This window comes from Adiantum capillus-veneris, chromosome 9 (genome assembly GCF_014529385.1).
Source record: "Adiantum capillus-veneris isolate H3 chromosome 9, ASM1452938v2, whole genome shotgun sequence".
In the NCBI taxonomy this organism is placed as follows: Eukaryota; Viridiplantae; Streptophyta; class Polypodiopsida; order Polypodiales; family Pteridaceae; genus Adiantum; species Adiantum capillus-veneris.
The window spans coordinates 12640430-12784608 of record NC_140939.1 but is presented as its reverse complement, the minus strand read 5'-3'; the positions used below and the strand labels follow the sequence as shown (position 1 = coordinate 12784608).

Below are 144179 nucleotides of genomic sequence, written 5' to 3'. Positions count from 1 at the left end.
GATTTTGGTAGAAAAGTTACTAATCGCGATTAGTTACTTTCTAGCCAAAATGAGAGAATTTTGATATTTTTCCATCATACATCCAAAGTACATGATGTGTTAAGCCCACTAGCCAAGTTTGAACCAATTTGGAGCTCAAAATCTCAAATTTCCACTATATCTACTGTTTCAGAGACCTAAAGCCAAAATCTGGTACCATTTTCAATGCATCCAAATGAACCCATATTTCGCTCAGAGTATGTATTTGGTATATACCTCAAGCCTGTGATGCCAAGTTTGCCAAATGTTGAAAAAATTACTCAGCTGTAAATAATTGCGATTATTTACTTTGGTTGCAAAAATTTGTTTGGACTTTACAGTTTTGTTCCTTGCATGTTTTTATGCATCTATGCTTGTTCAAAAATTAATTTGAAGCAAATTGGACCAAAACTGTCAGCAATTCAGACTAAAGAACATTTTAGAGAAAAATCCGACAAATCTGCTAACTTTGACACTCTATTTACTGAACAGGAGCCATGCAAGCAACAGAGAGGGCCAAGAAGAAGCTCAACCAGAAAGAAAAGTTGCAGGAGCTGCCCGTATACCAATTGGATCCAGATTCAGTCAAAGCAACCAAGGCAGCATATCTTTCAAAAGAACAGCTAGAAGAGCATCACACCACAGTCTTCACCGGTAGATTCAAGAGTGAGGAGGGACATCAGGTCGAGTTGCAACTCCTACCAAAAGAAGTATATGATGTTGCCGTCGCAAAGCCTGAGACCTAAGCAGCCAACCGCAGGCTAGGACTCAGAGACTTTTATGAACAGCAGCCTTGTGGAGTGGATTTCCAAAAAGCTTACAAGCTTTTATCCACAATTAAAGAAGATGAAACTGCCCAAATTTTTGACACGCAGGGAAATAAGGTCGAAGTGGTAATAACAAAAGAAATAGTGGAAGAGGCACTCAGACTGCCCACAGAAGGAATGACCATGAGGGCAAGGAACAGGAAAACAGCAGGTACATTCACCAAAGAAACCGCCGCAGCCACCTTTGCATATTTAATTCACAAGCAAGTGGAAGAGCCAGCCAGGTTGTACCACCAGCATTTCCACTTCTTGCCAAAAAGGCCACCAAGGTATACCACGCCAAATCATGCGGTTGCCACCACTTTCACACAAGTTCTCAAGTCAACAACCATGCAACCGGTGGACCACGCGCAATACGTCCTGACCACTCTGAAGGGCACAAAGAAAGAAGGGAATATTACTTACCTAGGTGTGCCAGAAGTCTTGACAAGGATTGTGTACCATGCCATAGGCATGGCCGACAACCTGCCCCAGACCAAAACACGTGGATATTGGTAGCATAACCATCTCCTAGAGCTACAAGATCAGCCAAGAGATCCCACAAATCTGATGAAGAGTCGGTTGAAAGCTCGCCGAAAATACACAGCAGTGACAGCTCTGATAAAGAGGAAAAGCGAGCACGAAGAGAGGAGATGAAGAGAAAAGCAGTGGCCGCACACCAAGAAGAGCCAGTGCAGAAACAAGCCCGTTTTGAAAGAGAAAAACATACCTACCAGTGCAGCCAACAAGCACAAGGAAAGGACCCCGGAAAAAGGGGTACCTAGCGGACTTAAGGGCCTAACGACAAAGCATCACACTAGAAAAGAAGCTAAAGATCCAACAGAGTCTTTGGAAAAAATGTACCAAGAAGCTGAAGCCCTCAAGCTGAAAGAAGCCCAAGAAGAGGCAAGGAAAGCAAAAGAGGCAGAGGACCAGAGACAAGCCGAGGGAATGGCAAGGGAAGAGGCACAACACGAACAAGGTTATGAGTCTCTCCAACCCACTTCATCGCCTATGGAACACCAGGATAATCCTATGTCGAGCCCACCACCATCACCTACAGGTAAAGACACCACAAAGGAGCCAACTAAAAAAGCAGATGAATCTACACAAGAGGCTACCGCTACACAAGAGCAACAAAAAGAGAAAGAAGTAGAGCCAAAACAAGAGAAAGCAGCTGAATTTGCACAAGAGCCTGAACAACAAAAGGTAGACGAATCTGCCCAACAGGAAACAAGTACTGCAAAAGAGGACACAACAAAATATGAGCCAACACCCTCTACCGCAGCACAGCAAGAGAAGGCCAAGACACAACCCTCTACCTCCACGAAAAAATAACAGACATAGCCTCAAGGGCAAGAAGAACCAGCAACCATGACACAACCAAAAGACACACAAAAGGTTGTAGGCACATCCCCTAGCAAGACAGGAAGACTGGCAGTCTAATGACGAAGTAATCTTGCAAGTAAACGAATATGCAAGGCAAATGCACGATATGATGGAACGACTCCGATCGGCAATACTTGTCCGTAGCACAAAGGCCAAGGAGTTAGAGATGGTGATTGACGCTCTCCAAGGAGAGTTAGAAGGCAGAATGAACGTCATCACCGATCTTCAGAGGCAAGTGCAAGAAATGAAAGCCAAAGCTGAACAACATCAGCTAGCTAGAGATAGACAGCAGAAGGAGATGGAAGAGTTAGGTGATCTGCTTACAAAGTTATCAGATACATGTAAAGCCAAAGATGAACAGCTGACAGAATTTACAAACGAACTTCTAACGACCACCCTCTCAGCTCAAAAAATTCAGGTGTAGTTGGATGTTGCTAACGCTTCTTTACAATAGTCTGAACAAAGAATAAATGATCAGGAAATTTTCTTGCAGCAAATACGAGAGAATCCAACCGTAGCCTCGATCAAAGGGAAAGATGAAGTGTACAAGGCATTAGAGAAAAAGAACAAAGACCTCGAGCTGGAGTTAAAGCTGGAGCAATCTCAGCGCAGGGACCTGACTTTGATGCGGGTCTAGAGAGAAGAAGAGTTGCTGAAGGAGATAGCTGAGCTTAAAAGAGTTAACCAGTGCTAAGAGACGAAAAGCCAAAGATGCAAGGAGATGCAGGCACTTCAAAGCAGCCACAAATAGATGTACCCTCAGTGTCATTTGCTGAACTAGAGACACAGTCCACAGCATAGCTGAGTGGTGAGGATGATTTCCAGATAAACATTACAGATGCAAACACGGTGCCCATGGTCTAGCTCTCAAAAGCTGAAGAAGACACACTAAAAGAAAAGATCACACAAGAGGTGGATGAGCAGTGGAAGGTAGCGATGGATTGGGAGTTGAGAGTTCTTCATCCGTCAACGTTACACAACTCACTCCCAATCATATCAATGCGCAATGGCATCAGCAATCCCTGCCATACCCTCTTATAAAGGTCGAGTTACTACAGGTTAAAGAAATTCTTTATGCAGACATGCAAATAGATGGTGCAAATAAAGACCATCCAAAGTGGAGGTTGAGCTGGCTGAACAAAACCCAAGGTACTTGATTTTGTTCACGAGAGCACCTGCGGCCCTACAAAGAGATCCAACCTTCTACCCTGTACCAAGAGTAAGGGCTTGGCAAGCGCTTGAGGCACTGACGAAGAAGCGGCCAATCTGGCTGAACTACTTGAGATTTTCAGCTCCAGAAAAGGGACCGGCCACAGAGGAATACATGGTGAAAACCCTAAAGGGCACCATGTCTTTCTTCAAAAGTCTACAGGATCTCTCATGTGCAATGTTATATAAGATTTGCCAAATGTTGCTCACCTGTATTAAAGTTTTTCATGAGCTAGAGCAAGCAGGCCCCCCGTGGATGTCATTCCTCGAGGGAAATAAAGGTTTGTGCTATGATCTCAGTGGCCAACCTTCCGAAGAAGTCCTCTATGGCTTCTACGTTAGATGCATGTTTCTACCTTCACACAATATGTTGGCATTCAAGGTAGCGTTCTACACGAGATTCTTCACTTGGCGAATGAAGATATTTGCGCCACTGATCAGCAACCTCACATTCAGGTTTGTAGGCTACTCAGCGGTGGAGCTGAAGAACAGAGTAACCATGCAGTTTCTGTAAGTGCCGGATAAAGAAAGGAAAATCAGATACCAAAAGGCACTAAATGCGCTTAAAGACCACCTCGCTAGCCATCAGCCCGAAGACTATTTCATCCCATAAAGCTGTGTCAATGGACGACACAGGCGAGGAGGGGGGAAATGTTAGCACCAAGCTAACACGGATACCACAGATATCATTTTTCAGAGTTCTCATTGTAAAACACTTATTATTTTTTATATATTGGGGATATTGTAACTTCAATTTTCTCGAATAAACTCTGTAATTAATGAGCCAAGGCTACAAGATTCTAAATTGTATCAACCTGTCACTATCCATCTTTGGTGGAACTCCCATATTATTAGTTTTGACCACCAAAAACCTTGGCTAAGGTATAAAAGCCAATTTTTGTAAGTTACTTTCACGTTTTGGATAATGAAATACATAGCGTGAGCTAACAGCGCTCACTCCTCTCCTTCTCGTGCTTCCTACTCCCTCTCCAATTGTCACATTGCAGTCGCGTTTCATTAGGAAGAGGATGAGGTCTAAAAGGGCCTCTTTATTTTCCATAAGATTATGTAGGTGATTAACATTTTGATGAATAGGTGCATGCCATGTGTGCAAGAATGGTAGGTGTGTAAGAGAGGTGTACGAATGGTCAAAGGATGCCCTCTTCCCCCTCAAAAAAGCAGGGGCCAACTTTATGATTTTCGGCCTTCCATAACTCCTACATATGATCTCCAATTTGAGCGGAGATTATAGATCTGTAATCTACATGCCAAGCTCTTTCACTAGATATGTTACATGATATAGTTTTGGCCGCTAGATTTTAAGTTTTATTTTGGAGGGAAAATTTGAATTCAAATAAACTAGACGTTTTGCATGTTTGAATTCAAAAGTTGTCCTTTGATTACTTTCTTAATACTAGAGCTTTGACTTACTTAAACTGGCAAATAAAGAGGCCATCCTAGACCCCATTCTCTTCCTAATGGTTGCATTGCAACCGCAGGTAAGAGCTCTACGCAACATTGACGTAAACACATCACGGTATTTTGTAGCTTTTGGCGTCGCCGCGACCTGCGGCCTAATTTCATCATAACTAGGAATTTACACTTTTAAATCAAAAACTAAGCATAGGTGGGGTATTGGGGCATCATTGCTAAGCATTTAAATACATTCTGGGTCAAAAACGACTAGGTCAAAAATCCACTGCTGTTAATAATCGCGATTTTGGAACTTGACCTAAAGTGGAGTTTGAGACCATAAGCATGTGTGCTTAGGTCTTATAAACATGTCCTAGAAGTTTCATTACGTTTGGATGTCATTTGATGCTGTAAGGGATGTGATTTGTTTGTCGATGAGCGATTGGCTTTTGGTGATTTTAGTCACTTGAGTGTAGCTTGAGTTAGATGCAAGTTGTTAGTTGTTTTCCGAGAGATGACAACCTCTTGTAGCCTCTATGCACTAGTTGAGTCAGCTTCATTCCATAGATTGACAATTTAATCGTGGTTTTTGCTAATACTACAATAAGATAGGATGGTGAGGTTAGACATGCGCCCCACAACTTCCCACCGTTCCACCTCCAAAGTGGGACAAGCCATTTTATGTAAAGCCTAGTGTGGGCAATGACACCTTTGGGGTGGTATTGATGCAAAAGGATCCTCAAACTTCTTTCATGCATCCTATCTACTTCTCTAGTCGCATGATAGCTCCATCAAAAAAGGGATACACGGTAGTGGAGCACATGGTGCTTGCATTAATATTTGCTACCATCAAATTTTGCTCTTATTTATTGTCTAGACCATTCATAATCTTAACAACGGAAGAAGTGTTTCCTTATGTAATGCAGCACATGGACGTTTCTTCTAGGATGCCCAAATGGCTCACAAGGTTGCAAGAGTTTGACTACACAATGCAAGTGGAGAACCCCACAAGAGCTAGTCTAGGAGGCATTCTCACCCATTGCCACTATGAAAAGAATCTGAAAATCAAGACAAGTGATAAGGAAGTAACACCTGTGTTGGAATTCCCTAAGATAGAGAGGGCTCACTCTCTTTTCTTTGATGGAGAGTATAAGAGGACAATGGACAAAGCTGCAGTAGGCATTTTTGTCTTCAACAAACAAAGGGAAAAGTATCCTTCAAATTTGGGCATCTCTTAGATTCCCACTCCAACAATGAAGTAGAATATGTAGCCTTAACTCTTGGGTTAGAGTGGTGTGTGACACAAGATTTTTAACGGTTAAATGTATTTAGTGATGCCATGCTTTTAATAAAACAAATACAAGGGACTTGGGCTTGTAAAAATTAGAGCTTACTAAGCCATTTGCACAAGGTTAAGGAACTTTTAGGGAATTTTCAAGTTGCACGATGACATCATGTCCCTCGAGAAAAAAATCAAGAAGTAGATGTTCTATCTAGAGAGAAGCTACAAGATGTTCCATTGGTGGGTGCTATCAAGTTTAAGCTGCCTCTCTTCCAAGGTAGCGATGCTATGCTTGACATCATGAGTTTCTTAGACACAGGAGAGTGTCCTAAAGATCTTATTAAGTTCCAAAAGTAGTGGCTTGTGCACAAAGCAACAAAATACCACCTTATCAATGATGACCTCTACTGCAAGGGTAAGGATCAAATTCTTAGGCGTGTACCTCTCTCTAGAGAGATCAAAGAAATAATTTCAAGTTCCCATGATGGTGTTTGTGGAGGGAACTTTGCACTTGACATCACCAGTAAGAAGGTTCTACAAGGCGGGTTTGTGTGGCCTACTGTACAGAGAGATGTGCTAATGAGGGCCGCTTTTCAAAGTTTTGTTCCATTTCTCTCTTGGTATGCACTTGGTGGCAAGGGTTCAAGGACCCTAAGAGGAGGAAGGACTTGATGCATGAAAATCACAAAAAGCATTATATGTATCTATTTTGTACATAGCTATGTTTTTGACACATTTGGATCTCAGAAATAAGGAGAGGTAGGAACAAACCCTATGAAATAGAAAATTTCATTGGATGTCGATTCTACCCGACGGTCACTACAGGTGAAGAGTAAAAGTCAATAGTGAGAGGGAAGAGAATCTTACACATTATGGAGTTAGAGTCAACAGAATATCATCAAATTCAATCCTAATTCACTTGTGGACACAAGGCTTACACATGGAATCAAGAGGGGACCACCTAGAAGAATTTTGGAAGAAAAAAGACGGACACATATTTTTGTGGGATTTTTCTCTATTTTTTCCATTCCAAATTGGAAAAGGTTTTCAACAGCAAAGTTGTAGGCATTGAGCTGATCTGCTTGCACTTATTTTTGTTAACTTTTTGGAGCTACAGTTTGGGAGATATGGCCAAAATAGTGGAGCATATATGTCCACATGGGAAGAAGTCATGATTATCCAACTCCACACACACAATTTCTTATAGGTTTTCCTCCATTATTGTTGTATTTTTTCTTATTTATCAATATTCTCTCAAATATTAAAAGAAATCTCTTGGACTCAAGCTATGGAAGGTGGCATGGAGACAAAGGTCGCCATGATGAAGGTGATTAGGAGGAAATTGGTCAATAAGCAGGACACACGGAGCTCTCTCATTGGGGGTGATAGCGGGAAAAAGAGCAGTGCAATCGGGTGGCCTCTGTACTCGTGCACACTCCACAAACCACGCCTCATGCAAACAAGCAAAGAACAAAACAAAGGGGGCACCACCCTAAATTAAGAGGTTTAGGGACCTCACACATAGTGCACATAGGCAAGTGAGACTTCTGGCATTATGATGGCATCAAAACATATGGCAAAACACATAGAAACGAAGCTTAGGGACCTTATGTAACATATATATACACAAGACATCAGCTTAACAATACAACGGCATCTGATCATACATAACAAGGATATAGAGAAGCAAGCCAAGGATGGCATAATCCCTTGTAAAAAACAATCAACCCAGCAAGTAGGTATGATCCTACTAGCAACACATCAATACCTTAGAGAATGATGGCGAGGATGGTGGCCATGGAGCATGAGAGAAGACTCCTTATTTAGGTTTTAGGGCTAGTAATGTAGCATACTAGAGGGAGAGAGAGAGAGGGAGAGAGAGTAGAGCTCCATCCATAGCTCCTCGTTGTGAGCAATGTCGTCATAGCTTCGTTGCTTGGTGAAGTGGGTGAAGTGTTGGTTTTGAGTGAGAGAAGGCCTCCTTATATAGGTTTCTGAGAGGGTTTAGGATTAGGGATAAACATGCTTAAATCCGCTGATTGGGGTTACTTTTTGCTTAGGGTGGTCAACAGATTGACGTCACCTGATATGTCACCATCAAGATATTCTCTAGAGTGATGTGAGAGGGGAGGGTGAATGCTGATTTTTTTTATTTTGACACATGGGGATAAGGCCTTGACCAGCATTTAAGAGCAGGTAAGGTGGCTGTTGAAACTGGAGGTTCTGCACATGTCAGGGGGGGACCTGCTGGGTCCTCCTGAATATCAAATTCTCAAAAAATCCTCAACCGTGGCTTCTTTTGACATGTGTTCTTTGAAAAAATCAGCATGTCTCTTTTCAACTCAAAAGTCTTTATCCCTGTTGACTCACCTTTACCATAAGATTTTCCCCTTTTCTCCTCCTGTAACTGCATTGTTGATGCCCAATCATTGCTTCTAGTAACAGTGAACTGTTACCTACCAAATACTTATGGTGCAGTAAAAAATATTTACCATGGATAAAAAAAGTTACTGTAGGTATAAAGTGATTTGTATTTACCATGTAGGTGAAGAATATTTACTGTAGGTAAAAAATATTTACTGTGGGTAAAAAAGTGAAAACGGAGTATGCTGTGCTGTGAGTCCACACGAATATCCTCGTGTAAATTTCACTAGAAATTCACACCTAGAATGGGCTATTCTGTAAGATATAGGTTGTAGGCATGCATAAAAGCTCGTTCCCACGTATCTTCTGTCCATGGCACTTTTTACTCTTTGGTGCTTGTGAAGTAGATTTTTCTTCTCTTTCGAGATCCCTTGGACTAGAGTATCCTCATCTCCCCAACAACTGACTGTGTCTTTATTGCATCTTCAGAAGGGGTCCTAAAAACCATGCATTAGGGGAATTCCTCTAACTAGGTTTACTTTGCGATAACTCCTCTTGCTCATAATCTCTTTCCTAATCACTCTCTTCGCCTATAAAAGGAGGCCTCCTCTTTTTTAAATGCACACACTACACACACACACATACACACTACCCTATATGCACACTATTCCATACCCACACACCTACACATACACACCCTTGTGCTACATGTCAGTAGCATGAACCCTAATCACATAATCACAACACCGTCACCATCACCATGCACAAAATGAGCACCATATCTCCACACAATTTTAATGAAGGATTGAAGGCACGATTTCAAGAAGAAGAATGATGGCTACACTCATGATATTCCTCGCCATCAACTCCAATCCCTCCATTATGCTTCATATGGTCTTGTCTCCTTCTCATCTTCTTTCCGTATGCTACCTATTGTATTCATCTTTTGCAAGCAATCAACACACTCCATCTTGGTGACATACCTTGTGTCGTTTGGGCTACACTTCATTATGAGTATGGTTTATGCTTGTTCTTTCCATTTTGCTTCACTCACTCACCATTCCTCTCATCTTGTTTTCCAACCACCCCGTCCCACACTTGGGCATGGATCTTGAAATTGTTTTCCATGGAATGTTTGATTGTGTATATGTATGCGTCCTAGCCACATATCTTGCTAGGTGGTGCCCCTATTTTGTACCTCCCATGATGAGGCCATCTTGCATAGTCTTGGTGTAGAGGCCACCAGGTCTGTTTTGCACTTCTGCCTCTCAACATCACAAAGTGATCATGGATGAGAAAAGAAGGCAAAGGAGACCAAGGAAATCAAGAGGATTCGACATCATATTAACCTCCAAGACTTCCCTCTTGGACATGGTATGTCCCCATACAACTTGTTGGAATACATGAGAGGTAAGGGTCCTGATATATCATGGTCTCAATTCTTGTGTTATATCCACAAGCTAGGAGGGAGTTAACGAAGGCAGTTAGCACTAAGAGAAAGGTAAAAGAGAGTGTGCATGTTGTAAAAATTACACAAGTTGAAATGAATGAGGACATTACATCGGTGCTAGACTGTTACATCAAAGGATGGTTAGTTAGGAAAGGTCTAGTGGATGGGGGTGCATAAATTTGCATCATGACAGAGGGACTCATGCAGAGACTAGGCATGCACATCCATGAGACACCTAAAATCAAAGTAAACATGGCAAACAATAGCAAGGCTAGGTGTGTAGGCATTTGTAAAAATGTTTTTGTGGAGTCCTTCGGCATTAAGAAGGAAGTGGATTTCTATGTTATGTCTACCAAAGAAAATGGTTATTCAATTATCCTAGGAAGACCATGGCTAATGAAAATGTGAGCTTTGTGAGATTGGGAGAGTGGAAAGCTGATTTGCAGGAATGACATTCATAAGAAGGTTGTCTTCGACATGAAGGAGCAACATCAAAGGAGCTCCATGAAGAATCATCTCAAAGTGATATGGAGTAAAATTGGACCGATAGCACTTCAAAAGAAAAAAGTAGTGGTAGCATTACTGAAGAGGAGTCTTCCATTGAAGTCATGGGGGTAAGGTTCAAGCCAAGCAACCAAGAGACCTCTTGTCAAGGCTTGGAAGAAGTAGGTCATCAAGAGAACCAAGGTGTGCAAGATGAAGGAATGTTAGAATGTATGTTGTCTACAACACTTAAAAAGGATGAAAGAGAGCAGTTCAAATGTGTGCTAAGAGAGTTTCCTAGGCTTTTGCCCAAAGACTACATAAACGTGTGTGGAGTAGATGATGTTCAGCACAAGATTGAGTTAAATCCAAAGGTCACACCTAAGACTCAAAAGCTACGAAGGCTAGGAGTCATCAAGGAGCACGATTTACTCAAGGAGGTAAGAAAGCTTTTAGCAGCAGGTTTCATTTATCCAGTGAATAATTTAGAGTGGGTGTCCCCAGTTGCGGTCACTCCCAAGAAGAACGAAGAGTGGAGAGTGTGTGCGGATTACTATCTACTCAATGAGGCAACAAAAAGATATCACTTTTCCCTCCCAATTCAGGATGAGATACTAAATGAGGTAGCCAGTCACTCATCATGAGAAGTAACCTATGTGTGATGGCTACTCAAGTTACTTTCAAATAGGGACTGCATTAGAAGATCAATTGAAAACAACCTTCACCACTCCTTTGGGTTGTTATGCTTTTAGAGTCATGCCATTTGGCCTGTCCTGAAAATTTCCAATGCTTCATGAGTATGGTGTTTCAAGAATTTTTTGGAAAGTCGATTAGGGTGTTCATTGATGATTTTTGAATTTATAGCTCAAAATTGTTGCATCTACAGAGGGTAGAAGAAGGATCAAAGAAGCTCTATGACATGGGAAGTCAACTCAACCTTGTACAAGTGCCACATAGGTGAGGATGAAGTGATCTTGCTTGGTCACAAAGTTTCTTGCAAAGGCATCAAGGTGGATCCTTCAAAGGCAAAGGCTCTTATTGAGTTACCATCACCCAGAATCTCAAAGAGGTCATCTCATTCATTCAAAAGGTGAAGTATATGTCCCGCTTCACTCATTTGCCTTGGAGTTACTTCACCCTTTGCAAAAGTTGACACAACAAGTTGAGTTTGTTTGGTGTAATGAGCTTGAAGAATACTTTTGTAACATTAAAGCCATTCTATCAAAACTACCAACACTCATGCCTCCTTGTTGGGAGTACACATTCTTTGTTAGCTCTAGTGTTGGAAAAGAAACAATTGGCGCTTTTTTGATGCAACAAGATCCCCAAAGTACTAGGATGTGACCCATCTACTTTGCTAGTAGGGTCATGAATGCTTTGGAGAGAGGCTACACAAAAGTAGAACTCATGATGATTGCTCTCATGTTTGCGGTGAGAAAGTTTAGATCCTACTTTGCTACCAAAACCTTTTGTAATTCTCACTGCAAAAAATTTGTTCCCTTGGGTGTCATCTCAAATGAATCTTAGTACTAGGATCTCAAAGTGGATTATGGAATTGCAAAAATTCCAATACTCTTTCAAGGTAGAAGATAGTGTGCATGCACAATTGGCAGGGATTCTCACTTATAGGGTACATGAGAAGGAGATTAAGGTGCCTAAAAGAAAGACCCTACCATTGCCACCACCTAAAAGTATCCCTAATGCATTTACCTTGTTCTTTGATGGAGCTTTGTGACGAGCCACAGGAAAATCATGGGGAGGGCTAGTGTTGCTCAACCCAAGTGGAGAGGTGGTCATGAAAGAGAAGGTCGATCTACCAGGTTCAACTAGCAACAATGAAGCAGAATACAACACACTGCTTCATTGTTTAAAGATGTGCATTGGCCAAGGTATCAACATCTCATGATAAAGGGGGATGCACTTCTCATTTTGAAGCAGATTTTAAGCATTTGGGTATGCAAGAATGAAAGCCTAAGGACAAAAGTTCATGTCATCCATAGGTTGTTTAATCAATTTGAAGAGGTGCAATTGTATCATATTCCTAGGAAACAAAATGAAGATGTTGATTTTCTTGCACAGAAAGCAATTGCATGTGTGAACAAAGAAGTGCATGTTATCATTGTGGCAGCAGTGGTGGTAAAGCAGCCAAGTAACCAAGGAATGGAGTCCTTGGTTGCCATTGTGAGCTACATTTTGGAAGGTGAGTTTCCACCAAGACTTCACAAAAGCTCAAAAGAGGAGACTCACGAAGAAGGCAAGTTTCTATCTCTTCCTAGAACGCTCCCTCTATCAAAGAGGGAAGGATCAAGTGTGTAGAAGAGTACCAACTATTAAGGAAATTCCAACCATTCTAAAAGGTTTGCATGAAGAAGCATGTGGTGGTCATTTTGCCTAAGAGTTAACTGTGAATAAGACTTTTCTTACAGGGTATGTTTGGCCAAGCCTGCATGTGGATGTCCAACATTGGTGTAAATGTTGTCGCACTGTCAGGTAAATGGAAATAGAAGATTGGTACATGGTCCAAGGTGGGTAAATGGAAAAACAATGAGCAGATTTTTCTACACTAATATTTGTTGCAATTTGGCACACATTTAGAGATTGTTTTTTATGTGATCATGTCATAAGATTTATCTAGATCTAGTTGCAGCAAGACACACGCTTGCTTATTGAATGTTTCTTACTCTATGCCAACCGTTGTTGCCAAGATGTTATCGTAGATCGACCTGCCCTTGATAAATGTATGTTGGTGGGGAGTTATGAATTTTTCTAGGAGGGAATAGAGCCTAAGGGCTATGATTTTGGCAATAATTTTATAAGCCACTAACATCATAGTAATGGGACACCAATGTTTTGCTTAAGAGAAGCAAACTTGCATGGGTATAGATCTTCTGAGGGCCCTTTTAATGCTTAAGTCAAGGACTATATTCATCAGGGCTTGGTTAGCCATTTGTGTGATTGGGGATCTCAAATCATCCCAAAATTTAATGAAGAACTTTGTATTCAAAATGTCTTATCTAGAGGACTTTTCTTTATCTAAAGCTTGCAACGTGCAACAGCATTTCTCCTCAATGAGCGCCTTTTCCAAAAGGTTGGCATCTAAGTGGGAAATCATTTTTTTCACACTTTTGATCACATTATCTTTGGCTTCCACCACTTTCAGGGAGCGGGCCTCGGGCTAACCTATTATCTATTGCAAGTGTTCAAGCATTATCTGAGCCATTTTATTCGGGTTCTTAACATCATTTTGTTCCTCATCAGTGAGCAAATGGACAATGCCCCGATTTCTCTCGACTTTGAGGGCCCTGAAGAAGTGAGCTTGATTAGCCTCCTTTGGCTAGAGGAAGGTTTCTCTGGAAAGTATTTTGACCTTCCTAACCTTCTCTAAATGTTGTTGAAGAGTGTGTGTGCACGGATGCATGTGTGCGTGATGCGGATGCAGAGCTACTCCTTATTGTTGTATATATGTACGCACAATAAGGTGAGTAGTGGGCAGGCACCCATAGCCCCCCCGTGATTAAGCAAGACACAGATGCCTTTACCCCAACAATCTCCCACTTAAAGGTGAATGTTCCAATAATTGGGTCCTACTAGCTAAAATACTAGTATGTACAAGAAAACAAGTGAGAGACTCTCTCAACCTACACCCACTAGCACGCTCAGTTGATCTACATGCAATCGTATCGGCACTAGTGATAGGTGAGTGTGCATATCCACACTAGAGCCTGCATGTAAATCTCACAAACAACTCTAGATGGTTTGCAAAACACCACTATGCATCATGCTAGTGCCAGTCATCGTACAAGTAACAATCCCTGGTACAGATGCTCCCATTGCAGCTGCTACGTCGGGCCTCAATACTAGTAGGTCATACATGAGATGTCCGAACGCTGACAAAATCTTTGCAAACTTGGTTGTCCTCCCCTACGCTATCTGCATGTACTACATCATTGGGACTACTCATCACGTATAGATGTGTCAACGTAGACATTGGGATGGCTACGTCTCTCTCACCCATAGGTGGAACTGTGCATCCTGGCACCAACTCATCAGCCTCTAGCATGATCATATCAAAGAAGTCCATGTCTTTCATCTCTACCTGTGTCTCTAGGGAGCAGACCTGCTCTACCTCTGCTTGCACAGACCTTCATAACACCTGTTATGTCTCACTAGAGCACTATCACTCTACCTCTGTCTTTACAAAGTCTACTGGCCCATCTTGCACAGCTAAATGCTTTGTCTCATGAGCATGGTGGAGCTCACCCACAAAGGAGACCCGTCTCGTCTCTCGCTCAAAGCATGCCAGCAACAAAATTGATATTATGTTGTCTCAAACCTCAGATACATGCATAGGATATAGAAACCCATTACAGGCTCCTCTGGAAATCACTGATGATCCGTAATGCATCTGGAAAGAGTGCTCTGTAAGCAGTGTCTAACACCCATAATCTGCTAACCATCTCATTGAGATCAAACTCTATCTGAGCTGAGGAACATAGCACACATGTTGTAGCATATATGACGCACCACTGGGCAATGACAAGCAAACATCTCCTGCACGTGCAATGTCAAATGCAAAATCATCAGCCAAGTGTAGACAGCCAAATCTCCCACTAGAGAAGGTGCTAAACCAGTCACAATGTTGTGTCACATGCAAAACTGCATTATCATCTAGCAACCAACGTGGAGAAGTGTCACCACTCAAAGACATGTAAGCATGAGGAATGCTAAAAGCAAACATGACATCATCATCATTGGAATATGAAGCCACTTGTCTAGCATATGTCAAAATCTCATGTGTATCACGCATAGATCTTTGTTGCTGCCTCATACATTTGGAACAACGCGTCTAATGTGCCCTGTGTAACCACAATTCCAACATCGCATATATCGGCAACTATGAGACGGTCTTCTCTCATGAGTCATCATTGTAGACTCTAAACTGACACACATGTCTGCAAGCATAAGTGAATGTCTAGAAATTAAACTATGGAGAGAAAACCTGGGGGAAATCTGGCAGAGTCTCCCCTGCAAACTGAGCAAAAAACTCAAGTACAATCTCTATCACAAACCATGCCAAACTGAGCAAAAAACCCGACCACTACACAATCATGGAAACCATGATAAAAAGCATCAAAACTAGTGCTCACATATGCATAAAACAGCTCCAATTTGCTATATCTACAAGCATACAATATGGGACAAAGATATGCACTAAGCGTAAAGCGCATAACCATATATTTAAGTAGTGAGCAAGGCTAGCTCAAAACGCATCCCACAAGAGAAACTACCTACAAAAATCTACAAAAAACATGTGAAACTTGTGATTGTCTATCTGTAGCCACACAAGCATACGCAATCCTCACTCCTGTGAGAGTGGGTACAAGAACACTAAACTATGTCCAAGATGACAAAACCTATCAAAGTGGGAGTGAAACTCGACCACTAAACCATCAGAGAGTAAAACTGCAGATATGCATAGAGCATGGCAAGAATTTGGGGAAAAACTGGCAGAGTTTTCCCTGAAAATTGAGTGAAAACTCAAAAAATCTCACCAATACCTCATAAAGCATAAATAGACCCTCGATGCCTCAGTAAACAGATCATGTTGCTCTATTGCCTTTAAGCTATTTGCTCAATAAGTGTTGTCAAATTGTGCTCCAAACCTAAGCTTGATTTCTCAATATTGTCTTGCTCACAGATCTGCAACTTGCGACCTGCTCGTGATCTTCCTAGCTTGTCTGATGTGTGTGTGTGTGTGTGTGTGTGTGTGTGTGTGTGTGTGTGTGTGTGTGTGTGTGTGTGTGTGTGTGTGTGTGTGTGTGTGTGTGTGTGTGTGTGTGTGTGTGTGTACACACACAACACCTGAAGCTTTAATTACAAGATCTCTTCCCCGACTCCTGCTCTGTAGATCACTGCTCCTTGCTTGATTCTCCTCCTCAAGCTCCCTCCTTGCTCACTTCTCATGATCTTAAGTGCTTTCTCCCAACTTTTCCCTACATATCCTTCCTAGATTCTCCAAGCCCAAGAGGTGTTGCTTATGCGTCAGGAGCTTTGAGCTTTGAGATCCACTCGATCTCCTCCAAGTGCAACCAATCCTTCCTAGATCTACCCCAAACCGCTCCAATCCGGTGCCGCAAAGCCCTGAGCTTGATCGCTTCTATGCCTCGCCGGGAAGTCGCCACACGCGTTGATCATTGCCAAAGCTCTGATACCAATTGAAGAGTGTGTGTGTGCGCGGATGCATGTGTGTGTAATGCGGATGCGGTGTAGTGTGCATGTGGGAAGGGGAGAAGGAGAGAGTAGACCACTATGTGGGTGGAGTAGGGCTTTGAATGAGCTACTCCTTATGGTTGTATATATGTACACACAATAAGGTGAGTAGTGGTTGAGCGCCCATAGCCTAGACAATCGGGCAAGGCACAGACGTCTTTACCCCAATAGTTGTTCTGTCAGGTCATATTTAGCTTCCAGTCACCTTTTATGCACCAAGGAGTTGCTTCAAGTGACCTTTAGTTTACACGTTTGATTGGCATGATGACAAAGTTTCCAAAATTTTACGGTCATGTAGGTGAGGATTTCATTAAAAATATGGAGTTTTCTTGTTTGATTGCAAATAGAGAAGATCCAATGCTTATGCTGAAGATTTTGTTCTTTTGCTTGAAAGAAGATGCAAGGACATGGTATGATGAATATGAGTCTTGCTGGAAATCATCCGAAATGAGCCACAAGTGTAATGACTTATCATGCAGTAAAGAAGGATTTTCTTGAGAAGTAAAGGAGTTCAATTCTTTGTGGAGGAGATGGTGTGTTTCTTGGTAAATGAGGTTCCTCCTCTTATGCTTAAATTGAGCAAGTTTATGCATAGCTTAAGGGCTGATTTGAGAATAAAGGTTGAGCTTAAAAGGCCAAAGACTTTTGAGGATGCAGTAAAGGTTGCAAAGCATAAGGAATGGAAGCTAGAGAGATTGAGAGATCTTGGATTGCAAGGTGATGTGGAGACAAAGGTTTCTCTATGCATTTATATAGATACAAAGAAAAAGCCTCTAGTGCAATAGTGTATCATGATGGTTCTTTTAATAAAGAGAAGAAAGCATATAATAAGGAGAAAGATACTGCGAAGAATGTACACATGATGTCATCCTTGTTGTTTATGCCATTTAATAGTGCTTTACATGCCAAAGATTATGTTTCTATGAATGTGAAAGTGAATGAGAAGGACGAGGATGCAACTAGTGCAGTCTTAGAGAATGAGCATGGTGAGAATCAAGTTGTAGATACCAATGTTGATGTTTCCACCAACATGCACACAATGAAAGATGAGCATGTGTGTGATGCAAAAGTGGATGTCGATTATCCCTCTCATTTATGTGAAGTAGTTAAGAATGATTTTCAATTCAATGAGGATACTTATATAGAAGTGAATGATGTCAATAAAAAGCTCTCTCAAGTGCATGCTATTTTTTATTCTTTTCCAATAAATGATGATCCTATTGAGCATATTGTAGACCTTGTTAATGAGGAAACTGTCCATGAGGACTCTCATGATTGCATTTGTAGTGATATATGTAGCTATACCTTGATCAATGAGGAGGATTTTCATTCTTTTGAGGATGTGAAAAGTTATGAAAATGTAATTTTGATGCCTCATGATGAGATGGTTGATTATTCCTTGCTTGATCCTTGTGTTGAGGAAAGGAAGCTATGTGTAGAAGATGGCTTACCTATCAAGAATGGTGTAGTTGAATTGGATGAATTCTTTATAGAAGGCAAAGGAAATGATTTATTCATGGAGTTATGATGGTTTCTTCTAAATTTTGTGGCATGTTAGAGAAGCTATTGTCAGATTATTTGCATCCTATGGTTATAACTAAGAGTTCATATATAGCGTTTGTGGATAAAAAAATTATTCTTTAAAAAAGATTAGATGAAACCAATGGTTCATACTTGGATATTGAAAGCCTTATTATGGCTCTTGAAGTTGGAGTTTATGGTTTGGGAAACTATGTTGCGTGCATTTTGGGCACCCTGGTTTTTGTAAATTTGTACATATGGACATGACTCTATGTGTCAAAAGGAGGGGGGGCGTTGGGTTTCCTTTTGTGTTCCTTTTAGCTTGTTTTAGCACGTGCAAGTAATGCAAGTCACCAATCTAGCGCCAACTGTCGAGTTGATGTACATGCCCGTTCGTGAGTTTTTTGAAGTATATAACTAGAAATCATGTACAAACATAAAAATTTCAGCCAAATTTCAAAAATTATTAGATTTTTCCTTGTTGTGCCTTTTTTATTCTTTTTCATGCATTTTTTTGCTCTCGGCTAGCCTTTCCTATGAGTACTCAGGCCATGGCAATTTGCTATTCGCACCAATTTTTCACATAGAGGTGCATAGATTTGAAATTTGTGGTCTTCAAAACTTTTGTTGCAAAAAATGCAGAGAATTTTTTAGGCCTGAAAGAATCTCTTTTGGAGTTGTGGTTTGGTATATACGGTTTATTTTCTGCAAGGCACATGATATGGCAGCCCACAGGCAGTTTGGTGTAGGGTAAGTTGTGGAAACTCGCTTGTTTGGTGGTGTGTTTATAATTTAAGATTGTGATTTTGAAGAATCATTTGGTGAAGGGGGAAGCTCTTTTCCTATAGTGCATTGGTTGGCGTGTGCTGTAATTCCATACCATGGCAGGTGCTTCCTAGTTTTAATGTGATCTTTTGGGTGGGTGTGTGCTTGTAAAGTCCCAAGAAATCAATTACCTTTGAGTTGTGGTGTTGTGGGAGTTCTTTTGGTACAATTTGTGATGCTAAATTTGTGTCTTGAGCTCTATTGGGAGACCTTTCTATAGATGTGCCCCTTGTTCTTGGTTTCCCAACAACGGTAGGTGATCTTCATTTCTATAGATGGAGGCATCCAGTCAGCTTGATGAGAATAGTAGCAATGATCCATCCAAGATGTCGTCCTTGCATATTGCAGTCTAGTGTATGTGAACCCTTGTGTGCTACTCCAAGGGCCCACCTCCCACATGTCCATTAATGCCTATTTCTCACACACACTAAACTATTTGGCTCTTTTGGACCTAGCCAACATGTTAGACAATCTTGTTTTGTACTTTGCCTTCTCCACCATATTAGATCTCCCACCAGGAGTCATTCCCCTTCAACTTGGAGGTCTTTCAAGTGCACCCATAGCTTTTCTCTTTCCTTCGTCGAGAAAGCTCCACATTAATGATGGTAATGTGTTGATCTTCCCACTTAATCTTAACTCCTAACGCCCTCCCAGAGGGATGGTTGAAGACCACCTTAGGCTTTAGATCCCTATCCACCACAATGAGGATGCCACTATTGTACCCATTAGCACCTTCTCCGTAGAAGACCAGGCTCTTCCCAATTGCTTGCTTTCTTTTGCTTGCTGCATCCACATGATGCTCTTGAATAGCCCAACAATTGATTTCCTTGCCTTTTTTGACCTTCCCCAGAGAGGGATCTCTTCTTTTGGGTTTTAAGTGCCTTCACATTCCAATAATGGATAGCGAACTCTTCCATTATTGAGAGAGGGGTACGACCTCCTCCACCTCTAGAGGCTTTTCCTACGTGCCCTCTAGAGGCTCTTCCTTCGTGCCCTCTTTCATGATGTCCTCATTTCCCTCAGTTACCAAGATGTTTTCCGGGTTGGCATCCTGAAGAACCTCAAAGATATTTTCATAGAGAAAGGGAGATTTGGGGGCATCTAGCAGGGCTTCTTTCATTTGCCTAGCTGCTTGCACCAAGGATTTAAACCTCTTGCATGATATCTTTGAAATTTGTTGACATCCTTCTTATCTTTCTCCAAATATGGGTGACAAAACAATCTTCTAAAATACTGGGGTGTCGTTTTTTTGGGTGACAGACATGAAGAGGTAAATGGGGGTGGCCTTTTCATTGCTATGATGGGCTTTTATAGGCTTCTTCAAATTCTCTAGGGTTTCTTTTCTTGTGTTAGGCTGGCAAAATTTTGTGACTTTTCCTTACAATTCTGTGAAGAAGTCTCTATTTTAGTATCCATCTTGAGCATTGCAATCATGACTTTTCACCGCCCACGGGCCTGGGCCGTAACCGAGGCAGCAGGATACAACTTAGCAAAGTGCCCAAATTTGTTACACTTAAAGCAAGCACCAAAGAAGGTGTCCAAGTTAAGAGGAATGACCTTAAGGCTGGCCCCCATATTACTACTATATTATTGGGTTGGGGCTTCCTGAGGTCCCACCAAATAAAAACCTTATCGGCGGTGGTACCGTTGCTTTTCTTGATGGTACAAACAAAGAGGTACAGAGGGATGCTGCCAAGTCTTTTAAGTTGCTGCTTAACCACAAGGGAAGGTTAAAGAACTGTGCCCATGACTTTTTTACAAAATAAAAGTCAATATCTCACATCACATGTATGTTTAAAACCCTTTGTCACTAAGGCTTTTTTTAGAAATCCAATAATGTTCTGACCTACATGTCAAAGGCTTGACCAAACACTCTCTAGAATAGAGAAGGGTACTATTTCCTAGTGTCTGCCATCCTCATCCTAATATATTTTTGGTTAGCATCACATGCATAGAGGTCCAGCTTAAAGTGTTGGCTGCCCTTAAAATGACAATTTAAAATGACAATAAATCCTATCTCAACCATTTCTTCTAGTGCATTGACACAGCATGTACCTGCATGTACATACATCTTACGTAGTAATAACTAGGGAATATTTCTTCATCCATGAAGTGATCAAAACGCCACCCCTAGCCTAAGTTTCCTGGATTGAACCTATATACATTGTCGTGGGAGAATCTAACGTCTTCAAAACCAGCCGAAAATTGTGAATCAATTTGAAGAATTTACAAAACACTACATTGATAAATCAAGCACATGAACAAAAGATTTGTTGATATCTAGAGCACTATTCTATCATCCAAAATTCAACTATAAGCTAATAGCCAAGTGCATTTGAATTTTTATGAGTTGGCATGAAATCCCTTTTATGGTATTCCCATGAATAGAATCTTTCACATGGATAGAAGGTTGCACTATTTTTTCCTCTCTTGTTGAGTTTTAGTAGATGTACCTTGCATCATGGTGGTCATTAAACCAGTCCTTTTGCCATTCAAGTTGTAACTCATTGAAAGTTTCATGTCATGTTTTCTTTACAAGACTTTGGCTTAGTTACCATGCCCTCATGTGTTTTAGTTCTTTTGGCTTCCCAATCTACCCACCCCCTCTCCATCCAGGGTCTGATTAGAGAATATAGCCTAGTGATGCAAAGATGAAGCATGTTCATATGCACTATCATATCATTCATCAAAGATAGGGTCTTTCCAAGCAATATCAACCTTGGGTATATAAGGATTGTACAAAGCTTTGCTTCAAGCTCTATTACATTATAAAGGTGCTTTCTTTTCTCATGTTCTAGTTTGGAGATGACCTCCATCTATGGGTAAAGTGTTGTATCTACTTGTAAACTTTTGTCTTTAGTCCCTCATCTTTAAATATCATTAGGTGTTAAGAGATAGACAAGGAGAGATCTTGAGCTCTTGCAAGCGCGTGCACACATACATAGATGGAGGCAAAACCTTCTTCTTTAGCATGGAAACTTGAGCATTAAAGCCTCAAATAAATTATAAAATACCCTCAATATTATACAATTGCAATCCTATAGGAATTTACTAGGACACGCCTAGCCAAGAACTACAAGCACATAAGCTAAGAAGTACCTTCCTTGGTATGGAATTATAGCATGCCAACTAATTCACTTGAAGAAAAGAGATTCATCTTCAACCGTCCAATATCCAAAAACCATATGAACTTTAATATGCATGCATATGCACACAACCCCTTCTACATATGACTGCTCCAAAGCTACCGTACAAAAATATTACAAGAAACTGAACATTTATTGTGTATCATAGCTCCAAATTGACTCACTAAAAATTTTGAAGAAATATATAGAAAACAACCAATGAAATCTTTGAACATGCTCAAGATCAAATCCTCGTACCTTTATTTGCAAAATCTCCACCAATGTGTCTTGGCATCACAATGCTAGACATGAGACATGGAGAGAGCCCAATCTATCCTCCACAAAGGAGAATAAGACCCAACGACTGAAACCAAAAACATTTTATGATAATCTCCCCTACTTTTGTATGACTCAATTTTCACTTATATACAAGTAACACTTCAAACAACAATTAAATAGGCACATATAGTTATCCACTACTAGCTAGCACTACATATGAAATGCCTTGTATGTATATGTGCTATACACTCCAAGATAAAAGTCCCACACACAAAAATCATTCACTTGCATATCACTCCATTGCATCTCCATGTGTACAACATGTACAAAACATGAGTTCTTAAAACTACATGTAACTTAGTTTGTCAACCCCCCAAGTTTGCTAGAACATTCATGCTTAGCAATAGCAAATAAGCTGCATGAAATTTTCCACTTAGATCAAAAGACCACATAGCATAATTTTACCCACATGAGCAAACATCAATCATGCAAATTCACATCACTCTCACATATAATTATTGACATTGACCTACACATCAGTCTCAAGTATTGCACTAAAAGAAGAAGGACACATAATATCTACTTTTCCACTATACATACTCTTCTCGTCCATCGTACATACATGGACAATTCAACATTTGCATCTACATCTTGATTCTCATCATGCTCATCAAGACTTTAATAATTGCATCCTTTTTGTTCCCAATATCATCAAGCTTGTTAGAATCATCATCTTTCGTATGTGTTATACCATTGAAATGCATAAACAACAAGGATGTCATGATGTGAGAATTCTTATTAACCTCTCTATCCTTATGAGAAGTTTATTGCACATTAATATGATAGCAATCAGCATAAAAATATTTGTTACTTGCCTTGACCATGTTTACATCAAGACCATTAGATAGACATGGCTTCAAATCTTAGGCACAACTCCTTGCAGTCCAAGATGCCTTTGTCTCTCTAGATTCCATGATGAAAAGCCATACTTTGTATGGGTCTTGTGCGTTTTTAAATCTTTCAAGGAAAACCTTCCTTACTGCATGATAAGGCATGACGTGTGGATGTTGAGATGTTGACGGGAGCAAAGCGAACCCCAAACCCCGACGGCCTCTAAAACACCGGGGACCGAATGGCGCGCCTCGAGCCTGTCATGGTAAAGCAAATAGGGGCACCACCTAGCTTCAGCGGCTAGGATGCAAACAACACACCACCATAACAAAGTTTTCATCCAAGAGAGATGGATGCTTGGGAGTAATGATGAAGAGGAAAGGGAATGAGATCAAGTGAGAGAAAGAGAGAGAGAGAGAGAGTGAGAGAGTGAGGGAGGAGGTATAGCGGCTTAGTACTTAAGCACCACAAAAGGATGGCGAATCCGCACACCCTTCACACATACACAAGCTCACTCCAAACACAAGATTAGGTGGCAATTCCGCACACCTCACATGGGAAAAACATTGCAAGAAAACATACTCACAAAACCTCAAGCTTTATTAAGAGAATAAGGCGATGAAATGGGGAGCATAGGGTAGGGGAATGAGAAGGGAGAGAGTGGTAGAGCACATGGCGGATAGGTGGGAGTTGATGGCGAAGACTCGCACGAGGGTTATGGCCATCATCCTTCATTTAGTTGCCCTTCATCTTCCATAGCCAAGGGTGTAGAGGTCATGCTCAAGACAAGCATGGTGATTGCGGTGATGGTGACGGTGTGGGTGTGGGTGTGTGTGTGTGCACTAGGCACACACAGTGCATAGTGTGTTCTTTGGTGATGTTGTGTGTATGTTTAGTGTGATGGTGACCCCTCTTTATATAGGGGAGGAGGGGGGAGGAATTCTAGAATTTAGAAATGAAGAAATCATTATCTACATAGGCCAAGTGACTGTGGGGCCCACTTGTCTGGCTGTGTGTATATGTGCCAGAACAGCAGTCTCATGAGAGAGAGACTAAGAGAGAGAGATGGGTTGATGAAAAAAAGTGAGAGGTGACATGGAGAATAAAGTAATTACAAGAGGGGAGAGAGGGGAGTGTGTTCAGAGGTGAATAGTGTGCAGATGTGTGTGAACACAAGAAAAATCAGGTAACCACCGGGTGGGGATGGGTCTGTGGGCACCTTTTTCAGTGAAACTGAATGTGTGTGAGTGTGGGGAAGGTTATTTAGCTACAAGACAAGAGATATGGCGCCCTTTAGAGAGAGAGGGGGGTATTTGGGTCATGGGATATGATAGGAGAGAGAAAGAGGGGGTGGGGTATACTATTTTGGAAGATAGGGTAAGTTGCATGTGAGTTAGGGTGCATTATTGGTGAGTTATAATGCATTATTGGTGAGAGGTGGGGTAGCTTGAGGGGAGAGAGAAAGGAGAAAGGACAAGGGGAAGAGAGAGGGGGTTGACCTTTTGAGTGGAGGAGAGGAAAAGGGACACATGGCAGGGCAACAGTAAAGAAAAAAGGAGGCAAGGTGGGGATGGGCTACCCCGCAAGCATGGGGTGGCCTATTTTACCTTTCTTATATATTTACATAATCATACTTTATTTTTTTCTTACTTTTTCCAATGCGTTTTATCACTCCCTCCCTAAGAGGGGGTTTTCATGGGGTGGGGACGATAGAAGAGGGGTATGGGAGCTTGGCTTGTGAAAAGCCCCCATCAATGTATTGAATCGAATCATACTTACTATACTATTTGATATAATTTCAATTGAGATTCATACTTTTTATACCATATCCTTGCATCCCCTTTTTAAGAAAAAGTACAAAATCTTCAACATAATTGCTAAATCTTTGTAACTTGCAATAAAACAAGAAATTTTCATCTTATCAAATGAAGGGCATCAAAATCTTCATGTACATGACCACAACACCTTGGAAATTGTGCTCTTATGTCCATCAAAACATGTAAATGAGAGGTCACTTGAAGCAAGTCCTCAATGATGGGCATTAAAACACTATTGGACAAAATCAAAAACGGGGCACATCTCTAAAGCAATGTTACCTAGTAGTGCAAGTGCTTGAACATAGATACCCTAAATAAATCCTCAAATACCCTCAACATACCACAATATCATACAGCTACAGTCTTATGGGAATTTACTAGCTCATGCACATCCAAAAGACCATAAACACATAAGCTAGGAAGCACCTTCCTCAGCATGGAACCCGCATGGAATGACCAAACACCAGCCAATTACACCCAAAAATCAACCGCTTGCCCCGTATTTTCCTCAATTTTCATACATTTTCACACGACACCTTCTATGCAAAACTACTCAAAAGCTGCCATAGAGTGAATACTACAAAAAGTCCTTTAACTAGGTAGTCTACCTAGCACAGCCCTTTCATAGCAAATTTATCCTAATCTGCTCATCCTCAATCCTTTTTTCTCAACCTCACACCTTATCCTTTTTACTTGTCCTTCCTCTCATCCTTTCCTCTCATCAATCAACTGATTCTTTTTCTTTGTACTCCTAGTCTAGTCTTGTCTACTCATGATTTCTTATCACACATCCTCATCGTTTTTATCATCCTCCTAGTCTAGTCTTGTCTACTCATGATTTCTTATCATCACATCCTCATCGTTTTTACTCTTCTTGCTTTGGTTTGCATGTCCAAGCACTCTTCTTGCTTTGATTTGTGTCCAAGTTGGGACACAATTGTACAAAGTTATTCTAGGTGATCTAGTGGGTCTATGTAGCAAGACTACTTGCAAGAAACACTTCGGTTTTCAGCTTGAACTCATTCATTATCTATATCGTGTAGTCTAGGGTAGCCCTCTTAAGATGACACCAACTTGTTGAGAACCAAAGTCCCATTTTATGGCTTAAGCATGGTAATCAAACTAATCACAACAGTAAATGGATAATGCGAGAGAGAGAGAGAGAGAGAGAGAGAGAGAGAGAGAGAGAGAGAGAGAGAGAGAGAATGAATTGAAATGTTATATTAACGTCTTCGAAAGGTCAAAATGACCTATGAGACCAAAAAGTTATAGGTGGTGAATCTGATATCATGTTTGAGTACGGAAAGTACAAAGAATTAACACTAAAAAACACTAAGAAAATGAATTTGAAGCTGATTCGGACTTGAAACGAGATGATGGGGGGGGGGGTGGGGGGGGGGGGGGGTGTTGGTGGGTTCGAATGAAATCTCTGATCAGTTGGTGTCGAATCTCATGAACATCCTCCATGGTCAGTACTCTGGTTGGGCGTCTTGCATGTCGAGCTAGAGTGATCTATATCTTCTGTTGCAACCTTTGTCGATGGTGGGAGACCCCTCGAGGCCATGGGCATCTGGATCTGCCTAGCTCAATGGCTCAGTCAATCAACGTACCTCTAGTGTGGGTGGGCTCTGAGATCTGTTGTGGTGAGTGCTCCTTTGGCTCTCCCTTGGCTGGTGTAAAGTAATCTATGATTCGTCTCTAAGACCGTCTCTCCCTTGATGTCCTCAGCAAGCTCTCTCTAAGTCTGCGTAGCTCTAGGAGGAACAATCCGAGACATCTCTAATCCTCGCATCTCATGACTCTAGAAAATGGCCTGAAACCCTCTCTGAACAGACAGTGGAAGTGATCGCGTATCTCATAGTACGCCGGGCAATGACGTGTAGTGCATCTCTGTCTGTAGTTTTAAGTGACATAGGTAACATATCCTGGTCCCGTTGATACCCCTCAAAATCGGCCAATCTCGATGTGGAGCTGATATGAGGATGTGCATATCTACCCAATAGCGCATCGTATCTCATGAGATAAGTGTGTATCCATGTATGCAGGCCTAGTCACAAAGCCATCCTCCGTGAGTTGGAGAAGATGCTCTCTATAGAAGGCCATCTTTGTGCCCAAGTCCTGTGTCGGCTATATCCATGTGCTCTTGGTATTTAGCTGAATTAGATCTTGGCATATGAGTATGGTGATCTCTATCCAAGTGAGAGAGAGGGAGGGTGCATCCAGGGAGTATTGAAACGGAGATAGCCTATCCATGTTGAAACCATGTGCCGGAAACCATGTGACTGAAACCATGATGTCATCTGTCCATACCAACATGTTGTGTCGCCTTGTAGCCCTAGTCGTCGATTTGACTCCAAGGCAAGCTGAGGATATTTGTCCCTGGGGAGATCCCATAAACTGTTGATAAAGGATATTGATCTTGTCAATGCTTCAACCACGGGAGGGGGGGGGGGGGGGGGGGGGGGGGGGGGCTAACTCGGCTCGGATAAACTCATGCAGCACTGAGGCCTTAGCCTGAACCATCTGAGCGATCATAGAGACCAAAGGCCTCTCCATATATCTCCATCCATCTGTGTTGCCAGATCTCCCATGATGGTCTACTACGGGTCCCCATACCTGAACTCCGTAGAGCGTAGCTAAAGTCACTAGGGTGTTAAAAAGCCAGAGCTTTGTTCACGGTTCTAAAACTGAACCTGCGAAAACATCCTCTCTAGTCCTCCCAAGGCTACATATGCTCTTGTCAGTCTAGTCTCTAATGCTCTCCTCAGTGAAAACACTAATCCATCCAAAACTACCCCAAGATAGGTATATGCATCTGTGTACTCCACAGTCTCCTAGCCGTACGTAAATGTGGGTGCTGACCTCCTGACCCACTGAGATGTGGTATTGAACACCATAACCTTGGTTTTCCCAAGGTTGACATACAATCCACTGTCACGAGCAAATGTATGCAAAGCACCTAAATGACGTTGCATCCCCTCTAAAGAATCAAAAATCAACACAAAATCATCATCATATAGTAACAACGGAATCCATGTCTTTGCTAGTTGAGCACCTCTGTCCCCCTGACGCTCTACATAGTATGAAAACTAATCCACATACATCCCAAAACAATCAGAGATAGGGGGCATCGCTGCTACACTCCAATAGTGGAGTAGACCATGTCAGACATTCTCTCAGTAGTGTGTACCCGCCCCATCACTGTCCTGTATAAATCGAGAATACCCCATATCAACTCTATAGGCACACCCATGTCCTGTAGTCTGCGTCGACACTATGTCAAAAGCTTTGCGAAAATCCACAAAGCTACAATAGATCCTCTTGCCATGGTGTCTACCCTCCTCAATAATAGCTCTGAATGTCTGAATATGGTCAAGAGTGGAGAAACCTCTCTTGAATCCTGCTTGCCCTGGTGCTCATATGCCCTCTCGCTCTGCCCATCTACTCAGCTCCTTCTCAAGGACGGATGCATACAGCCTAGCCAATGTGTGACCAACCATGATGGTGCAATAAATTCCCAGGAATCATGGGATCTCCTGACTTGAAAATAGGCACAATCGTAGAAATAATCCAAGTCTCAGGAAAGCCTTCATACATGGCTCAATTAAACATCATAGCAAGAATCTCTGCAAGCATATCTCTAGCATGGATGAAGTGCTCTCTACCATACCATCATAATCATGTGCTCTCCTTGTATTCATCCTGTCAATGGCTTTCCTTACCCTCTCGGCAGTAAAGAAAGTACATGTCTCCGGGCATGTCTCTAGTGAGCCCGGCAAAGGTGGTTGCCCTGATGATGTGTAGAGAGATGTGGCATATTCCCCCCATCTCTCTAAGGAGGTGACCACTGGTGGTGGTGAATGCTCATGGAACAGCCTCCATGCTTCACCTGAATCTTGACTCATAAATAGCTGATACAAATCCCGCTCTAGCTGAGATAGATAAGCCCTTTTCTTTCATCGCACTACGGGCGAAAGATAATCCGTGACTGTCTATGTGTGGTAATACCCATGAGCACTTCCCTCTGTAATTTGATCCTCGTCTCTTTACACTCCTCATCATACCAATTGTTATGGGGAATGCTCCTAGATCTTCTCCGTGTAGGTTGGTTATGGGGGTATGCCTCTGATGCTACATCATGGAGCGTCTCTGTCAATATCTAAGTGAGTTCATCTAGTGGCCGTCCCAGCTTCTGAGTGCATAGCTTCCATATATCTCATCCATATACACAGAATCCGTCTCCCTCGTGAAGGTATACCGAGTGTGCATGGGGACCTCTCCTAATGAAGCTGTGCTGAATTGGAATGTAAGAGTGAAAGACAAGATAGTATGATTAGCTGCTACTCCAACTGGCCTAGTGCCCACCATGAAATCCTGAAAGAATGGAATGAGACACTCAAAAATCTTTGTAGGCCATTCAAAATGGCTAATCTATGTGCAATTCCCATATCTACCAAGTATTTGTCATACTCAGTGTACTCATCTTGTGATCATCTGGATAGACCCATCTCTGTAACATCCAGCTCCCTAAGCATCTCCTCGGAAGTATCACAAAATAGTCTGGTGACGGGCAGTCCTAGCATTGAAGTCCCCTAGTATGATAATGTCACCGTCCTTGAAAAACTCCCATATGTCATTATCCAAAATAGCAAAGGGGGACTGTCCTCTAGGTGATGCATATACTGACATATTAGGAGGAAAGTAACAAATAGCAATGTAAAGGTATCTGCATATCTCTGTCGTTAGCCTCACCCACATGTACCTAGCATGTTCATCCTTGTGCGCTATATATATCAATGGCTGCAACTCCTCCTTGAATAAAACTACCACTCCCCTTGAGCCCCGTCCTCAATGCTCCAATCTGGTCTCCTATCTGTAAGCTGTCTCCCATCTATATCCGCTCATTTGTGGCATGGATTGCCCAAGAGCTTGATGCATCTCATAATAGAAAATGATGTCCCTCCCAGTGAAACTATCCTCAAAGGCACCTATGAAATTGGAGCTGATCTCTTTAGATAATTTATTCCAGTGTTAGAATTTACAGCTACTAGTGACTCGTTAGTTCAATCAGTAGAACTGGAAGAGAAGATAGAAACTGAACTGGTATAGTTACATGAACTGAAATACATCTGCTGAAGCGAGAGACAAACTGAATGACTGGATTTAGTGTTCAGATTCGGATTTAGATTCAGAGTTTATGAAGAATGAATACAAGGTATATCTGACTAAAATACACTCGACTACTGTATTAAGGATTACAGAGTAGGATTACAAGTGAAGATAGTGTAGCTCAAGAACAGCTTCAATACTAAAACCACACAACTAAGAGTAAGAAGTCAAAAGATAAGCAGCCCAAAAGTACAGCCAACCCAATTACAATGTAATGGGTCCTATTTATAGCCCTTTGAAGTTACTGTGGTAACCGCCACGGTAATTACTGACTGGTCCGCTGTTCGGCTTCCAGGAGTTGGTTCCCACCTATTGAGACTGTCTCCGCCATCTACATCCTTCCCTCCTTTCTTTAATTATGGTAAGACTCCAAAATTTCTGAAAAAAATCCAACGTCTGATAATTCTGAAGTGTTGAGGAAGCTCTTTGCCTGCTTGCTGAGTTGGCCTATGTTCCTCATGAGTCGGCCTATGGTCCCCATGAGCGTATTCTTCTGACGATTCTGGCTATTGTGGTATTGCTAGCTTTATGCATATTTCATGCTTGTTGAGTCCTTGACACCCCTATAATTGTAATTCCCTAGGTTTCCAGCCAAAGAGATACCAACACCTGACTGGGAAAATCCACCGTCTGATTCTCTAAATTCTTGGAAAAATCCATCGTCTGATTCTGAGAACGGATGGAAAATTTCTCCGTCAAATTTTGAGATGAAACTACCCAGTATGCTTCCAATGAACCCGCTTCCTTTTGCCCTTTGGTCTTGATGGTGTCTTAGAAGTCCCAGTGTCAGCATTCTCCTTCTGAATGAGTCTATAAATGGCCTCCTGCTCAAGCTAATCGCGCCTCTCTGTGGTCATTTCGACTTCATAAGGCTTGAGAGGATGATAAGTTTTGGTTTCAGGATCATAGAGCGTGCATCTGCCTTTTGTTAGATGAGTTTTGACCAATTTGTGACAATGCGAAGCTGTATGGATCCATCCTTTTGGAAGAGGCTGATTTGTTTTAATCCTAGCTTCAAAGAGAATCTCAGCCATCTCTTTCTATTGTGGTCCTAGGCCTGGTTTAGCCATATCGTCCTTTTCAGAAACTTTAGAGGACTCAACAGTGAGTTGCAGCAGTTGGTTTGTGATCTTAGTGAGACCTCTAATCTGGGTTTTCCATTGTCCCATACACAGCTTGATCCTCTACACCTCATCTCTTAATTCCTGGAAATCATTTAATTGAAGAGCATCATTGAATAGCGTTTGCCAGGTTTTCCATTCCACAGTTGATCGCTCATACCAATCCTTACGATCATCAGTAATCTTATAGTATGTGAGCCGATCTAATAGTTCTGTATGTTGAGGATATAGTGCTGGAAAAAACCTCGGCAGCTCCACTTCTCTTGCTGGTAAAGCATACAGGAGAACTGGGGAATCAGGTACAAACTCTAGAAAATTAAGGACAAGCTGGTTCTCCTACTGCATCATCTTTCTGGTAACTTTAACTATCTGAAATAATCTCCGGAGAGCAATTGCCTGTTCTCCTACTATCATTTGAGTTTGAGGTCCCTTGTTGGTGGTAGTTTAATCTTCAAGAATAGCTCGCACCCTCTGATCCAGAACTCCCCTAGCAATCTGCATTTGCACTAAGACCTCTTTTAAATTGACTTCTGACATCTTTCACGCATTTATATGTCGGCTTATTCCCCAGCAGGAGCTCTAATTCGATGGCTAGTGAATGACAATCTGCAATAGAATGCCATTGCCAATGTGGATTAGCTACTTTCTCATCAGCAATTAGTATCCATTCATGCACTCTCTCTAGCAAATGTATTGTTCTAGGATGCTCAAGCAGTCGGCACACCTCCTGATCATGGAAAGCAATTGATTTCCAATGTTGAACCATTTCCCTAGCATCGAAATATAGTCGCTAAAATCGCTCTAGATCAGTGATAAGATCATCATCCTCCAAATACATCCTGGTTATAGGAGCTTGCTGATGTCTTAATCTCTTGTTCAGCGTGATGAGCTCTAATGAATGTCGCTCATCACCTATTAGAATCTCAGTCACAGCTTTGCCTTTCTCTTTATCATCCATACTCTGTTGTGACTGGTGTACTAGTGAATTCCCAGCATTGTTGGGTTGTTGCTCTCCCACCTGCTGATCACCCGACTGCTGACATTCATGCTGGTCTGGTTGGTCTGTCTTTGACTGATTCCCTTCTGTAGCCCCCGCTCCACCAGTACAAGGTCCTGAAAGTGGAGATAGAGGAGAGTCATCATCATCATACCCTTCTTCTAATTCATCCTCCTTCTCTCTTCTTCTTCTTCTGCCTTATCATCGTCCTCCTCAAGGTTATTCTGATGTTCAATATAATCAGGATAGCTTGATTTGCCAGAGCGTTGTTATATTCAGAGAGTTTGTCTTGCAAATCACTCTGCATTGTCTCCATGAGAGTCCTCAAATTATCCATATTGAAAACAGCATTCCCTTCTGGATTTAATATCTCAACCAGATTATTATAGATGTATCTTTCCGTTAATGTGGCTTTCAAAGCAGTGTGACTAGTCAGCAATGAGTTGAAATCAACTCGCTTCATTCTCAACAGAGTTTCGAATCTATCCGAAGCCCTTTCACCTTTTGCCTTTTCTTCCCTCAGGGTTCTTATCTCAGACTTCACCTTGGATAACTTATTTTCTAATTGTTGAATGGTCCTAGTTGACTGAGTTTCAATGATACTATGGCGCAGGGTCTAGGCTGCTCTCTCATGCTCCAGCTTTTCAATCTGCTACTCATCCTCTTCCAATTCAGTTTTCACCTTGGTTAATTCATCATCTGACACTGAAGCATCTAGCATTTGTCATATGGCATTCACAATAGTGTTCCAAGATGACTGAATAAGTACAGAACAGCCATCCTTCACTGTGGCTGGGTCACAGGTAGTTGGCTCATAAACTGTGACAGGAGCCATATATGGTAATGTAGAATAATCAGATTTATGCAGAAGTAGACGTCCTTTGAGAGGATGAGTATGCAGCTACTGTAACCTATCTTTCTTAGTTAAACGCAAGGCCGCTTCACTATAAAGGATGGAAACCTTTCCAAGTGGACTTGAAGGTGCTGGTCCTTTTTCCTTATCAGTCCGATCCGCTGGCTGCTCAGCACTGGCCCTATCTGATTGCTCTTGTCCAGTACTTGTGGTTGCTGAAATTTGCCATGTTGACTGGCTGACTCCACCAGTGGTCCGGACGAGAGGTTGTTCAGTCTGGCTAGCTAGAGTCTTTTCAGTAGACGCTGTTTGGATCTGACTTTCTAACTGCTTAAGAAGAGAAGTGCTTTTAGCCAGTGTCGTCCTTGGTTTTTTCGGACTGCCAGCTTCTTCTTGTGTGGCCTTTCTCTTTTGTCCAGAGAGAGCTAACTGGTTTTCTGGGGATTCTTCATCTGACGATAAATCCACATTGCTGAGAACTAGAAATGGCTTCTGACTCCAAGCCATTCTTACATGGGCATGGCCGTCTGGAGCAGATGCCCAGTAAAGAAACTGCCAAACATACCAAGCTTTGAAGACATTCTAAGACTTCAAATTGGTAGTTTGCTGAAGCACATTATGTGACAATATTTGATAGAGATTGATAGAAACTGTAGAGTCCAATATTTTAGCTAAGAGCAGAGCAAATAGCTTCTCTGACACATAAGTCGGATTGTTTTTAAGACTCACAGCTTCAGCTACAAAGCAGTAAGCAGCAAGAATGTCCAGACCTCCTACTGGAACCCCTTACACTGGCTTTTCATTTCTTTTTGGCAGCATCATCTTCTTCCAAGGCTGCATTGATTTGCTCTGCGGTTGTCACAGATGGCTTTGGCCCATTTGGTATTTGGAATGCGAAAGCAATATTTTATGGAGTGACTGACATTTTCCTACCATAAACCATAGCACTTTCGTCTTCAGCATTGAAGGAATCCAAAACTTGCCTTATAATAGTTGTGTCAAACTCTATCCTTGTGGCTTGCACAACCACATGCAAATCCCATAGTCTAAGTAAGGCCTCGGATTGCTCAGTAAACACATGTCTCTGTATTTTACTATGAGGAATAAGCGGAAGAGTTGCTTTTGCAACAGCAAGAAGGACGTGGGTTTCTTCTAGAGTTTCATGCATCTTCTCCGTCATTTTCTTCCTACCTATACACCGTGAAGACGATGAATCAGTACATGAAGAAGAAGAGGACTTACTTGATTCATCAAAACCGTATCTTGGTGTGGCTGGCAAGGATAAGCAGCAATTTACAGTCTCCTCAGATGAAGAAGTTTGCGGCTGTAGTGAGGAAACTTTAGAGCTTGGCGATGGCGAATGAACGGTAGTAGAGAGGTGTCGTGCAAGAGATTTGCGAGAGAAAACGCTTACTCGCCTCACTGTTATACGCGTCCGCGCCATAAAAGCTCCACCACTTACCGTTCCTAGAGTTTTGTGCACCGCAAGTGACGTGGTAGACATGCATTGGACAAGACTCTCTCTTGTCTTTGAAATGATTACAACTCATAGTCCTTCTGATCGTTGTTCCCATAAAAACTGATATTGGTTTCCATACTTTTCTGTTTCTGGTATGGACATGGTTTGATCGCACTGGTATTGTTCTGACTTTTTGACTGGCTTTGGAACTGGTTGTACATGAAAAAAGACCTAAAATAGCTGATTCTGGTATTTCCTTGTCTTCAGTTCCCAAATCATCAGTACCCTTTTCCCGACAAGTTTCTCTGGCTTCTGAATAATAGAGCTTGATTTTAGCTCCATTATATACCCCTGGCAACAATAATCCAGACAAATCTTTCAACCTTATCGTGCCATTGGAGAACACCCAATCAACTTCAAATGGACCTGCCCAAGTGATCTTTAAGTTCGATTTCTTAGGGCCTAGTTTTGATTGATATAGGAGAACCAGATCGCCTTTCTGAAACTCCCTGACCTTTATTCGTCTGTCATGCCAATGTTTTCTTCTTTGCTGAACAATTTCTTGTTTCAGCATAGCCCTCTGTCTCAACTCATTTAGCTGTGTTAGCTCCTCTAGTCTCTTTTTTATATTGTGATTAAAATCCAAGCCATGCTCTACTCCCATCCTCAGACTGGGTATCACAAATTCCATAAGTACAACAGCTTCAATGCCATACACCATTTTAAATGGTGTTAACCCCGTAGTGACCTTATAAGTTGTTCTATATGCCAATAGAGCAGTTTGAAGTTTCAAGTCCCACTGCTCTGGCTTTTTCTGCACAATCTTAGTGAGGATATTCTTGATAGTCTTGTTGCTGCTTTCGGCTTGCCCATTGCATCTAGGATAATATGGTGTTGATTTTTGATGCTTGACTGAAAGCAAATCCATGAGAATATCCATAGTGTCATTTACAAAGTGTGTACCTTGGTCTGACACAATCTCCACAGGACACCCGTGTCGGCAGACAATATTCTCAAATAAAAACCTAGCATTGGATTTTGTTGTGTTGTCGGGAAGAGCCTTAGCTTCTACCCACTTGGTCACATAACAGGTAGCCATCAATATATACCTATTCTTCCTTTGAGTAATCTTCTTGAATGGACCCACAAAATCCAGACCCCATTTCATGAAAACACCCGGTGGCTAGACTGGTGTTAAAGGAGTCATATCTGCTACTGTGGGTCTATCCAGTCTTTGGCATATATCACATGTTTTACAAAAGCTTCCGACATCAGATATTAAAGTCTGCCACCACAAACCAGCCTGCAGAATCTTCTTGAAAATAATATTAGTAGAAAAATGTCTACCAAATTCCCCATTATGTGCCTCTGAAATAACTTGCATTCTACCCTCCATAGGCACACATCGGCGAAGAATCCCATCGACGCCCAATCTATAAAGAACCGTCAATAATAGTGAACTTTAGACTTTTAATAACCAAAGCCTTCTTCTGATTCAGAGTCTAATCATCTAGGAACCCACCCTTAGAGAGAAACTGATATACTTCATACAATTCTGGATCAATTGATTCTGCCACTTCTAGCTGAAATAATTCTGCATCTATTGGCTCATCTCTTAAAGAGACCTCAAAGTAGCCCTCCGTACTCATAGACAGGAAATCAGCACCACAACGGTTTTTGTCGGGTTTATGAAAAATACGAAATTCAAATTCCATAAGGAACATCATCCACCGTATCAGCCTGCCTTGAATAATGACTTTATTAATCAAAAATAATAAGGCTTGATGATCCACATAGAAATGAAACAGCTTGCCCATCAAATAATGTCTGAATTTAGTAGCACTGAAAACCATCCCTAAGGCTTCTCTTTCAATAGTTGTATACCCTTGTTCAGCCTAACTGAACCTGCGACTGACAAAGTATACTGGATAATCATTTCTTCCTTCTGGATGAGCTAGTATTGCTCCCATCGCCAGTCCCGAAGCATCCACATGTACATGAAAAATGACATCTCAATTCGGTTGTCGAAGAATTGGTTTACTGATGTTTTCATTCTTTAATTTCTCAAAACTTTCCTCACATTCAGCAGTCCAACTGAACTTGCTGGTTTTCTTTGTAAGTTCATACAATGGTAATGCTTAGGAAGCAAACTTGTGCACAAATCTTCTATAAAAATTAATATATCCCAAGAAAGAACTTAATTCTGATGCATTTCTAGGCGCCTTGGCCTATTGAACGCACTGGATCTGGTCATTCGCCATTTCTATTCCATTTCTGGACACCACATGTCCGAGTAGCTGTTCTTTCCAGACTAAGAAAACAGATTTGAATGGATTCAAACAAATCCGCTTTTCCTAATAGCGGTTAAAAACCATCTCTAGAAATAGTAAATGTTTTTCCTCTGTTGAATATACAGTGAAGTCATCCATAAATATGGCAAGGAACCAATGAAGAAATTCACTAAATATTTCCATCATACATCATTGAAAAGTGGTTGGTGCATTGCAAAGGCCAAATGGCATTACCAAATACATAAATGCTCCCCACTCCGTAATAAAAGTGATCTTACCCCAATCCTCAGGAGCAATCTGTAATTGGTTATAGCCACTATAATCATCCATAAAGCTATACATCTCATATCCTGCAATTTCATCAAGTAACATGTCTGTGAAGGGTAATGGAAATGGATCCTCAATGGTTTGGATGTTCAGTTTCCTATAATCCACACATACTTTCAACTTCCCATTCTTCTTGGGCACAACCACAATAGCAAACAACCAATCACTACTGGCTACTTCAGTAATGAATCAAACTTTTAGAAGGTTGTCAATCTCTTTCTTGACCTTCTTAGCATAATTTAGATTCATTCGATATCGTTGCAGTCGTACTGGTCTAGCATCTGGTTTCAGTGGTATTCGATGTTGACAATACCTCTGAATCCACTCCTTTGAGATCAGTATGTTCCCATGCGAACACGTCTTTATAGTGCTGGAATATATGTCGTGCCTTCTCTTTCATCGTAGGATCCAGATGTTTATTGACCTTGATCAATCCAGGGTCTTCCGCAGACCCCAAATTCCATTCCTCTATCTCTTGATCATCTGGAAGCAACCAGTTAGGGCCCTTTCTCTTGGTTGACTCTTAGCGTAATCCCAAGACGATCCTCTGAGCTCTGAATTACTATTCTGATTTTCAGTAGCTCCTCCAGAGTGTGCTTGTTCTATTGGTGTGTTGAAATCAACTAGTTCTTCTGACCTTCCAGTTAGCTGAACTGGACGTTCTCCTGAGTTTAGTTCAGTGAACTGGTTTGAAAATTGTTTCTTTTGTTTTTCAGCTTGATCTTTGTTCAATAAAACTGTATTGAGATCTATCTCTGTTAATGGACAAATATCCATGGCTGCTAGCATTCTCTCAATTTTCTTCACCTTATACTTCTGGCAAAGCTCTTTGGGTTTCAGTTCCTTTCTCCAACTTCTAGTGTTATTCGTCTGAATCTGGATCCTGTCAATCGGCCCCTTGTATTGTCAGAGTCTGATTAGCATAGTCGTGAACAACCTGTGCCGTTCACAGCCATGGGCGCCCAAGTAGCATCCCATACGCTCCTTGCACATCTAGTACTAGAAAACTAACTTTGAACTTTTCTTTTTCCACTCTTATCTGCATACTCTCTATCATACTAGTTGCCTGTACCACTCGATGATCTACCATTCGAACTTTGAAAGGTGTTGGTTTCAAGTTTGTAATTCCCATCCTTTGCTGAAGATGTTCTCCCAGAATGTTTACCCCTGCTCCTCCATCTAGTATGACGCTCGATAGTGGTTCCCACTGTTTTCGAACTTTGTAATCCACCTGAATCATTGGCACTTCATCATCTCTGACAGCTGCCAAGTCAACTGCTCTGGCCTCTGCCTCAGCCTTCATTTGCTGTCTGATGAATTTTGCTGCTTCAGGCAAATTTCTTCTAATGTCCTCTAACTCCACATTGAGTTTGTGAATTCTCTCGCAAATCTTGACATGAATTTCCTCTTTCTCATGATCAAAGTTGTTATCAGAGCTTGAAGAACTGGTAGTATCTTCACAATACCATTCCTTTATTTTAGTGCTTTCAACTCCCTAATCAGTTCCCAACTCTTCCTTTAGTCCTTGTACTGCAGCCAACATGGTCTCAGGTATCGCACGCTTTGACTGATCTGGTTGTGTTGTCTCAGAAAACTGGGCAGGTATCTTTTGAATGACCCGAGTGTCAGAACTCTCTGGTTGCTCTGACAGCTTCTTGGCTAAATCCTCCGTGATTTTCGCCGCTAGTTCTCTCTGCTCCTGCCATTCATCAATCACCTTTTCTTTACCCTTGGTCTTCCATACCTCTCTGCTGAGCCCATTTGCTACTTTTAGGAGTGATTGGTTTAGCTGGATTTTCTGAAATTTCCTCAATCACCACCCCTTTACTTCATGTAACTGCTCGTACATGAACTAGTTCTGGAACCTTCGCCTCAGTATCCGCAGTCACAAGTGTTTTTGGACACTGAGCCGCGAAATGCCCATACTTACCACAAGCATAGCAATTCAGGCGTCGACTCTGGAAATTACCACGACCCTGGCTCCGGATAGTACCCCCTTGGTATCTGCCGCCCCCTGTACCATTACCACTGATACCTGGTTTCTCTTCTTGAGAAGCACTGGTAGTTTCCACTCTTACTTGTTCAGCATTGGTAAATGCCAACACTGACAAATCTTTTTCCTTCTTGAAGTGATGCATTCGAATACCACAGTTGTTCCATAGATGGCCATAGGCTTTGCAATAAATACACTATGGACATTTGTTTAAAACATGGTCCTTAGATTTACACTTTGAACACCAGGTTTCCATTCTTCTTACCGGTTGTCTTGTCTGGCTAATTTCAGCAATTTACCGGGCCATCTCTTCAATCTTCCTAAACCAAGATCCTTTCTTAAGCTTGTCTTTGGTCTTTTCATCTGAGCTACTTTCAGAACTACTGGAGCCTCTACTGGAATCAGAATCCTCACTAGGAAAACTGCTACTACTGGACCTCCTCTTCTTATGACTATTTTTCTTTTTAGCTTGTTGTTTTAGCTTCAAGGCTCGCTGCACCAAATCATTGAATTTCTTTGTTGGTGCTGGCACCTCCTATTCCCTAAGTTTCTTACTACGAAAACCATTCAAAAACCATGCTCGCAACCGCTTTTCATATGGTGGTTCTTGCAGTTGTTTAATCAGTTCCTTGATTTTCTCAACATAACTTCTGACTGACAATTTTCTCTGCTTTATATTATCCAATTCACAGAGTATATCCTCATCTCCTCTGTTGTCTGAATATTCTAGTCGGAAAGCTTTAAGCAGTTTATTATATAATCTGAGTTGGCAAACAGGATAATGGTAGAACCATTTCCTTGTTGCCTCCTTTAATGTTTGCGAAAAGTATTCACCCCAATCATCTTCATCAATATTTTTAAACTCAACATACTGCTCAAAGGTTTGGATATGAACATCCAGGTCATCCTTCTTTCCCCCTTTGAACACGGGAAAAGAAATTTTCAATGAAGATGTGCAATCATGTCTATCAACATCATTTCTTCCTCTTCTCACCTTGGAGTCCTAACTCCTTTTTGAAGCTTTCTTATAATGGTCTGTGTCTGCATTCCAATTAATTTCTGTCTCCGTCTCAATTTCTGTTTCCTCCTTGGCTTTTCTACTTGAACTATGGCGACTTCCTTTACTGCCTTTGGATCCTTCGTCCCCCTGTATGGTACGAGAACTCTTGGCCTTGCGTTCTTCCCTTTCAACCCTTCTTCTTCTGGATTGATTAGAATGCTGAGAATCCTTTGTCTCATCAGCATGACTATGCTCCTCCTGAGCCTCAATATCAGTTACTTCTTCATTCTTCGAATCAGAATCTCTTTGTGACTCCTCAGGGATAGGGTCAACGCGGTAGGATGATTTCCGGCCACGGGTGAGTTTGGGTGTCATCACTGCAACTGAAAACTCAAACTGGGAGAGGAGTTTTTTGGTCAACGAGCACAGCTCTAGCCACCGTGATCTCTTTAGATAGCTCACTCCAGTGTTCAAATTTACAACTACTAGTGATTTGTTAGTTCAATCAGTAGAACTGGAAGAGAAGATAGAAATTGAACTAGAATAGTTACATGAACTAAAATACATCTGCTGAAGCAAGAGACAGACTGAATGACTGGAATTAATGTTGAGATTCAGATTCAGAGTTCATGAAGAATGAATACAAGGTATATCTGACTGAAGTGCATTCGACTACTATATTAAGGATTAAAGGTAGGATTACAAGTGAAGATAGTATAGCTCAAGAACAGCTTCATGACTAAAACCACACAACTAAGAGTAAGAAATCAAAAGATAAGCAACCCAAAAGTACAACCGACTCAATTACAATGTAATGAGTCCTATTTATAGCCTTTTAAAGTTATTGTGGTAACCATCATGGTAATTACTGAGTGATCCGTTGTTCAACTTCCGGGAGCCGATTCCCACCTATTGAGACTATCTCTATCATCTACAACCTACATCCAGACGGAGTGACCCATTACAATTCCAAGCTACCATCTTTAGTGTGGTCCCATAGGTCTCGCACCGTCATGCAAAGCGCCGCTTTACGTGTAAGGCCCGCATACGTCACCTTTGCTCCTCTTCTAGTGTCAGGTTAATGATGGTTGGTGTGGAGGTGGGGGTCATTACGTGGCCTTTTCCTTTCTTAACAATTTCGATCCATTTCTCAACCTCTTGTGCTTTTTGTTGGGTCTTTTTTATGACATCTATCCACAAGGTCGTCATTTCTTTTTGTTGCTCCTCACCTTCTTTGATGGATGGCTGCACTTGTTCTTTAATCGTGTTAAGCTCTTCAATCACGGAGGGTTGAAGCTCTCCCTCTTCTAGAACATTCTTCGATCGCACCTCTGCAAGCTCTTTCTTGAGTAGTGCAATTTCTTCATCTTGGACCTTCAAACAATCCTCAAATGTATGTATCGTGCTTCCTTGTGCCAACACACGCTCGTCGAGTGCCTTTATAATGCAGCGGATATCCATTACAAAAACCCGCACTCAGATAGAAAATATCTTCTTTTTTTTCTTCTCTACGCGATTCTCTCTCTACGCACGCAAGCTCTCTCTCTCTCTAGGCATTTTCTCTCAACTCTCTCTCTCTCTCTCTCTCTCCCCCGTTTTCTCTCTCTACGTACAGGACGGCAAGGGGGGCAAGCCTTGGGGGGGGGGGGCACCTGCAGCAGCAGGGCAGCCAGGGGAGATGAGAGAGAGAGAGAGAGACGATTACAATAGCTATATATAGGCAAACTAAAGGGCTTAGGGATGAGGTAAGGGGGGGGGGGGGGGGGGGGGGGGGGGGCGCGCACCTGCAGCAGCAGGGCAGCAAGGGGAGATGAGCGAGAGAGAGAGAGAGAGAGAGACGATTACAATAGCTATATATAGGCAAACTAAAGGGCTTAGGGATGAGGTAAGGACTGGTCTATGATGTCGAAATTGGCGTGAGACAAATCAAAAGTACCAAGGATGTATGTCCTCCATCTATCTGTGGAGAGAGAGAGAGAGACAGAGAGAGAGAGAGAGAGAGAGAGAGAGAATCTGTAGGTTGGAAAGGTTTGCTTTTTGTCTTTTCAGACACAGAACGGCGAAACTTACTACCATTGGGAAGCTTATAGCCCTTGATATTGACAAGCGTTTGACAACATGCATATACACCATCAAAAATTGGTGATTTTTTCTTTACACGATGGAAGCTCTGTACATGTTATATGTGGAAGCAACTCATGTCTCCGCCAAAACTGGCCTACCAATCATGGCAGCAACCATATATCACAGCGTGCTTCTTGTGCAACCCTTTGCCTTGTTGCTGAAAATCGACAAGGCAGACAGCCAATTGCCATCTTCTTTTGGGCTTTTACACCAAGGCCGGCCAAACGAATGGAGACATCAAGAGGCCAGTTGAGGCCCTTACAGTGAGGACTATGTAGCCCATGCAACCCTCCACAACACTCGTAGAATACAAATGACTCAGAGAGATACCTGAGTAACTGAAAACTAGTAACTGAACTACCTGGGCCCTTTCTCCAGAAGAGAAGAGACACAGAAAAGAATATGGTGAAGCACAAAAAACCATATATAATCAAAGGATGCCATTCAAGACACGCTGATAGTAGTCATATTGCCGTGTCCTCCACGCGTCCAGACTGTTGCTGATGAGCGAGAGCACAAGTGACACACATTGCTGTTCCAGCAAACACAAGTCAAGAAGTTTCCTTTAGTATCCAATCCAAACAAAGTTCTAACATATGCATATATGACTTTGTGTGCAAGTATGTATGCATGCGTTGCACACATGGACGCAAACACACTATCACACGCAATGGACAAGCCAAACATGCCAACAAGATTTTAAGATCAGTTTTAACCAACACTGTTAGCTCTAGACGAACAGAATCTTTTGTAAATGTTCATGAAAAATGCAGAAACGCCATTCCACTCCTGCTCCTGGAGCATTCCCGACAATGGGACCATTCCCTCTTGGCATTCCCTATGACAGAAAACACTCACTGCGTCTCCAAACATAGAGGGAAACGCTTTTGCTTTTGGTTCCACATTGCAATTGAGGTGGCCCTAAACCAGCTCGAGCTTTTCAAGCTCGGACAGAGACTAATCTTTCCAGTATTCTTTTGCAAGTACTAATCAACTTTTGAAGCATATTAACATGCGCACCCACAGGCAGATACGCACATGCACACACTCATGGATGCTCCTGCCTGCACATGCACATTCACACACACCAACAATCCCCTGCCCACATACGCACACACATACTATTGGTTTAGCAGTACATTCAATTATACTACATTTACGATCACAGATAGCATACCTCTTCAGTCAAACTCAAATGAAAGCGTTTCCGTAGATTTTGTATGGTCTTCACCCCCCCTTTGAAGCATGGAAAACCTGAATCCTGCAGTAACTAACTTTACTGAGATATTTATATGACAATATTTAGCTGTCTCCTATCAGATTATACAGCATTGAAGAAACTAAAGATTGTCACATGCTCTAAAATCTTCATAGATGATATTTAACTATCTAGCTACATGTAAAGAGAAGACAACCGCTTTTCAAATGTTGAGAACCCTCCAAAATGCACATTTCTGCGAGTCAGCATCTTGTACTTAGCCTAAACTATATACGAATGCTCGCAGCAGAGCCCTCAAAGCCGCGATAGTCACACAACAGATCAACAGTTTGAACATCAATTTGCCAGCCTTTGCATGCATAAGGGGCCTTCCAAGACTGCCTAGACTCCTGTCCTATACCAAAAAGATATAAAAGGGCAGGTGTTACGTGACAGACCTGCATCATTTCGACGAGAAGAATGATGCGCTCAGCATGTTTTCTGCATGTCAAAAAACCTTGTATGCACAAAACCTGCTATGCAAATGAGCAGATCAGCACAGTCGAAAAAGACAATTACACTGCAAGAATGGTAAAATTCAGCAAACAAACCTTGAAATAATCAAAAAATTCACTCGCAGTTCCTTCAGCATCTGAATCCATAACCTGCTTGTGATGACGGATCAATGAGAATAACTCTGTAATGAAGAATTAAGTAAATCAATTGAAATACCTAAATTCACCTCCAGAAGTTCTCTTGTAAGTTTGAAGGGAGCACTCTCAAAATTTACTCCACCAGGAGAATTGGAGAGCATGAATCCAAAATCAATATGTATGATATGACCTTCTTCATCTATTAGCAAGTTCCCATTATGGCGGTCCTTGACCTGGACACCAACAAGGACGATTATTCAAGGAAATTATTGACACTAATACGAACTGGAAAAAGGGCTGATGCACAAACCTGAAGAAAATAGCAGAGAATAGAATATCCAGCCATGCTCTCAACAAAATTCCTCTGGCAAAGACAAAACCCACGTTAGAACTTGGGAAACAAATATTTAAAGACAACGTAAAGCCTCACATAGGCATTCTCATACAAAATGCACAGACAGTCACATGAGGCCCTTTAATAAAGGGACCCAGTCAATAATTTAAAAAAATCTACGCCTTTCTCCTGTCTTTGAAAATACAGTGAAAATATACACTGACCGACTACAACAGAGGTATAGTCCCCGAAACAATTATCCAAATCACCGACGCCATTTCTTGGTTTTAGTGGGTCAAAAGTCTATTAGATCTTATCCTAACAACATTTCACAAGAAACTCTAGGGAAGGGAAATGCTGCTCATATCGAACCGTCAGTTCCTTTTACTCCAAGGAAGGGAGAGCCTTCCTTGACCTAATGAGAGATTGTGCAATGACCAAAACAAAGAGAATGGAAACTGTGAAATGTTGAGAGAGAAATGAAATGAAATGAAATGTTATATTAACGTCTTCAAAAGGCCAAAGTGACCTATGAGACCAAAAAGTTACAATGTGGTGGATCTGATACAAAGTCAGAGTAACAAAATAACAACAATACAAAACAAAGATATATACTATGGGGTCCTAGACTGGTCGATGTGAACTAAGCAAAAGCAAAATGGGCGGCTCGCTGGGATAGCTGAATCACAACAGATCTAGCATTGGTCGTTGGCGGATCTCATCAATCTCCTCCATGGTTAGTTGTCACCAGCGTGTGACTACTATCTATCCTTTTTGTTGATTTCTTTCTTATTATCTATTTACTTTCACTTTTTGGAAACACCCCTCGGGAAATCTAACTACCCTGCATTGCATAGCTAGTGTGGAACTGTCCAGAGGGAGTCCAGGCCTGAGGGCAAGAGAGCACTAAGGTTGGACAAGGACTATGGTTAGCCAAAGTGGGGTCATTGAGTAGCCAAAGTGAAATCCTTTGCTACAGAGGCTACATTTCAGTTTTGGGTGTGGCTGCAATGTACAAAGGGGGGTCCGATGACCTAGAAAGATACAATGGCAGCATCTCCTAAAATTTAGGGAACTGCTATTTTGGGACCTGAAAATGTGTTTGCGTCATTACCTCCGGAATGACAAGGGGAACATTTTCTTACTCTGCCGTGAAGTCAACTGGGCAACCGGTTGGGAGATTTTTAGGCGGCAACCCCGAAACGGGAAAATGCTTGTAAATGTGCCAAGTGGCACCTTCTGGTGCACTTTCCTCATGCAACAAGAAGTGGCGCTGAATTTTAAGCTGGAAGAGGCTCATTTTCAGATTTTGTCACAGGTTAAGAGCTATGGAGTGCTTGCTTTCCCTCCTATGTACAGTGCGGTGCCAGGAGTGATGCCCTGCACGCTACGCACTGCCCTCTCTCTCCTCTATGGCAGTATGTTATGCCCCTCTAGTGGGCTTTTCATTTGACCAATGTACAGTTGTGTGGGTTCATGCGTGATTGCCGAGGCAAGAGCCTCTTGCACAGGTACTGGATTAGCTAGCGGCTAATCCCCCGCACGTACAGGTGGATTCGGAGAGGTTTCACGCCAGAAATCTCGTCCGATTCAAAGGGCAAGTAGCCCTACAGGTGCGGGAGCTCAAGGACTTGCTACGGATGCGACCGGCACGCGAAACGGAGCCCGAAACAGTAAATTACAGCCTGCTATGTATTTTTGCAGGTTTAGGGTTTTGGCCCTAAACGGTCCCTAATACCCCCAGGAGGTTCGGGGACGCGAGGGGACCGTTGTACAAGTGATTTGGCTCATTTTCGGGGCTGAAAACAGAGAATTCAGCGTGCTGCAGATTCTCGCCAGGTTTTGCAAAGTGCCCGTATGCGTCGGGAAAGTCATTCAATGCGTGGGAATACTGACTGTGAAGGGTCCTAGTACAGTTATGCTGCCGAAATCGGGCTGGAACAATTGAAATTCAGCCGAGCTTGTGCGGGGCAGCTTGTAGGGAACCACAACGTTTATTCCCTCTTTTAAACAATAAAGAAATACCGAAAGGGGCGCCTAAGTTAGGGGCCAATCTGGTGTCGGTCTTCTCATACAGGTGCATTCTAGCAACCTGTATCCCTTTCCCCCGTGTTGTGTCTTGAAAGTACAGGTAGAATAGACGACTAATAATGGGTGAAAGCTAAATCAAGGTTTGAAGTAAAGTCTACCGCCCTTTTTGGATTGAACAGGCTGGTTGCATGGTTCCATCGACGGGATTAAATCACTTTTTCCCATAGAAGTGAGCCTTGGTCAGGTTGGGCTTGAAGACACAGGGGATCATAGACCAGACACAGGGAATTGCAATTATGGCTGACAGACCAGATGATGTGACTTAAGAGGTTTCCTCTTCACACGGTCAACAGACATATGAAGTGGGTGAGTCTTCAAGACCACCACAGACGGATGATGATATATTCAGGACCCAGTTGGCTACTGTTGTGGCTATGTTCACACAAGTAATGCAGAACCCGAGGTTTTTAGCCTTTCTGCAACCTCCTCTTCCGTCTCAGCAAGTTGGGTCACTGGATCGTATTCAGAAGCCTGTTAAGGCTCAAGCAAAGGTGATTCATACTGCACAGTCAATGGAAACACCTGTACACTTGACGGAGAACATGCAGCCTCCACAACCTGTGCCTAAGGTGCAAGAACAGGTGGCTGAGATGCCAGTCTTTCAAGCTGTACCAGTTCAGCCCGCCACCTTTCAACAACCTATAACTGGTTCTAATGGGCAGGAAAGCAACCTACAGGTTATGCAATAGGTCTTCCCACCACCTTCAGTACACCCTGGCTATTTTGGAGGTGGATCGGTATTCCAGAGCATGGCTGGTCATGCACCTGGAAATCAGTTTTACACGCCAGAAACAGTGTTCGGGGGTGCTCAAACAATGATGCCTAACCCCATGTATGGTGTCACGGGCATGCTACCAGGGTTTCAAAGCACTCGGGGCCAATTTGGGATGCCACACACAAATTTTGGTATGGCTGGAATTACAAATCAGCAGCCAAATATGGCATTTCCAGGTCAACTTAATTGCGGTCAGGGAACACAAATGAACCCTAACAGTGTTCCCATGTTTCAGTCACTTCCATATGACAACTTAACGCCACTGGAGAGGCAAACTCCGTACAAAGAAGGTGGCAAAGGTGTGACATTCACGACCTTTACAGGGTTTGATGACAGGAAGAAGGCTCTCTCATTCCTCCAGCAGTTTGACAAGGCCTATGCAGAGGGAAACTTTACAGAGGCTTCAAAGGTCCGCAAGGCAACCACTTTCTTGACAGGGAATGCGGGACAATGGTGGACAACTTTATTGCTTCAAGGGCAAGCTCCGTCCACATGGATTTACTTCAAGCAGATTTTTGCAGCAGCATGGTTATCTGATGACTTTGAAGCAGATGTCATGACAGAATGGCACCAGCTTAATGCTGCTACTTGCAAGAATCTGGATGACTACAATCGGAAGTTTTGAAAAGCTCTACTTCCAGTAACTTCCTATAGGTTTGTGCCATTGACAGAACAGATTGAAAAATATTGTTGTGGCCTACCCAAAGGATTGAGAAAGTACTGCACGAAGACCATAGTCACTACTTTGACGCAGCTCATTTATCTAGCAAACACTGGCAATGGTTTGCTCAAGGGAGAAGATTGTGAATTCAATACTGGCGTCAAGGAAGGATCAGCCAAGAAAAATTCAGCGAAGAAGTATGTTCCCAAGGAGGCTCCGAAAGTGACTCGGGAGCCAGCCAACGCAAGGAAAGACAAAGCTACGGCTGAATCAGAAAAGGGACCAGCGAAGAAATGGAAAAGACGTTTTTCCTCGCAAGTCGGAAGAGCAAAATAAGGTCCTGAGGTCAGAGAACAAATGCTTCATCTGTGAGCAGCCTGGCCACATTGCTTACAATTGTCCTACAAAGAGGATGTGCACAAGACTGCTTTTAGAACGACGTTTGGCCTTTACGAATTTTTAGTGATGCCCTTTGGTCTCACAAATGCTCCTGCTACGTTCAATAGGATGATGGACAGAATTTTACGTCCACACCAACAGTTTGTTGGTACATTCTTTGATGACATGATAGTCTACTCAAAGAACGAAGAGGAGCATAGGCATCACTTGGCGATTGTGTTCAAAGAGCTATGCAGTCATAGGTTGCTCATCAATGCAAAGAAAAGTGACTTTTTTTCTGGAAGAGATTCACTTTCTGGGACACATTGTCTCAAAGGATGGTGTCAGAATGGATCCTGCAAAAGTTGAAGCGATCAAGTCATGGCCAGATTTGAAGACGGTGCACGATGTCCGAAGTTTCTTGGGACTATGCTCCTATTACAGACGGTTTATCCGAAATTTCGCTGAGATTGGTTCACCTTTACATGCTCTTCAAAAGAAGGCAGTCACCTTTAGATGGACACAGAAAGAGATTTCAACTTTTAATCTCTTAAAGGAAAAGATGACTTCAGATCCAGTCATTGTGTTGCCAGATCTTAGGAAGTCGTTTGTGGTCCAGTGTGACGCCTGTGGTAGTAGCATTGGTGCAGTGCTAATGCAAGATGGCAGGGTAGTAGCCTATGAGAGCAGAATTTTGCAAGGGCCAGAAATGACCATGCAGGTCTATGAGAAAGAGTTACTGGCTATGATTCATGCGCTCTTAAGTTGGAAACACTACCTGCTAGGTGCAGACTTTGTTGTCCAAACGAACCATCAGACCTTGCGATACTTCTTGACACAGACAAAGTTATCTGAGAAGCATATGCGATGGGCAAATATCTTGTCCATGTTCCATTTTCAGATTGTGCATGTCGAAGGTAAGAAGAACGTTGTGGCTGATGCCTTGTCAAGGAAGCCACAAATTTCAGTTGTGTCAATTCCTTATCATCATGAACTTGATGATATGAGGGAACAGTATGCAAATGATGAAGATTTTGCAAGGGTCTTCGAGCAACTAATGCATGGACAACGTCATAAACACTATCCTCTTAAAGACGGGTTCATGATGATGCAAGGCAGATTGTGTGTCACAAAGCCATTGCGACGCAAAGTTATAGAAGAGAGTCATGTCCCACCGTATGCAGGGCATCGTGGTATCGATGCAACAGTTAAAGCAGTTGAGACATTCTTCTATTGGCCTACATTGAGAAGAGATGTGGATGCCTTTGTGCGAGAATGCCTAATTTGCCAAAAGGTCAAGTTTGACAGGCAAAAGGCACCAGGGTTATTGCAACCACTACCTATTCCAGATAAACCATGGGAAAGTATTGCTATGGATTTTATCTTTGATCTTTCGAGAACGCAGATAGGAAACGGTGATATTTGGACCATCATTTGCAAATTCAGCAAGCAAGCTCATTTTATTCATGTCAGAGAGAAGATGAAGCCAGATCAGATGGCACGCTTGTTTATGAGCAATATTTTCAAGTATCATGGCATGCCACAGTCGATTGTTAGCGACCGTGATCCACGCATGACAAGTTTGTTCTAGAGAGGCTTGTTTGAGAATATGGGCACAACACTCAAATTCTCTTCGTCATTTCATCCTCAAACAGATGGGCAGTCAGAAGAGGCAAATTCTATTGTCCTAGATCTGCTGAAGTGCTATGTGTCAGAGCATAAAGGAAAGTGGGAGCAGTATTTGCCATTGGTGGAGTATGTATACAATAATACAGTGCATTCATCAACTGGCAAGGCACCTTTTGAGATAGTTGAAGGTGGCAAGAAAGTTCCTCCCATACTGCATACAAAGGACAAGATATTTGAAGCAGATAAGTATGTTCAGGACATGGATGAAATGTACAAGAAGTCAAAGTGGCCTTAGAAAAGACTCGGGCAAAGCAAAAGAAAGCAATTGATCGTCACCGTCGTGAAGTGGTATATTCACTTGGTAATTGGGTGCTTTTACGCTTTGAAAAGGCAAGGTTAGAGAAGATAAAGGGCAAGGAAAGACTGTTTCCAAAGCTCAGCATGCGTTACTATGGGCCTTTTCAAGTGTGCGACATAATCAGTGATGTTGCATATAGGCTGAAATTGCCTGACAGTTGGAAGATTCACAATACGTTTCATGTGAGTCTTCTCAGACCCTATGTGGGTGATGTGCCAGAAGATATGTCAGTTGAAGATCAGCCGGAAGTCGAGGAACTTGATGAGATCTTGGTCCCCGAACAGATTTTGGCACATAAGGAAAGAAAAGTGAAAGGCAGGGTTGCTAGGCGTTACTTGGTAAAGTTCAGAAACTATCCACCAATGGATGCTAAGTGAATGGAAGAAGGTGAACTTGCAGAGTCACCAACTGTGTTAACACTTTACCTTGAAGCCTTTGCAACCTACCTTGACCCCTTGAGTTTCAAAGCTACATGGATCGTCAGTGTGACAATGGCTTCTGAAACAAATGATGTACATGGTATTTAAAGTGAGCTCAAATCAAATACATGTTACATGAATGTTAAGAGCTGTACAGATTGTCAGTTTGGCAATTGCTCTTATGGAATGTCCAAAAAGTTGGTTAGTGCTATAGAAGTGAGTATTTCTTGTCAGCTTGTCAAGGATACAGTAATTGCTTCTATTGAAGGGTACATGTGTAACTGCATTCTTGAATTGTCGGTTGGGTATGCTCGAAAGTGTTACTGGGCCCAACATGTATTATAAGACAGTGGCAAAATGTGTAGCTACCATTTTGTCATTGGAAAGTTAGTGACTCAAAGCAATGGCGGAGTGCGAAGCTACCACTATGTCATTGGGACAGGGTTCACACGCAGGTAATACATGTGTCGACGAGGTGTTGAATACACGAGGATTGACAATGAGCATGTATGTGTCGTACATGTGTCGACAGGTGTTGAATACATCAGTGTTGACTGTGAGCATGTACGACATAGTTACAAACGAAGACGTTTGAGATTTCAAGAGGGGGGTATGTCACCAACGTGTGACTACTATCTATCCTTTTTATTGATTTCTTTCTTATTATCTATTTACTTTCACTTTTTGGAAACACCCCTCGGGAAATCTAACTACCATGCATTGCATAGCCAGTGTGGAACTGTCCAGAGGGAGTCCAGGCCTGAGGGCAAGAGAGCACTAAGGTTGGACAAGGACTATGGTTAGCCAAAGTGGGGTCATTGACTAGCCAAAGTGGAATCCTTTGCTACAGAGGCTACATTTCAGTTTTGGGTGTGGCTGCAATGTACAAAGGGGGTCCGATGACCTAGAAAGATACAATGGCAGCATCTCCTAAAATTTAGGGAACTGCTATTTTGGGACCTGAAAATGTGTTTGCGTCATTACCTCCGGAATGACAAGGGGAACATTTTCTTACTCTGCCGTGAAGTCAACTGGACAACCGGTTGGGAGATTTTTAGGCGGCAACCCCGAAACGGGAAAATGCTTGTAAATGTGCCAAGTGGCACCTTCTGGTGCACTTTCCTAGAAGGTGCCACTTTCCTCATGCAACAAGAAGTGGCGCTGAATTTTAAGCTGGAAGAGGCTCATTTTCAGATTTTGTCACAGGTTAAGAGCTATGGAGTGCTTGCTTTCCCTCCTATGTACAGTGCGGTGCCAGGAGTGATGCCCTGCACGCTACGCACTGCCCTCTCTCTCCTCTATGGCAGTATGTTATGCCCCTCTAGTGGGCTTTTCATTTGACCAATGTACAGTTGTGTGGGTTCATGCGTGATTGCCGAGGCAAGAGCCTCTTGCACAGGTACTGGATTAGCTAGCCGCTAATCCCCCGCAGGTACAGGTGGATTCAGAGAGGTTTCACGCCAGGAATCTCATCCAATTCAAAGGGCAAGTAGCCCTACAGGTGCGGGAGCTCAAGGACTTGCTACGGATGCGACCGGCACGCAAAACGGAGCCCGAAACAGTAAATTACAGCCTGCTATGTATTTTTGCAAGTTTAGGGTTTTGGCCCTAAACGGTCCCTAAATCCCCCAGGAGGTTCGGAGACGCGAGGGGACCGCTGTACAGGTGATTTGGCACATTTTCGGGGCTGAAAACAGAGAATTCAGCGTGCTGCAGATTCTCGCCAGGTTTTGCAAAGTGCCCGTATGCGTCGGGAAAGTCATTCAATGCGTGGGAATACTGACTGTGAAGGGTCCTAGTACAGTTATGCTGCCGAAATCGGGCTGGAACAATTGAAATTCAGCCGAGCTTGTGCGGGGCAGCTTGTAGGGAACCACAACGTTTATTCCCTCTTTTAAACAATAAAGAAATACCGAAAGGGGCACCTAAGTTAGGGGCCAATCCGGTGTCGGTCTTCTCATACAGGTGCATTCTAGCAGCCTGTATCCCTTTCCCCCGTGTTGTGTCTTGAAAGTACAGGTAGAATAGACGACTAATAATGGGTGAAAGCTAAATCAAGGTTTGAAGTAAAGTCTACCGCCCTTTTTGGATTGAACAGGCCGGTTGCATTAGTAGTCTGACCGGGCGTCGTGCATGCCTGGCCGGAGTGCTCCGAATCTTCTGACGTAGCCTCCGTCGATGTTGTGTGGTCCTCCACAATCGTGGGCGCCTGGATTTCCCCAGCTCAATCGCTCGGTCGATCAGTGTGTCTCTGGTGTGAGACGAGAGGGAGCTCTGCTATGGGAGTGGCTCGTGCGGCTGTCCCGTGTCTGCTCTGAAGAAGTCTGTGATCCGTCTTTGAGACTAGCTAGCCTCGCCACTCATGAGGCTATCTCTGTGTCTGCGCACAGAGAGAGAGAGAGAGAGAGAGAGAGAGAGAGAGAGAGAGAGAGAGAGAGAGAGAGAGAGAGAGAGAGAGAGAGAGAGAGAGAGAGATGAAATGAAATAAAATGTAATATTAATGTCTTCAATAGGCCAAAATGACCTATGAGACCAAAAGGCTATGTGTGGTGAATCTAATACCAGGTGTGGGTACAAAAAGTACAAAGAACTAAAAAGAAAATAGTGGGTAGGGGTGGGATGAAAGCTGATACACACATACACACACTCACACACTGTAAGGTGCAGCAGAATGAATGTTGAACTTTGCTCAAGATGAGTGCTCTGAACTCTGCTCAAGGTTCCTTTTACTTACGGAAGGAAGAGCCTTCCGTTCCTTTAGTGAGAGAGTGCAATGGACACAAACAAAGTGAATGGACATTGTGATTGGAGGTGCATGAGACTGAGAGATAGAGAAGAGAATACGACACCAGAGACGTTGTAAAACCCTCCTCCAAGGGCCCCACTCTCTATGGCGAGAGCAGTATACTTATGATTGCACAAATCTCTACAATACTTGGACTTGCCGATGATGTTGACGACGATGAGGACGGCGACAAGACGGGCTGAAATCTGAAAACGCTAATGGCTGAAATCTGCAAATCTTTATATACCTTCATAAGTTCAAAATAGTCTGAACTCACGAATGATAAGAGAGAATAAAGCACTCATAAAACTATAAAAGCAAGGGACACACGAAAAGAAAAGAAAAACAAAAACAAACAAACTAACTAACTAAATCACTTTGATTGCTTCGAAACAAAACTAGATAAAACAAAACATTATTAACTTAAAAATGTTTTCAGAAAAAGCATGTGTAAAATAAGTTGACGCAAATCTTTATCTACTAAATTCTCACTCTATGTCGGTGACGATATCGATGACGACGATGCGACGACGACACGCTGAAAACGCAGCTGCTGAAATTTGCGTTTTCCGGGCTGAAACTGTAAACCTTGCGGAATCTGACCGTGCGGCAAGAATCTGTTGCGGGAAGGTGAGATCTGCGAGGTTCGGGGGTTCTATTGTGGGTACTGACTGCTGAAAACTGAAAACGCTGGTCCTAGGGCTGAATCTGTCGCGATGATCTACAAAAATGTTGAGTTGTCTTGCAGATGCAAAAACGCTAGGGCTGAATTCTGCTTTGCTTCTGCCGGTTGTCCTGCAAATGCAAAACGCTAGGCTGATCTGATGTTCTATTGTCGCCGGAATTTGCAAGTGCAAAAACATTGGCTGATCTGGTGCAAAAACGCTAGGCCTTCTGGTGAGAGAAAACGCCAGAGTTGTCACGGGGGTTGGTCTTGCTGAGAAGTTGCCTGTCGAGCAAGGTGCTTCTGCTGCCTCTTCTGCCAGAAAGTGCTAGCGCTAGGTTTCCATTTATACAAACTTAGCAAATTTGCCCTACCTACTTTCCAACAAAAGTCACTTAAAAATAATAAGTGAAAAATGTCAAAAATAGGGAAAATAGATCTATGCACTGTAAAAATGCTACTGGTGGGATTTGACTGGAATTTGATGGTCATGTTGTGTGCAACCAGAGGATATGCATCTAATTTAAGTGTCTGGACATGCACGGTCTGCGAACAGACTCACAAAGGTGCCAAATCACTTCCTATTCTAGACCGACTTGATTGAACTGAACCCTGATCATGCTGTAGCTTGTCACCGGACACATAGGGTTGGATGTATCACGTGACATACACACACACACACACACACACACACACACAAATGAAATGAAATCAAATGTTATGTTAACGTCTTCAAAAGGCCAAAGTGACCTATGAGACCAGAAAGTTACAATGTGATGGATCTGATACAAAGTCAGAGTAACAAAATAAACTAACTGACAGCATAACAAAACAAAAATACTATGGAATCCTAAGCTGCTCGATGTGAACTAAGCAAAGTTAGCAGCTGGCTGGGATAACTAAATAGCTAAATCACAAGAGATCCAACATCGGTCGCTGGCAGATTTCATCAATCTCCTCCATGGTCAGTAGTCTGACCGGATGTCATGTATGTCTAGCCAAAGTGATCCGAATCTTCTGATACAGCCTCCATCAATGTTGTGTAGTCTTCCGCAGTCGTGGGCATCTGGATCTCACCAGCTCAATCGTTCGGTCGATCAGTGTGCCTCTGGTGTGAAACGAATGTGAGCTCTACTGTGGGAGTAGCTCCTCATGCTGCCCAGTGTCTGCTCTAAAGAAATCTGTGATCCGTCTCTGTGACTGGCTAGCCTCTCCTCTCATCAGGCTATCTTTGTGTCTGCACAGCTCGAGCAGGAACAAACCCAAGCATCTCTGATCCTCGTACCCATGACTCTGGAGAGTGGTCCAAAACCTTCTCTAAACAAGCAATGGAAGCGACCACGTATCTCGTAGTAGACGGGGCAGCGGTATGTGTAGTGCAACTCTGTCTCAAGCTCCATACCACACATCTCAAGCTCCATACCACACAAGGGGCATTTCTTGGCTTCTGTTGGTACTCCGCGCGGCTGGTACCAAGATGTGCGTATCTGGCCAATAGCACATCGTATTCCATGAGACAGGTGGGTGTCCATGTACATGGGCCTCGTCACAAAATCATCCTACGTAAGCTGGAGAAGATGCTCTTTGTAGAAAGCCATCTTTGTGCCCAGCTCCTGTGCTGGCTGTATCCATGTCCTCCTGGTGTCTAGCTGAGTCAAGTCCTGTCGGATGAGCCTGGTGATCTCGAACTGTGTAAGAGTGAGAGATGGTGCATCCAATGAATACTAGAAGGGTGGCAACCTGTCTATGCGGAACCCATGCGCCTGAAACCATTCAAGTGCAAGGCGGGCAAATCTGTCTCTAGGAAGTTCCCAGTGTATAAAGGAGACTGATCTGGTGAGCGCCTCAACCACTAGTGGGGGGGCCGCTAGGTCTGCTCAGATAATGCCACGTGGTACTGAAGCCTTGGCCCTAATGATCCGCGAGATCATAGAGACCAGAGGTTTCTCCACGTCCCCCCATCCATCCGTGCGACCCGACCTTCCGTGATGATCCAATGAAGGTCCCCATATCTCAGCTCCATAGAGCAATGCAGAGGCCACCAAAGTGTCAAAGAGCCAGAGCTTCGTCCGAGGCTCCTGAAACTGAACCTGTGAACACATCCTCTCCAATCTACCCAATGTTGTGTGTGCTCTAGTCAATCTGGTCTCTGCTGCTCTCCTCAACGAAAGCGTTGGTCCGCTAAAGACCACTCCAAGGTAAGTGTAGGCATCCGTATACTCCACAATCTCCTGGCCGTATGTGAATGTAGGTGCTGACCTCCTGATCCACTATGGGGTGGTATTAAACACCATAGCCTTGGTTTTACAAAGGTTGATTGACAATCCACTTTCGTGGGCAAACCTATGCAAAGCATGCAAGTGACGTTGCATCCCCTCCGGAGAGTCCAAGATCAACACAATATCATCAGCATATAACAATAGTGGAATCCATGCCCCTGCCAGCTGTGCACCCCTATCACCATCGCTCTCAATGTAGTCAAAAACCTCATCCACATACATACCGAATAGAGTAGGAGAGAGCAGGCAACTCTGCTTCACCCAATAGTGGAGTGAACCGGTGTAGATAGACCCTTTGAGGTGCGTACATGCCCCACTACTGACCTGTATAATGTTGGGTTAAAGGCCTAAATAACCCCTTTTTGTACATTTTTATACTTTGTCCAGGTTCAATATGAACCTAGACACATTTTTTAAAGGTCACTTATAATAAAAGTGGGAAAACCCAAAACTCACTTATTGAGTTTTTCCCAAAAACGTGAGCCCACTCTCTTCTGCTAGCGCTTCCTCTCCTGTTGGCCTTCGCCTCCCCTCTCCGCACACACACTGCACTTCCTCGCATGCTCTTTCACTTGCACACACCGCCGCGCACTCATCAACTGGTATCAGAGCCCGATTAAGGTTTGCCCCCAAACCTGCAAACGCTGAATAGCCAAGAAGGTCAACTTTCACGCGAGATTTTGCAATTTCGTCGCCAATGGACTCGTCCCCGGACACAAGAGAGCTCCCGGCAACCAAAGTTGACCTAAAACAGGATGAAATTAGGTCAAAAACAGGAAATTACAGGTTATGTCAGCAAAATACACGTTTTGCAAATGATGTATTAAGGTGTGAGAATTACTTTTGCTAAGTCCCGCTACCCGAAAACCCTGAAATTGCAGAAAAACAAGCCCTAAAATAGGTGTTTTAAGCAAATTTCAAATTTACGCAGGTTTTTGCAAGTGTTTTTATGGTGCGATTACATTGGGGAAAGTGCAAATTGATGCAATCTACGCACATTTGACAAATTTTGTCGATGTATGACCATTTGTGGCTCAATTTCATGCAATTTTGATGCTACAAATTGGGGCTTTTGCACTTACATGCTTCTAAAGGCTTTGTATTAGCCTTATGTAAACAACTAAATTTGTTGTTTTTGAGCACAAATTCGCTCGCTGAAATTTCATGCACATAAATTTCAGAAATTGAATTTTGTGCCCAAATCGACCTATTTTGCCCCAAATTGCTCATGTGACCATTTGGAGCACATCTCTGTGAGGCTATACTCCGATTTTTGCGCATTTTGCCGGAAAATTCAGCGTATTATCCCTCTTATTTCGTGCAACTATGGCCTCATCTTCTTCGGATGTGAACAACCTCTTCGAGATTAGGAGGTTCAATGGTACAGGTTTTGATCTTTGGAAAGACAAGATTCAAGGAATCCTATTTCTTAAGGATTGCCAAGGGACACTTCAACAGGTGAAGCCACAGAATATGGCGGATGAAGCATGGGTTAGCATGAACAGGAAGGCAGTTACATACATTAAAATGGCCATGACCGATGAGACCGTTATTGATGTGAAAGGTCTCACGACTGCTTTTGATGTGTGGGAGAAGTTAAAGGGAATGTATGAAAATACGTCGCCTGTCAACCAGGTGCACTTGATGCGAAAACTTATTGGCATGCAACTAGATGAGTCCAAGAGCGCGGCAGAGCACTTGTCATTGTTCGCAAGTACTTTGTCGCAGTTACAGGATTTTGGCTTGCCCCCTTTTGATGATAAGCTGAAAGCTATCTTCTTGCTTATGACCTTACCTGAGTCATGGAAAACTTTGGTGGTTTCGTTGTCCAATAACCCCAATTTGATCTTTGATGGTGTTAGGGCTTCTATCTTGAATGAAGAAATCAGGAGGAAAGCAAGTGGAGAGGGAGGCACCTCTGCCAACATGGTTAGAGGCAGGACAGAAAAGAAAAATGCTTATGCACAAAGGAGTAAGAGTAAGAGTAAAGAAAGGGGAAATGCAAGCAAAAGCAAGGGTGATGTGACTTGCTATCAATGTGGCAGGAAAGGTCACAAGAAACCCGATTGCAGGTACTATAAAGCTGAGTTAGAAAGGAAAAAGAATGGCGGAGACAAAAAGAAAGACAAGAAGGAAGTCAAGGCAGATGCACAGGATAGCTCAAAGGACAAAAAGAAGGCCAATGTGGCTTCTAGTGTCGTGATTGAGGAGCTGTTAGATGTAGAGGACATCTTGTGTGCCACTTTGTCAGATGATGATGCTTATGACTTTGATGCCTCTCTTAATGTTCATTCACAAGACATGCAGATCACCAAGAGTGATCTTATTGATGTTTTGTTGATTGTCAATGATGCATTGTCCCAGACTTGGATTGTTGATTCCGGTGCTTCATTTCATGTGACTCTTATGAAGGAGTGTTTCTCTACTTTTGATGCGGGCAAGCGTGGCCATGTATACCTTGGAAACAATCATGCATGTTCCATTGAGGGTATTGGCACTGTGCATCTCTCTATAGATGGCACAAAAGAGCTTGTCTTGCATGATGTTCGATATGTGCCGGGAATCAAGAAGAGTCTGCTTTCTGTTGGTCATATGGATATGCATGGTTACAGCATCTTGTTTGAGAGAGGGTCATGGAAAATGACTAAAGGCTCAAGGCTGATTGTAAAGGGCACAAAGAAAGGAACACTTTACTGCATGCATGGAAAGGCCATGTTGGGCAAGTTTATTGCATTGGCTGCACTAATCGACCGAACGATTGAGATGGGGAGATCCAGACGCCCACGACTACGGCAGACTACACAGCATCGACGAAGGCTGCATCAGAAGATTCGGATCACTTTGGCCAGACATGCACGATGCCCGTTCAGACTACTTACCATGGAGGAGATTGATGAGGTCCGCTAGCGACCGATGATGGATCTCTAGTGATTTAGCTATTTAGCTATCCTAGCATACTTTGCTTAGTTCACATCGAGCAGCTTACGATTCAATAATATTTTTGTGTTGTTTTGTTGTTAGTTAGTTTATTTTGTTACTCTGACCCTGTATCAGATCCACCACATTGTAACTTTCTGGTCTCATAGGTCAATTTGGCCTTTTGAAGACGTTAATATAACATTTCATTTCATCTCTCTCTCTCTCTCTCTCTCTCTCTCTCTCTCTCTCTCTCTCTCTCTCTCTCTCTCTCTCTCTCTCTCTCTGCGTGCCACTGCTGCTGCTGCTCTCGCCATGCATGTCTGCCACCGTCCTCGCCAGCCCTGCCCCACCGCGCAGCCCCTGTAACCCCGTAGCTGCCCACGCGCCATCCCTGTGGAGGCCTGCGCTGCTGCTGTTTCACCCCTTGCGCGCGCCACTGTTGTTGCTGCTGCACCCGCTGTAGTTGACCTGCTGCGACTGCACATTGCCAATGTTGTAGCACCTGCCGCTGCCTCACTGTTGCAGCATTGCCAACTGCACCAGGCCCGCTGCCCCCAACCACACACACCACATCCCCCCTCTCCACACACACACACACACACACATTCAGCCACATACATATCCACACAATCACAACCACATTTATTCTCTTTCTCAACAATGACGAAGGGAGTGAGCAAGGAAGAAATGGGGAAGGAGATGAGCAAACTCGACGACGAGATCAAGGAATACAAGAAGCCATCGGATACCACTCTAGACACCACTATCCACCGGATCTCCAAACTAGAGAAGGGGAGACCTATATCAAAGAGAGGGGAGCCTGGAAGAAAGATAAGGAGAGATGGGATATGGAGAAGGAGCAAGAGAAGGAAGAATGGCGGAAGAAACAAGAGGAATGGGCCAAAAAAAGAGAAGACATGAGGGGGCAAATGGAGCTCCTCAAAGCCTCAATTGCATCCCTAACCCCCCGAGAAGGCGAGATGCACACGGACACGAAGGAAGCCCTCAAAGAAGAACTCGTCAAAGCTTTGACCGCTAGCATCGAGGACAAATTGGAAGCTACTAAAAATGGGTGGGTCGAGCTCATTCGCGTCACGGGCATTTTAGAAAAAGAAGACCTCAGCCCCGAGCTTGCTGGAAAGGCTTTATGCAAGAAACTCGGATACAAGGAAGAGTGATTCCCTTTTCTCAAAGCTTGGAGAGCGGGTAAAGATCTCACAAGGAAGAGGGCCCTCATCCTACACTTCTCCTCCGAAGAAGCACGGTCTACTTTCCTTCGCAAGAGGGTGATCTTGAGAGGACTTGATGGACCACCTATCTACCTAGACGACAATCTCACACCAATGCAAGTGACACACCGACGCGCATGCATGCCTAGAGTACACCAAGCTCGCAAGGAGGGGTAGAGGGCCTTATACAGAGATGGCCGAGTCATCATTGATGGCAAGGCGGTAGCATAGGGACTCGCGGCCTATGGGACACTCTACGAGGAGATAGATATGGTAGTTTGGAACTGCAACGGCTCTCTATGAACACACCCAGGGAGATTGGAAGAGGTGATGCATGGTAGAGACATCATTCTACTCACAGAGAGACACGAGAGCTCAGAGAGAGGTCTACCCCGAGTACAGGACTATCAATGGGAGTCTACACACAGGAAGTGTACACGGCACAACACCTCAAGAGGATCTGGCGGAGTAGTAATTCTCTACCGCCGCTCACTTCATAGCAAGATACAGATAGTAGCACGCGATACATGTGGATACGGATTGAGCTATCTGAGGAGCACATCCTCTACATCGCCATATGCTACTTTGCACCTAGCGGCTCTAGGTTTGCACAGACAGATGGAGGAGAGACAAAGGAGGTCCACACACATGGAGGAGAGGAGGAGAATGATTCACAATCACCATATGCATGTCTCAGGGAGGAGATCTGTTAGGTGCAGCGGAATGAATGTTTGCGCTTTGCTCAAGATGAGTGCTCCGAACTGTGCTCAAGGTTCCTTTCTGTTCTTATGGAAGGGAGAGCCTTCCATTCTTAATGAGAGAATGCTATGATCACAAACAAAGTGAATGGACACTGTGCGTGTAAGTGTATGAGACTGAGAGATAGAGAGAGAAGAGAGATACGACACCAGAGACGTTGTAAAATCCTCCTCTGAAGGCCCCGCTCTCGTCGGCGAGAGTGGTCTACTTATGATTGCACAATCTGGTACAAATGGAATGCATGAGACTGATGCAAGTCTAGGCTATGTCGGCGATGACGAGGGTGATGACGAGACCGACACTAGGGCTGAAATCTGCAATCTTTCTACTGTTGTCCAAAAACGCTATGGGCTGAAATCTGCGACTGAGCCAAAAACGCTGATTTTGGGGGCTGTTTCTGTGGGTCTTTGTCGCTGAAAATCTGCAGGTTTTAGGGTTGAAAATTGACGATCTTCAAGGCTGAAAACTGATGGTCTTTCCGGGCTGAATCTACTACTTCTTTATGGGCTGAATCTGCTACTCTTCTATTGCTGAAAATCGGCGAAGGCTGACATCTGCAAATGCGGAGATCTTCAAAAACGCTAGGGCTGCTGATGTCAAAAACGCTAGCTTGTCTGCTTCTTCAAAAACGCTAGAAGTTGTGGGATGTTGCGAGGAGATCTGATGCAAAAACGCTATCTGTTGTTGTCTTCTGGCGATGGTGTGCTGGTGCAAAATCGCCAGGCTATGATGCTTGATGGAAACGCTAGAGGATGAAGTTCTTCGCTTGGAGGGAAACCACCAAGGCTTGGTCTTGCTGAGAAGTTGCCTGCTGAGCTTGGCTCCTGTTGCCTCTTCTGCCATTTAGTGCTAGTCTAGGTTTGCTTACATACAAACTTACTCAATTTGCCCTACCTACTTTCCAACAGAAGTCACTTAAAAATAATAAGTGAAAAATGTCAAAAATAGGTAAAATAGGCTAAATGCACTAGAAAATTCCCCTGAAGGATTTTGATGGATTCTGATGGGAATGCTTATAATCATGCTGTGTGCAACCAGAGGATATGCATCTACACTAAGTGACTGGGCATGCACAGTCTACGAATAGACTCACAAAAGTGCCAGATCACTTCTAATCTAGACTGACTGGACTGACTGAACCCTGATCATGTTGTAGCTTGTCCACAGACACATAGGGTTGGATGTGTCACGTGACAAGATCATGGAGTACTCTAGACTGGGTGAAGTCTTCCTCACGGGGGATTTCAACGCCAAGACACAGAGTAGACAGTGTGATATTTACGACTTCGACGACCCAAAGCTATTCTCCACCATGGAGGACACAGGGGCAGAGAGGATCTCTAGAGATACCACCACACCCACACCATATGGGAGACACCTACTTCACTTGGGATCACAGCATTGTCTCGTTATTTATAACGGGATGGCGCAATGGCCATCATCCAGCTGCTTGACTTGTATACCACCATCAGTAGCCAGTGGAGGTAGCACAGTTGATTACATCATCAGCTTCAAAGAGGCAGCCCATTTGCTCACATCTCTCACCATCCCACCACTACCTATTGGGGCTGACCACCCATCTCTCGCCCTATCTCTCACTGGCTCACCTATCTCACATACACCACCTACATCCACACCAGACACCACTATACACTTCACACATGAGCTAGCCAGAGTTTACTCATCACATGTATATGAGGGGATCTACACCCTCGATCCAGACACACCGCTCTCTACACTCACTAGCCAGCTCTCCGCAATCTTCCACACCTGAGCCCTCAGTTGCTTTCCACACACTACCCATAGTGGCCGACCCCCACCCTCTGGGACGATACCCCAGAGCCAATGGTACGCCGAGGAGTGCAAAGATCTATACAAACAGCTATGGGCTCGACCAGCCTTAAAGGAGATCACCAAGAGCGAGGTCGAGCGACAGATGAAGGCCATCACACGCCGTAAACGACGAGCAGTCAAGGAGGCGCAGGAGCTTGAGTTATACCACCTTCTCATGAGTACAAACTGCGCCGCAACATGGAGGACTCTCAGAGAGCCACGCCCCACCGCCCCCTGGAGGACCCCCAAATCTGGCATGATTATACCGAGCGCTTATACCAGATACCTGGGCAGCCACTGATCCCAGCACCATTCGATCTTCGACCTATCACCTCGACTTTCTTCACATCTAGCATGGTAGAGAGGGCCATCCGACGCCTTCAGTATGGCCGCTCAGGCAGACCACACTGAACTACAGAGTGAGCACCTGATATATGCAACAGACACTCTCTCTCCCTTGATAGCACGTCTCTTCAACCACGCTCTGGTTGAGGGACTACCAAAGAAGTGGACTATGCACACCATCGTGCCTATCCACAAATCTGGTGACACCCTGGACCCATGGAACAACAGGACTATCATGATTGGTCACACATTGGCCAAATTGTATGGGGTAGTTCTTGAGGCAGAGCTTAGCACACATGTAGAGGCATCAGGGATACACGCACCAGGACATGCAGGCTTTCGACACATTTTCTCAACTATCGACCACATCTTCCTGCTTCGTTACCTGATCGATGGAGCGAAAGCACGGAAGAGAAGACTCTACTACTGCTTTGTGGATTTCCACAAGGCTTTTGACACTATCCCTAGAGAGAGACTCTTTCAACACCTTCACGAGCTACAGATACCATCTGAGATGATATGGGCCATTCTTTCATTCTTTGTATGCACAAGTCTTTGATAGAGTGCAATGCCCAAGTGGACTATTGGATTCCATTGCTAGCACCATTGGGGTGAAGCAAGAATGTCCCCCTCTCCCCTACTCTATTTGGTCTCTACATCAACGAGATATCAGATTACATTCTACGAGCAGGCGGAGCGGGATCAGACTTAGCAGGTATACCAGTCCATATTATGCTCTATGCTGATGATATTATTCTAGTTTCTGAGACACAGAAGGGACTACACAGCCACCTACGAGCCTTGGATGATTTCTGCACACATCAAGGGCTCACAGTGAACCTTGGCAAGACCAAGGTCATGATCTTCCACACCTCCAGGATAGTTCGGAGCAGAGCAGTACTCACAGCAGCAGGCGGGCAGGTCGATGTGGCTGATTCATATGTATACCTGGGGGTGACTTTCATTGGCACGTCACTGGCAGATTTTCCATGGCCAAGGCAGCCCGGACCGCGGCTCACACAAGGATATGCAACGCTAGCCACCTTGGAGCTCATATGCCATCAAGCCCACTTCCAGGAGCTCCGCACCAAGGGGTGGCTTTTTGACACTCTAGTCACACCTGCCATGATGTATGCAGCCGCAGTATGGGCACCACGGCTATCAGCATCTCTATGGTCCCAGATAGAGCGCCCACAGATCATCATGATCTCTCGTTTGCTCCACAACAAACCCTCAGTACCACATGACATCATCAGAGCAAAGCTAGATGCACCACCGATGCTAGTAGAGGCCCTCTTTCAGACAGTTTGTTTCATCCAGCGCATGCGAGAGCTCCCACCAGACAGACTCACCCGCAGAGCCTTTGAGGCATCGATACAGCTGCATCAGGAGGGGGACACGAGGGCATGGTACTCACAAGTCATAGAGTGGTTTACATCCCATGGATTGGACATCACGGATCTGCCTCCTTTTCAGTATGATCTTGACTCCCTTCACATACACCTCTCACACACCGAGAGGAATCGAGTTCTCCAACAGGATCTCTGGCAGCTATACATCAGGAGACATGGATCACACCCGGAGAGTCTCTTCCCACAAAGAGACAGTACTACAGAGACCACTTCCTGACCACTCTAGCAGCTAGGTTCATCCAGAGACCGAGATACATGGATGTCTACATGCCACATAGAGCACCGGTCGCCATTGGAGTCTGGACAGCTAAGAGTATCATCACACCACCTAGAGATTGAGGCAGGGAGAGTTGCACATGTTCCCAGAGCAGAGACGATATGCAGACTTTGCACAGCAGAGGTTGAGAGGGAGGAGCATTATGTATGCAGATGTAGAGCATATGAGGAGATCAAAGGCTGATATCCGACCTTGCTTGCAAATCAGCCCATATTTGTCAGCATCGATTGCAACCCCAGACGAACTAAATACCGTAAGCAACATAGGGGAAGATTGAGGGGAATATACAATCGCGGCAACGTACTTTCATTTGGAAAATATGCTCTTCAAGCCCTTGAACCTGCTTGGATTACAGCTAGACAAACAGAAGCTGGTAGAAGGGCAATAACCCGCCATGCCCTTCGGGGTGGGAAACTTTGGATACGTATCTTTCCGAACAAACCGATCACTATGAGACCGGCTGAAACGCGTATGGGGTCAGGTAAAGGATCTCCAAAATATTGGGTATCCGTAATCAGACCCGGTCGAATAATTTATGACTTAGGTGGAGTGTCAAAAGAAGTAGCTGAGGCTGCCATGTTGATGGCCGCGCACAAGATGCCTATACAGACTCGATTAGTAACTTCGGAAAAATTGTGACCTTTCGATCTAAATCGGTGGGGGGAAGACAATAGGAGGATATTCCCGATGAATGCAAACGCAATACCTACAATTTATGTATGTAATCTATCAAAACTAAAAAAGTAGAAATGCGAAATAATTAATCAATAACGTTTTTTCCACCAAGATTTTACTTATTTTGGCAACGGAAGTATGTCTTACGGAGAAGGGGAAATCGGCCATCTGTTCATGTAATTCTATTAATTACGCAGGGGTCGTAGTTTCAGTAAGTAAATATCTCCCCATTTTATGGAGGTCAAATATATCTAGGCTAGGCTATATGCTATATTCTTGAGCATGAGTTGAGTGGATGGACAGAGAGAGAGGGCATACGAGCAGCAGGACAAGCAGGGTTCAAGAGAGGTTTCTCCACTCTTGACCAGATTTTGACACTCAGAGCCATTATTTAGGAGGGTAGACACCATGGCAGGAGGATATATTGTATCTTTGTGGATTTCCGCAAAGCCTTTGATACAGTGCCACTAGCCAGACTCATACGTAGATTGCAAGACATGGGGATGCCCACAGAGCTGATCTGGGGATCTTAGCTTTATACAGGACAGTGGTAGGACAGGTACGCACTACTCAGGGCATGTCCAACATGGTTCACTCCACCATTGGGGTGAAGCAAGGTTGTCCCTATCTCCGACTCTCTTTGGGGTATATGTAGATGAGTTTTCAGATTATGTACAGGCAGAGGGTGGTAGAGGTGCTCAGCTTGCAGGGACATGGATTCCGTTGCTATTATATGTTGATGATATTGTGCTGATCTAGGATTCTCCAGAGGGGATGCAACGTCATTTGGATGCATTGCATGTATTTGCACGGGACAGTGGATTGTCGATGAACGATGTTTAACACCACGGCGTAGTGGGTAAGGAGGTCCACCCCCACTTTTACATATGGTCGAGAGACTGTGGAATATGCAGATACATATACTTATCTTGCGGCGGTTTTCACTGGTCCAGTATTTTCCCTGAGGCGTGCAGCAGATACGCAATTGACCAGAGCCTATGCAGCATTGGGGAGACTTGAGAGGATATGTTCGCAAGTTCAGTTCCAGGAACCTCGGACAAAGCTTTGGCTCTTTGACACTTCGGTCACTTCGGCCATGTTGTACGGAGTGGAGATATGGGGCCCCTCAGTTGATCATTATAGAAGAGCTAGCAGTACTGATGGATGGAGATGTATGGAGAAGCCCTTCGTGTCTATAATTTCTCGAATGATTAGGGCCAAGGCCTCAGTACCACATGACATTATTAGGGCGGAGCTCGCTGCTCCTCCATTGGTAGTGGAGGCACTCACTCGATCAGTTTCATTTATGCATAGCACTTGGGCTCTCCCTACAGACAGATATGCTCGATTAGCACTAGAGTCGAGATATAATGTTGGTATGCAGAGATGGCATCTTGGTTTCAGTTACATGGCTTTAGTATGCATCGGCTACCCCCATTTCAGTCCTCTCTGGATGCACCCTCCATATCCCTCACTAGGGCATAGATTACCAGGCTCATCAGACAGGACTTGATTCAGCTGGATAAGAAGAGGACATGGATACAACCTACACATGAGCTAGGTACGAAGATGACTTTTTGTAGAGAGCATCTTCTCCAACTCACGGAGGATGGTTTTGTGATCAGACCAGAATACATGGACACTCATCTATCCCACGGGATACGATGTGCTATTGGTCAGATACGCACATCCTCACATCAGCTAGAGATCGAGACAAGCAGATTTAGAAGAGTACCTGCTCAATCCAAGATTTGTCAGGTGGGCCAGATAGAGCCAAAGACAGAGCTACATTACATATGTCGCTGCCCAGTATACTATGAGATACGAGGCCGCTTTCACTGTCTATTCAAAGAGGGTTTTGGGCCACTTTCTAGAGTCATGAGATACCAGGATCAGAGATGCCTCGGACTATACTTACTGGAGATTCACAAACACAGAGAGGACCTCTTGAAGAGAGGAACAATGAGAACAACAGCAGAAGATTACAGATTTCTTTCAGTCACAGACAGAGGAGTCCGAGCAGCCCCAACAGCATAACAACACTAGAGGCATACTGCTTGATCAAGCGACAGAGTTGGGGCGGTCCCATCGCCGCCCACGGATGAGGGGGCCCTCTCGACATCGACGCAGATTGCGATAAGAGGATCCATACCATACTGGCGCAACATAGGAGTCGTCCCGACAGAGTGCCTACCTTGGAGGACATTGAATCTCTATAGCCTTTTAATTACTGATGTATATGTATATGATGCCTCGACTGTCAGAGAGCTCCATTGTATCAGCTCACCCTTTGTATTCCCCTTGTATCAGCTTTCACCCCACCCCTACCCACTATTTTTCATTTTCAGTTCTTTGTACTTTTTGTACCCAGACCTGGTATTAGATTCACAACATGTAACCTTTTTTGGTCTCATAGTTCATTTTGGCCTTTTGAAATGTTAATAGTACATTTCATTCTCTCTCTCTCTCTCTCTCTCTCTCTCTCTCTCTCTCTCTCTCTCTCTCTCTCTCTCTCTACGTGTGCTGAGTTTTTTTTTTTAACCCTCTCTACGCAGGCAGAAATTCTCTCTACACTCTCTCTCTATGCTTTTTATCTCTCTTTCTACGCTTAAATTTCCTCCCACTTCTCTCTCTACGCACGGGCCCTCTCTCTCTCTACGTTTAAACTTTAATTTCCCTCCCAACTCTCTCTCTACGCACGAGTCAGCAGGGGGGTGGGGGGGGGGGAGAGCAAGAAAGCATGAGGGGGGGCATGGCAACAAAGGGGGACGGGGGCAGCAGCAAGGAAGGAGGGGGGGGGGGGGGGGGGGGGGGGGGGGGGGGGGGGGGGGGGGGGCGAGAAGCGCGAGCAGGGCGGGAGCAGCAGCAACAGAGCTAGAGCGCGAGAAAGAGAGAGAGAGAGAGAGAGAGAGACCAGATGTCCCCAAAACCCCCTCCAAGGGCCCCCCTCTCTATTGCTAGAGAGGTATTTGCTTTAGATTGCACAAAGTCTCGTACAATAATTCTAAATGTTGTGATGCTTGATGACGACGATGTCGACGACGATGATGAGGCTAAAGGGCTGAAATCTGGAAACGCTACGGATACTAATGGAACCCTGCACGTGCAGAGAGGCTACGGGGCTGATCTGCTCTCGTCGGCAGCGACGTGACTGAAAACTGAAAAACGCTAACTGATCTGCTGACTGAAAACTGAAATGCTGTTCTGGCCGCGATGGGAATGGCGACCGCGACAAGGGTGAGGCTGATTTGATGGGTACTGCGGCAGGATGCCGATGATGAAGCAAAACGCTGCTGCGGCTGAAAATGCTGATGCAAAACGCTAGGTACTGATGGGAAAAACGCTCATGATGATGATGATCACCAAGTACTTGGTGCTGCTGGTTCTGAGAGGCTCTTCTTCCTGCTCCTCTGTTGATCTATAGCGCCCAAGGTTGGGTCACTTATATAGGTGGCAACATCTGGGTCGAGCAACCTTCTAGATGCCCCCACGATTTTGGTAAATGAAAAGTCACTTTAATAAAAATGCCTGCAAGGAAGGTCACGCGCAGTTTGGGGAAAAAGGTTCTGTGCAGTGAAAATGCTTATGCTTGATGCAAGGTACTGATGCTAGTGCTAATAGGTTGTGCAATCAGAGGGTATGCAGGTACTCTTAAGTGCCTGGACATGCACGTCCTGCGTACAGGCTCACAAAGGTGCCAGAACACTTCCTAGGCTGACCTAAAGTACAGCTTGTCCACATGCGCATAGGGTTAGATGTGCATGTGACACAACTCATCCCTGACAAAATGCTAGGTGGAATTATGGCACTATTGAGAAGAATTGTTCTCTGCATGCTCTATGTGCTCACAACCTGCAAAATTTGTACACCTAAAAATCTACATGTCTATACTCCGCCTTTTTATTGCCCCTTCCGTTCAGAGAAGCATCTCTCAACAGGACCCCAAGATGTGTAATTGTTTTGCCCATGGAAGCCATCGTCGCATCCAAGGCCATCATTGAGAGGCAAAAGAAGCTCCTATGAGGTTCTTCACAGAGGAAGAGATTAATGACATGTTGCAGCGGCATAGTCACATGGCGACGGATGGGACCATAGGGACAAGGGGGCGCCAACCCTACGTCAAGGGCAGAGGGGGACAGGAGGGTCACAGGGAGGACGTCAAGGGATGCATCCCAGGGATGGCAGGCTGTTGGGGACAGCAGTGGGGATGGTAGAGTAAAAAATTATCAAAAGGTGATAGCTCTAAACCTTTTTACCCCCAATTTTAGGGTTCTCCTAGCAAGGGGGTGAGACCCACAATGTAGCCACCCTCCATTTTCTAAAAAAGGGAGATAGCTCTTTCCCTTGACACACACGCACTTCGCATATGAGTGCTCAAGCTTAAAGCTCCCTCTCTTACCATTTGTGCAATCTCCTCTTTTCATGTTGTTTTGTAAAGCTCGGATTAAAACATTAAAAGGTTGCCATTTCTTTCGCCAACCCTGTTCCGCTGACCCCGACCCCATTCTCCATCCCCGTTCCCCGTTCCCCGTTCCCCGTCCCATGTTTCTATGTGAGTGACCTGTGAGAGAGTTTACGCTCCAGTGGCCACCTACCCTAGAGATAAGCTTTGCCAAATAGGCTACCAGCCAGCTCTACTCGTTCACTTATTTGTTTATATTTTCAGCATTCTTTACCCTAGTCTTTTGTACTGGACATTTGGATCATGTAATGATGATGTACTTTACGGTCTCATAGGTCTTTTGCCGACGTCACAAACCAATGATGTGGCAAAGCACACACAGCCTCTCCTGGATCTACATCGGCTTATCCGGCGGTTTGAAGATTTCAATAAAAGTATTTATCAAAATCTTCAAACCGCCGGACATTTGGATCATGTAATGATGATGTATGTACTTTTATGGTCTCATAGGTCTTTTGCGGATGTCACAAACCAATGATGTGGCAAAGCCCACACAGCCCTCTCCTGGATCTATCCGGCGGTTTGAAGATTTCGATAGAAGTATTTATTGAAATCTTGGCTGTCCCAGTGGTGCGAGCCATTAGGTAGCTGCCACAAACCGATGACATGGCAAAGCCCATGCAGGACAAGGGAAGTGAGAGGGAGCAAAGCAAAGCAGGGGAAAGGAGATTCCTGATGTGGCAGTAGAAACAGCCTGCAAAACGTTGCACAAAAAACGATGGTTCAGCTGCTAACATGGCATGATGATGTGGCAATGTACGGCTGCTGGTATGGTAGTTTCTATCCTGACATCATGGGGCAGAGTTGCTTTTTGGCTATATTTTGTAAATAAAAGATGATTTGAGTGCTTTTGAGCATGGTTGAGAACATCAAATTCTTTTTGGGGCTTATTCGTCAAATAGCTCAAGAGAAAATTGCCCTAGTACCCCATCTACCAGTGGTGCATTAAAGTCATATATGCCAAAGAGGATCAAGTGTTCAAGCATTGATACCAACCCATTCGATTCACCCGAAAATTTAATTTTGCACCAGGCAATAGTGGCAGATGCCAATTTCTGACTTTAAAATTGTTAACCATTCTCACTAGAGAGAAACTTCAAAATATCAACAAGAGTAATCAAATGAGAACCTGACCAACTTTTAATTTTGCCGCAGGCAATACTGGCAGATGCCAATTCCTGACTTAAAATTTGTTAACCATTCTCACTAGAGAGAAACTTCAAAATATCAACAAGAGTAATCAAATGAGAACCTGAGCAACTTTTAATGCTGGTGAATCATCCTGATACTTGTTGGCAAAAAATTCCCGCAAGCTGGACACATTGGGGTTTCTGCTTTTGATTGAATGAATAGAGGCCTGAGTGAAGGTTCTCTTTAGAAAATACGTGAGAGACAACGTGTACATATTTACAACCATAAAAGTGCATCAACAAACGTATCATGCTGCTAAATTGACAAGACAAACACACTTTTCTCTGAGAATGAACCATGTAATGGGGTTAGGCAGCATCTTAAAACTGAGACCCAGTCAGTTTCACTTACAGTGTCTGGAATAGTCTCGATCAATGCAGTATACGAAGACGTTACAAGAACCTCATAAGGCCGCAGCCACAATGGTAGACCAGCTTCTTGATATATATCTGAGTCCATCCCAAAACAAATGTTTAACTGGGGGGAAAAAATGAATACTTCCTATACTAGCAATGCAAACATGTAAAACCTTCTTAAACTAACCATGACAATCTACAATGCCATGAAAGGAAACTCATAACAAGAATCAAAAACACCTCGTGTCCTTAACCAGCTTTTATGCATACATCTAAATTTGCACAGTGACATGAATGTAACAGAAAACATCATGTTTCTCCCGGATTATTTGCTGTGGTTTTTTTCCAATAAGAGTGACTAGTTTTTCCCTGGTTACAGGAAGTTGCTGCCATGGCACTCAAGGAGGATTGAAAAATCAACCTCAAAACACATGCAGCTTTGGTATCAAATTCAGTGCCTTTTTCGAATCGATGTTCCATAGGTTAAAAAGAGTACATAGTCGCCAATATTCCAAAGAGACTACTTCACTGTCAGTCACTGGTGTTTGAAGCTCTTGTTGAACACCTACTTCAATAACCCAATTTAAGTCATCTCTGTTCATTTTATTTCCCCAAAAAGAAAAAATCCAACCAACCATAGAAATGCGAAATGAGTTGCACCGCCAAGTGCTCCTGCCTGCAATCATCACCACTTTTAACTATAACCTGCAAGTGCCCCACAATAAAACAAAAGAAAACTTCAGGTCAGCTACCAGAAAAAATTTAAGAAGCACTCACATCAGAAAAAAAAAACTATGCTTACAGAGAATAGATCCCAGCCAGACATATTGCCAAACTTGGAGGTTTTTCTTATCCTTTCTTTCTTGGCTTCCCACAGCTCACCAGCAAGAGCATCTGTGGCTTTCGCGTTAACATCATCACGATCCTGCAGGAAAACAAATTTGAATCATGATTACTGGAGACATGCCAAGTGCACCATCTCCCTAGCTTCGCAAGCTTTTTGCACGAAAGAAAAAGTATGCATGCTTAACAGATGGAGCTGTTACAAAGTAAACCCGTGGGTACCTCTGATTGACCATGCCCGGTTCTTGCCATGGTTTTCTTTCGAGGAAGACCAAGCGGAGACTCCCCTTTGGCAGCAGCTGCCTGAGATAATTCACACTCAACATGAGCACTTGTAGGAATCTCAATCCTATCAAGAATACAATGATAACATACTCGAACAAGCATCAAGAACGAAGTTATTTCCATTGTTTGAAAATATTGTTGCCATCCATGCTAGCACTAAGCTGAGTGACGGTTTCAAACATGTTCCATGAGATACGAGCAGGTCGATTTGAAATAGAAAAACATGCAGCTATGATCAGGCCTCACTTGCTAATCACGTAAGAGAATGCCACCCTTGTACTCCTTAATGAAAATGTTTCAGACCCAGAAATGACATGACATGAACGAAAGTTAACAAAGAAGAAACACGGCAACTAAAACTAGCTACCATGACATAACCTCATATATTGATAATCAGATACATGTATTATCACGCTACAGAAGCACTCATTCGGTATTATACTAGATCCTTTGTACTGTTACTCTTACTCACCTTTACTTGAGCCATCGCAACAGTACTTGGCACCCGTCGATGATCTTTCCTTCTGCCAGATTCCTCAGCTTCTATATCTTCCATGTTCACCCCAGGGACAGCTGTCAGATGTAGTCTAACCCACTGATGGCATTGGTGCAGTTCACTAACTCCTCCACCTTCTGTAATTGCTGCAACTGAGCAACAGTGAGCCCCATCTTCCTTAGCAGTGCAGCTGCACTTTCCGTTTTCCACAGCACTGCCACCACTGCCGCAAGTGCAGTCTACTGAAGTACGTGGACTGTCAGAGACGGATAACCCCACATGCACAAACTTCACCTTGGTTTCCCATAAGTGGGTCATTGCACGGTCAATAGCCTGAGAGGCTGCTCTAAGCATTGCATCTGTGTTATTATGTTGCATCTTGGACTGATTCCAAACAGGATAAGCCCACGGTGGTGGCCTCTGAAGTTGCACATCACCATTTGCAAGTGGAATCCCTCCTTGTGACAGTTTTTGAGGTCCTCCTTCAACAGTATCCTTTCTACTGCTTCAATCACAAAAAACAGGACTTTAAAACAATTGCAAAGTTGCACACAACAGTATTTCCCAATTAGATGGCTAGCTAGTATAGCCAAAGGCCCACAAGCACAAGATATTTTCTCAACATGCCTTAAGGTAAGCTACAAGTAACGACCGGTAAGCATCTATGCTCCAACTGCATCGTTAGCCCTAAAGTAGAACCAATTTAGTTTATAGGAACCTGTAGAGTGCTCTATCCTCCCTCTCCCAAAGACTCCTCAGTTGGAACTATGTGAGCTTGTGCACCCCATTGATATATTCAAAATCCCCCCCCCCCCCCAAAACAAAAAAAAAAAACCAAAAAAAAAAGAAATTAAAGATCACCTTCGCTCATCACACTTGAGCACCTCTACACATATGAGATAAGGTGCCTTCTCTCTTGAGTTGAGAAGTGTGGCTTCGTCTTCTGGAATGTGCACCACCCTAAACATACCCTTTCCAAGGGGAAAGCATACACCTGTAATAAGACAAATGATAATTTCAATGATTTATTTTGAAGTAACACAATACATGCGACCCTATATAGAAGAAAGATGAAACACAGCCAATATAAAATTTAAGCAAAGCGGTTTAAGAGAGTACCTCCATCATTTTGAGCATCAATAAGATGTGTATTGAGCTCTGCAAGAGACTGCATAAATCAAGAAGGTGCTTTTAGAGACGAGAAATGAAAATTTGCACGAACAGATTTTATACTGCAAAAAAGTGACCTCATGAAGGGATTTTTGCCTATCCTCCATTGGATAAACATCTACTAGTCCTGTGGAAGTGTCACATAATGACTGAATGAAGTCTAAAGTGGCATGGTATGTCCCTTTCCTCAGATGAAAGGATGAATACTTTGGAAGTGGTGGTTTAGCTGCTAGCCTCTCTATTCTTTGTTTAGGAGATCCAGGTCGCTTCTGACTCAGTTGCGAAAACAAAATGAACAATTAGACAATTGCTGCATAATTGTATCAGCTTCATCGCAAATAATCAGAAAACAATAATCTAAAGCAGCTAGATACAGAGAGAGAGAGACTATAGACTGAAGACCAGTCAGTGTATTAAACAGCTGCAATTCTCCGTACCAACTCTACCAAACCATATGCAGTTGAAAGACATGGATACACAGAGTAGCAAGCACTATACAAGATACTAACGACACATTTCATCAAAAAACTCGAATACTGACCCACACAAGTAATACTTTTTAAGGCTTTCAACAACAACCTCGAATCTTCAGACTAAAGAGCCTGCATGAATCGTCTCAAAGCAGCATTGTTTAGATTGCTGATCATAATCATAAATATCAACTACTACAACACACTTTTGAAAGGGAAAAAACAAAAAAACAAGCCTGGGCCCTGCACTGAAAGAGCTCACAGTACACCAAAAGTCAATCAATCTAGGTTAGCATAACACAACCGAACTTGTAACATGCAATATCTCCTAGGTTACCTAGAGATCACATACGTTGCATCTAACTTCCTCAATGTTGCAGAAACAATGATCAACAATCATACATCAGGTTGATACCTGACAGCAGGCTACTTTTAGAGCAACCTGTGCCAACACCCGCCTCACACAGCAATTGACTTGTGCCTCACGGGCCAGCTGTGTGATTATCCATGACAACGGACAGCTTTGTCACAGCGATCACCCTTACCACAAAAATACTAGAGACCACCACCTACGGAAAAGGGTTTTATAGTTTCTTTTTTGAGTTTCACCTATTCATGTAATTGGCCGCACCACATGATGAGGAACCGAAAGACTTGAAACACAACTGTAAACTGTTTTAACACAATGCAAAAGAGAACCTGCAAGAGACACGTGGTGTTCCTCGAGAGATCATTGACCAGTTATTGCAGATGTTCTTGTGTGTAACCCCATGCGGGTAAAAAGTCAGGTGGTTGCTTTTGGTGCATTTGTTTTTAGTAAAGTTTTTGGGGTTTCGTTTTAGCTTCAAGAGCTTAAAAATTGAGGCCTTAGTCCGAATTGTAATCAGATTGTAAGAGTGATCTCTCAGAGTAGTTGTGCTTTGAGTCTTGACATCAATTTCACAAAGAAATACCACCAAGGGCGTCTATAACAGGGGCCTGTCCAAACAAGAAAACTGCTATATCAAAATGAAAAAGCATTCTCGACATCGTTCGAGCTCGAAAGTCGTGGTGCTTTCTTCATGAACTTGCCCCAAAATTAGGGTTACATTTCTTGCAGTCGACCACAACATGGTCCATAAACTCTTGAATCGTCCAAACACGCCTTGACAGACAGTGTTCTTGTGGAGGTGATAATAGCCCCAAGATATAGCAATCACATTGGGCCTCCAAGGTTATCGGTTGTAGAAGAGACACCCGCTGAGAGATGTCCAAAGACTGCAAGTTGTAATCTACTAGGGTTTCTGTGGCAAGCATTTCTAAATACCCCACACTGCCAGAAGCTGCACTCCGAAGGACGATGTCAAAAAGCATGTAACTTCGGGTAAAAATTTTCTTGAAAGCTTGCCAAGTCCTTGGTGTGTGCAGCTTGGTAGCTATAGACTTCCACCACTTCATGGTGCTACCTCTAAGAAAAGCGGTGGCTCAAAAAAAAAATGATCCTTCTCGTGGAAGTGATCTTGAATTCCTTTTGACTTATGCCCTGTAAGATAGAGCGATGAAGACGGGAGCACGCCCAATGCGCGATGGAGTAAGGGGGGGAGTGGCTAATAAGTCCAAGGTCGATACACAAAAATTCTTTAGCAAAATTTAGTGTAAACTTTGGAAGCGCCATCTTGCTCTATCTGCTCTTTCGTAGGACCACACACGAGATGTGGAGTGGCGGTGTTCCACCCACGAGATGTGGAGTGGCGGTGTTCCACCCCAAGAGAGCGCTGGCCCCAAACCTTGGTGCCCCTTTTGGTATTTCTTTATATTGCTTTAAGTTAGTACAAGCCGGTACTCCCACTCTGTACCTTCACCTGGAACCGTGCCAAAGAATGAGCCCATGGCACATATTTAAAGGCCCTTAGCCTCTAAAAGCACTTACAATGAAAAGCTTCAAGTTCTATAAGCATCTGGCCCAAAAGCTATCAACGCGAATGACGAAAATCCGTACACCGCGTAAAACACAGAAATCCATATTGTCTGTGTCACAATCTGGTGACATGGCTGCCCGGTTCACACACACCTCCCGTATGGACAGCCCCCAAGAGCCCCGAACAACTGACGTGGCAGGTTCCGTACGGACATGCGGGAAATTGCGGCGCCTTTCACAAAATTCCATACATGCTGACGTGGCACTGTTTTCGGCACAGCTTTTGGGCCATTCTTGCTTTATTTGGCTACATGTCACGTGACACATCCCAACCCTATGTGTCCGTGGATAAGCTACACCATAACAGGGTTCCGGTCCAAGTCCAATCAAGTTAGATTAGGAGTGATATGGAACTTTCGTGAGTCTATTCGTAGACCGTGCATACCCAGTCACTCAGTGTAGGTGCATATCCTCTGGTTGCATAAGCACAAGCATAAGCATTTCCATCAGAGTCAGTTTGGGGGTTTTTCAGATGACTTTATCCCATTTTTCCCTATTTTTGACATTTTTCACTTATTTATTAAGTGACTTTTGTTGGGTAGTCAGTAGGGCAAATTGGGTAAGTTAATTTATAAGCAAACCCAAGTTAGCACAAATTGGCAGATGAGCAGAGAGCACAACAGGCTTCCCCAAGCAGTAGGTGCCATCGCCATCACATGGACTGCCCTAGAGTTTTCCATCCCTGCTAGAGATCGCCAGCAAATGACCAAGACCAGCGTTTTTGTTGCCTTATCAGATCAGCGTTTTGCAAAGTACTAACGCCAGGACATACTCAGCCAACGCAGCGTTTTCATCACAGCACGCAGCAAGTCCTAATAGCCGGTAAGAGGTTTTCTTCATCACTTGATAAACCTGCGGTTTTCAGCCAAACACACTCTGCTGTCCAGCGTTTTTCAGCAAGGAAGTTTTGCCCAGAAACGCAGCCAAAAGCCTTGTACAGCAGCGTTTTTCCCTCATCTATCCGACCCGATCAAAACAGTCATTTTCAGCCTTGAACAGTCCAAGAAAACAGCATCAAGAAGAGCCCGGATTTCAGCCCAAGTCGCCGTCGTCATCATCGACATAGTCCCATTGCATCAGTCCATTGCATCTGCATTGTACGCATTTGTGAAATCAAGTTAGACCACTCTCGCCGACGAGAGTGGGGCCTTCGGAGGAGGGTTTTACAAACCTTTCGGTGTCGTATCTCTTTTCTCTCTTTCTCTCAGTCTCATCCACTTGCACGCACGATCCACTCACTTTGTTCGTGACCACAGCACTCTACAAGACGGAAAGCTCTCTCTTTCCATAAGAACTAAAAGGAACCTTGAGCAATAAAGATCACTAATCTTGAGAAGTACAACATTCATTCCGCTGCACCTAACATTGGTATCAGAGCTTTGGAAGTGTTCTGCATTACTCAAGGAAAGAACCACAAGAACCACAAGAATTTTTTTTGCTTGTTGAGGTCGCACGAACCCAAGTTTACTTGGGCGTGGCGATTCCTAATCGTGTTTTGTTGAAGAGTGACAGGAATCCCAAGAAAGAAGGGCTTGTCCAGCCTCCCCTTGTGTCTCTTTTCACTCATTGAGAGCGGACCGTGCACTTAGCGGCCGGCCAATCGACGTGAGGTGGGAAAAAGCAACCTTGGTGTGAGCGCAAGGCCGCCAAGGGGTGCGCCTGCAGAAAAGGGTAGAACTCGGGTGAAGAAAAGATCCTTCTTCAACGTGATTTGCAAGCGAAAGAACACCCCAAGAACCCAAGACCCTCAAGACTCAAGAACCTCAAGAACCTCAAGAACCCAAGTTCCTTGTGAACTTAAGAACCAAAGATCCCAGTGCATGGTCGTCACCCGAAGCGGCATGGATACTTCGCATTCAGGTGATGAGCATGAGAGAGGCGACGAAGGATTTTCCCCACCAGGAGATTTTTCCGACCCTCCCCCTTCGCCATCTACACCACGAGTTGTCCTCACTCCTATGGAGATGATGGTCAAGTCAATGTTGGACATGATGACACGACAACAAGAAGAACAAGCGGCAAAGACCCGTGCACAAGAAGCCAAGGACCGCGAGCGCCAAAAACAAAGCGACAAACTTGCTGCACAACAAGAAGAACATCGACTTGCTCAGGAACATGAGCGCCTTGCTCAGGAACGTGAGCGCATTGCAATTGCCGCAAGACAAGAAGACCACCGATTTGCCCTCGAACACGAGCGCATTGAACGCAAAGCAGAAAGGGACGCCAAGCGAGAAGCTCAAAGGGAGATTCGTCAACAAGAGTTTATTTCGCAAGTCCTAGCCTCGAAGGCCGAATCACCCAAAGATCGTGGGAGTTCGTCCAGTGGCGCAAGCCACGAGGCGGATTCACACAATCCAATCTCACAGAGAAGTTGACCTTCAGTAAGTATGACGGTAAGATGGATGCTACTGTTATTCATTCTTGGTTGCATCAATTTAATGCTTATTTTGCGACAACTAAGAAAACAGGCAATAGCAAAGTTTTGACGGCAGCTATATATCTTGCCGGTGATGCCATAAATTGGTATCAGGCTTGGCAAGAGGCACAGCTAGCCGCGCACCTAGAGGAAGCCGACGATCTCACGCCCCTCTCTTTTAGTTGGGCTGATTTCCAAGACAAGCTCAAGGCGCGGTTTATGCCACCTCGGTACCTTGCACGACTAAAGGATGATTGGCGAGCTCTCAAGCAAAACGGTACGCCGGTTATGGCTTTCTCTAATCGGGTTTTGCAGCTCGGCACTCAATTACGCAAATCGGATAAGAAGCGCAAGGAGGCATTTCTTTACGGATTGGACGAGTATATCAAGTATGATGTCGAAGTACTCGATCCACCCGATCTCAACAAAGCGGTAGCCATTGCTCTCGCCCACGAGATGAAACACAACAAAGGAAAGCCTAAGGAAAACAAGACTTCTCAAGCAACCCCGCAGACTTCTCAGAACACACAGAATGGTAAGAACGGTAAGAATAGTAAGAATGGTAATTCTTCTAGCCCTTCTTCCTCTAATTCCTCGGAAAAGAACTCTAACAATGAATCTAAGGGTAAAGTTAAAGCACCTGCAAAACCTAAGCTAGCCCCTGATGAAAAAGCTTCTCAAGGAATTGTAGGAGGATATATCACAGCTGAAGAACAAGTGGTTTATGCTAAAGAAGGTAGATGTTTTCAATGTCACATTAAGGGTCACATTAAGAAAAATTGTCCTAAGACAGTCGCACCTAAAGAACCAAAGGCACCTGCAACTACCACAAACTCTGTCACAACACAACCTTCATCTTCGCATGACTCTGACACACACATTGATGAATCTCTCATGAAGTGTTATGGTCATGTAAAAGGACAGCGTTTTATCATATTGTTTGATCCAGGTAGTATGCATGATGTGATTAGTCCCCCTCTTGTTGAGAAAGCCCGCCTAGAGGTTAGTCAGAAATCTCCTGTCGAGGTTTCTAGCTTCGCTCCCGGTATGGACTCTCTCATCACGAAGGAGTGCCTTGGTGTGATGTTTACCGTTTAGCAAGCTTCTTTTAGTCGGAAATTTCTTGTGTCTCCTATCTCAGGATGTGATATGATTTTGGGCATGAAGTGGTTTCGTGAACTGAACCCTCTCGTTGATTGGGAGGCTCTCACTCTCACTTTGCATGCCAAGACAGATTCCCCCCTCATCATTCGTGCTGAGGAGGGCTTGCATTCTTTGCCTCTCATCTCGCATGTGCAAGTAAAGCGTGAATTACGACGAGGCGCACAAGCGGCATTCATATATGCTCCCCCGGTTTCCCAGAGCATTCAAGCTCCAGGTAAGTATTCGGAGTTGTTTACGAAATTTACGCATCTCTTTTTGCAGGATGATCTTCCACCTCGTCTTCCACCGGAGCAGTCGGAGGACCATCGCATTGAGCTTATGGAGGGAGCACAGCCTATCAGTAAGGCTCCCTACCGTTTGAACAAGTCACAGGAGGAAGTGTTAGAGCGACAACTCACGGAGTTGGTGGCTAGAGGATTCATACGTCCTAGTGTAAGTCCTTTTGCTGCCTCTAGTTTGTTCGTTCACAAGAAGGATGGTTCGTCTCGTTTGTGTGTTGATTACAGGGCATTAAACAAGATGACCGTCAAGAACAAGTTTCCAATGCCTTGCATTGAGTATATCCTCGATAGGCTCAATGGGGCAAAGGTTTTCAGCAAGGTCGATCTCAAAAGTGGATACCATCAGGTACGGGTATTCAAAGGCGACATTTTCAAGACCGCCTTTCGCACCGAGCGAGGGCAATGGGAGTATATTGTTATGCCTTTTGGATTGACAGGAGCTGTGGGTACGTTCAATCGTCTCATGGTAGGTCGTTTCGGCGACATGGTAGGTGTATGTGTGTTCATCTTTTTGGATGATATTCTCATTTTTTCTGCATCGTGGGAACAACATGAAAGAGATGTCGAAAGGGTATTAACTCGTTTGGATGAGTGTCAGTTGTACATTGCAGCTAAGAAGTCTGAATTTTTTCTTACTGAAGTCACTTATTTGGGTTATATCATTTCTGCAGAAGGCGTCAAGCTAGACCCCGCGAAGGTGGAACAGGTTCGTAATTGGGATTTGCCCAAAACTGCATATGATGTGCGTTCTTTTCTTGGTTTATGTCAAGCATATAGTTCGCACATAGAGAATTTTACACGCATTGCTGCACCTATGACTGATGTTTTGAAAGGAGTAAAGACTCGCCATTAGCGCGTAGACTTGCCCGAGGCAGCCATTGAGGCTTTCGCAGCTCTTAAGGTTGCGGTGACAGAAGCACCGTGTCTTATCCTTGCCTCTTGGGATGACCCCTTTGAGGTATGGATGGATGCGAGCAATGTCGCCATAGGCGCTGTGCTCCAGCAGCATGGTCGCCCAGTAGCTTTCCTTAGCCGGAAGCTCAATAGTGCGGAAAAAAATTATTCAGTTTATGATAAAGAACTTTTGTCTGTTATTCACTCTCTTAAGCATTGGAAGCATTTTTTGTATAGTAGAGAGTTTACAGTGCGCACAGATCATCAAGCCCTCAAGTGGCTCCAGTCTATGCCTAGTGCACATTGGAGTGATCGCCAAGCGCGGTGGTCACAATTTTTTGAGCAATTTGGTGGTTTGATTGAGTATGTGCCTGGAAAAGCTAACCCTGTTTTTGCAGATGCGTTGAGTCGCAAGGAACAGATTTTGGCTCTTGAGTCAAGAACCACATTTTCTATCCAGGGTGAGTCTTTTGACAGCATGAAGAATCAGTATGCAGATTCGGAGTTTGGTAAGTATTGGTTGCAGGCTCTTGCTTCCCAAGGGCCCAGCAACTATCTCATTCGTGATGGATTGTTATTTTTCGTCCGCGTCTATGTGTGTTGCCCTCTCTTAGGCCAGCCATATTGCATGATGCACATGACTCTCTCATGGGTGGGCACAGGGGTATGAACACCACATTGAAAAAGATTGAACGGTTTTTTTATTGGCCTAAAATGCGAAAAGATGTGTTTAGTTATGTCACACATTGCACTACTTGTCAAAAAGTGAAAGCTCCTCGGGGTAAGCAGCAAGGCCTCTTGCTTCCGCTGTCTATTCCCGAGGGACCTTTCCACGATATCTCTATGGATTTTGTGACTAACTTACCACCAAGTCAGCATTCAAGGAACACTCAATGTTTAACTATTGTTGATCGTTTCAGCAAATTCTGCATGTTGATTCCTTGTAAGGCCACAGTTACTGCACAGGATGTTGCATGATTGTTCATAAAGCATTGGTACCCCCTCTGTGGTTTGCCAAAGTCCATTGTTTCAGATAGGGATGCTAAGTTTACGTCCAACTTTTGACGTGCACTTTTTGAAAATTTTGGCACAAAGTTGAATTTTTCATCCGCTTTTCATCCACAGTCAGATGGTCAAACGGAAATTTATAATCAGTTAGCTTTAGATGTGTTGAAGTCTTATGTTCATGATCAGCAGTCTCAATGGGAGCTCTTTCTCCCATTGGTACAGGTTATTCTCAATGATTTCCTTCTCTTCTGCTATTGGTCGAACTCCGTATGAGGCAGCTTTTGGCCGCCGATTCCAGTCCTTGTTGACTCGCTCGGTCAGTCAAATGCCTGATGCCAATGCTGAGAGTCAGTCATTGGATGAGATTTCTGAGAGTGTGAAGCTTCGGCTAAACAAGGCTCAGGAATCTTATTCTCGACGGGCTAACAAGCATCGTCAAGAGGTCTCGATCAAGGAAGGAGATTGGGTGTATCTACGGATTATGAAACAGCGTCTTAAGCAAGTTGGAAAGAAATGTCCTAAATTATCTTTTCGTATGTATGGTCCTTTTCCAGTCATCAAAAAGATTAATGAGGTTTCAATGAAATTAAAGTTGCCTAACTCATGGTCAATGCACAACGTTTTCCATGTTTCTTGGTTGAAAGTGTTTCAGGGAACACCTCCAAAGGACGTTTCGGAAGAAGAAGAACCGGAGATCATCGATGAAGCAGAGGTCATGGAACCGGAGCAAGTCTTGTTGCATCGGTTTCGCCATGGTTCAAAGAAACAAGTACGACAGTATTTTTTGAAGTTCAAAGATCGAGGAACCCATGAAGCGGTGTGGGTAGACGAAGAGTTCTTCAAGGATTATCCAGAGTTGTTGGCAGACTACAAGGAAGCCATGCAGCTCGGTACCAGTACCTCACTTTAAAAAGGAGGGGATGTCACGTGACACATCCCAACCCTATGTGTCCGTGGACAAGCTACACCATAACAGGGTTTCCCTCCAAGTCCAGTCAAGTTAGATTAGGAGTGATCTAGAACTTTTGTGAGTCTATTCGTAGACCGCGCATGCCCAGTCACTCAGTGTAGGTGCATATCCTCTGGTTGCATAAGCACAAGCATAAGCATTTCCATCAGATTCCATCAGAGTCAGTTTGGGGATTTTTCAGATGACTTTATCCCATTTTTCCCTATTTTTGACATTTTTCACTTATTTACTAAGTGACTTTTGTTGGGTAGTCAGTAGGGCAAATTGGGTAAGTTAATTTATAAGCAAACCTAAGTTAGCACAAATTGGCAGATGAACAGAGAGCACAACAAGCTTCCCCAAGCAGCAGGTGTTCCCTCCCTCTCAGCAAGAACCTCCCCATTCCCTTGGCGAGGCCCAACCATCAAGCTTAGCGTTTTCCATCACAGAGCCTCTCCCCCTCGCCGGCATTACCAGATCAGCCATCACCATCACATGGACTGCCCTAGCGTTTTCCATCCCTGCTAGAGATCGCCAGCAAATGACCAAGACCAGCGTTTTTGTTGCCTTATCAGATCAGCGTTTTCCAAAGTACTAACGCCAGGACAAACTCAGCCAAGGCAGCGTTTTCATCACAGCATCGCAGCAAGTCTAATAGCCGGTAAGAGGTTTTCTTCAGCACTTGATAAACCTGCGGTTTTCAGCCAAACACACTCTGCTGTCCAGCGTTTTCCAGCAAGGAAGTTTCGCCCAGAAACGCAGCCAAAAGCCTTGTACAGCAGCGTTTTTCCCTCATCTATCCGACCCGATCAAAACAGTCATTTTCAGCCTTGAACAGTCCAAGAAAACAGCATCAAGAAGAGCCCAGATTTCAGCCCAAGTCGCCGTCGTCATCACCGTCGTCGTCATCGACATAGTCCCATTGCATCAGTCCATTGCATCTGCATTGTACGCATTTGTGAAATCAAGTTAGACCACTCTCGCCGACGAGAGTGGGGCCTTCGGAGGAGGGTTTTACAAACCTTTCGGTGTCGTATCTCTTTTCTCTCTTTCTCTCAGTCTCATCCACTTGCACGCACGATCCACTCACTTTGTTCGTGACCACAGCACTCTACAAGACGGAAAGCTCTCTCTTTCCATAAGAACTAAAAGGAACCTTGAGCAGTAAAGATCACTAATCTTGAGAAGTACAACATTCATTCCACTACACCTAACACTACGCAATTGCAGAGAGAGAGCCTTTTTGCTTTATTCTACGCTTTGAGGTTGAGAAAGAGAGAGGCGCCTCTTTTGCCATATTTTGAAAGCTTTTAAAAGTATGGCAACTTTTGGGGCTCTGCTTTTAGCATCCCTTGTAATCTTTAAATATGTGGGCAGGGCCTCACAACTTAGAGCGTCACGACGCAGAGTCTGAGAGTGAGCGCTTGCCTACACTCTTGTACTTTGAACACAGATTAATACAAAAAGAAATACCAAAAGAGGCGCCAGTTTTTGGGGTCAATATCTCTAGGCACAGAACTCCGCCGGGCCAGTGTCGAATCAATCGTGAACTGTGAACTGTTTTGAAGTATTTATTTGTGGTGTCGCGGTAGATTCTCAACTTGGAGTGTCCAAGTCTGTTACAGTGGTATCAGAGCACGGCAGATTTCTCTTCTACGGGAAATCCGATCCCTTTTTTTGTCCGCGGCACTTATGGCTTCAGGTAGAGATCGGTCGACTTCCTTTGCATCCGGAGATGCGGGAAGAGACCACAACGAACATTCACGCGAGGAGTATGGCCCGCCTTGGCCTACTCAGACAGAGCTTGAAGAGATGGAGCGTCGACGATTGATCGGCAATGCAACAAAGATGATGCTTAATTTTGCGAAGGACCCAAAATTTGCAAAATATATGAGCCAAACTTCTTTCGATGAGGTGCACACACAGTGGCGGCAAACCACGGAACCAGCCAAGAAACCTCTTACTCCCAGGATGTACACAGAGCAAGAATTAGAAGAGGTGGTTGATGCACGAATTGCTCAGCTTTTTGACGCGCAAAAAAAGGCTAAAAAGCATCACAAAAAGCAAAAGATAGGCGCTGACTTCCCGGGTTATTGGGTCGTCAGTCAACTTTTGAATCGGTAAGAAAGCAGAAGAAGCGTGTTCGATTTGAAGGAGTACTCAGTTCTTCTTCTTCTTCTTCTGAGAGTTCTTCTAGCTCCTCTGACTCGAGCGAAGAAGACAGAAAAGGCAAAAAGCAAAGCAAAAAGCAAAGCAAAAAGCAAAGCAAAAAGCAAAGCAAAAAGCAAAGCTTTGGGAAGGGCAAGAAAAAGGTAAAGAAACCTAAATCTCGCCCCATGGTTGACAGTTCTATAGAGGACTCGTCTTCAGATAGTTCGGACTCTGGCAACAGCAGCTTTTACGCAAAGAAGAAGAATTTTTATAAGGCCAACCAGTATGACTTTCTGGAAGACAAAAGCAAGAAAGTCGAGAGTTTAAGGAAGGTAGACAATCAATAAAATTTGACACTTTTTTTGGTTATAGAGATGCTTCGAAGGCTTTGTCTTTTATACAACAATTTGACATCGCTTTCTCTGGAGGGCGTTACTCAGAGCACGCTGAGATTCAGAGAGCTGCCTCTTACTTCAAGGGGAATGCTCGAACTTGGTGGTCCACGCTTCTATTAAACAAGACAGCGCCAGTTAAATGGCTGAAATTCAAAAGGCTTTTTATTTCTTCTTGGCTAACTCAAGAGTATGAACGCGACATACGAACTGCTTGGAACCACCTTCGAATGACCAAGAATGATACAGTGGACGCTTATTGCGAGCGATTCTAGAGCTCTTTTCTACCCGCATCTTCATTTAAGAAGATCTTGTTCAAGGAACAGATTGAGCGGTTTACCTTGGGTCTTCCTACAGAGATCCGAGATCCCTGCTTAGAACAAAAGTCAGCTTCCATTCAGGAGTTGATGAGTCATGCGAAACGGGGTTTTGCCATTCATTCAGGAAGTCTGACCTACCCCACAAATGAGATCATGATGCAAAGAGCCAAACAGACTTCGAAAAATGAAAGTAGAAAGAGAAAGAGCAACACAGAACAGAAAGAAAAGGATGCACGACCCAAACTTACTCCTCAAGAGAGGGCTCGCTACGTAAAGGACGAGAAGTGCTTTGGATGCGAGAAAACTGGGCATATCTCTGCTAAGTGCCCTAAAAAGGCACAGAAAGAACAGAACGACAAGGACGACGAGAGGCCTGAGAGTTTGAAATCAGCTAAGGACTGTGGAAGAACAGGCAAGATGAAAACAGGACTGGTTCCACATTACATGGGTACCGATCCTAGCATGATGGACGAGAGTACAGACCTTTGTCGAGCTTGGGGCAAAGTGAAAGACCGAGAAGCCCTGATCTTCTTCGATGGAGGAGCCAAGGCCAACTTCATTTCACCGGAATTGGCGGCGCGGCTCGAGATCACTCCCGATTGGATAGGACCACTTGCAGAGGCAGTTCTAGCGGCACCCGACAAGGACGTAGCCATTACACCTGTCATTGGCAAACTTTGGTTGCATTGTCAGGGGTATTTGGGGCATGAGGACTTTTACATAATGCCTTTGGAAGGTTGTGATGTCCTCTTGGGAATTCCCTGGTACCACAAGAACAACGCCGTGGTCGACTATCGGGCGAGGAAAGCAACATTGACCACAGAGAAGGGCAGAACCATTGTACTCGATGTAAAACTTAAGGGCGAGTGAAACTAATTTGACTATTTTTTTTCTAATTTCTATTTTCTAGAATTAGGACTTTAATAAGAAATGTGCACAATTTAAATAATAAAAAAAGGAATCACAGATCTGTAAGAAAAACCATCAGGAGACAGACAACTCTGGTGTGTCATATGATGGGTGACAAGAAGCACCGTGAAGGAGTTGGCCTGTTAGTTCGGTGGGAGAAGACCAGGTAATGGTCGTCCCTGATGAGTCACAAGATGGGTGACAGGTTCATCGGTAAGGGGACACACTAAGGGTCTAAGGAGGAAACCCGAACTGAGTAAGAAAATACGTGCAAGAACGCAAGCACAAGAATAAAGATGGGTTCAATGAAGCTTTTTACGAAAAGCAGGAACAATCGCGGGAAGGCAGACGCTTTCCCGCGAGGAATCTATGTTTGCATTGCATTCGTGCATGTGGTTGCATCCAGGGACGCCTGGGAAGTGTTGTTAAATGCATTGGTTTTAACTTATAAGGTTTTATTGAGTTTTTGGGCAGGTTCAGACCAATTTTAAAATATGCCGGCCGTCCACTTAATAAGTGGGCAGCCACTTAGAAGATAAAGCAACAAAACCAGCCAGCGAATTCTCTCTCCCTATTTCGGGTTATAAAAAATAAAAATTATAAATAAATAAATAAATAAAAACGGCCGCGATCTCTACGCCAGTAGTTATTCGTGCCGTGGCCAAGGAGCTATAAAAGCACCACATGCCCTCACTCACGGGAGGTGCCCACATCAGCAAGAGAAGACTCTGCCGCAAGAGATCGCGAGACTACGAAGCACGGAAGTCGCTTTTCCCGTGCAAGAGCGACAAGTATCTATTGTGGATTCTCCATACGAATTGTTGTCGCGTGTTTGTGTGGTTTGTTTTGCAGGAATCTCTTGTCTTACGGGAGGGCCCTTCACGGGAAGTACGGCTTCACGCCTAAGTCCCTTACGGGAAAGTACGGCTTTGTGCCTAAGTCCCTTACGGGAAGGAACGGCCTTGTGCCCAAGCCCTTTACGGGAAAGCACGACCTTCAGGTCTAAGATTACAGGACGGAGGGGTTTCCTCGGGTTCTCGTGCTTGTATACGAATTCTCCCTGAATAAAAGAATACTCTTAACAGGGGGGGACCAACCCATCTTCTCGTCCCCAATACTGTGTCGATCTTCTCCCTTCTCTCATGTTTGCAAAGTATTATAATTTTCAGATTTTCTAAGTGCTCGTGTACGCTCCCGTTTTGTGACAGTGGTATCAAAGCATGGTCTCCTCTCTTTCTCTGTAAAGGAGGACGACTCTGGGAAGATACGGGAAGAAGCCATGACAAGCCAAGAGAGAAGTAAGCAAGCGGAAACCTAAGTCCTGCAGGAAAAGCTCGCAGAGTTGGAAATTTCTTTTCTCTCTGCAAGAAGGCGACACAAGACTTGGGATTCTCTGAGAAGGCGACAAGAGCATGATGCTCAAGAAACTAGAGAATCTGAGAAGCGGAATGCTCAAGATACTTCAGAACCCAGAAGATATCCATGAACATTAATCGAGAACCATAGCCAAGAAATCCCGTCATTTCGGGAAGGATATGAAGAAGGTCTCTAGACCTAGGAACACTCCAGTCAAGCTTGATACTTTTGACAGAAGGGAAGATGTCCTGAAAGCTACTGCTTTTATTCGACAGTTTGAAGTTGCCTTTGCAAACGGCAAGAAGTTGCCTTTGCAAACGGCAATTTCTGAGAAGTGTCGAAGGTGAGGCATGTGACCAAACACCTCCAGGGGATTGCAAGTACTTGGTGGTATACCAAAGCTCTGCAAGGAACTTACAACAACAATTCAAGGCTGAATTCTCCGACAAATTTTTTTTTCCTCTACGCTTTGAGGAGGGCATTCAAGAAGATTGGGATTGGTTTGCCCAATAGGAACGCGAGCGAGTCAAAGCAAGTAGTGGTTCACTCTTGCCAAGGTAGGTCCATTCTTGATCCTCTATGAGGAAGGAAAGATGAACAAATTTAACGAAGGACTTTTGCCCGAATTTTGTAAACCCATCTGCAAGATACTTTGCAGCAGATGGTGGAGTCAGCAATAAAAGCTGAAAGTGTACACCTTGATGTACATAAAATACAATCCCCGCAGTGGGACGAGAACCATTGAACACAGAAACAACGAATTTTTGTTACCTCTCCTCCAAGGATACATTGCTATCCGGAGAAAGTTTGGAGTAACAGAACTCAATCTAACTCCTGAATTTTTGACCCTCAAACTTTAAGTGAGAGGGCAGATCTTTGATCAAAGTTAAATCTTTGAGGAACTCATAAAATGCGTATTGCTTTTATGCACGACATATGCACGTGTCTAACCAGGACAATCACTCTCGAGTGTTGAGTCAGAACATTGTTTTATACGATGAACTGCTTTGCTTAACCATCCGGAAGGCCCATGATTGATCTGGTATCCGATAGTTCTCCAACAAATTGCCTGCTAGTGCGGGTAGGAAATTATGAAGGAACCATTCTGAGCTTTCAAGCAAAGAACAACTTTTATCAAGCTTAAGTACCTTACAAACCAACACTCCCTACCCGGTAAGGGAAGACCAATCTTTGCAAGGAAGAGATGCTGCTGCAGATTTCAGCCGTAAAGAAGACGTTGCCGGTGATGCCCATGGCTGCCCCCAGTGTACCAGATGTCGTCAAGACCCAGTGCGCGAGTTCCCTCGCGAAGAAGTGCCTACGGAGCGTGTTTTCATCGCAACAAGCTTTTGTTTTTCTCTGTTTTCAGCCCATAAACGTCGTAGACAGGGCTGATTTACGAGAAGGAACCCGAGAACACACCTCTTTTGTGTGTAGGATTGGAAGAGAGGATTTTCTATGCAGAGATCTCTTCCAGGGAATTGCTTTTTCGAGAACCGAGTTGCGTTACGAGCGTCGTGACTTTGAAGGTACGATTTTTATGTTATGATCTCTGAGTATTTGATTGCAGGTGTACTTCCTCTTCGTGAGGGAGTAGGAGCAGAGGAAGGCATGAGCCTCTGCAGGATAAAAGTGCTCTGAGGAACTAGAGCCAGATCAGCCCAAGGGTTTCGTACCCAAGTTCGGGAAGCAGATCCACGGATTGAAGAGAGGTAGACTCTCAAGATGTGATCCGGAAGTTGAAATTCCTAAGGAAAGGACTTCGTGTCCAAGAAAGTGGAGTTACTCTGCAGGAACAGGACTCTGGAAACAGAGTCGGAAAAGCGTTGCATGGATGCCATGCCTTGAGTAGGACGGCAGAAAGGAAGGAACCATTCCGAGATTCCAAGCAAAGAAAAGCTTGAATACTCTTTAAGCCCACACCCCCTACCCGGTCAGGGAGGACATGGTAGTGCTTTTCGCACAAATGAATGAACACTCTCTTTATGAGAGAAGGAACAAGCGACGACTACGGCCTGTGCTCGAGGAATCCAAGGATTGAAATCCTAGTTATTTAATGAGCGGGTTTTGCTCTAAGATTGAACCAAGGGATCGTCAAGTTGAGTGTCTTCACTCTAAGGATCTTACGAAGGGAAGGTAATTTCCCAGGTTCACCAAAACTCTAACACAGCTTAAGAATTATGTACACCTTTGGGTACATGGATAACACACGAAGATGCAAACCTATGCCAAGGAACTGGACGAGAGTTTGTTATACTCTCTTGAGCGCCTTTTTATGCGCAAGGATATTCCAACACGAGAATTAGATGTGTTCGGTAGAAGGATTCTCTACAGAGAAGAGGTTTTCTGATGGTCATTGATTATTGAGTACGCTATGTGCTTTTATTATTACAGTAGCAACTTTTGGTTGCGGTATATGTTTCTCCATGAGCAGGTCAAGTAGCATTTACACGCTGCTGGAATAAATTCGAACTATTATGTTCGTAAGAGTAAAATTTGCCAACCATTTTAAAATGGTAAGAATTACCTTAACCACATATGGGAGAACATCCTTGAGATCCAAAGCAGGTTCACCCTTAAGTGGGCCAAGTTTGAACTTATGTTCACAGAATGGTATGGCTAGAATTTTATATGCCTAAGATTTTGCGAGGAATCCTAGATGCTTGCAAGGATGGCCTCTGCAAGGAAGAGACGCTAGTAGGCGTCACGAGAACACTGCTAGTGGTAATAACTTACAGGAGAAAAAGATTGGAAGAAAGTGCCGCCGTGCACAAGGAATCTTCGGATTGGAACCGCTCGCCTACGTTGAGCGACGGTCCGAAACAAGAACCTTCTTTAAGGTGATCGAAGACCTTGTTTGTGAAGGAAGATATCGAAATTAATACTCTTATGATTTGGGCATTCCCTATGTGGGAGGACACAAGAGGTTTAATACCCTCTGGACTAACAGCGCAGGATTATGCGCAAGGACAGATGCCTAGATTGATTTCTAGGAGGATTATTCTTCTCAAGATTGAGAAGGTGGAATTGAGTTAACAGATTCTCGGATAAGAAAACTTCCAATCTGTTGGAAAGACACGAATGACGAGTTCTTACATGGCTCGTAAGTTTGATGAATGGTGAAGGATATCCTCGAGGTACTAGAGGAAGGACATGAACCGGTAAGGTAAGTATTAAATTCTTGAATTTTATTTAAATTAATTTTTAAGCTCTCTTTTGAGAAAGGACTAGCTCAACTCACCATTGAGTAAGATTTGGAATCTTTCCGGTTTCTCCCCGGCAGTTCAGTTGGACCTCTACAATTGAGGACAACTGTTTATAAGTGAGAGGGATGAAACTAATTTGACTATTTTGTTTCTAATTTCTATTTTCTAGAATTAGGACTTTAATAAGAAATGTGTCAAAGTTAACTAATAAGTTAAGGAATCACAGATCTGTAAGAAAAACCATCAGGAGACAGACAACTCTGGTGTGTCATATGATGGGTGACAAGAAGCACCGTGAAGGAGTTGGCCTGTTAGTTCGGTGGGAGAAGACCAGGTAATGGTGGTCCCTGATGAGTCACAAGATGGGTGACAGGTTCATCGGTAAGGCGACACACTAAGGGTCTAAGGAGGAAATCTGAACTGAGTAAGAAAATACGCGTAAGAACGCAAGCACAAGAATAAAGATGGGTTCAATGAAGCTTTTTACGAAAAGCAGGAACAATCGCGGGAAGGCAGACGCTTTCCCGCGAGGAATCTATGTTTGCATTGCATTCGTGCATGTGGTTGCATCCAGGGACGCCTGGGAAGTGTTGTTAAATGCATTGGTTTTAACTTATAAGGTTTTATTGAGTTTTTGGGCAGGTTCATACCAATTTTAAAATATGCCGGCCGCCCACTTAATAAGTGGGCAGCCACTTAGAAGATAAAGCAACAAAACCAGCCAGCGAATTCTCTCTCCCTATTTCGGGTTATAAAAAATTAAAATTAAAATTATTATTAAAAATAAAAAAAAAACCGGCCGCGATCTCTACGCGAGCAGTTATTCGTACCGTGGCCAGGGAGCTATAAAAGCACCACATGCCCTCACTCACGGGAGGTGCCCACATCAGCAAGAGAAGACTCTGCCGCAAGAGATCGCCAGACTACGAAGCACGGAAGTCGCTTTTCTCGCGCAAGAGCGACGGTATCTATTGTGGATTCGCCATGCGAATTATTGTCGCGTGTTTGTGTGGTTTGTTTTGCAGGAATCTCACGTCTTACGGGAGGGCCCTTCACGGGAAGTACGGCTTCACGCCTAAGTCTCTTACGGGAAAGTACGGCTCTGTGCCTAAGTCCCTTACGGGAAGGAACGGCCTTGTGCCCAAGCCCTTTACGAGAAAGCACGACCTTCGGGTCTAAGATTACAGGACGGAGGGGTTTCCTCGGGTTCTCGTGCTTGTATACGAATTCTCCCTTAAGAAAAGAATACTCTTAACGGGGGGGGGGGGGGGGGGACCAACCCATCTTCTGGTCCCCAATACTGTGTCGATCTTCTCCCTTCTCTCATGTTTGCAAAGTATTAAAATTTTCAGATTTTCTAAGTGCTCGTGTACGCTCCCGTTTTGTGACAGCGAGTATGTCCTTATTGTATCGGCTTCGGCCATTTCTAAATTAATGAAATCCAGTCTGTTTGTTTACTCGATCTTTTTGAAAGAGTTGAGTGATGAGGATAGGACAAATATGTATGAACTTGATAAAGAACGCCAAGATTTTCTCCACTCTCATGCCGATTGCTTCTCAAAGGACCTGCCAGGCGAGTTACCACCCGCTCGTCCTGAAGATCATATCATTGATCTGATACCTGGAAGCACACCACCGAACCGGCCACCTTACCGTGTGAGCCGAGCCCAAAACGAAGAAATTATGAACCAAGTGAAAGACCTCTTGGAAAAGGGTCTTGTAGCCTACTACTTCACCGTAGTGCTCTCCTGTGTTGTTGGTTTTGAAGAAAGACGGATCTTGGAGAATGTGCATCGATTATAGAGCTCTCAACAAAATCACCATCAAGAACAGATTTCCGATTCCTAGAATCGATGATATACTTGACCGACTTCAGGGATCCTCGTGCTTTAGCAGGATCGACTTGAAAAGTGGATATCATTAGATTCGAATTGCGCCGGGAGACGTCTACAAAACAGCCTTTCGGCCGGCTTTTGGGTTATTTGAGTTTTTGGTGATGCCTTTTGGCCTAACCAATGCTCCTGCGACATTTAACCAGATGATAGATAGGATTTTTCCAAAGTACGGACTATTTGTTGGCACTTTCTTTGACGACATCATTGTTTTCTCCAAGGATGAGGCAGAACATAGAGTACAACTACTTCAAGTCTTTCAGGCATTACGAGATCACAAGTTGGTGATTAATGCGAAGAAAAGTGAATTTTTCCTATCAGAGATACACTTTTTGGGACACATTGCGTCAGCACAGCAGCAGTGCAGATGGATCCGGCCAAGATAGAGACTATCCGTGATTGGCCCGATTTGAAGAATGTCCATGAAGTTAGAAGCTTCTTGGGATTGTGTTCGTACTACATGCGGTTCATTAGAAAGTTTGCAGAGGTTGCTTCCCCTTTGCATATCTTGACACAGAAAGGAGTCCCTTTCTCGTGGGGACCCACAGAGGTGACTGCCTTTCAGACTTTGAAAGAGAAATTGACTACGGGACCAGTTTTGACTTTGCCGGATTTGCAGAAGTCATTTGAAGTATATTGTGATGCTTGTGGTTGTAGTCTGGGTGCGGTCTTAATGCAAGAAGGTCATGTCATTGCTTACGAGAGCCGATTGTTCTCAAGACCGAAATTGACAGCACACATTTATGAGAAAGAGCTTTTGGCGGTTATCCATGCTCTTACTCAGTGGCGGCACTGCCTACTCGGAGCGGATTTTACTGTCTTTACAGACCATCAGAGTTTACGCTACTTCTTGTCACATAGCAGCTATCGGAAAAGCAGATGCGGTGGGCGAACATCTCGTCACAGTTTCACTTCCAGATTGTCCATGTGCAGGGACAGAAGAATTTGGTGGCAGATGCTTTGTCTCGAAAGCCATTGGTTTTGGCTATTTCCACGATACATCATAGGAGCTTCGAGGATATGGTTGATCAGTATGCCACAGATACGGATTTTGCAGACATTTTCACACGGATACGGGATGGGAAAACAGTAGCGGGATATTCCATTCAGGATGGCTACTTGATGAGGAAAACCATGTTGTGCGTTACACAACCGTTGAGAGAAAAGGTTATGACCGAATGCCACTGTCCGCCTTTTACGGATCACCGCGGCATTGCTACCACCTTGAAAGGGATAGAGAGATTCTTCTTTTGGCCGAGACTCAAGAAGGATGTGGACGAGTTTGTGCACAATTGCTTGGTATGCCAGAAGGTCAAGTTTGACAGGCATAAAGCACAAGGATTGTTACAACCTTTGCCTATACCCACTTGCCCCTGGGAAAGTATTGCAATGGATTTTATGTTTGATCTCCCAAGGACACAGAGTGGTCACGATGGTATCTGGGCTGTTATTGACAGATTTAGCAAGCAAGCTCATTTCATTCCAGTAAAGAAAACAGTCAAGCCGGATCACTTAGCGAGACTGTTTCTGGCCCAAATTTTCAGATTATATGGCATCCCGAGACAATTGTCTCCGATAGGGACCTCAGATTCACGAGTTTGTTTTGGAAGGCAATTTGGGAGAACATTGGCACGCGGTTGCAGTTCTCGTCGTCTTTCCACCCGCAGACTGACGGGCAATCTGAGATTGCCAATTCAGTGGTTGAAGTCTTACATCTCAGATAAGAAGACTCAATGGGAAAAGTATCTACCTTTGGTGGAATTTGCCTACAACACGATACACTCTTCGACGGAGAAGACGCCATTTGAGATTATTGAAGGTGCTACGAAGGTTCCACCCTTCCTAAGCACGAAAGATAAGATTTTTGAAGCCGATGAGTACACGTGCGACTTGGACACGGCTTTTGCCAAGGTCCGCGAGGCTTTACAGAAATCTCATGAAAGACAAAAAAAGGCAGCAGATGGCCATCGTCGCGATTTGAAATTGAAGGAGGATGATTGGGTGCGGTGCTCTTACGTTTTGAGAAGGCACGCCTGAGAAAGAAGAAGAGAAAGGAGAGGCTTTTTCCAAAGCTTAGTATGAGATACTACGGACCTTTCCAGATCTCCGAAAAGATAAATGATGTCTCCTTCCGACTGAAATTGCTTGACACTTGGAGGATTCACAATGCATTTCATGTGAGTCTCTTGAAACCTTTTAAAGGTGATGTGCTTAGAGACGGGGAGCCTAATGAGCAACCCGAAGTGGAGGAAAACGAGGAGATCCTTGTTCCTGAACAAATATTGGCACGTAAGGACAGAAAGAATAAGGGTAAAGTTAGAAGGCGGTTCTTGGTTAAATTCAAGAACTATCCTGCATTGGATGTGAAGTGGATGGAGGAGAAGGACCTAGCAGATACTCCTCAGATTGTGAAACTTTACCTTGAAGCTTTTGGTTTAGCATAGTCTATTCCAAATGGAACCCAGAATTCAGCTTGGCCCGAGATCTGGTGCAGTGGGTTTGCACAAGAGGGGAGTTACTCCGCTCCTTTGTCAACAAATGCCTCGATTTTTTAATACTACAGTCATTGATATCTCTTTGAGCTTCAAGGATACTGAGAGCTGACAGTATTCTGCTATATGACTTTATGAAATGGAATTCCGGATTATATGAAACTGATTTGTTCTCGACTTGTTTAAGTGCGGGAACTGATAGACGAAATGACTACAGCATTTTGGTCTGAATGATCTCGATAGACATGGTTGCAATAGGGATTAGTCAATCAGGCATCTATGAGGTCTTGAGTGGATCTAGATGCTAATTGCATTGCTGATAAATCATGGTCTGAGATCCGAATGAATGTTGAATGTGATTTGTCATGTGATGTCCTGCGATGTCTAGTGATGTCCTGTGATGTGACTGTCAATTGGTACATGTGCTAGATGTGTGTTCCTAGTGCGTCGGTACTAACAGTTAGTGTCTGCTAAGGTAGTTTATGGCTTCTGTATGTTTTGCAGACGTAATCGAGGGCGGTTACAATGCTTTCAAGAGGGGGGTATGTCACAATCTGGTGGCGTGGCTGCCCGGTTTTACACCTCCCGTATGGACAGCCCCCGAGAGACCCGAACTGCTGAGATGGCAGGTTCCATACAGACAAGCCGGAAATTGCGATGCCTTTCACGGAATTCCGTACATGCTGGCACTGTTTACGGCGCAGCTTTTGGGCAATTCTTGCTTTATTTGGCTACGCAATTGCAGAGAGAGAGAGAGAGAGAGAGAGAGAGAGAGAGAGAGAGAGAGAGAGAGAGAGAGAGAGAGAGCCTTTTTGCTTTATTCTACGTAGAGGTTCAGAGAGAGAGAAAAGCCTCTTTTGCTTTATTTTGAAAGCTTTTAAAATTATGGCAGCTTTTGGGGCTCTGCTTTTAGCATCCCTTGTAATCTTTAAATATGTGGGCAGGGCCTCACAACTCGGAGCATCTGGACGCAGAGTCTGAGAGTGAGCGCCTACAAACACTCTTGTACTTTGAACACAGATTAATACAAAAAGAAATACTGAAAGGGGCGCCAGTCTTTTGAGCCAATATCTCTAGGCATGGAACTCCGTCGGGCCAGTGTCGAATCAATTGTGAATTGTAAACTGTTTTGAAGTATTTATTTGGGGTGTCGCGGTAGATTCTCGACTTGGAGTGTCCAAGTCTGTCACAGTCTGTACGTGGCACTGTCAACACAAAACGCGAGCGTCCGTACAACTGCCACATCATCATCCTCCACACAAATCTTTGAGTTTGTGTGTGTGGATCTTGCTTTATTTAACCTCTTTAGGTCACTTGGCCCCCATCGGACGGGGTCCCATAAGTTGGTAAACTTATGTCTAGAAACTCTTTAATTGCTTGGCCCACTCGGCGAGGATCTGCAAGTTGGTGAGAACTCTTGCTTGTTCTACCTGCTTCAACTTCTTCTGCTACTACTAGGGTTTAGGTTCCTCGTTCGGGATCTGCAGGTTGGCTCTGTTCTTCAGTGGCTTGACACGTCAACAATTTGTGACAGTACTAGATTCGAGCTAAATCCTAAACACTTCCGCTACACATGACAAGAGGATAACTCGAAGGGAAAGGTTTGCTGCCCATCTCTCCTAGCAAGAGATCGCGTCATCGTCAGCAAACCCCGCCGTGGCTGCCCACCAAAAACACTGAGGGCTTCCAGGTAAAAATGATGGAGCTACTGGAGAAAACGCTAGGCCTGCATGCTAAGAAAAACGCTAGTGCTTGTCTGCCGATGACCTCCACCTGCTGTCACAAATTGCTGACGTGTCAAGTCACTCAAGAACGGAGCCAACCTCAATGCCGACCGAGGGGCCTAAGCCCTAAGTGAACAAGCAGAAGCAATAGAAGAAATTTTACCAACTTGCAAAGTCTTGCCGCGTGGCCTATTTTTAAAAGAAGAGTTCTTACCAACTTATAGGACCCCGTCCGATGCGGCCGAAGTAACCTAAAAAGACTAAATAAAGCGGAGCCCACACACACTCTCAACTATCGTGGAAAATTGATGATGTGGCAACTGTACGCACATCCCGGATTTTGCGTTGACATACTGAGGTGGCAGACAATACAGAATTCCACGTTTTACGCTGCAGGTACTCACATGGCAGCAGTACACATTTCCGTAATTTGCGTTGGCAACCTTTTAGCTTTTTGACCAGTTGCTTTTGAATTTGACTTTTTTTCATGTAACTCCTTCTCAAGGCCAAGGGCCTTTAAATATGTGCAAGGCTCATTCTCTGGCACGCTTCAGTATGAAGGTTCAGGGATTGGTGTCACAAATCAGCCCTAATAGTGAGGCGCATAACACAAATGAACCCTAGAAAGTGGGGTGCCCTTCTTTTTATAAGCCAAGGGATTCGACAAATGAAAAGCCAAAGGTCCGACAAATAAAGACCAAAGGTCGGATAAATGAAAAGCCAAAGGTCAGCCAAACAAATGAAAAGCCAAAGGTCGGACAATTGAAAAGACAAGGGTCAAGGGCACCCAAAAGGCTAGGCTTTTACCTATATAAAGACCTCTTCAGGTCATTTGTGGGGATCATCATGTTTTGACGATCTCTCTCTTTAAGCATTTCTTGAAGGCGACAAAAGGCTCGAGTCTTGTGAAGATCAAGAAGGCTTTGAGCACTTGTGACAATAACTTGTATTGGCCAGCTTTTGCAATATAAAAGAAATACCCTTCGAGGGCTCTTGTCTTGAGGGCCAACGCTTCCAAGGAAGGAATTTCGCCTTCCTGTGTCTCATGTTTGGTCTCTCTCTCTCTCTCTCTCTCTCTCTCTCTCTCTCTCTCTCTCTCTCTCTCTCTATATATATATATTTTTTTTTTTTAATTATTTTTAATTATTTTTTTTTATTTTTTTTTTCAAGCAGAAGTGTTTGCTATTGTGATTCACCTTCTGTGCTTAACGTACATAAAGGTTTCAGTGGTATCAAAACCCAGTTGATTGTTCTTCTACAAACAATGCGATCCTTCCCACAGTAGCAAAGCACGATGGTTCAGAGTCTATTTCTCACGCAATTGAAGAGAAGAACACAATGAAGAAGTAGAACTCGAGAAAGACATCAAAGAGAAGGATTTTCTCTGAGGCGGATGATGAAGAAGCAGCTAAAAAAAAACCATGCAACAGGTTCTTGTTGGTACCAAGGATCCAAAGCTTTCAAAGTTCATTCCGACAAAGAATCTTGATACACCGGTAAAGCAATGGAAGGCAAACAATCCACAACTTTTGGCAAGGGCGACTCAAGAAAGATTGGCTATAGTAAAACATCAAAGACAGAAGGCCCGACTTAAGATGTGGTCAGAAAGATTTATGGGGAGACAATCTGTTTTCCTTGAAGCAGCTAATGATTTGTATTCGTCTCAAGAAAGACGAGGTTTCTATGATGCCCGTTATGGATCTTGAAGACAAAGCAAGTGATCATTTTGCTATGCATATGGGAGATGATCCACTTGGATTTGGAAATGCCTATGGACAGATATTTGCTATTGGAGCTCGTCTATAACAACACAGTCCATACATCAACAAGGAAGGCCCCATTTAAGATTGTTGATTTACTCACTTATTTTGACTGATGTCTTATTATTTGATTGAGTATGATTAGATGGAATGATCGCAGCATTCTATCTTGATGATGTACTAATTCATTCGAGACATCCGTAAAGTTCAATTTAGAATTGGATGTGATGATTAGTATGGATAAATCTAGTGCATCAAAAGTTCCAATTTGGATGAGATAAACTGGGTATGTGGTTTTAGTGCATCAAGACATCCGTCAAAGATCGGGAGATCTGGACGTAATGACTAATATTGCTACTCCAGGATATCAAGATTCAAAAGTTCTAATGAGGATGAGATGGCTGATAGAGATCTCATTGATTCTAGTGCATCAAAGACATCCGTGGAGTTCAAGATAAGAACTCGATGTGATGACTAGTCTCATTGATTCTAGTGCTTATGGAGTATCTGAGAGTTCGAGATTGAACTAGATAGTCATGCCTAGATACATGTGATGCATGCCAACCATTCATGCATGTACATGATTGACTGACTAATTGATAAATATTATTGTGTTACCCTTGTTCTCTTTTGAAGGTGTGATTGAGAACGATTACTGTTTTTTTCAAAGGGGGGTATGTCACAAATCAGCCCTAAAAGTGAGGCGCATAACAAAAATCAACACTAGAAAGTGGGGTGCCCTTCGTTTTATGAGCCAAGGGATTGGACAAATGAAAAGCCAAAGGTCAGACAAACATTTACAGACATTTTTCATGTCGTGGGGTGTTAGTGTGGTCGGACAGCCATGCTACATCCCTTTTCGGTTTTTAGTTTTTTTTTTTTTTTTTTTTGGGGGGCGGGGGGGGGGGGGGGGAGGGGGAGGGAAACTTGATGTGAGATTGCAGAGTCCCTTGTACTCTTGCTTCCCTTGTACTCTTGCTAGCAGAGATTGCCCACAGGGCCTGTCCATCTCATTCTCTATCCTCTTGCGTTTTTCACACCTTTTGGTGCCCTACGAGTTTCTCATGCATTTGATGTCATTGTGGTCCTTGCCGTTGGCAACAAGACTTGTGAGATTCCTCATCACTCTATCTGACCCAGATCCCTCGACTTGTGCACCTTGAATCTGAGAGGAGGTGTCCGTCTCAGAGTTTTGAGGGTTATTTCTTGGGTTTTGAGTCTGATCTAGGGCCCGACCTTGTGAGACGAATTGGCAAGAACTTGTACTATCTCTAGTATGAAAGGGTTGCCCGCAGCGCTTGTCCCATCACGCTCTCTCTCTCTGCTCTCTTGCATTTTTCTCTCCTCTTCTCTCCCCCCCGTGCCCCCGTGTCACCATCCCTTCTACTGCACTTCGATAGATCTATCAAGAAGCCAACAAAAAGAGAGTAAAACAATAGTTTGGCATTAACATATACAACAAAGCTACATGCTAGAACAAAGACGCATGCACGAAACACACATGAGCAAACCAATTGTACTTACCCATAGATTGTGAATAGGAATGTGCAGGTGAGAAACATCATCTAGCATTCAACAACCTTGATAGACTAACAAAAGAAAGATGGGAGGTGGGGGGAGGGGACATGCTAAATTTACTCACTAAATAAGGATTCACAATGTCCACAGATCAAACATTCCTCATCTAACCCAACAACGTGAAGGCTAAATACCCCCAAACAAGTTCAGTTACTTCATTCGACCTGCATCCCATCATACAACCTGCATGCATCTATCAGAACCCCAAAGTAACCCACAAATGTAAATGACAATTCAAGATTATTATTGATGCCTGTAAACACTTGGTAGAAGAAAATCTCTAAACACAGAAGACACTTACAAAAGACATCCCATTGGCAGTGTTTGCACTTGTTTCGGAAGGTCTATGATCAGGAGAGGACTGCAAGTTATCTCCAAAACCGGCTTTAGAATCAACTTCTGCCAGCACACAACCATTCATTGCTTCTATTAATCGCGTATCCACATCAAGAGCCTTTTTTTCTTCTTTAGGTTCATTCTTGACACTTGACTGGGACTCTTTGCCACAAGCTTCTTTCTGTTGAGTAGAGAGATTGTCGGGTCCAGCTTTTGTGTGGTCCTCAGCAGCCGTGGAGCTTAGGTCATCTGTTTTATCCTTGAAAAGCTTTTTCAGAAGATTTGAAGGGCTCATTCCATCTTCACGACGCAAACTAAAAACTTTGGATTCCTCCAAACTTCGATCTTTGAATAGCCTCTTAAAGAAACCATCAGTCCCTGGGCTACCCTCCGATATGTTTACAGTCGCAGGTTCTGTAGCAGCCTTGTCATCATCTTCTGGATGCACCCGTAAAAACCTTCTGAAAAGAAAAAATTCAGGGCTCTCCTCATCATCTACATTTGGCAGGACCTTCTCCTCTTCCTCAAGCTTCTCCCTATCCTCCTTTTTCTCACGATCGTCAACCTTGTCACGAAACAGTCTTTTGAAGAAACCCTCATCTTCGCCTAGCTTATTACCAATTTTTTCGTCTGTTTCAGCTTTGTCCTTAAACATCCTCTTGAAGAAACTCTCTGAGGCAGCAAGCTCTTCACCCCTACTAGCCTTCTCCTCGTCATCCTTCTCTCTGAGAATTCTTCTAAAAAAACTTTCAGACTCACCACTGTTGGACCGGTCTGTCTCATCATCTTCTTTGATTTGAAACTTTTTCATTATTGCATGTACTTTTGGACCAGGCATAAGACCAGGCATAAGCTTCTTGAAGACTTTGAGAGACGAATCCGTTTCTTCGGATGGACTTCGAACCGCCTCTTCTTCAATCACAGAGTTAGGAGCCCCAACAGGAGAGAGAACCTTTTGTAAAGGAGGTGAACCTGTGAGATTAAGCAAACGACGAGATGAAAGAAGCTTGTTGAGCATGCGACTTTTGCTACCAGGACTAGTTTCAATCTTTTTTGGTCTCACAAGAGGAGGCCAGTCCCCCATCAATGCTGCCATTTGGCACTTTTCCAATAACCTGTTGAGCTCCTTGGCATCATCAGATTCCTCAACTTCTGCTTGCAAAAACCAATGCACTTTCAATGCAATTTTCAGCGACCTGGAACAACCATCCATCATGAACTTTTCCAATGCTGCACTTGTTTTGTACACCATCATGTAACAAAGCTGGAAAAGGTAGCTCTCAACGCCAGAAAGCGGCAGTGTGTACATCTTATTGCACAAATAATCTCTGACACCCTGGTGATCATGCTTGTACAAGTAGCTAACTGCAATCCATTCACAGAAGAAAGAGGAATCAAAGAAGCGTATAAGCCATCCGTTTTCACCCATGGGACTTGGAGTCTTGGAAATCTCACGAGGACATTCCTCCTCTAGTGCTGCTGGAGAAGTGTAACCTAGAAGACGCACCATATCCCAGCTGCAAACAAAATATCCGTGCTGGCTGTCTCAAGCAGCCCACGATACCAATTCCATCATACACTGTCAGCAATAGAGAGTAGCTATCTCCATGTTCTTTTCACCCAACCAAAAAGGAAACTGAAGCCAAATCCCCCAGTTGCAGCCGGTGTGTAGCCTATGTCCAACACGCTTAATCCTGGAAAGAAGTATTCGAGATCAGGTGCTTCCTGCATGGACCTTGTCGTTGTCATGGATAAATCAATGATGCACCTGCCTTCACGCTGCATCAAGCAGAAGAATTGGATGGTGCATTGATTGAGTGCATGTGTTCTCACTGCAGGGAAAGGGGGAGAGAGAGAAATGGAGAGATCCGGGGTTTGGTTGTGATGAAGAGACAAGGAGACGAGATCTGATCATGAGCCAAAGAAGGGGAACTCTGCCAAAAAGATGCAATCTGCCGTACACCCCTTAGGGGCCTTGATTGATCGATGTGCCTCTCCTAGCCCTCCTTGTGGGCTTGTTTCAAGCAGCGTATTGAAGAAAAAATTACCGAGCAAACCCTGCCTCGTTATTGATGCTGACTCCGCTATTGCAATGCCAGAACGAGCGAGATGCTGACTGTAAGCGAGACAAAAATCCGCCAACGTGGTTCTTTAATCAACTTACCTCCGCTGCGCTGTCACTTGTGATGATTAATTTGGTTGTTGCCGAAGAGATCGCGCTAAAAATTAGGGCACTGCAAAGAAACTCGAGGGAAGATTTGGCTATGGCGCTTCGGCGACGGTACTAGGGTTGGCAGGCGGGCGACGAAGAGAGCTTCTTTTCCTGCTAAAATGAGAAATTTGATTTGCTGTAGCCTGTGAGGGTGGAGAAGACGAGGGAGCTCTTTTAGCCCGACGGCAACCCCATGTGTTGTGAACATTCCGGCCATTTTTAACCCCCCACTCTGTTTCAAAGTTGTGTGTGTATGTGTGTGGACCTCTTTTCTCTCCCTCCCCTTTTTCAATTTTGATTTGAAAGTTTGACCCCAGTTCACACGGCCTCCCCCCCTTGTCGTGCACTCAAAGTCCCATACATCTCTACTCATATCAATCACCTTCTAGACATGCGTCTCTCACATATCGAGTAGAAGACCACCGTGACACGCTAGTTTAATCCTTCTCTCTACCTTGGTCGCATAAGTCGCTAGCATCGCAAGCTAACGACACACATCCAGCACTCTCCCTTGAGCTTCCTTTGTCACTTAGTGTAGTGATGGCCAGCTAACCCACACTACGTTCATCCTTTAGCATTGTTTGAGGAGGTTTGTCTTGCCGGCTTGGCTAGAGCATTATCAAAAGTACTTCTAACATGCAAATTTCTATATCGACCATACAACATTGATAAATGTTGCATGTGTGACATGCCCTCAATTGACACTACAGCATGGATGTATACGACACTAGTGTGATAACCATTTTGATGAGTAACACTTGTTCATTCCCCATTGCAATGCAAAGAGGCTTGTAAAGGTTAAGACTTGTGTACACTTCTTGAATACAGGTGAAAATTGAACAATGCAGTGTGAGTGTGTGTGCTTAATGCTAATAGAAAGTTCAAATTGATGATCACCAATCTCTCACCCTTGAGGTCCAAGTCATAATATAGTATGACTTGGATCTCACCCATGAGATCTAAGTCATATTATAGTAATTCACATAATCTCTCACCATCTTGCACATTGATGGTGGTAGCAATTGTGTTATTGGACTCAAGAGGAATGCACACGAAGCTTGAAGAAGAAGAAGGCAGAGAAGCTCAAGGGCACACTAGACAAAGAAGAAGTATTACTTAGTGTGCACGTACAAAGAAAAGTGATACCCTAACTCTATGGGTGGCTCAGCCACAACCTGTGGTTCCACTCTATCCTGTCCTTGCTCCTCTTGAGCCCTGACATTTTGTCTTGCACGTGTAGGTCCATCTTCTTGGAAGACAACTCTTCTGATCTCCTCAACCCTCTCTGGTTTAGAATGATATTTGGCTTCATTAAAGTGAACATCATTGCTGCGGATAACCTTTCTGGATTCAGGATCCCAAAGTCTGTACCCCATCTCACCAGAATTACCATAGCCTAGAAAGATGCACTTTCTACTCTTTGGCTCAAGTTTGTTCCTAAATTCCTTTGCAACGTGAGTATATGCCTCACAACCAAAGACTCTGAGATGCTTGTATGAGGGCACCTTGCCTGACCATACCATCTCTGCCACTAAATCCTTCTGCAAAACCTTGTTAGGAGATCTATTTATAAGATGAACAGCTGTTGATACAGCTTCAACCCAAAACCCATTTGGCAGTTATGCATTAGACAACATACTTCTGACCTTCTCTTGTATGGTCCTATTCATCCTCTCAGCAACACCATTTTGAGGAGGATTGTAAGGAGCAGTGAGTTCACGTTTTATACCTTTTGACTCACAAAAGTCCTGAAAGGCCTTTGAAACATACTCTCCACCATTGTCAGTGCGTAAGCATTTAAGCTTCTTGCCACTCTGATTCTCCACAAGTGTCACAAACGTTTTGAAAACACTAAACGCTTCATCCTTGTGCTTGAGAAAGTAAACCCATACTTTCCTCGAGTAATCATCTATAAATGTCATAAAGTAAGAAGCTCCCCCTAGAGATAGGTTAGGCATAGGTCCACACAAATCACTATGAACAAGTGCCAACTGTGTATCTCTTCTACTGCTTCTATGCTTATGTGGCTGCTGTGTTTGCTTACCATACAGACAATGTTCACAAAATTCAAAATCATTAAATGACAAGCCAGGCAAATAACTAGAACGAGACAAGATTTCCATTCCCTTCTTGGACATATGTCCTAACCGGCTATGCCACAAAGAAACGTTTGGTTGCTCGGTTACATTGATTACATTTTTAGAGACATTTGATACATAAATCATGTAAAGTCCGCCAGACTTTACTCCATGTGCTATTGTCATAGAACCCTTGGATATCTTCCACATGTTCTGTCCAAAAGTGGTGACGTAGCCAGCATCATCAAGTAAATCTGTGTTGATCAAGCTCTTTGTAATTGCGGGAACATGTCTCACATTCTTCAGCGTGAAAGAAGAGCCATTCTGAAACTTCAATTGAACATCTCCAACACCTAAGATCTCACATGTCTGCCCATTGCCTAGCCGAACATGATCTTTAGTGGTCACATAAGAGGTAAACCACTCCTTGTTTGGAGACACCTGAAGTGATGCCCCTGAGTCTATAATCCAGTCACTCAGTGCATTTCCATCAGATGCTGTAAGAAGAGCTGAGTCCATTGTATTCTTCAAGAAGTAGATGTCTCCTGACACTAGACTGTCATCCTCTGCAACAGCGTTTTTCACATTTATTTCTTGAATCTTCACTGAGGACTTGTTCTTCTCACCATGGTCTTCAGTTTTCTCTTTGCCTTTTTTTGCTTTCCATTCTCTGTAGTCTCTTTTCATGTGACCCTTCTTGCCACAATGGTAGCATTCTATGTCACTCTTACCTTTAGCACTGCGGGACTTGCTACGAGACTGATTCCTCTTTCCACCTTTGTACTTTTCTTTGGTCCTTCCCCTGACAACTAAGGTTGTTCCTTTGCCTTTGTCCATTGTCTTTCTATTGGTTTCTTCAGTAAGCAGACTTCCTTCTACACCTGCTATGTTCAAACCATCTGCAGGTGCAGAATTACTCAAAGCTGTGCCAAAAGTGTCCCAACTTTCCGGCAATGTGATCAATAGGAACATAGCTCTAACAGGTTCATCAAACTTGACACCTTGAGCTGACAACTGACTATAGATTGTGTTGAATTCATTCAGATGATTGGACATAGGTGTCCCTTCTTTCATCTTCAAGTCAACAAGCTTCTTAAGCCAGTATACATGTGAAGCTGCACTTTGCTTCTCATAAAGATCACTCAGCTTTAACCATGTTTGATAAGCCGACATCTCGTCTGCTACATTGAAATAAACGCTTTCTGCCAAAGTCAGCATAATGGTAGAAAGTGCCAATTCATCCATTTCGCTCCATTCATCTTCGTCCATATCTTCTGGTTTTATCCCCTTGAGCTTTATAGGTTTTATCTACTTCTTTTGTACCAACACGTGCCAAATCTGCTTCTTCCACAATGGGAAATTGGTTCCATCCAGCTTCTTGATATTGTAAAGAGCAGTGTCTTGTGATCCAGCCATAGCTACTCACAGTAGTTTACTTTCCTGGGAAAAATTCGGCACAGTTTCCCATGTAAATTAACCTCTAAACCAATATCAACCTGTCAAATGAACCAAGAAAGCTTCAGATTCTGCAGAAATTTTTGGCAAAGTCTCCTTTGTAAAATGGCTCTGGTGTACTAAAAAACAGACCAAAAACAGCTCAAAAAACCACTATCTCTCTAACACTGTAAGCTGTGGGTAAACCTGTCCTGCACCTGTATTGTCTCTCACTGTCCTGCACTGTCCTGTAAGCATAGACTGCGACAATGCCTCAACGGCAGTAAAGCAAAGATGCAATCCCAACTGTCTAACTCACAGTCAATACATCCTAGCTGCCTATCTAAGGGTGCTCGAGGGATCGCCCCAAGACCTGTATCACCGAAAGGATCTCAACATTCGAGAATCCCCCAGCTCAATAAAACCTCACTCAACCCTCAACAAAGGCTGCAATAAATCTGACAATACATAGACTTCCCACAAAGTCATACATCCACAAATTTCCCACTGTATGTTGTAACCGTTGCGGCGGTTGTTTGCTGCGTGACTCACAGCCAGCAAACCCTCAACAAACATACATCATCTCTGACAATCATGTGGAAGTACCTGCAATGTCAGGATGAAATCTGGAATATCAAGCAGCAAACACAAGCTACCTGATGAACTAGTGGATGTCGCCTACAGTCTATGTGTAGGTGCGCCCGTGTCGTATGTGACATGCCTCCGAGAACTGTGAGCCGTCCTTCGTTGTGTAGACAGCCACAAATCAGCACTCTGGAAGTGCACATATCCTCAGCACTTGCAGTCGTAGGCCAAAACCCCAAATTTGCAGAGTCGGATATGCACCCGCCGAGACCACGTAGTCGAAAATGGCCCGCGTAGAACTTTGTCGAAGCCGAACGGTGGCCGAGATGACCTCAGAATGAAAATCTGAGAACACCAAGTCCTTCGGGTGGTCCCATAGGATTTGGGGCCGTGTCTTCGCCTGTCGAATCTCACTCCAATCTGAGCAGGTGACTCTGGCTACCTGCAAATGCTGCCCCGAGCCTCGATCTGAGCTCTGATACCAGTTGAAGGAGTATGAGCGGAAGTGCGATGCGAGAGAGAGTGCGAGAAGAAGAGCACGACGATATGGTGAACTCGCTCTACTGTAGTGTGTAGAGCATAGTGAGTTCTTATTAGGTTTTTACAAAAGAATATGTGTACATACCTGGCGGCCCGCCCACTTACCTGGGCGACCACATTGGGCTTTATACCCCAACACTTTGATCTTTACTAATGATTTCCTTGGGCTCTTCTAGGACTATGGCATGGTAGAGCTAGGGAACAACTTGCTTAAACAAATTAGCTACCAAAGAAAGGCTTTTGTAGACATTTGGTTGGATAAACAATTAAAATATTCATCCTTAAACACATTGCCCATGTCTTATCTCCCAAATTTATAAGTTTTGTAAAGTCAAAAAACAGTGAAAGAGACCTTATTGGATCGTATATCTATAGAAACTTGCATCCTTGACGAAGATAGATGTGTTGTCGTTTCCAATGCTAGTGGGTACATTATCATTACCTGGATAATATAATGTTAACAAGTCAAAAAATATCACAATCGAGATGTTGAAGCAAAGAACCCAATCACGCCAATTCGGACGGGCTTGCAAAACTTCTCCCTCTTAATCATTTATTTTCCACCTAAGTCGTTGTAATTCTTGAACCCGAAAAAGTGTGATTATTTCCAAACAAGTTTTGTACTTATTAAAGAGACTAAACGTCCTAGTGCATCACATTTTTTAAGTAATTATCCCTTCTTCCTAGCCAAATGCCCAACTTTTAACATTGGGTATATAAGCCAAAATTTGTAATTATTAGAGGATGTGTTTTACTTTGGAGTTGACGTAGTGAAGAGTATGCCTACACTTGCACGCTCACTACTCTTTGTACGGATAAGAATTGCTAATGAAACTTCATGTGTTGCTTCCTTATACTCTTGGCATTGTGTACATACTCAATGTACTATGTTTGAGTGTATTTGTGTGCAAAGCAATGAGTGGTTTTAGCTCTAGGTTGCCTAGTGTGTTTAATTGCTCTAGGTTGCCTAGTGTGTTTAATTGCTCGTTTGAGTTGCTAATGATGTTTTAAGTGAAGCTAAGCATGGAAAGAGGTAAGTAGACCTCAGGAGGAGCCAAACAATCCCTCATTCATCATTTTTTGTGAAGGTGAGAGGTGGCAACAATTGCGGCTGCTCACCTACCCGACTGTGACTTTTGCAGGTTTTGATGTTGGAAACGTATTGCCTATAGCCTAGATACCTCTAATGTCAAGTTTCATGTCATTTAGAGTTCATTTGACACCTCTACGACCATTTGAGTGTTAGTTAGACCACATGCAAGACTTAAGCATTTTCCCTTTTAGTTGCTTCTCGGCTTGAGAGTGATACCTTTCTCCTGAGTGCATTGTTGTTGGGACATTGCATTCAGCATTTCCATGCAGGTCGACTACGTCCTCATATTGACATATTTATGTTGGTTTGAGTTTTCGCTAGGCTACTCCGTCCGATTGCGATGATCCGCTAACATTGGCACCATTATTGGGGATGTAGGACTTACACTAGAGGAGGAGGTACAAGCATCTCCTTCAGTTGCTGTTAAATATCAGTCATGCATTTTTATGTTTACCCATAAGCATTTCCACTTGAAGCTTGAGTGACTTGAGGTCTACTGTGGTCAAGTCTTTAGCCATTGGATTTACCGCTCTGTCATCATTGGTAAGGTCCTATTCTGTCATTCTTTCCAGTACTTGGACACATGCAAGATGTGCAGGTAACTGACTGTAACATTTAATGGTCTAGTAACTTGTGTGTAGTGGAAAATAACATAGACATAGTGAACATTTCATTAGAATAGATTCCTAACGAGCACAACAAGAGTGCTTGGATGGAGAGAGCAACAAAAAGCATAACACCTAGTTAGATAGGCATGAACAATACTTCAAAAAGAGAGAGAAATTAAGCTATTGACAATAGTTGAGGACCAAATTTACATAGATCCCATTCCCCCTCCAAAAGGCTTTGTATTATAGGTTTTCCCCATCAAGGGAGACATTTTACAATACAATACTTTGTGTTCCTTCAATAACTTGGTGGTGCAATGAAGATGGAAGCTTCAAGCGCCGAGCTCACACTTGTAAAACCAATTCCCTCACGGTCTCAGACCCAAGACCTCACAAACCTTCGAAGATGGTGAGAGCTAGCGGGGTATGAGAGTAGATCGAGAGGAAGAAGGAGGATTCTTACGAGAAAGAAGTATATCTCCTCACATGATCACTCATAAAAGCTTAGCATAGCTTAGTAATTAGCATGGTAGAGGAGATGAGCATGCATTGGAGCTTGGCTCTTGGTTGGATTTGCACCACAAAGCCAAGATTTGTTGGTGTAGGCCTCCCTTCTCACAAGCTTGGAGTAGATGATGAGCTTTCTATTAAAGATTAAGAAGGAGAGAGAGTCTTCTTTACTTCACACATGAGATTCTGTGAGTGTGCGTGTGATAATTCCTTGCCAAAATCAGTCCCCCTCTCTCTCTTGGTCCACCCCTCTTGCTTTTTACTCATGTTGGCATCCCATTGGACCCTACAAAGCTTAGCCAATGATAATTAAGAAGCATAAGTGATAGCCTTCTAGCATGTGTCCCCCTTTCCCCTTTTGTGAGAGCTTTAGGTAATTAAATAATGCAATTAAACTCTCATTTTACCCCTTAGTCTTCTGGCCAATAGGAATCAGGCAAGCCATTGGGCTGTTGAATGCTCATTGGACCCCTTGGGAAACTGTCCAACAGTCTTCTAGAGAGCTTAATTTATATTAATTCTTTTATCAAGTGTTTTTAAATGAATTAAACTAGATTTACTCTAGCCTAATTCTCATTTGTCCACCTCTATGGCCATCCAATAGGATTTGAATGCACCTTCGGGGCAATTGGGCTAGGGAGCGACATGTGTCCCCTATTCCCTTTGTGTAAAGGGAGCTTGCTAGTGTGTGTGTGTGTGTGTGTGTGTGTGTGTGTGTGTGTGTGTGTGTGTGTGTTTCTCTCTCATCCCCTACAAGAAAGGCTTGCCCCTCTCCTATCTAGGGATATGTGAAGACTTTATGGTCTTCACATAAGCATCCAATTTTACCTAGAGTTTGACCATTAAACATTACCTTTGAATTTGGAACCTTAGCATTTTGGAAGTCTTAATGGGCTGAACCTTAGGGTCTTTGAAGCCCATTTTTGCACATTGCTCTTTTGTAGATGGCCCCCCCTTTGGATCCCTATTTTTCCTCCTTTGGATCCCTATAGTGACCAGTCTGCCAACTTAACCAATATTCTAGCTTTTTCTCCCCTGGTACTTCCCCATATTAAATGATCAGTTTAACATGAGAAAATCATTTAGGAGAATTAGATATTAGTTATTATGAAATCCCCTCTCTCTTGAAATCATAGTCAGAAGATAAAGCCTAGTCATTAATCCTCTTCCTAGCGGGTAGAGGATCCCTATTTTACCATACGACATTGTTCCAGAATGGATGACTAATCCATTTGGCGCTTGAGAGCCTAAGCTGCCGCAAGCATGTCTGTGCATTAGTCATATCATTCTTCCATAGTAGAGTGACAAGCTCTACTTGGTGTTGGGGAGATGTCGTCTCCGCAAACTTGATCCTAAGCATGCATACTTTTTAACATTTGTGCACAATAAAGAAAAAGAGAGTCTTATAAAACAAAAACTTTGTTCATTTTAAGCACTTTTACATTTTCTTACTCTAGGGAAGCGTTGTAAGCATTGACAAGGTTTAGGTTATCCTTTAATTGTATGCCTTGCATCCATCTAGCATCTTCAAAAGGATAGTTCTAAACTTAATAAGATACTGTCGGATAATCTTACCACCTCTCAATACCTTGTCTTCATGTCGGAGAATGGACTCGGGCTGCGGCACCTCTTCTTGGTCCTCGATCTCCGGTGGGTCTTCAATAGTTGGTTCTTGAGGTGGCTCTCCTTTGTAAGGCTTTAGTAGGCTCACATGAAAAGCATTGTGTATGAGCCAATGACTGGGCAACTTGAGTTGATAGGCCATCTCATTGATTGGTCTAAGAACCTGGAAGGGACCATAGTACTTTTTTGCTAGCTTAGCATAGTACTTTTGGTGTCCCGTAGGATTCTTGCCCGTCGTGTGCCTTAATCGAGCCTTGGGAAATTTAAGCAAGACCCAATCATTTTTTTTAAAGGCTTGAGCTCTTCTGTGCTTATTAGCAGCAGCCTTTTGCCTTTGCTGTGAGATAGAGATAGCGTCCTTAATCTTTTGAAAAGATTCTTGTAGGTCTCGGCTATACTCATCTGCAGCGAAGATGTTCCCGTGTACCTTAAGTAGAAGGGGACTTTTGGATCTTCCCTCAATTACCTCGAAAGGTGTTGTTCCAGTGGAGGTATGTACAATATTATTGTAGGCATACTCCACTAAGGGTAAGTACTTCTCCCATTGGGATCTTTGATCTACTTCCGTTACGTAGGCTTTTAGTAGATCAAGAATTGTTAGGTTAGCTATTTCAATTTGGCCATCCGTTTGTGGGTGATAGGCCGAAGAGAAGATTAGCCTCATTCCTACATTCTCAAAGAGACCCTTCCAGAAATTACCAGTCATTCTAGGATCTCTATCCGACACTATGGACATTGGCAAGCCATGGTACTTGAAGATTTGTGATATGAAGAGGGTTGCCATTTGATGGGCTTTAATAGTCTTTTTGACAGGTAGAAAATGAGCTTGTTTGTTGATCCTGTCTACTATCGTCCATATTCCCGTATTCCCATGGATAGACTTAGACTATCCAAATATAAATCCATGGATATGCTTTCCCATGGTGAATTAGGGATTGGCAAGGGTTGAGGCAATCCAGGTTGCTTCCCTCTATCGAACTTCGTCTTTTGGCATACCACACATTTAGAAACATACTCTTGTGTGTTTGCTTTCATGGCAGACCAATAGAAATGTGTTTCGATCCCTTTTAGGGTAGACTGAATCCCTCTATGCTCCACATAAGGAGGAGCATGAGATTCATACATTACTTTCTCACGTAGTGAGTTTGTAACGCATAGTCTATTGCCATAGAGAAGATAACCATCTTGTAAAGTAAATGGTTCCTCTTTCTTCCCTAGTGCAAGGGCTGAAATCACATCTCTAAAATCGAGATCAATAGCGTACTCATCTATCATAGAAGATAGATCATTGTGAGTTGCTATGGAAACTGCATTCACTCTCGATCATCTTGAGAGTGCATCGGCTACTTGATTATGCTTGCTAGTAACGTGAGCAATATGAAAATGAAATTGTGAAAGGAAATTTTCCCACCTCATTTGTTTGTCGTAGAGCTCGGTCTGCGTCATGAAGTACTAAAGACTTTGGTGATCCGTCTGCAGAATGAAAGGAGTCCCCAATAAATAGTGCTTCCACGAGTCTAAGGCATGTAGAACTGTGAGGAGTTCCTTTTCATATATGCCATAGGATTCTTGCCCGTCGTGTGCCTTAATCGAGCCTTGGGAAATTTAAGCAAGACCCAATCATTTTTTTTAAAGGCTTGAGCTCTTCTGTGCTTATCAGCAGCAGCCTTTTGCCTTTGCTATGAGATAGAGATAGCATCCTTAATCGTTTGAAAAGATTCTTGTAGGTCTCGGCTATAATATTTTGCAGCGAAGATGTTCCCGTGTACCTTAAGTAGCAGGGGACTTTTGGATATTCCCTCAATTACCTCGAAAGGTGTTGTTCCAGTGGAGGTATGTACAATATTATTGTAGGCATACTCCACTAAGGGTAAGTACTTCTCCCATTGGGATCTTTGATCTACTTCCGTTATGTAGGCTTTTAGTAGATCAAGAATTGTTAGGTTAGCTATTTCACTTTGGCCATCCGTTTGTGGGTGATAGGCCGAAGAGAAGATTAGCCTCATTCCTACATTCTCAAAGAGACCCTTCCAGAAATTACTAGTCATTCTAGGATCTCTATCCGACACTATGGACATTGGCAAGCCATGGTACTTGAAGATTTGTGATATGAAGGGGGTTGCCATTTGATGGGCTTTGATAGTCTTTTTGACAGGTAGAAAATGAGCTTGTTTGCTGATCCTGTCTACTATCGTCCATATTCCCATATTCCCATGGATAGACTTAGGTTATCCAAATATAAAATCCATGGATATGCTTTCCCATGGTGAATTAGGGATTGGCAAGGGTTGAGGCAATCCAGGTTGCTTCCCTCTATCGAACTTCGTCTTTTGGCATACCACACATTTAGAAACATACTCTTGTGTGTTTGCTTTCATGGCAGACCAATAGAAATGTGTTTTGATCCCTTTTAGGGTAGACTGAATCCCTCTATGCCCCGCATAAGGAGGAGCATGAGATTCATACATTACTTTCTCACGTAGTGAGTTCGTAACACATAGTGTATTGACATAGAGAAGATAACCATCTTGTAAAGTAAATGGTTCCTCTTTCTTCCCTAGTGCAAGGGCTGAAATCACATCTCTAAAATCGAGATTAATAGCGTACTCATCTATCATAGAAGATAGATCATTGTGAGTTGCTATGGAAACTGCATTCACTCTCGATCATCTTGAGAGTGCATCGGCTACTTGATTATGCTTGCCAGTAACGTGAGCAATATGAAAATGAAATTGTGAAAGGAAATTTTCCCACCTCATTTGTTTGTCGTAGAGCTTGGTCTGCGTCATAAAGTACTTAAGACTTTGGTGATCCGTCTGCAGAATGAAAGGAGTCCCCAATAAATAGTGCTTCCACGAGTCTAAGTCATGTAGAACTGTGAGGAGTTCCTTTTCATATATGCCTAGAGATTGCTCAACAGGGTCGAGCCTTCGACTTTCCTAGGCTATGGCGTGCCCTTCTTGGAGAAAAATAGCTCCAAGACAATCACCACAAGCGTCACATTGGACCTCAAGTGGCTTTGAGAGATCCGACAGTGTAAGCACATGTTAAGAGATAAGATTTTCTTTAAGCTTCTCGAAAGCATTGTTCTCCTTGGCAGACCATGTATACGTAACATTTTTCTTTGTTAGGTCATGTAATGGTCCCACGATTTGTGAGAACTTTTCTATGAAGCATCTATAGTATGCACACATACCATAAAGCTTCTTAGTTCATGTAGACTCCTTGGATTAGGCCATCCTTTTATTACCTCTAGCTTTGTTGGATCCATTTGGATGCCACCTTGAGAGATAATATGACCTAAATATTGAATCTCTTGTAAGAAAAACTCATTTTTCTTTCGATTAATATAAAGTTTATTCTCTCATAAGATTTGAAATATTACCTGGAGGTGTTGCTTGTGTTCATCTTGTGAATTAGAGTAGATGATTATATAATCAAAGAACACTCCAGTAAAGGTTTGGTGAGGCCTGAATAGCTTCTCCATTAAGCGGTTAAATGTGGCTGGTGCATTGGTCAAGCCAAAAGGCAAGACCAAACGTAGTGCGAAATGGGTCTTTACAATGTCTTGATCAACTATCCTTATTTGATGGTAGCCACTTTTTAGGTCAATCCTACTGAAGTAGGTCGACCCTTGCAGCTTATCAAATAGGTCTTCTACCCATAAATGGGAAACCTATTCTTGATAGTGATCCTATTTAGTGCTCTATAGTTGACACACATACGATATGTGCTATCTTTCTTTTGCACTAATAACACGGGTGAACAAAATGGAGATGAGCTAGGCCTAACAATGCCCTTCTCAACTAACTGATGCACTTGCCGCATAATCTCCTCTTGTTGAGCTTGAGAAACTCTATAAGGAGGTTTATTAGGCAGTGAACTTCCTGGAAGAAGTTCAATTGCATGGTCATCATTGCCTCGTTTAGGAGGTAGTTCACAACGGATGTTGTTAATAAAAACATCTTGAAATCCCTTGAGAAAATTGGATAACTTTAATTTCTTGTGATTGTTTACATCTTCTTTTGCTAAAGCATTAGGTTCATTTTGAGAATCTTTAACAAAAAGCATGTACACAAAAATAGAGCTCTTTATTGACTTATTGAAAGCTTGCGTATGTACAATGGGTATAGTGTTACCCAACTCCTTAGCATCTATGTACATATCTTTTTCCCTGAACCTAAAGTAGATTTGCCTTTCAAGGAATTTAACATTGGCAGCCATGCGATCAAACCATGGTCTCCCTAGGATTACATCCTCGTGCTTGAGAGGAGAGATAAAGAAGTCCTACTTGTCCACATAGCTTTGGACACGGAGCCTCAATTTCCCAATTAAGGGTGTTAACCACTGGCGTCCACTTCTAGTAGTCATGGGCCGGGCTTGTTGGTCCAATAGGAAAAGGGTAAGAGTGATCACCAATGAGAGGCGCACTCTAACATGAACATTCAAGGGTTAGTTGGCTAAGTATGGGTGCCCAAGTGTGAATGGGGCGAGCTCATATAAAAGTCACCAAAACCTAAAAATCAGGGGTTCTCTCATTTGTGCAATTGAAGAGTGCTCTTGCTCCATCTCCATCTTCTTCTCCTTCATCTCCTTGTGTATGCGTGAGAGAGAGAGAGAGAGAGAGAGAGAGAGAGAGAGAGAGAGAGAGAGTGATCGAGCATTGCGACGACGGCACGGCGGCGGCAAAGCGGTGAGCGCGGCGCAACATCGGCTCCTTCTTCTTTGCGGCAAGGAATCCTCCACGACAGCAAGCGTAGAGAGGTGAGTGACACACCATTGCCATCTTTGAGCTTACTAGTTTAGGCTAGTTGCGTGCTTGGAGCCATTTGTGGCTTGCACACAGTTTATCGGCAAGTTCCCTTGCATTGACACGTGCAACAGACACGCACATTTTTGGCGCCGTTGCCGGGGAATCTCCTTGCACTAAGCTCAGAGAGGCACTCTGTGCTTCTTCTGTGAGTCTTTGAGTTAGGAAGGAAGAGGAAGAAAAAGAAGTTATTTTCTGCAAGTTTTTATTTCCTGCATAATCTCTGTTCTCTGTCAATGCCTGCTTGCACAGTTAGTAGTTAGTGTGTTAGTAATGAATGAGTGTTTTCTATCAATGGCTGCTTGCACGGTTTTTTACACAGTTAATAGATAGCTTGTTTTCTGTCAATGTCTGTTTACACAATTTTTTATTTGTTTGCATAGTTAGTGTGCTAGCTAGTGAATAAGTAAACAATTAGCAGAGTAGGTAGATTCACTGTTCACTGTCAGTTAGTAATTAGCAGAGTAGTTAAGCTTAGTTAGCAGAGTAGTTAGCTGTAGAAGAGACAAGGTTAGGTTAGTGAGGAGAGTAGGCAAAAAGTTTGTGTGTGTGGCCCAAAAAGGCCATCGAAACTGCGTGTGCGGCGACCCAAAAAAAAAAAACCGAAAATATTTAAGCGTGAGGCGTGAGTGTGTTCTACGAAAATTTTGGATTGGGATCGGGATAATTTCCCCAAGCCCAAGCCCATGCCTCAGTCTTATGATATATAATAGACTCACTCTTATATATATACCCTACCTCCACAAGAGGGAATGAGGGCATGTGGGATAAGTTCCTCAAGTCCTCCACCATCCCCTTCACACTCACCCTTTGGACTTACTAATTCTAGCACTCTCCTCACCTAGGAAAAGACTAGTTTTAGGATTCTGAGGGCTGTACGTAATCGAACCGGGGGTTGTAAAGCACGGCACATCCTCTAGCCAAGACGTTCGTTTTGAGCTATCGCACGCCATATTCTGTGGCTCGGTTAAAAAAGGAACCAAAAATACAAAAAAATTGGGTTGTAAGCACCTAAAAAAAACCTAGGTGAGCGGCCTCCAGAGGCACTCACCAACACCTCTAGAGTGTCAAGGTCACATGCACCTAGGCTCTGGGCGTGTGCTAGAGGACGAGTACATCGAGAGTGTTTCCATTTACATGGGCACTCATTATTTCTCTACCTTAGGCTCTAGGCCCTCAGCAAGAACCCAAGGTAGTACCACTTAGGACCATCATATAGCGTCTAGGGACTCTTCCTCTGACTACGACGGCATGGAGGGTTACCCAATGCCTAATCTTGATAGCTCAAGTCAAGGCATGCATGCCACGGGCCCGCGGTCCAAGCCGAGTGTGCTTACCCGCTTGAAGGAAACCTTTAGTAGAGCCACTCGCTCCGAACATGAAACTAACGATGTAAATGAGGGGGTGGGGAAGTAAATTCGCCATTCATGACCAACGTAGACCCTATGCCCTTAGAGAATGTGCACGTGAATACTCCATTCGCTGCACCCCCTGACTCTTCATAACTACTCCCCTCTGAGGTAATATTACCTGATGGTAGAAGCCTTGCTGAAGTGCAAGAGGTTGAGCAATATATCATTGTGGCTAGGGAAAAGGAAATCGAGAGCTTACGCAAGGTGGAGCAATGAAGAGAGTTAAAAGCAAAAGCTCCTATGTCAATATCTTTGCTAGGAGAGCAATCGAGTGCTTCTGAATTAGTGACCACTAAGGGTCAACCCATAGAGAGCCCCATTGCATCTAGTTCAAAGGACCCCCCTAGCACCTCAAGCTTAGATGGAGCGTTCCTAAATGAGAACTGGGAGTACGAACTACAAACGGAAACTCTAACTGACCTATACACAGGTCACACCTATCATGTGGGTTGGTTAGATGTCCTACTATCCACAACGGGTGCTACTAGTGTGGAGGATCAACAACAAAGAGTTTGTGAGGTCATCCATAAGGTTATTGAGCTAGAGAGACAGAACAAGGGGATCGACATGCTTTCAACGGGTATCATGAGATTCTTGGATACAGGGAAGGCTAAACAACCGACCTTATCGCAAATGGAAACTCCCTCGGTAAGTCCGATGGATCCTCCATATGCTGTTTCGCCAGGGGTCTTAGTGCAATCTGAGCCCACAAGTGGTAGCTTTACTTTTCCAAGTCTAGCTCATCTTCTCTTGATGACACCACGGCTACCATGCCTACTCCAATGATGGGCATGCCAAGAAACACGCCATGGACCTCATTTGTTAGTAAAGCACCGCTATATGGTAGCTCAATGCCGACAACAACCCCTACAAGTGTGTATCAATCGTATGCACCTATGGGTCCTCATACTCATGTAGTTCCTACCCCTCCCATTGTTTCAACTACCTATGCTCCACAACCACAACACCCAAGTTCTTATTTCCATGGAACCATACCGGCTAGCATTAGCATGTCACATCCGATGCCTGCTATGCCTAGGGCCACGCATATGAACTTTGGGCCACCACATGGCACAACACCGTACCCAACATGGAACTCAAGGGCTTCCTATGCGCCAAGACCAATGCCAATACCTACTCCACATGTAGTCTCTGGAGCACCTTCACCCACGGTGCCTACTCACTTAGGTGACTTGGGAACATTTGCTCAAGCTATCGGTCGATCTATTGCTGAGAATATGCGTAACATGCCTGATAGAGAGCCTAGAAGTAAGGCAGTACAAATAGCCAAGGTCACACAAAAATTTAGTGGAGATGGGGATGTGAGAAAGCATATTGAAGTGTTTGAACAAATATGCGATTCTCTAGGAGAACACAATGACCTGCATAAGAGTAATGCTTCAAGCCTAACCTTAAGTGGAAAGGCTGGGGATTGATATAGAACCCTAAGGGTGGAAGAAAATGATTTACCCTACTCTTAGGAGACTATTCTTGAAAGAATACATACGAGAGGGAGTGCTTTGGGGTTTAGCCTCTCAGCTCCAGAAAGCCCAATGAGAGGAAGGAGAGTCGGTGAGAGACTTTACTAGTTGCTTAAAGCATTTGAATTCTCGTTGTAATCCAAATGAGCGCTTCAATAATAATCAATTGCTTGATAGATTCATTAAGGGACTACAACATAGGATATATACAATGGCCTAGTCATTAGAGGTATCACCACTTAGGAAGCAGTCACCACCAATGCGATCCAATTGGAGGATAATTTAATGATTCAAGGAGAAAGCGTGTATGTTGAGCCTAAATCTATTAGCTTGCAAGCATCGGGGCATCAATCAATGACCCTAACGCCTAATGCTAAGGAGCCAAAGATATCCGAGATGACTTTAGCATATCTCACCAAGGCTATTTAAGAGAGTCTTAGAAACAATCGTGCTCCGTAAAACATCATATGTATCCAAGAAGGGAGCAACAATGGTGCTCAATATGCTATGGACTACATAGTACCAGTGAATGCCCTACTTTTAGGGTAAAATTCAATGGGAACTGCAATGCCTGTGGGAGGTATGGTCATCAAGCTAAGGATCATAGTATTTAAGTGCGTGATGGTCAATAGACCAACCTTAGCATGGATAGACACACCTCAAGTGCCTGCATTGATGTCGGCCCCACCTCTTGAACAAACAACACAACACATGGTCCCTAGGGCCCAAAATGTTGTTCAAACAACACCCTTACCACCTCCAGTGCTAGGACCGCAACCACCACATCCGAGAATCACATATGTGAATCAAGTGGGTTGTGAGTATCTATTGCTTGTTTGGAAGGCTATGAGGAAGATATAGACCTTAATATTGCCTATGGGATGGATGCGCTTGAAGAAATTCCACAATACTACATGGAGGACTATAGGGGACAAGTCAAACCTGTCTATCAAGTAGCCGCTCTTGCTGCAAGAGGCCAAAATATCAATTACACTACTAAGGGACCACCTCTTTAATGCTACGAGTGTGGAGGTCCACATCGTGTGTCCGAGTGTCCTATTAGGCTACAAAAGAATGCCACACTAATGCAAACCAATCAAGTGAGCACGTTTACAATGCCGATACTCATGTGTAATCAATGTGGCATAGATAAATTGATTGCCCAATGTCCAAATAATCCAAATGCACCGAAGATCACGCCATCAAACTTGATTGAGGTTACCAAGGAGCCATCACAAGTACACCTGTGGTACCGGTAAACGTACTCACACGATTGATGCTCCAAAAACAAAATTATATTCTTGAGGAAAGAGACACGGCATCAATTTCCCAATCTCAAAAAAGAAAAAAACACGAATGAAGAGATTGCAAAAAGCAGCAAAGATAGACCCCCAATTCAAAGACCAACATAGGGACTGGTGACGACCCCGTATATATGAACGACGTTGAAGAGGATTCTGATTCAGGTGAAACCATGGAAACCAAAACGACCACTAAGATAGAAACCAACAAGGAAGATCTTCATGAGCCACAATGGTAGGGATCCAAGAAGAAGATAGGAACTTATCCAAACCCTACAGAGGAGATCGAGCGAGTCAAGCAATTAAGGAGTTTGGTACAAGATACCCAAACGGATCTAGAACTAGCACCTAGGCAGATCCAGATTATAGACATCGTGTTCCCTACGCAACAACAACCTCACCAAGTTCATAGATCCTTAGCCATACCTAGTGTCATCCAAGAAGAAAGTGACTTAAAGTCATGGAGAGTGGGCGTACTAACTTCTTGATGAAAAGAATGTTTACAGAGGGACTACCTGATGATATCAAAGAAATGGAGATCTCATCTTCCCCACGTCAAGGGACTGAAGCCCAAAAATGCCGCTAAACAGTGCCAAATTGATGGATAACTATATAAAGACCCTGAGCTAGTCTCAGCTCTTCGAGCCTTCCTCAATGAAGAACTAAAGTTTGGGCTACCACAATTTGCACAGATGGAGGGAGCTGGGGAGATGACAATAGAGGAGGAACACTTAGATCCACAACCCAACCTAGATGAGAACCTTGCTATAGAAATACCCGTTAACAAGTTGGGACAATACTTTGAGGGTGATGAATCCAATGCGACCATACCAATCACTACTAAGGGATTAACTGTGAAGGGAATCCTTGATGGTGGCACTGGGGTTAGCATTGTGTTAGGAAATAAGACGTAGCTAAATAGATAATTGAGTAGATTACTTAATGGAGAGAGACAGATTTAAATACATGAGATTATAGAGTAGAGAGAGAGAGAGAGAGAGAGAGAGAGAGAGAGTACACACGATATACGTGGTTCACCCAATGTGGGATACGTCCACGGGAAAGCAGCCACTCAATGGGTTTAGTACTTCAAAACAAGAAGTAGTTTACAAAGGGATTATACCCTTAATGGAGCTCCCGCCTTGCTTCACTCTCACCACCTCACACTCACCTTGTTGCATCAACTTCACACTATGAAATGTGTGTAGAAATGGCCTCCTTTTATAGGCCAAAAGGGCTGCCCTCTCTTATGAGAGACAGCCATGTGTAGCCGCCCTTGTGCGAATAAGTCCAAATCGGACCTTCCAATCCGCCCATGTGTGGCCGCCCTTGAAAAGACAAGTCCGCTTTTGAATTCGGCCACCGGCCATTGACTTCCGACCACCGGCCACCGGCCATTGACTTCTGACCACCGGCCATCGGCCATTGACTATCGGCCACCGGCCAACCAACCGATTGTTTTCCAACCACTTTCCGGCCATAATATTCTGGCGAAAAAGAATATTCCGACGAAAAAAAAAGTCTCGGGGGCCTCCGCCCCCGAGGCCTTTAAAGTTGCCCCTGATTCTTGTCCGTGAAAATTTTGGTTTCCGGTGTGATGTTCTTTCATGCACGATGGCTTCTCCTCATAATGGGGGCCTTACAAATGTGCGCTTTTACCACAGAAAATTACAAGGGTAAATCAGGCTCCATACTTAACAATCTCCCACTTGGAGACTGATCTCCAAACCAAACCTATGACTGCTTTCCATTCTGGCTTCTTATCCTTGAATGCCGATTGAAGATGAGCAAAAGCTCAACTTCTCCTTGTTGACCACCTTTGTAAACATGTCTGCAGGATTTTCACTTGTATGCACCTTTCTTAGCTTTAGTTGTCCCTCTTCCAAAAGAGTGCGTATGAAGTGATATCTCACCTCAATGTGCTTTGTCCTTGAATGAAAGGCTGAGTTCTTCGCAAGATGGATAGCGCTTTGGCTATCACTGTACAAGACACAATTGTCTTGTTTGAATCCAAGCTCTTCTAAGAATCTGTGAAGCCACAGAATTTCTTTGCTTGCCTCCGTCATTGCTACATACTCTACTTCCGTGGTAGAAAGTGAAAGCTTTGAAGCCCAGCTTACTGGTGTGCCTCCAACCGTGAACACATAGCTAGTAGTGCTCCTTCGAGTATCTTTGTCACCTGCCATATCTGCATCAGCATACCCTTCTAGAAAAATATCAGTTCCTCCAAAATACAAAGCATTTGTTGTTGTCCCTTTTAGATACCTAAGTATCCACTTCACAGCTTGCCAATGCTCTTTACCTGGGTTGTCCATGAACCTACTCACAACTCCCACTGCATGTGCAATGTCTGGCCTTGTCCAGACCATAGCATACATTAGAGAACCTACCGCTGCAGCATATGGAACTTTAGACATATAGGCTATCTCCTCTTGTGTCTTTGGACACATATCCTTCGTTAGTTTAAAATGACCAGCCAAAGGTGTAGAAACTGGTTTTGCATTTTGCATTGCAAACCTTTCTAGTACCTTCTTGATGTAATCTTCTTGAGATAGCTTTATTGTCTTCTTCGTCCTGTCCCTTGATATTTTCATACCAAGTATCCTCTTTGCAGCACCTAAATCTTTCATTGAAAAATATTTGGACAGCTCCTCTTTTAGGTCTTTGATGTCCTGCATGTTAGCACTTGCAATCAACATGTCATCAACATACAACATTAGGATGATGAATTTCCCATCTCCCAAATTCTCCGTGTAGACGCAGTGATCCGAGTTGCATCTTGTGAATCCATGATCCAACATCCATCGATTAAACTTCAAGTACCCTTGTCTTGATGCTTGCTTTAAACCATACAAGCTCTTCTTTAATCTGCAAACCATTTTCTCCTTACCTTTTACTTCATACCCCTTTGGTTGAAGCATGTAGATTTCCTCCTCTAAGTCACCGTGAGGGAATGCTGTATTTACATCCATTTGCTTGAGATTTAGATCATGAGCAGCCACAAGGCTTAAGACAAGCCTAATTGAGTTCATTTTTACAACATGAGAAAATATTTCATTGAAGTCAATACCTTTTTTTTTGAGAAAAACCTTTTACCACAAGCCTAGACTTGTACCTTTTTTCCCACCTTCTTCTTCCTTTAGCTTGTACACCCATTTGTTTTGAAGTGCCCGCTTACCTTTAGGCAACTCAACCAACTCCCATGTTTGGTTGCGATGCAGTGAGTCCATCTCCACTTGCATGCTCTTCGTCCATTCTTCTTTGGATTCATGTTGCATAGCTTCTTCATATGATTCCGACTCTCCAGAATCTGAGATCAAGAGATGGTTGAAGGAAGGAACAAACCTTTCTGGAGGTCTACTTGCTCTTGTAGATCTTCGGGGAATAGGTTGAGGCTCCTCATTTGGTTGACGTTGTTGCACATTGTCACCGTTTGTAGTCCTTGAGTCTTCATCGTCCTCAAGCTCCATGTACTCATCACCTGTTTCTTTTGTTTGTTTTCTTTCCAAGTAATCTTTGTACATATTTTGTTCGTTAAAAATTACATCCCTACTCCTTAAGATTTTACCATCTTCAGGATTCCATAGGCGATACCCAAAGTCTCCTTCTCCATAGCCAATGAAGAAACACTTTTTGGACTTTGCATCTAACTTTGATCTTAGGCTTAGGCTTCTATCTATGTGCATGAAAGCCTCACACCCAAACACTTTGAGAAATGCATAATTCACCGGTTTACCTGTCCATGCCTCTTCTGGAACTCCCCCATCCAATGCCGTTGAGGGTGACCGATTGATTAAGTACACAGACGTACTTACAGCTTCCGCCCAAAGCTCAAGCGGTAGGCCTGCATGTAGCCGCATGCTTCGTGCTCGTTCCATGATTGTCCTATTCATCCTTTCCGAAATCCCATTTTGTTGAGGTGTCCTTGGGGTTGTCCTTTGCCTCCGAATGCCATTGCTAGCACAAAAGCTTTCAAAAGCTTGGCTACAATATTCGCCTCCATTGTCGGATTTGAGGCATTTAACCTTGGTACCTGTTTCATTCTCCATAAAGGCTTTCCACCTTTGAAATATGGAAAATACATCGGATTTATTCTTCATGACATAAACCCATGTTTTTCTAGTCGCATCGTCTACGAATGTTACATAGTACAATGAGCCACCAAGTGATGGTGTACTTGCAGGACCCCAAACATCAGAATGAACCAACTCAAGTTTTTTATTTTTTCTTTCATTTCCTGATTTTTGAAATTTTACCCTCTTTTGTTTACCATAAACACAATCTTCACAGAACTCTAAGTCCACTTCTTTCAAACCTGGTAGAAGCTTCTTTGTTTGAAGGATTTGCATTCCTTTGGCACTCATATGCCCAAGTCGGTAGTGCCACACCGCACTGTCAACTTCTGTAGTTGCTGCACAAGCTGAAGGATGCGTGCTAACAGTACACAAGTAAAGTGTACCAACTTTTTCACCCTTGGCAACCATCAAAGATCCCTTTGAGATCTTCCACTGTTTGTTTCTGAATGCAATGTTGTGACCTTCATCGTCCAATTGTCCTGTAGAGATCAAATTTTTGCGAAGAGAATGAATATGCCTAACATCTTTAAGCTTCCATTCATTTTCGTTAGCAGTTTTGACAGAAACTGTACCTTTGCCGACAATCTCACAAGCTTCATCATCTCCCAAGTATACATACCCAAAATTACCTTTGGTGTAGTCTTGGAAATGTTGCTTGTGTGGTGTCGCATGGAATGAAGCCCCAGAATCTACTATCCAGGAATTAGACACATTGTCTAATGAGAGAATTAGAGCATCCTGCTCTACTTTACCTGCCACATTGGCCTCCGATGTTGGCTTGTTGTCTTGAGACTCTGTCTCCTTCTTCTTCTTGGACCAACAATCCTTCTTGACGTGGCCCTTCTTGCCGCAGTTCCAACATTCAAGAACTGACTTTGTGCGTGACTTGCTCCGCCTTGAGCGATCACGACCCTTTTGGTTTTTGAACCTCTCCTTAAGCCTTCCTCTTGTTTCCACTGATAGTGCAGCACTTGATGATTCTCCTGTGCTTCTCCTTCACATTTCCTCGCTTAGGAGAACACCCACAACATGATCAAAATTAAGAGTATTTGTGCCAGAGATAGAATTACTTACAGCCATCACAAGGTTGTCCCAACTATCCGGTAGAGATGATAGTATAAGGAGAGCTCGCACTTCGTCATCAAAATTGATTTTCACTGATCGAAGTTGACTTATGTTTGTGTTAAAGTCATTTAGGTGTTCTGCAACTGAACCATTCTCTGCCATCTTTAGATTGAACAAGCGCTTCATAAGAAATACCTTATTGGATGCCGATGGTTTCTCGTAGAAGTCGTCAAGTGACTTCATCAAGTCCTCTGTGGTCTTCATCTCCGAAACATTGAAGGCCACCGTTGACGCCAAGCTTAATCGGATTGTTCCCAGTGCCTTTCGATCAAGGACAATCCATGCTTCATCTGCCATTGTTGCGGGCTTCTTCGCAAGACCGCCTAGTGGCAAATAGAGGTCCTTTTGGTAGAGATAGTCTTCAATCTGCATCTTCCAATGTTGGTAGTTTTTGCCGTTGAACTTCTCAATCTTGAGCTTCCCTTCCTCTGCCATAACTCCCACTCAATTCAAGGAATCCTTTCCTTGAGATAATTTAGCTACGAGCAAACCTTGCTCTGATACCAATTGTTAGGAAATAAGACGTAGCTAAATAGATAATTGAGTAGATTACTTAATGGAGAGAGACAGATTTATATACACGAGATTATAGAGTAGAGAGAGAGAGAGAGAGAGAGAGAGAGAGAGAGAGAGAGAAAGAGAGAGAGTACACACGATATACGTGGTTCACCCAATGTGGGATACGTCCACGGGAAAGTAGCCACTCAATGGCTTTAGTACTTCAAAACAAGAAGTAGTTTACAAAGGGATTATACCCTTAATGGAGCTCCCGCCTTGCTTCACTCTCACCACCTCACACTCACCTTGTTGCATCAACTTCACACTATGAAATGTGTGTAGAAATGGCCTCCTTTTATAGGCCAAAAGGGCTGCCCTCTCTTATGAGAGACAGCCATGTGTAGCCGCCCTTGTGCGAATAAGTCCAAATCGGACCTTCCAATCCGCCCATGTGTGGCCACCCTTGAGAAGACAAGTCCGCTTTTGAATTCGGCCACCGGCCATTGAATTCCGACCACCGGCCACCGGCCATTGACTTCCGACCACCGGCCATCGGCCATTGACTACCGGCCACCGGCCAACCGACCGATTGTTTTCCGACCACTTTCCGGCCATAATATTCCGGCGAAAAAGAATATTCCGACGAAAAAAAAAAGTCTCGGGGGCCTCCGCCCCCGAGGCCTTTAAAGTTGCCCCTGATTCTTGTCCGTGAAAATTTTGGTTTCCGATGAGTGATGTTCCTTCACGCACGATGGCTTCTCCTCATAATGGGGGCCTTACAAATGTGCGCTTTTACCACAGAAAATTACAAGGGTAAATCAGGCTCCATACTTAACACATTGTGACTAAAAATTGATGGGAAACTATGGGAAGACCTCACCTTGCGACCACAATCATAGTAGTGAAGATGGCGCATACATCCGCTAGAGCAAATCTTTGGGATCCTCTGGTCCTTTCCTTGTAGGGTTCTTGGTTTTTGATCCCTTTATATCTCTTGGAATCCATCTTTCATTGTCTTCACTTGTAGCTTGGTGGCTCCTTTCGTATATCTGTTTTTCTCTTTTAAATCTAGCCTTCTTTTGCTGCGGCTCCTCTTGGTGAGCTGCTACTTCTTTCTTTCTCATTGCTTCAATCCTTGCCCTTCTTTCTTCGTTGTCAGATCTTTCACTGCTATGGGCTTCATGGAAACTTTTTGCAGATTTCTCATTTGACTTGTGCACTCCCTTTGTTGACCAAGTGGTCCTTGGAGAAGGTTGAGCTGACACAATCCAGGTGTTCTGATCTAGGGCTGGTGGCAAATTGTCGACGATTCTAATAGCATGATATGCTATTCTTGTTAGCACTTCTAGAGTGCCCAGATATGTGATCTTTGTGCCCTTCAATGTTGTAAGCACATACTACGCATGATCTATTTCTTGCCTGGTTGTTGACTTACTTGAGTGAAAGTAGTCGCAATCTCATGGTTTGGAGTTGTGTACTATGGCAGTCTCTTTGAGAGGAAGTGGAAATGTTGATGGTAGAGGCGAGTTGGTTCCTCTACTTGCCTTTGGATGAGATAAAAAAATGTGGCAACAACGGTATCTCTGGTAAAAGTACCCGCTATCTTTCTATCTCTTGCTCGCATAGTCATACCTTCTGTTGGTAGCTTTAGTGCCTCGACCACTATTTCTTTAGTGATCACCACTTCAACTTTTTTCCCTTTTTGATCAGTGATTTGGGACGACCCATCTTCCTTGATTGAGGATATCAATTCATATGCTTTTTGGAAGTCCACTCCGCATGGTTCTTGGTCGTAGAAATCTCTTAGCCCTAGCCTTCTGTTGGCTTCCTTGGTGTCTGGCTTTGCCGCTACATCATATACCTCCTTCGGTAGCATTTGCAATTCTACCTGGTGTCCCTCTTCACTCTTGAATCTGCCAGTGAAAACCGTTGTGTTGTTTTCTTTGAGATGTTCTTTAGACAAGTAAGTTGCCTTTGCTGTCTTCCTAACTGGTATGGTGCCACCTCTTGCAGCTTTTCTTTTTGGGACACCCTTTTCTTTGCCTTCTCGATCGCTTGCATTGCTCTTGTTAAATGAATATAGTGTCAAAGTTAGATAATTCTACGAATTCCGCTTTGAAAGGCCCAGATTCTGAATTGCTGACAAATGATGTCCATTTTGCTTCAAATCAATTTTGGAGCATGCATAGATGCATAAAAACGTGTAGAGATCAAAATCATACAGTTGAGGCAAAAATTGCAACAAAAGTAAATAATCGTGATTATTTACAATTGGGGATTTTTTCCAACTTTTTGCATTTTTGACATCATAGGCTTGAAACATATGGCATTTAGGTACTCTGAGTGAAGTGTGGGCTCATTTGAGTGCACTAGGTAGAAATGGTGCAAGATTTAGGCTTTCAGACTCTGAACAGTAGGTATAAAGAGATTTTGAATTTTTGAGATCCAAACTTGCTCAAACTTGATTACTGGACTTGGGACGTCAAGTTCTTTGGTCCCAGAAGGTCAAATTTTCAATTTGCATTCATTTTGTTAAAAAGTAAATAATCGTGATTATTAACTTTTTCTCAAATTGTACATTTTGTGTTGCAACTTGGTTCTAGGCATGATGTAGAGTCTGTGTGTGAGGTATGGGGTGATTTGGATAAAAAATGTGACAGTTAACGCAAAAAATGGATTGAAAAGACTTTGGTGCATTTTTTCTACAAATTCAGATTTTTCTTTGATCATTTTGGCTCATACTTGACATGTGGCATGTAATCAATGTGTACGAGTGATAGGTGAAGTAAAGAGATCAATTTCAAGCAAATCAAGCACAAAAGTAAATAATCGCAATTATTTACAGCAGTCACTTTTTTTGTAAGAATTGACAATTTGATGACCTAAAAATATTTAATACATCTAAAACAAATCCTAAAATGAATTTAGTAACGTTCGCTTGTATCGGCATCACTTCCTGCTCTTGTCGACTCTCAAATCATCGATTTTTGTGACTAGATGGCATGTGGAGTTGGTTAGTCACTTTTGAAGCTATGGACTTGTCCGTTACATAATCTTGATACTACCCATCTAATTTTGGCCCATTTGGAGTCAGTTTGACTTCATATGTCAAATTTGACGCTTTGTAGCCTTCAAGCTATTTTTTGATGTTGAGAGCTTGCCTTGAATCTTTTTATGAAACCATCTAGGTACATTGTGTATAGACCGAGTCTATAAGTTGCTTGTGGAGTCGGAATCCAATTCTGGCATATGGCAAAAACCTAGATTATTTACTTGGGACCCCATTGACCCCAGCCAAAAGGTCATTTGGTGATATGAAAGTGTTCTATTATATAGGGGCATGCTACAATTCAAGTCTCGTCCAATTCGGTTGAGGTGATAGGCTGCTATGGTTAATTTTGTGTTGCAGGACTTTGTGCACAGCTGGGTTTCTAGGGTTTTTTCTGAGCTTAGACTTGCTACCTGGCCATATAAAATTGTTCATTGATAAGTTTAAAACTTACCCCTCATATCTCGTGTGAGACGGCGCTGTAAACGGACGACTGTAGACTCCGAAAATCGCGCGCAAAGAAGGCAAAAAGCTCTCTCCTCCAAGAGTGATTAGTGGAAATGAGGTGATTTTGGGCTACCTTGGACATCTATACTCGGACTTCCCAAACTATTTTTTCCCAAATTCCCCCGTTAGTCCTACTAGGCCGTGAAATCTATGTTAGACTCAAAAATTTCTTCAATGGGATTCCGTTAGCTCATTCTATAAGAATTTGCAAAAGTAGGCCTTGATGGCTTAATTTAGGCTTCCCGCTTCCATATGTCGATTCGATTGAAATTTTTTGTGCCTATGCGCCTTGTCCTTCTAATCATCAACGTATCTTCGATTTCTCCATCTGAGCTCATTTGCTATTTATTATTAATTTTTAAGTTGTTTATTGAAAAAACCAAAGAAAATAATAAAATGCGCTAAAAAAGCAAAGTGAAAAATCAATAATTAAGAAAATCCATTGGAAAACACTGCTTTATTGTTTTTTGGTGGATTTCTCTATTTTTAAGTCCCAATATCAAGAAAAAGTGATGAAAATAACCAAAGAAAGCCATTTTTTGATGATTTTTTGATAGTATATACACTATTTACATTCATCGGGGAGATGTTATCAATTAAATTTCCCCTGTTGATGATTTTGTAAGGACATTATTAGGTTATTTGCAAAAAATCACACGTCAACATCCAACTCTTTCCTCCCTCTTCAAACATTGCCCTTAATTACTTAGTTCCCTTCCACCTCTCGTAGATGGCGTACTCTAGGACGTCCGTGTGCATGGGTTGAACAATCCTGTCTATGCATAGCCTTGATTGGCCCTATCATGCTTCCAAGATCAATTGAATTCAAACCATTATGATGTGCAAGAGTTGGGTCTTGAGTAATTAACTCAAGGGTTTCTGAGGTCGAGGTTTTCTTTTGTTGTTTCCTAAAGAGCAAATCTTGTAGCTTGTGTGCTCTTTGCTTTATTGTACCGTCAGGATGCTTTGTCATGCTGATTTCCTGAGCTGTTGGTATCAATGATGATGGTTGTTGAGCTTTAACTCGCCATTCGTATCTTGGTTTTTCTTTGATGAATTGTTGTGGTTGAGTGTTCTGAGACTTAACTCTCCACTGCTTTGTCGGTTTTACAGTTTGCAGAGAAGAGAAGTGCTCCTTTTTCCTTCAAATCCATCTTGTTTTAGGTTCCCTGCTTAAAGATGCTCTTCTTTGTGTTTTGAACCTTGGAACCTTCTTTAGTACAGTAGATGATGTTTTGGGTATCCAAATTTGAAACGGCTTGTCCTTGAGTTGTGCTTTTGGTACCTAGATATGCCTGACTCCTTGCATGCTACTTGTAGCATTTGCTTGTCTATAGGAGGATGGAGAAGATTGATTGATTTATGGTTTGTTCTGCTGGTAATCTCTGTTCCATTCTTCTTTGCTTGGTGCAATTGGAACAATGAGTTGTCTGCCTTTAGGTGATAGCTTGAGTTGATTGGTATCCCAATCTGGTAATGCCTTGTACGTCCGCATCCATGAGATTCCAAGAATCATTATTTCATTCATGTGTTTATCTAGTAAGCATACAAACTGATGAGGGCATGAACATCCATGTACCATCACATTTAAGTTGACTACTCCCACTATCGTGTTGGGTTCTTGTTGCATCCTTTGATAGGCGATATTCTCGATGTCAAAGACTGATTCGTTGCTTTCTTGTACGTGGAATAACTGACTGCATTTACTCAAGCTCCTGTATCGACCAATGCATTTGTGCTATGATTGTTCAGTTGTCCTTTGATGCTAAGGTCCATTCCACTAACCATTAATCATCTGTGCATCCTTCTGCAACTCCCATGGTCGTTCATCTAGTTCCACAGTGTTGATGAGAATAGGTATCTGTTGATTTTTGAAAGCAGTTTTTCTTTTGAGTACTCGAAGCCGAGCTTCCTCTTGTGCTTCATCAATGACCTGTTGTCGTTTCATCTTTCTCTATTTTGCTGCATGCATCTTTTCTAGCAATTCATTGGTTAGTGGCAAATTGTACTTCTTTAAACGACATCCACTAATCCAATTAGCCATTAGTTCACCATCTAGGGTGGACAACTTAACTGCTCCACTTGGAGATATGTGTTCAATGATAAACGATCCATTTCCTTTTTCTTAAACTTGGATGTGTTGCTTAAGGGAATAGACTAAAACTAGTCCCCTTTTTTGAAGATTTTTATAACTAGATGGAAATCAAAAAATTGTTTTTGTTTTTTATTTTGTGCATAGATGTGAGCTACAGCTGTTAGACTTTGCTCATCAATATTTTCTAAATCTTGAAGCCTCTTTGAAAATTCATGTCTAGTTGTGGGACGCGTGTCTAACCTCACTATCCTATCTTATTGCAGTATTAGCGAGAACCACGATTAAATTGTCAACCCATGGGATGAAGCTGAGTCGACTAGTGCATAGAGGCTACAAGAGGGTGTCAATCTCTCGAAAAACAACTAACAACTCGCATCTAACCCATGCTACACTCAAGTGACAAAAATCACCAAAAGCCAATCGCTCATCAGCAAACAAATCACATCTGTTGTGTAGCATCAAATGACATCCAAACGTAATGAAACTTCTAGGACATGTTTATAAGACCCAAGCACATATGCTTATGGTCTCAAATCCCACTTTAGGTCAAGTTCCAAAATTGCGATTATTAACAGCAGTGGATTTTTGACCTAGTTGTTTTCAACCCAGAATGCATCTAAATACTTAGCAATGATGCCCCAATACCCCGCCTATGCTTAGTTTTTGATTTGAAAGTGTAAATTCCTAGTTATGATGAAATTAGGCCCCGGGTAGGCCCCGGATCGGCGACACCAAAAGCTACAAAATACCGTGAGGTGTTTACGTCAATGCATAGAGCTCTTACCTACGATTGCAATGCAACAAACATGACTGCAATGTGACAACCGAGGAGGGAGTAGGAAGCGCGAGAAGGAGAGGAGTGAGCGCCGTTAGCTCACACTGTGTATTTCATTATCCAAAACTTTATAATAACTTACAAAAGTTATCTTTTATACCTTAGCCAAGGTTTTTGGTGGTCTAATAATCTGGGAGTTCTACCAAAGATGAGTAAGGACAGGTTGATACAATTTGGAAGCTTGTAGCCCCGGCTCATCAATTACAAGGTTTATCCAAAAATTAAGAGTAAGAATATTCACAATCTATCAAAATAATAAGTGTTTTTACAATGAGATCTCCGAAAAATGGTATTTGTGGTATCTGTGTTAGCTTGCTGCTAACATTCCCCCCTCCTCGCCTGTGTCGTCCCTTGACACAGCTTTATGGGCTGAAGTAGTCTTCAGGCTGGCGGCTGGCGAGGTGGTCTTTTGATATTTGATTTTCCGTTCTTATCTGGCACTTGCAAGAACTGCATTGTTACTCTGTTTTTCAGCTCCACTGCTGAGTAGCCTACAAACCTTGAGGTCAGGTTGCTGATCACACTGGCGCAAATATCTTCATTCGCCAAGTGAAGAATCCCATGTAGAACGCTTCCTCAAACACCAGCATATTGTGAGAAGGTAGAAACATGCATCTGGCATAGAAGCCATAGAGGACTTCTTTGGAAGGTTGGCCACTGAGATCATAGCCCAAACCTTTGTTACCCTCAAGGAATGACATCCAAGGGACGCCTGCTTGATCTGGCTCATTGAACACTTCGATGCATGCGAGCAGCATTTGACATATTTTGTATAGCATAGCACATGACAAATCTGGTAGACTTTTAAAGAATGACATGGCGCCTTTAGGGTTTTCACCATTTATTCTTCAGTCTCGTTGGTCCCTTTTTTGGAGCAAGCAATCTGGGGAAATTCAGCCAAGTTGGCCACTTCTTTAGTAGTGCCTCATGTGCTATCCAGGTCCTTACTCTTGGTACAGGACAAAAGGTAGGATCCTTTTGCAGGGCCGCAAGTGCTCTCGTGAACAGAATCAAGTACCTTGGGGTTATTGTTCAACCAACTCAACCTCCACTTCGGGTGGTCTTTATCTGCGCCCTCGACTTGCATGTCTGTGTAAACTCTTTCTTTTACTTGTAGCAACTCAGCTTTAATTAGAGGGTAGGGTAGGGATTGTTGGTGCCATTGCCCATTTATTTGATTGGGAGCGAGTTGTATGACATTGACAAAATGAAGTACTCTCAGCTCCTAATCCATTGCTGCCTTCCATTGCTCATCTACCTCTTGTGTAACTTTTTCCTTGAGTGCATCTTCTTCAGCCTTTGAGAGCTGGACCATGGGCACTATGTCTGCTTCGGTAATTGGTACTTGAAATTCTTCCTCGCCGCTCAGCTCTACTACAGACTATGTCTCCATGTTAGCAAAGGATACTGAGGGGATTTCTATCCGAGGTTGCTCCGAAGTGTTTGCCTCTTCTTGCGTTTCTATCCTTCCGTCTCTCAGTAGCTGTTTGACTCGTTTGAGTTTAGCTATCTCCTTTAGCAGCTCGTCTTCTCTTTGGACCCGCATCAAGGCAAGGTCTCTGTGCTGAGACTGCTGTAATTTCAGCTCTAGCTTGAGGTCTTTACTTTTCTTTTCTAACGCCTTGTAGACCTCGTCTGTTCCCTTGATCGAGGCAACGGTTGGATTTTCTCGTACTTGCCGCAAGAATATCTCATGATCATTGATCTTTATCTGAGTATTGTAGGGAAGTGTTGGCTACATCTAACTGTACCTGGATCTTTTGAGCTGATAGGGTTGTAGATAGAAGTTCATTTGTAACTTCCATCAGCTGATCATCCTTTGCTTTGCATGCATTTGACAGTTTTGACAGCAAGTCACCTAGATCTTCCATTTCTTTTTGTTGCTTATCTCTTGCGAGCTGATGTTGTTCAGCTTCCGCTCTTAACTCCTGCACTTGCCTCTGGAGATCGGTGATGACATTGAGTCTGTCGTCCAGCTCCCCTTGGAGTGAGTCAATCACCATCTCTAACTCTTTGGCCCGTGTGCTACGGCCAAGTGCTGCCGAGCGAAGTCTTTCTGTCATCTCCTGCATTTGCTTAGCATATTCGTTCACTTGTAGGATGACTCATCATTTGATTGCCAATCTTCACTTTGTGTTATTTGTCTTGATGTTTCTGCAGATTCTTTTACCTCTGGCTGCGTCATGGCTACTAGTTGCTATTGTTGCCCTTGTGACTCTTGATCTTTTTCCATTGAGGTAAAGGGTTCTATACCAGCCTTATCTTGATGTGTTGAGGTAGAGGGTGTTTCCTCGGCCTCTTGTTCTTTGGTGTGCTTAAATTTTTGCGGAGTCCTCTTGTGGTGCAGGACTGGCTGCCTTTTCTGTCTCTAGCTCTTTCTCCCTTTGTTGTTCTTGAGTAGAGACAACTGCTTGTTGTGCTGTTCCTGCTGCTTCTTACTGTTTAGATTCTTGTGTAGATTAAGTTGTTTTTTCATGTTCAGGCTCTTCTTCTTTTGTTGGCTCATTTTTTGTGGTTGTAACTGCCGGTGGTGGTGGTGGGCTCGGCATTGGTTGATCTTGGTGTTCAGAGACAGGAGAAGAGATGCGGGGAGACAAGTCACCTTGGGCATGTTGTGCTTCTCCTTGTGCAGTGGTTTCCTCTGCTCTCTTTTTCTGTTCTTTCGCCTCTTTTACTTTTCTCGTCGCTTCTTCGGCTTCCTTCAACTTTAGAGCTTTTGCTTCTTGGTACATCCGTTCCAGTACTTCAGTGGGTTCTTTAGCCTGCTTCCTAGTGTGGTGCTTGGTTCTTGGTCCCTTAAGCCCACTAGGCACCCACTTTTTTGGGTCCTTTCCTTGTGCTTGGCGGCTGCCTTGGTATGAATGTTTCTCTCTTTCAAACCGGGATTTCTTTTGAACAGGTTCTTCTTGGTGTGCTGCCACGACTTTTCTCTTCATTTCCTCCCGTCGTACTCTTTTTTCTTTATTATCCGAGCTCTCACTACTGTGCCGTTCTGTGGAGCTCTCAGCCGATTCTTCATTAGATTTGTAGGATCTCTTGGCCGATCTTGTAGCTCGAGGAGATGGTTGAGCTGACACTATCCAAGTGTTTTGATCTGGGATAGGTGGTAGGTTGTCGGCCATGCCGATGGCATGGTATGCAATCCTTGTCAACACCTCTGGTGCACCTAGGTATGTGATTTTTCCTTCTTTCTTTATTTTCCTTTCAAAGTGGTGAAGACATATCGAGTATGGTCAACCGGTTGCCTGGTTGTTGACTTGAGGACTTGTGTGAAGGTGGTGGAAACCGCATGATTGGGCGTGGTATATCTTGGTGGCCTCTTAGACAGGAAGTGGAAATGCTGGTAGTATAACCTTGCTAGCTCTCCAACCTGTTTGTGAATAAGGTCTACAAAGGTGGCTGCGACGGTTTCTTTTGTGAAAGTTTCAGCCGTCTTTCTATCCCTTGCCCTCATTGTCATTCCTTTTGTGGGCAATCTGAATGCCTCTGCCACTATTTCCTTGGTGATCACCACTTCAACTTTTTTCCCTTGTGGGTCAGAAATCTGCTCAGTTCCATCTTCCTTGATCGTGGACAAAAGCTCGTAAGCTTTTTGGAAGTCCACTTTGCACGGCTTTTGTTCATAAAAATCTTTGAATCCTAGCCGTCTGTTGGCATCTTTAGTTTTGAGCTTTGCGGCGATATCATACACTTCTTTTGGTAGGAGTTGCAACTCTACCTGATGTCCCTCCTCGCTCTTGAATCTGCCAGTGAACATTGTGGTGTGATGCTCCTCAAGCTGTTCCTTTGAGAGATAGGTTGCCTTGGCGGTTTTGACTGAATCGGAGTTCAATTGGTGTCCTGGTAGTCCTTGCAACTTTTCTTTCTGGTTGAGCTTCTTCTTGGCTCTCTCTGCTGCTTGCATGGCTCCTGTTTAGTGAATAGAGTGTCAAAGTTAGCAGATTTGACGATTTTTTCTCCGAAATGTCCTTTAGTCTAAAATGCTAACAATAATTTGCTTCAAATAATTTTTGAACAAGCATAGATGCATAAAAACATGCAAGGAACAAAATTGTAAAGTTCAAACAAAAATTTGCAACCAAAGTAAATAATCGCGATTATTTACAGTTGAGTAATTTTTTCAACATTTTGCAAACTTGGCATCACAAGCTTGAAGTATATACCAAATACATACTTTGAGTGAAATATGGACTCATTTGGATGCATAGGGTGAAAATGGTACTAGATTTTGGCTTTAGGTCTCTGAAACAGTAGATATAAAAGAAATTTGAGATTTTGAGCTCCAAATTGGTTCAAACTTGCCTAGTGGGCTTAACACATCATGTACTTTGGATGTATGATGGCAAAATATCAAAATTTCTCCATTTTGGCTAGAAAGTAAATAATTGCGATTATTAACTTTTCTACCAAAATCAACATTTTTTGGTACAAATTGGTTCTAGAAATTGTATAGGCCTTGTGTATGTGATATGAGGTGATTTGGATCAAGAAATGTGGTCCATAACTCAAAAATTGGCTTGCAAAGACTTCTTTGCGTTTTTTGGTAATTTTCCAAGTTATAGGTGCTCATTTTGGCTCATATTTGATTTTTGGTATGTAATTGGTGTGTACACATGATAGGTGAGGTGATGATACAATTTCCAAGCAAAAATAGTACAAACGTAAATAATCGCGATTATTTACAACAGTCACAATTTTCTTGCAAAACTTAAATTTTTTGACCTAAACACATTCTATACACCTAAAACAAGTTCTAAATTGAATTTGGTCAAATTTGGTCTTGTTGGCATCACTTTGTGCTTTGTCGACTTTGAAATCACCGATTTCTGTGACTACACTGTCTATTGAGTTGGTTTCACTTGTGAGGCTTTGGACTTGTCCGCAACATAGTCGTGGAGCATCTCATCCAATTCGGCTCATTTGGAATCAGTTTAACTTCGTATGTCGAATTTGACGCTTTGTAGCCTTCGAGCCGTTTTTTGCTTTTCGAGGGCTTTGCTTGATTGATTTCACGAAACCAATCATATACATTGTATATAAACCTCTTAGGCAAGCTGTCTATGGAGTCAGAACCAAATTTTGGCATCTGCCAAAAACCTAGCTTTTCTACTGGGGACCCCCTTGACACCTGCCGAATGGTCAACTGATGATATAGAAAGGTTCTATTATGTTCAATCATGATACAATTCAAATCCCATCTGATTTGGTCAAGTTGACAGGCCGCTATGGTCAATTTTTGGTCGTAGGTCGTCGTGCACTGCTCGGATTCTAGGGTTTTCTAGGGTTTTCTAGGGGTTTAGACTAGCTACCGGCCGTACAAAATGGATCATTGATGAGTAAAGAACTTACCCCTCACGTCTCGTGTGAAAAGGCACTGAAAATGGGCAACTGTAGACTCCGAAAGTATGCGCGAAAGAGGTCGTAAAGCTCTCTTTGCAAAGGTAACAAGTGGAAATGAGGTTGTTTTAGCCTACTTGGGATATCTATACCCGGACTTCCCAAACCATTTTCCCCCAGATTCCCCCATTAGTCCTACTAGACCGTGAAATCTATGTTAGACTCAAAAATTTCCCCGATCGGATACCTGTAGCTCATTCTGCAAGAATTTTGCAAAAGTAGGTGTGGTCGCCTAATTTAAGCTTCCCGCTTCCATCTTTCGATTTTATTGAAATTTTTTGTGCCTGTCCGCCTTGTATTTCTGATCACCACTATGTCTTTTGTTTTTCCATCTGAGATCTTTTGCTATTTATTATTAATTTTTGACTTGTTTATTGAAAAAATCAAAGAAAATAACAAAATACGCTAAAAAAGCAAAGTGAAAATCCAACAATAAGAAAATCCATTGAAAAACACAGCTTTATTATTTTTTGTTGGATTTCTCTATTTTTAAGTCTCCTTATCAAGAAAAATGATTAAAAAATAACCAAAAAGGACTATTTTTTGATGATTTTTTGATAGTATATACACTATTTATACTTATCGAAAAGATACTATCAGTGAATTTTCCCTTGATGATGAATTATAAGGGTATTATTAGGTAATTTTGCAAAAAATCACACGTTAACATCGAACTTTTTTTCTCCCTCTTCAAACATTGCCTTTAATTACTTAGTGCCCTTCCACCCCTTCTAGATGGCGTACTCTGGGACGACTGTGTGCATGGGTTGAACAATCGTGTCTTATGCATAGCCTTGGTTGGCTCTACGATGCTTTGAAGATCAATGCAATTCAAACCACTATGCTGTGCAAGAGCTGGGCCTCGAGTAATTAACTCAAGGGTTTCTGATGTTGAGGCTTTCTGCTCTGCTGTCTTCCAAAGAGCAAATCTTGTAGCTTGTGTGCTCTCTGTTGATTGTACAATTGGTTTGCTTGGTGTGGAATGGTGTGGTGAAGTCTTCTGAGTCTTAACTCTCCATTGTTTGATTGGTTTTACGGTTTGTGGAGAAGATAAGTGCTCCATTTTCTGCCTTTCATTTCAAGTTAGGTTCCTTGCTTAGAGATGGTTGTCACTGTGTTTTGACATTTGGAACCTTCTTTGGTTTTGTCAGTGATTTTTTGGGCACCCAGATTTGAATCGCCTTATCCTTAAGATGTGCTCTTGGTACCTAAATTTTCATGACTCCTTGCATGCTACTTGTAGCATTTGCTTGTCGAGAGGATGGAAAAGATTGATTACTTCGTGGTTTGGTCTGCTGATTGCTTCCTTTCCATTCCTCCTTGCTTGGTGAAATTGGAACAATGAGTTGCCTGCCTTTAGGTGATAGCTTGAGCTGATTTGTATCCCAATCTGGTACTGCTTTGTATGTCCGCATCCAGGGAATTCCAAGAATCATCGTCTCATTCATGTGTTCATCTGGTAAGCATACAAAATGATGAGGACATGAACATCCATGTACTATCTGTCACGTTCAAGTTGACTACTCCCAATGTTGGGGTTGGGTTCTTGTTACTTCCTTTGATTGTCGCTATTCCTACTGTCAATGCTTGACTTGTTGCTTTTTTGTACGTTGAATAACTGACTGCATTTACTCTAGATCTTGTGTCGACCAAAGCATTGGTGCTATGATTGTTGAGCTATACTTTGATGCCCATGTCCCTTCCGTCTAACCATTCATCATCTGTTGAAACTGCATCTTTAGGAAATTCTCATTGTCGGTCATCTATTTCTAGAGTGTTGATGGGAATCGGTATCTTTCCGTTTGAGTACCCGAAGCCGAGCTTCCTCTTGGGCTTCATCAATAACCTGTTGTCGTTTAATCCTCCTTTGCTTGGCTGCATGCATTCTTTCTAGCAATTCATTGGTTAGCAGCAAATTGTATTTCTTTAAATGGCATCCACTAATCCAATTAGCCATTGGTTCACCATCTAGGGTGGACAACTTTACTGCTCCACTTGGAGATACATCTTCAATGATAAACGATCCGTTTCCCTTTTTCTTAAACTTGGGAATGTGTTGCTTAAGGGAATAGACTAAAACTAAGCCCTTTCTTGAAGATTTTTGTTATTAAATGGGAATCAAAAACCCGTTTTTGTTTTTGCTTTTGTGCATAGATATGAGCTACAGCAGTTAGCCTTTGCTCATCTAGCTTTTCTAAATCTTCAAGTCTTTCTGATAATTCATGTCCAGTCCACTCAAGATCCTTAGCTACCCTTAGTCTCGGCAATAGAAATTCTATTGGTAGTATGGCATCAATACCATAAACAAGGTTAAAGGGTGTAGCATTTAAAGCTGTTTTGAATGAAACTCGATAAGCGCATAAAGCTGCATGGAGATTCATTTCTTAGTCTGTCCTTCCTGAACTAACCAATTTAGTCAATACCGAGCTAAGAATTTTGTTCGTATGCTCAGCTTGTCCGTTTGCTTGTGGCTGATAGGGAGCTGATGTTATGGATGACCATAAACTCATTAAGCAAATACTCGATTATCTCATTGAGGAAACAAGTTTCCCTATCACTGACAATTTCTATTGGCAGTCCATATCTCATGAATACATACTCATATAAGAATGCAGTAGTGGTTTTGGCATCATTCTTTTGAGTTGCATTAGCGTCAGCCCACTTAGTCAAATAGTCCATAGCTACAATGATATATTGAGCCTGGGTTCTATAAGCAGGTGGCTGTATCGGCCCAACAAAATCTATACCCCATTTTGCAAAAGCTCCAGTCCCCCATCATTGGTCTTAAGGCCATGCTATCTACACCTGTTGGCATTTTTGCTCAATGACAAGCATCACACCTTTGAACATATTCTTTGGCATTTGCAAAAAGTGTTGGCCACCATATGCCTGCCATCAAGATTGCTCTTGCGGTGGTCTCAACTGAAAAGTGACCTCTAGCTAATCTAGCATGCGCTTGTTCTATAATCGGAGGATACTCGTCTTCATTTGCACAAGACGCAAATGTTGATCTTTACCTCTCCGATACAATTGGTTCCCAATAAGAGCAAGTATCTTGCTTCAATTTCAATTGCTCTTTGACGGTGTTTACTCATATCCTCAGGAAATTTTCGCCTTGATAAGTAAGTAACCATATAGTTACTCCACTTAGGAACAGGTGATATTTGAAACAAAGTTACATGAGGTATGGGTGTTTGTTTTTGACATTGAGGACAATCCTTTACAAAATATCGAACATCACTCCTCATAGTCGGCCAAAATACTCCAAGTCTCAAGATTCTTTGCATAGTTTGGTCTTCCGTAAAGTGAGGTCCTACTATGGTAATATGTGCTTGACTTAGGTACTGGTTTTTCTCCTCAGGAGTAATGCATAAGAGCAATATTCCATCTCGATTTCTTTTGTATAGCCTACCAGCTAGTAAATGATACATAGCTGATTACTCGATTAATCCGATTGTAATAGGAAGTGGTATTTGTGAACCACTTGAGCTATTTTCATCAATGATACCATGTTTTTCGACCATCGAGGTATCATTTCCACGGAGAACAAATAGGCATCTGGTAGATCATCGTCTACCCCTTTAGGTGATTCTCGTGAAATAATCCTTGACAAATGATCTTCTTTTTGATGTGTAGTGCCCTTTTTTACAACCACAGTGAAATCAAAATCCAGAAGAATAACGAACCATCTCACTATTCTTCCTATGCTGCATGCCTTGTTGACCAAATACAACAAAGCTTGGTGGTCTACAAAGAACACAAACTTGTTGGCTAATAGATAATGTCTATACTTTTTAACGACATAGATCATTCCTAACCTTTCTCTTTCAGTGGTGGTGTAATTCTTTTCTGCCATGTTCAATTGTTGACTAGCATAAGAAATAGGAAAGTCAAGTTTTTCGTCTCGTGGTTGAGCTAATATACAACCTATAGCAAAATTGGAAGCATCTACATGTATGTGGAATATCTTATTTCAATTTGGTGCTTTCAATATTGGAGCGTAGGTGAGAGCTTTCTTAAGATTCATGAAGGATTCTTCACATACCTCGATCCATTCAAAGTGTATAATCAAGCTATACATGGGTTTTGCAATTATAGCATACATGTAAACGAACCGTTTGTAATATCCACAATGCTCTATGAAGGCTTGAACCCTCTTTAATGTTGTTGGTCTAGGCAAATCAGCAATGACGTGAATTTTTTCAATATCGGCTCATCAATCTTTGAAAGGTGGCTGCAACATTAGTTAACCCAAAAGGCATAACCCGATAGGCAAAAATACCCCATTCCGTTGCAAAAGCAGTTTTATGCTGATCTTTTGGGTCAACCAGAAGTTGGTTGTATCCCAAAAAGCCATCTAAGAAACTGTAAGCTTCATTTCCTGCAACTCGTTCTAAAACATGCTTAGTGATTGGAAGAGGAAAGTTATCTCTAATGGTAGCTGCATTCACTTTTTTGAGATTGACACACACTCGCAATTTTCCATTCTTCTTGGGTACTACCACAATTGGAGACACCCAATCTGTGTGTTCAATTTCGTAAATGAATTCGGCTTCCTTTAGTTTCTCAATCTCTTCCTTGATTCTCCTGGCAAATGTTTCACTATATATGTATGGCCTTTGTAGACTTGGTTTCGCATCATCTCTCATGCGTATGGTATGTTGACAAATTTCTGGATCAACACCCTTGAGATCCTTGTAAGA

At 43.2% G+C, this 144179-nt stretch overlaps 1 protein-coding gene across 2 annotated transcripts; it reads right to left on the bottom strand.

The window, feature by feature from the left end:
- Window positions 1-42422: 42422 nt before the first annotated feature.
- On the bottom strand, window positions 42423-104639 carry LOC147450142 (phosphatidylinositol 4-kinase beta 1-like). 2 transcript variants are annotated; one of them, XM_086519455.1, is made up of 16 exons: window positions 102173-104639; window positions 75030-75221; window positions 74902-74950; window positions 74644-74776; window positions 73759-74287; window positions 73224-73304; window positions 72961-73083; window positions 72794-72863; window positions 72154-72251; window positions 71864-71968; window positions 44638-44691; window positions 44417-44560; window positions 44286-44339; window positions 44133-44207; window positions 43654-43737; window positions 42423-43008 (listed from the first exon to the last, which is right to left on the bottom strand). In XM_086519455.1, the coding sequence occupies exons 1-16, from the start codon at window positions 103715-103717 to the stop codon at window positions 42907-42909; spliced, it is 3438 nt and encodes a 1145-aa protein (XP_086375581.1). In that variant the 5' UTR covers window positions 103718-104639; the 3' UTR covers window positions 42423-42906. The 2 variants fall into 2 exon arrangements, with proteins under 2 accessions (XP_086375581.1, XP_086375582.1); XM_086519456.1 differs by having other exon boundaries at window positions 73759-74284; window positions 102173-104638.
- Between the last annotated feature and the right edge of the window lie 39540 nt (window positions 104640-144179).

What these genes read in the sequence shown, in the direction of transcription:
- LOC147450142 (XM_086519455.1), bottom strand. Translation starts at nt 103,717, where the DNA reads ATGGTGCGTCTTCTAGGTTACACTTCTCCAGCAGCACTAGAGGAGGAA. An exon ending in CTGCCAATGGGATGTCTTTT is followed by an intron (nt 75,222 to 102,172) that starts GTAAGTGTCTTC and finishes CAACTGAGTCAG; the next exon opens with AAGCGACCTGGATCTCCTAA. An exon ending in AATTTTTTGATTATTTCAAG is followed by an intron (nt 44,208 to 44,285) that starts GTTTGTTTGCTG and finishes TTTGCATAGCAG; the next exon opens with GTTTTGTGCATACAAGGTTT.